Source organism: Taudactylus pleione, unplaced genomic scaffold (genome assembly GCF_031769625.1).
Source record: "Taudactylus pleione unplaced genomic scaffold, aTauple2 ptg000189l, whole genome shotgun sequence".
NCBI classification, from domain to species: domain Eukaryota; kingdom Metazoa; phylum Chordata; class Amphibia; order Anura; family Myobatrachidae; genus Taudactylus; species Taudactylus pleione.
The window spans coordinates 4,266,869-4,411,047 of NW_028284591.1; the positions used below are offsets into that span (position 1 = coordinate 4,266,869).

General features: G+C 46.3%; 1 protein-coding gene across 2 annotated transcripts; it reads left to right on the top strand.

The window, feature by feature from the left end:
* Window positions 1-3,827: 3,827 nt before the first annotated feature.
* On the top strand, window positions 3,828-100,344 carry MALT1 (MALT1 paracaspase). 2 transcript variants are annotated; one of them, XM_088476528.1, is made up of 17 exons: window positions 3,828-4,018; window positions 14,792-14,958; window positions 24,278-24,399; window positions 24,846-24,996; window positions 35,490-35,665; window positions 48,553-48,649; window positions 50,409-50,453; window positions 59,077-59,103; window positions 62,642-62,665; window positions 67,056-67,259; window positions 80,953-81,130; window positions 85,286-85,360; window positions 89,472-89,599; window positions 91,170-91,319; window positions 94,803-94,960; window positions 97,761-97,886; window positions 99,788-100,344. In XM_088476528.1, the coding sequence occupies exons 1-17, from the start codon at window positions 3,867-3,869 to the stop codon at window positions 100,223-100,225; spliced, it is 2,418 nt and encodes an 805-aa protein (XP_088332654.1). In that variant the 5' UTR covers window positions 3,828-3,866; the 3' UTR covers window positions 100,226-100,344. The 2 variants fall into 2 exon arrangements, with proteins under 2 accessions (XP_088332654.1, XP_088332655.1); XM_088476529.1 differs by lacking the exon at window positions 50,409-50,453.
* Window positions 100,345-144,179: the final 43,835 nt, after the last annotated feature.

The window sequence follows — 144,179 nt, forward strand, 5'->3', positions numbered from 1 at the left end:
ACATTCACACAAAAAAAATTGTTTATTTTTTGGGGCAGCAGCCCCTTGACTGACAACAGCACAGCACCCCTGCGCACCTACGCCGATGACAGGTGTGGCTAACATGCACACAAAAAACTTTGTTTATATATTTTTTTTTTATTTAAACATTGGGGTTGAACATCTGAAAGAGACAGAAGCCCCTTGACAGACAGCAGCACAGCACCCCTGTGCACCTACGCCAATGACAGGTATGGCTAACATGCACACAAAAAAAAATTGTTTATTTTATTATTTGAACACTGGGGGTGAACCCCTGAAAGAGACAGCAGCCCCTTGACAGACAGCAGCACAGCAGCCCTGTGCTGATGACAAGTGTGGCTAACACGCACACAAAAAAAATTGTTTATTTTTTTGGCCTGCAGCCCCTTGACAGACAGCAGCACAGCACCCCTGCGCACCTATGCCAATGACAGGTGTGGCTAACACACACACACAAAAAATGGTTTATTTTTATTTTTTTTAACACTGGGGGTGAACCCCTGAAAGAGACAGACAGCAACACAGCACCCCTGTGCTAATGACAAGTGCGGCTAACACACACACAATTTTTTTTTTCACATTGGGGGAGTGAAGAGCACCCCCTGGACAAAACAGCACTACAGCCAGCCAGCCCCTATGCACAGGACAACAGCCAGCCCCTATGGAGAGGACAACAACCAGCCCCTATGAACAGGAAAACAGCCAGCCAGCCCATCTATAGACAACAGCCAGCCCTTATGGACAGGACAACAACCAGCCCCTATATGGACAACAGTAGCCAGCCCCTATGCCAGGCTTGCCGACTTTCTGGCTGCCCCTTCCGGGAGGGAGCAGCCAGATCGTCATTACAGGGGGCGTGGCCATCGTGAGGAAGTGGGGCCGGCCAGGTGATGCAGTTTGTGGGCGGAGCAAGGGGCGGGGCCACACAATTGCGTCATTTTGGCCCCACCCCCGCTACACAATGCCGATATTAAAGGCATTGAGAAGCAGGGGGCGGGGCCAAAATGACGCGATTCAGCTGCAGGAGTTTCTAAGGTAAGTGCGGGTGGGTTAAGAGGGGTGGGCAGCAGCCGGGAGGATTGCTTGCCTTCCCTGGAGGTCGGGAGCGGCACCCGATTTTCGGGAGGCTCCCGACCAAATCGGGAGGGTAGGCAAGTATGCCCTATGCACAGCATCAGCGTGCAACAGCACAGATCCCAGCTCCCTCCCTTCTCCCTCTTCACTCTCCACAGCCGGAATGAAAAAATGGCGGCGATCACAGGACCTTTATAGAATCCAAGACCCGCGAGAATCCGGGATGATGACGTTTTGCCTCATTTTCAGATCCGAGTCAGGTGGGAAAATCCGAGCCGACTCGGATCTGTGTCGAATCCCCGTAGATCGGGCAGTTTCGGATCTCTGAGATCTGATCCCACTCATCCCTACTAATAATTATCTCTTTTGTTCAAACTATACACTATTTTTTTCAATTTCTGGGTTCCTCTGTGCTGGAATTCCTTCTGTACCTGGTATGATCATAGCCTGGGCAGCCAAGGTGGCTTTCGATCTCTGCAGCAGTAACACTGGTAACTGTGTTCTCCAGATATGTGCAATAAAGGTGTGTACAATGGGCCTGATTTAGCAAGGATTGCAATTGCAAAGCTGCACGCAGGTATATACTGTAGTGTGTAGTGCGCGCAGGCAGCTTTGCAATTGCGATCCTTGCAATAATGCAAATGAAATCAGGAGGTGGATGACACCCCCTGCTGCATTTGCAATTCCAGTACTGCGACGGAGGTCACAGGCTGGGATCACCATCGCGACCATTGGTGGTCGATGGTCGTGATGGTGGAAGGCGCAGGGCCTCAGCTCACTCATGCTGGCATTGATCAACGCAGATCCTGGGCTGGCCACTCTCGGAAAATGGGGCTTACACGTCCCCACACCGCTCCTTAAATCCCTGTGCCCGTCAGAATCTGCAATCAGCAATGCACTTGCGTTCACTGCTGTATCAGGCCCTGTGTTAGGGGACCTCATTCCTGAGTGCAACAGCCTAGATGGCTGAGTCTAAGTGAAACACAGACAGTGAGAAAATTCCTCACTATAATCATCAACTGGTTGCGACATGTCAGGAGTAACAGTCAGGTTTATGCAGATACAAGAGACAGGGGATAAAGAAAAACAGTGAGTAAAGTGAATGAAGATTTATAGCAGAGAGCAGTGAATGGCAGCAGGGTCATTTACACAGGTACCATAGTAATATATGCTGCCAAGGCTTTGTTACTGTACTGTATTTATTGTGGTCTATTCTCTAAGACAATTACACCTCATTTGATGCTATATCTATAACAGGAAGAATAATTGAAGCGTGTGTGTGAGTGCGTGTGCGTGCTTGTCTCCATACATGTAAATCACTGCGTTAATGATTAATTTCTCAGCAGCTGGAATATCATCTGTCCCAGGAGCAAGGATGAGAAGGAGAAAACATTATTTCATACACACATTATCAAAGCTCACAGAGGTAAGAGAAGAGAACTTAGGTGTGAAACCAGCCTTACCAACCTACAGCCACCAACTCCTATACCAATGGTTCCCAAACTAGGTCCTCCTGGCACTCTAATAGTCCAGGTTTTCAGGATATCCATATTTAAGGACAGGTGTCTTAATTAGTACCTCAGTCAGTTTAATTATACCATCTATGCACAAGCATGGATATCCTTAAAACCCGGACTGTTAGGGTGCTTTGAGGAACCCGTTCTATATGAATACCTTTGCTGATCTACAACTGCCAGCTATGTCTATATGAATACCTTTGGTGAACTACAACTATCAGCAACTGCTATGAGAATGCCTTTGCTAAACTACCACTGCCAGCTATTTCTATGTGAATACCTTCGATGAACTACAACTACCAGCTACTTCTATATGAATATCTGCTAAATTGCTATATTTTTGCAGCCTATTTACAGATCCCTATTACATACTTAGCAACATTCTGGCAGGTCGGTGCAGCAAGGAGGGTGGGGGCAATTTAAGTATGCAGAGCGGGGCGTGCAGACGCAATCGCGTCATCGCGGTCCCACACCCCCAAGCTTTATAATACCGATATTACCAGCATTATAAAGCAGGAGGTGGGGCTATGATGATGTGATTCAGCGCATATCACGTTATTGCACTCCTGGACCGCCCACTTTCACTGTTGACGCGGGGAGGAGGGTCGCAGGGGGCCAGCCGCCATCCCTTGGGACTTGCCGACTCTTGCGGGGTGCTGGTAGCGGCACCCGATTTTCAGGAGGCTCCCGGAGAGTAGGCAAGTGTACCTTATTACACAGACAATTACTGTTGCAATTTACAGCTCATCATGTAATGGGACCGTACATGCCGACTCCGCCAGGAACTGCGGGAGGCTCCTGATTTTTGTGGGTAGGCTCCCGCACTCCCAGAAGAGTAGGCACTTCTCCCGCATCCCTCCCACTTCCTAGTGAAGCGGGCATAATGGGGAAAACTTTTCCTGGGAATACTGAGCAAGAGAAGTGATGCTCTGCAGTCATGCAGAATGATCACACTATTACCGTACATTTCGCAGATGACCTGGGTAGTGCAAAAACGGACCGATGACGAAACACCTATTGCATTATTCTGGACCTTATAGAGGGTTTTTCCATAAACATGTATACAACTTTTAAATGACATAGATAGAAGCTGGTTTAGTTTCACTTTCACTTGCCAGCAGTACACCCGGCCACCAGTAGATGGCGGCACAGCAGACAGCTCCGTGGCACTGGCAGATTTTATAGCAGGAGTGAGCAGGAAGGACAGAAGGAAATAGTAATAGTTACACCAGCACCTGAGACTTTGCTGCAGAGATGTCGGACTCTCAGCAGTTTTTTTCACTTAATATCAATTTGCTGCAAGAGCCAGTCCTTCAGAGAGTGTGTGAGCTGCTGGACCAGACCAGTGACAGGGGATGGAGGAGGCTGGCTGGGGTCATTGCCAAGAACAGTCGCTTCAAATTAAGGTACAGAGCAGACTTTGCTTGTCAGGCACATTACAGTGCCCTTATCCCGTGCTTGTGATCATGGGCACAATTGTCAGGGTGCATGGATTGTGTGTACAGTACCTAATCCTCTCTGTAGTATTCCTGCTTTGCAGTACTGCAGTATAATTAGAACTGTGAGTTGCAAACACCGGATCCAGTTGTTGCTGAATGTTGAACATCTGACATTGTCATTGCAAGAGTTTAAAGTACTGTAACAAAACTTGAAGGGTGGAATGTATTGCGTGTCCCACTGGGGCTGATTATACTTTGTGCAGATCTCATGGATTTCAGCCTCTCCTGTCATGCTCCTCAGATTTGATAATAATACTGATTAGAATAATACAAAGAATATATTTATAACTTATAAACATCTGCTTTGTTTATTGTAATCATTTTTATAGTTAACACTCACCAGCTTTGTGGAGCTCCCTGGGACTGCAGGGAGACGAGAGATGAGGCAGCAACAGCTCAGCCTCACTTCTGTATAGTCAGACACTTCATGCAGAGCTGGGGGCGGAGCCACACCACTGGCAGTAAGTTGCATAGAAAGAGAGCTAATAGAGTCATGCCTCTGAGTATGGGGGTGTGTGCATTGAGCACTGATGGATACCTTGGATGTGTAATGTGAACATGAAGTTCACTGCAGTGTTTAGAGATCGGAGCTGAGCCAGCAGCAGCAAGAGAAGACACATTACTGGAGGTAGGAGAATCAATGGACACTGGAGCTTAGTGTAGTGAGGGGAGAGTTACAGTGAGTAGGGGGTGAGACAGGCTCCCTGAACTCATCGCCATGTGTGCCTCCCCAGCCATTGACCTCACCAAATGTCACTGGTAGGAGGTCCGAGTACTTTATTGGCTTACATTACCTAAACGGTTAAAGATATATCACTGGACTTTATTTTATACTATGTAGAAATTGAAATGTATTATCCGGTTTCTCAGGAAAAATTTATGTAAGTCCTTACTGATACAAAATTTCAGTTTTGTTACCGTTCCTCTTTCATTTATGTGAAAAACGATTCTTTAATTTCAAACAAGTGCAGTTTCTGGTAAGGGTCTGCTTTGGCATGGCAATAAATAAAGCACATACTCCAAAAAGAAAGGATGGGTCTTACGGTGGCGCACATGCATAGAGAGTAAATTTACATCTTTAGAAATATAACTTTTTTAACAATAAAATAAATATAACTTTGATTAATTACATTAAAAGCATTTCTCCTATTGAGTGATACACTTGTATTTAATAGTTGCTTAAATTGTATCCAACCTAAATGTCACTGAGGTGTATAACAACACACATCTGTCAGTTAGCTACAATGATTGGGCATGCCGATCCACATAAGTGGCATCTAACGTTATTTGGAGTTCAGGTCTCTTTTTTTTTTCACGTTAAACTCTCCATTTTAAACACAAACACTCATTGCATTTTTTATTCAAACACACATGTACAGTGTGAAAAGCCGACACACGTTTCACAGATACATTTTCTCAAGGATAAAAGGTTTTTTTCAAAAACATAAGCGATATTAGTTATGTTAATAAAAAAAACCGTAAGGAATTAATTGGAGACAAATACTCTTGTATACAAAACTTTATTCAAATGAATTGTATACTCTGACGACACACACATCAAATTCCTGGGGGGTTATAACACCAATAATAAAATAATTTGAAAAAGAACATTGCGTACACACTATGGTACAGTGTTTTTAGCACTTTTTTATGATTTTCACCTTATTTGTTTTTAATATTCCACAGTAATAGGCCTTTTCATGTAATTAATACAAGTTATATTTTATTGGAGTAAATTTACTCTCTATGCCTGTGCGCCACTGTAAAGGCGGGTATCCACTTCGCGATTAAAATGAACGATTGAATGATATCGTTATCGTTCATTCACTCATTAATCGTGCACACATTGGGCATGAAAATGTCGGAAACGACCATCGATGCGCGCTCCAGCTGGTCGTTTCCGACATCAATCATCACTTGAACATGCCGGTCAATCTGCCGATAGCAACAGATTGGCCATGTTCAGGGATGAGGGAGGGTGCACTGAATGACATATCGTTCAGTGTAGGCACTGCAGGGGAAGAGGAACGACTGTACGATTATAATATTGTAATCATACTGTCGTTCCACTATCTGCTAGTGGATACGCACCTTAAGACCCATCCCTTCTTTTTGGAGTATGTTCTAGTTTATATTGGCAATGATACAATTTGTAGTAGCACCCCCATATGTGATTGAATTCTATGTGATTATAATATGGGGTTATAAAAACAATCTTTCAGATTAGTGCAGTAGCTTTTTCCAATTTTCCCTTTTCCTTTGTATTATCAGTCAATAGATAAAGCACAAGAACAAACACGTAACGTGGTTGGAGTTGACCTAAGTTTTTCTCTGATTCAGACCCAGACGCTATGCTGCGCTCACTCGCATTAAGAGATTTTTCGCAATCTGCGCACATGCGTCTGAGTAGCAATGCGCGTGCGCGAACCAGTCATTGCAATTGGAAAGTGCTCGCCCGTAGCCCGCAGTCGGGCCGCTATTTTGAGTGACAGATAGTGCCGTTTGTGGGTGGTAACAGGGGAAGGTGCTTGAAAACGGGGATGTGGATGTGCGAACATAGGCGTGCCCGACCGTCAGAACGGCGTTTAATGGGCATGCTTAATTAGCAAAGTAGCGTCATTACGCATGTGACTAGGTTGTATTTTAGCCAGAACTGCTCGCAATGTTGTGGTGGGAAAAGGATACCACAAGCGCTGCGAGCAGCTCCGATGGCTCTCGATGTTCCCGATTTATCCTACAACTGCCGGAGATGACGTGTGTTGCGAGTGGCAAAGGGGCGTCTTTATACAGGTGCGAGCGCATCGTGCGGTCGCTCGCTATTACTTAGTAGGCGGCTTTACGCGACGCAATGCGAGCACATGATTTAAATAGCCGGCCCCTTTTAGCCAGCGAGCGGACGCAAATAGTGTCCGGGTCTGAATCAGGCCCTATATCTTTCCATGTTGACGTCAGGTAAAAAAAACTGCTAATGTTGTCTACAAGGCAATCTTATAAGACCTTGGTTAAAAAATACTGTCGGCGTAAATTCAAAATTGCTCCAGTGTGAATCCTGGGCAGATTGCTAGTACATAGTATAAAATAAAGGGTCTCAGACAATGACAGCGCTGGTCGTAGCTGGTCTCTTTCCAAAGGGGGCGCGCTGTCGATGTTGATTGACAGCTCGCCCCGTTTGGAAGGCGGGCCAGGGGGTGGCAGCCCAAACGGAGGCGTTCCCATGGGAACACCTGCCGTTTGGGGGAGGCCCCACTGACATCACTAGTGATATCAGTGGAGAGCTTCCGGCTCTGACAGAGCCAGAAGCTCTCCGGGGCTAACGACAAGTGAGACCCTACCCTAGGGTCTCGTCGTAAGCCCCGATGGGCTGTGGGTGTAAACCCGCAGCCTAACGACCGAAACAGAGGCGGGCGGTCAGGATGCAAGCGGCCGCCCAGTTTCTGAGCGACCGCTTGCATCCTCCCACCGCCTCTGAATGAAGCCCAAAGTCTGTCTGTCTGTTTGTTCGGACTAATCTTGAGAACCACTGGATGGATTTTGATGCAGTTGTCACTATTCTATAGAGCATTTGTGGAGGAAGGTTTAGGTGTATAAAGCATTTATCTATGACAAAAGGGAGCCGAGCAGTGACGATTTTAGTGCAGCAAGTCCATGAAAAAACGGACGTCTGACCGCTTTCTTAGGTTATGCTGCCTAAACCGTTAAAGAGATATCACAACGACGGACTTTATTTTATACTGTGTAGAGATTGATACATATTATCCGGTTTCTCCAGAAAGCCCTGTATACTGATACAGAATTACACTTTTTACTTTTTTTTACCGTTCCTATTTCATTTATGTGAAAAACGATTCTTTAATATCTATCGAGTCCAATTCCCGGTAAGAGTTTGCTTTGGCATGACAATAAATAAAGCACAGGGACAGACACTTAGTGTGGCTGGAGTTGACCTAAGTGGAGGCTGTTTTAATCATGAACATCTTTACGTAGCCCTTTTGTGTGTCAGATTCAGATCCGCTCACTCGTTCGCTCTGTGCGTTCGCAAGCGGGCCGATGTTCTGCGTACGTGCATGCGCACGCTTCGTTCTGTGCGTGTGCGAACTACGCACTGAGGCCCTGATTCAGAGCCGGACGCTCTGACAGAGTGCTCGCTCTGAGTCAGGGCCGCCCTTCTCTTGTTTTAGCACGGCCTCCTGGCCGCTCGCATAGCTGTGGGTGACCACCCACAGCTATAGCGAGCAGCCAAAAAGATGGTCGCGATGGTGAAAGACCATCGAGATCATCGGGCTTGCGACGAGACCCTTGTGGTAGGGTCTCGTGGCCGCAAGCCCTGGAGTGCTTTTGGCTCTATCAGAGCCGAGAGCACTCCCACTGACATCACTTGTGATGTCAGTGGGGCCGGCCCCAGACGGTAGGCATTCCCATGGGAACGCCTCCATCTGGGCAGCCACGCCCCCGGCACGCCCACCAAAGGGGGCATGCTGACACTCACCATCGACAGCACGCCCCCTCTGTAGCGAGACCCGGAGCGACGGCTTGCCCGGGTCTCGCGCATGCGCACTGCCAAAACATCGTCCCGCTGGCGAGCGCTCAGGGCTCGCGAGCTAGTCTGAATTAGGCCCTGAGATCGCAACCCTCTCACTCACCCAGCAAAGGCAGCCCAGGGTAATGAGTGACAGGAGAGGCCGTTTGTGGGTGGTAACAGGAGTTGGAGATAATAAAGAGGAGTTGGAGATGCGAACGCAGGCGTGCCTGGGTGTTTTAACGCCATTTTAGAGGCGTAAATAATAAACGGGCAGCGTCATAGTACGCGTCACTTGCCTTTTTTTACACTGATGTCCTCGCAATGCTTGCGGTAGGGTAAAGCTACGTCAAGCACTGCATTCGCATCTCATGGTGCTCGATGTACCAATGTTTAAATACACTTCCTGGAGATGACGTGTTGCTGGTGGGCGGCTCTGCCTGTGCGATTGGGTGTACGCATACACAAAGTGGCCGCTCGCTAAGACATGGTGGGTGTTCTTATGCCTTGGCGAGCAATCGCTTCCTGTGGCGTCACTTTGAAAAATTTGCATACGCATCTAGCGAGCGTACGCAGATAGCGAACGGGTCTGAATCAGGCCCTAAATCGTTTCGTGTTGACATCAGGAGGGAAAGCTACTAATGTCATCTACAAGGCAATCTTATATGACCTCGGTTAAATGAGACTATTGCCGTAAATTCAAAATTGCTCCTGTGGGAAGCCTGGGCGGGTCGCTATTTATTTATATGCAAAGAAAACCTTAAAAACAAAATATGTTACGAATGCCATTAATAAGAGAAATGCTGGTAATTGGAGCCTGAATCACAAAGAAATTCATTTAAAATGTTTTTATTGAAAGTAAAAGTAAATTCTGGTCAAGTTTCCCATGTAGAGATCAGATTATTCATGGGCGTGGGCTCGGAGATACTGTAAAGCAGCGACTTTCTAAATGATCAGTAAGATCTTTTCCATGTTATAATCGTTAACTTTTCTAATGCAATAACAGACAGTTTCTTAAGTAGCTGTGAGCTGGAGTCATCAGCCGATGGGTGTCAAGTGCACAGATAAAATAATCTGAGTTCCCTACGCCCACCGCTAATCACTGCTATAGAATTTGTCAGCATTTTCTTTTGCAAAGTTGTCTTAGCTCCCTGCAAAACAATTAACCTTTAATGCATGACCATGCTGGCATCATTTTTGAGACACTTTAAATATTTAAATGTGGCTTAACAGAAGTGCCTAAACAGTAGTCTCCTCTCCATTTGGGACTGTGGCCCTGATTCAGAGCTGTTCGCTGTGCGCTTGCAACAGGCCCGATGTTTATGTACTGCGCATGCAGCGTGTCCGGCGTGCGTGAGCCCCGCTGAGCGACTGAAGTTCAGTCGCTACGGGCTCGCAACAAGACGGGGCAGCTGTCAATCATGAGTGACAGCTCGCCCTGCTTTGTGGGTGGGTAGGGGGGAGTGGCTGGACAAACGCAGGTGTTCCCTTAGGATCGCCTGGCGTTTTTTTTTGGGAGGTCTTACTGACATCACTACTGTCAGTAGTGGACTTCCTGCTCTGTTAGACCATAGGGTCTTGTCGCAAGGCTGATGGTCGCGATTATCACGATGGTCTCCTGGCCGTTCGCACAAGCTGTGGGTGGTCTCCCACAGCTTTGCGAGCGGCCAGAGAACAAAAAATTTTAAATTAAAAAATGCCCACAATCCCAGTGAGCGGCCAGCGGCTGCGAGTGGGTCTGAATCAGGGCCCAAGTGTGTGTGTGTGTTTGGGAGGGCAGGAGGGGGTTGCCACAATTTGTGGGAGTATACCTAGCACTTCATAAGAACCTAAAAAAATATGAAATTAATTTATTGTAATTGCCAAGAAAGAAGAAAAAATTTAATAAAAAATAATATATAGATTTTATTTAATTTTTTCTTTATATTTATATATATATATATACTGTATATATAATATTACTGTCAGTTACGCAAGCATTTGAGAGGGTATATTTGGCAAATATAACCCTATCCTATATTTTACAGTTGGTTGGATATACTCTCTAGTCTAGAGTGTCTCTTTAGTGTGTATCAGGCCATTGGGAGCGGTGGTGAGGCAGTACAAAGCCAGGTGGATCAGTAAGTGGTACTACATGAACAGGGAGAACTGAGTGCAAAAGGTACTCATTAAATGCACCCTACTATGGAGTGTATATAAGCATTGGTTAGACATAGGATTTTTTAGGTTTTTAATAGACCCTTTATATATATTTCACACATTAATCACAGAGGTGTCCTTGTCCTGAAACCCGTCATGGTTGAAACTGAGAAGTGATTGAGGCTGAAAGGGAAAAGCCACAGAAATTGCCCTTTGTAATTACAATGTAAACATATTTACACCAATCAGCCACAATAATAAAACCACTGATAGCCGGGCGTGTGTGCGTAGTTTACCTGGGGAAGAGATGGCACCAGGATGAACTATGGGCAGGAGGCAAGCCGGCGGAGGCAGTCTGATGCTCTGGGCAATGTTCTGCCTGGAACACACTTGGGTGCTGACATTCAAGCGAATGTTACTTTAACACGTATAACCTACCTAAACATTGTTGCAGACCAAGTACGTGCCTTCGTGGCACCCATATGATGACGGTGGCCTCTTTCAGCAGGATAATGCTCCCTGCCATGCTGCAGACATTGCTCAGGAATGGTCTGAGGAACATGACAGAGAGTTGAAGGTGTTGATTGAATACAGTACACCGGCGGCCGGCTTATAAAAAAATCACAAATTTACCAACTGCCCGTGGCTGCAGGGGGGCGGGTTGGTGGGCCCCTACAATTTTCGGACCCTTGGGCAACTGCCCAACAAGCCCAATGGAAGAGATGGCCTTGTTACTACCATAATCTAACAGACAGTTCCTCTGAGAGTGTCAGAAAAGACTATAGAGAGCCAGATGATTGCAAAGAGCTAATAGCTGCGCCTTTTATGAGTGGCCAAGACTGGGCAGTGTAATGAAAGAACCCAGTCAAAACAGAGAGGATATAGGGTCTCATTCAGACCCGGTCGCAAGCACCGATGCGCTCGCAACTGGGTCAATGGTCCCCACAGAGCATGCGCACGACGGAGCCGGCTCCGTCGTGCGCATGCGCGAGACCCGGCTAGCGAAGGGCGCTCCGTCGCTAGGGGTCTCGTAGCAGACAGGGCGAGCTGTCGATGTCGAGTGACAGCTCGCCCCGTTTGCTGGGTGGGCCGGGGGCGTGCCCGGCCAAACGGAGGTGTTCCAGTCGGAACGCTTGCTGTTTGGGGGCGGCCCCACTGACATCATTGATGATGTCAGTGGGATACTTCCTCCTCAAACAGAGCAGGAAGCTCCCTGGGGCTTACGAGTGCCCAGACCCAACCTTAGGGTCTGGTCATAAGCCCCGATGGTCGCGATGGTGATGACCATCGCGATCATCACCCTGATCGCAAGCTAAGCTGTGGGTGGTAGCTTGCGACCTGGAGGCAGCACTTCAAAACAAGAAGTGCCCGCCCTCATTCAGAGTGAGCGATCGCTTCTTGCGATCGACTCTGAATGAGGGCCATAGTGTTCAGCCCTGACCAAGGAACAGCGCCAGAATCTTATTAACATCTTTTGAGCCAGAAAAGTCTCCAGTAATAATAATCTCAGAGACTTTCTGGAGCACAGTACTAATGAAACTTTGTTGCTAATGCTTGGATGTTTATAAAGTAACAATTGAGATCACATCAGTTTGTTGTGACTATCTCTATGCAAAACTAAAGGTGCGTATCCACTACACGAGAGTGGAACGACTGTACGATTACAACATGGTAATCATTCAATCGTTTATCATCCTGTGCAGTGGATAATGTGCCCACACTGAACTATGGGCCTGATTCAGAGCCGGACGCTATTTGCGCTCGCTCGTTCAGAAAAAGGGGCCGGCTATTTAAATTGAGCGCTCGCTCTTTGCGGTCTGTTGACGCCTCTATGTCTAAGCGAGCGAACGAAACATGCGCTCGCTATTTTGTAAAGACGCCCCCTGGCCGCCCGCATCCTACGTCATCTCCGCTATTTATTTGATTTATTTGATTAATCGAGTACATTGAAAGGCGTATGAACTGCTCACAGAGCTTGTGGTTGGATTTTCCTACCGCAATCATGCGAACAGTTCAGGCTAAGAGATAACCAAGTGACGTGGTCGATGACGCTGCTTTGTTAATTATGCACACCCTTAAAACGCCCGTTTTGACCGTTTGGCACACCTGCGTTCGGATCACCACTCCCCGTTTTCAAGCACCTTCCCCTGTTACCACCCACAAACGCCTCATCCTGTCACTCAAATTAGCAGGCACTCGCTATTTTGCGAGCGCTCGATTTCCGACCGCAATGACTGGTTGGCGCATGCGCATTACGACCCATACGCATGCGCAGATGTGCGAACATCGCTCGGAGCGAACGAGCGGCCGCTTACGAGCGGCTCTGAATCAGGCCCTATATGTTGTTCAGTGCAGACACCCTCCCTCATCCCTGGACATGCACAGCCTGACGATCTCGCCAGATTGGCCTGCATGTGCAGGCAATGACAAATTCCGTCAACGACCAGCGGGAGCGCGCATCATTGGTCGTGGCCAGTATAATTACTGCATGATTAATGAGCGATTGAATGATAACGATGTCATAATCGTTCAATCGCTCATTTTTTTGTGTAGTGGATACACGCCATAAGACACTTTAGTCCTTAAGTCCGCACAGTTTAGCAAAAACAGTACGTGCTGGGTAACATATATAAATCGCAGGCTCCGTATCTCTGATAAAGAGTCTAGAAGGAGAAAATACATTCTGGCGAGTGCACCACCGAGCTCCATCGTACTGAAATGATTAATCTTACTTTATGGGGCCCCAAAGTTAAAGTTAATATATTAACTGCCTTGTTCTATGTGAAATATTGTTGACACTGTGATCTGTTATTGTGTAATGCTTTAAATTGGTTGAAAGTATAAGAAATTTGTTTTGCTATAGAAGTGTTTTCTTATAGGGATAATACATCTGCATAAGTGTAATATTACAAAGCATTCATTGTAAGGTACAATTGTTTATACTCATTAACCAGAAGTTGTTTCAGCAAAAGAAGTCTATCTAGTCAAGTTTCCAGTTAAATAAATTGTATAAAACATTATTGTGGTGAAAGTTATTAGATATTGTAATATTTTCGGTGTGCAACGATCCAGCTTTACTTCTCTGGTGAGTAACAGTGGATCCTGCGCTGAAGCGGCAGAACAGAATAATACGTTTTGGTAAAGAAGGCACTTCACGACACAATACTGCTTACTTGAGTATCACAAGTGTATTACATCATTAAGCTGGTAACACTGGATACCTTTATGCAAAATTCTGGGCCTCATTCAGAGGCGGTCATTAGATGTAAGCGGTCGCTCTGAATCAGGGCGGCTGCTTGCATCCTGAACGGCTGCCTCCTTTTCGATCGTTAAGCTGTGGGTTAACACCCACAGCTCTAACAACCGACATGGGCGATGGTCGCGATGGTCAAGACCATCGCGACCATCGGGTCTTACGACCGGACCCTAGGGTAGGGTCTGGGCACTCGTAAGCCCCAGGGAGCTTCCCGCTCTGTTTGAGCAGGAAGTTCCCCACTGACATCATCAATGATGTCAGTGGGGCCACCCCCAAACGGCAAGCGTTCCGACTGGAACGCCTCCGTTTGGCCGGGCACGTCCCCGGCCCGCCCAGCAAACGGGGTGAGCTGTCACTCAACATCAACAGCTCGTCCGTCTGCTACGAGACCCCTAACGACGGAGTGCCCGTCGTTAGCCGGGTCTCGCGCATGCGCACAACGGAGCCGGCTCCGTCGTGCGCATGCGCTATGGGGCAACATCGAGTCGGTTGTGAGCGCTCAGCGCTCACGACCGACTCTGAATGAGCTCCTCTGTCTCAGCGCTGGAAATAATTATTTCTGTGCTTCCGATACGATATAACAGTGGGATTTGAAATCAATCATCCGGTTAGGTCGGCTGCTAGATCCATTACAGCAACATTTGTGTATTGTCTTCAATCCCATTGTTATTGCTGCCACACATGGAACACATAGAACATGTCAGGGCAGCAGAGCGGTGGGTTACACCTGTCACTCATAGTGATATTACATACATACTTTTATCTCTAGTTACATGGAGCTTCATCAATGTTCGCTGAAGGTGATGGAGCCAGAAGGAAGCCCGGCCCGAAGCTTACTGAGGTTAATGGGCGACCAAGGATGTACAACAAAGGAACTGGCAGACCTTCTACAAAACATTGGGCAGTCTAATGCTATCCAGATCCTGCGACCTCCAGGTGAGAGATGAACACTGTACGCTGATGTATTCTAAGGCATGCCGGGCATGAATACAGCTGTTATAAGGAGTTATGTGCAGAAAATCAACCCATCCCTGTGTGGGTATAGATATAGCTGGCAGCCCCCATTTTTTTTCTGTTTCTGTCAGGTCACACCCTGTAAAACAGCCTAGCAGGAACACTTAGAGCCGTATTCAATTTGAGCAGAGCCGCGATACTTTTTCACATCGTGGACTTTTCGCCTGTTTTGTAGGCGGAAAAGTATCACGCGCATGCTTGCTTTACCCCGTATTCAATTTGAAAGTACGTGAAAACGGGACCCGGCGAAACTTGAACAGGCGGAAAGTACTGTTACATTTGGGGAAATAAGCCTGACACCCCCCAAAAGATGCTCTGACATGGGGGTTAGCTATGGTACCCCCCAATTTGGCTTGCTAAAGGTATTTGGTCTTTTTAAACAGCTTTAATAGCTGCCTAATAGCGTTTTTCTATACGTGATGCTGAATAGTATTCAGGAGTATTTTTTGCAGAAAATAAGTTATCCCAGCAAATTTGGGGTACTTGAAAATGGGGGCCAGCATATTTAAAAGTTGCTAAAGTGAAGTTGAAAAAATCGTAAAAAAATCCACTTTCCGCAAGCACCTGCAATCAAAAAAACACTTTGGGCATACTTGGGGACCCCCACCCCCCAGAGTCAAGTTCACTAGTTTTTAACTTTGTACCCCCAATTTTTTTTGCCCCCTTTTTCAAAGTAATTTTTTGTGATGCCTTAAGTGTTTTTTTAATTTTTTGACACAGTTTACCTCTGGGGGACTGTCTGAAGGCTGCAGGGGGGTTCCCGCAATGTTGCACCCCAAAACCCCAATTCTGCACTTTTTTCCGCCTGCTATTCATAGGCGAAACTTTATCGCCTAGTACATTGCATTGACTTTCCGCCTAGGTGGAAAGTCTTTCAAATTGAATATGGAGTAAAATCAAAACGGGTTCAAATGACCTCATCGGCGAAAAAGAATCACGGATCCAGACTATTTTCGCCTCAAATTGAATATGAGCCTATGAATCTTCTCTTAAGGACAGGACAGTGCTACTAAGCCACTCCCCAGTGTACATCTATGCATCAGAATGTGCGAGGACTGCGACGCCTCCTGTGACTGTTCTTAGGTGTTCAAGTTACTGCTTGGTGCATCTTTAGACAGACCACTGGTTGCACCAACAAAATTTGCACCAGCCCTATGGCAGGTGCAGATTACCCATCTCAATACGGCCTCCTATGTGAACGATTCTGCGTCTCTGAACGTGAACCACTATCCGCGACGCTCCCAGAAGATGCACCTAATTAGGCACTCCCCTCATTACCTACCAGGAATGCTCCATACATTTCCAATACACTTCTGCTACCGTGCGCCCAAATCTGTACTGCGACTTTGTATGTACAAAATCGAGATGCACTCGTGGTGCGACTCAGACACATGCAGATGGAAATAATTTATCCCCTGCGTCTGACTTAGAATCAAGGACCTGATTCAGATCCGCTTGCTAGGATGTGTTCGCTCGTAGCTGGTCAATTGTCACTAACTTCTCACGCGTACGCATCGCAGTGCGCATGTGCGAATCAGTGCGAAAGATCGGGAAGCGTTCGCTCGCTGCGCATAGACTGCCCAGCAGAGTGAGTGACAGAAGAGACCGTTTTGTGGGTGGTGACAGGGGCTGGCCACTAGAAATGAGGGAGTGGAGATGTGAACGCAGGCGTGCCTGAGCGCCTTAACGCCGTTTCAGAGGCATGCATAATTAACAGGCAACGTCATTGTACATGTCACCTGGTTGTATTTCACACTGAAGTGATCGCAGTGCTTGCGGCAGAGTATAGTCAACCTCAAGCGCTGCGATCGCATTCGATGGTAACTGATGCACCGATGGTTGCATACACTTCCTGCAGATGACGTGCGCAAGTGGGCGTCTTAGGACTGGCTGGTGGGCGCCTGCGTACTCAAAGTGATTGCACGCCAAGACATAGTGGGCGTGCTAATGCCTTGCCATGCGATCGCCTGCCTTCCGAAATTTGCATATGCTGGGTGCAAGCGTACGCATCTAGCGAGCGGGAATGAGCTTCCAAGTTCTAAGTGAGAACATCGACACCTTCATATCTCAACGCCCTTCCTTACTTCAGCATTGTACTTCATTCACAAACTGATTTATCAGGGCAACTATTTTAATAGAGAATAATCAGAATATTATTAATATAGTATCTATTTCATTATATTTCATCCTGGCTGGGCCCTCTACAGTGTCCGTTGTCTGCTGCAGTTCTATTGTACTCTTTAATCTATTGTCTGTCATACTTGCTGGCTTTGACTTGGGGTGGATGTATGTGTGTGTGGGGGGGGGGCAGGGGGGGGTTGAAACATGATTTTTGTCAATTTTGTAGTTTGTACAAACCATTCTTTTTTGTTATAAACAGATTTAGTCTATCAGCACAAAATTGATATGACACAAGATCAGTTTTGAACACACAACATTGATTTTCTGGTTAAAACAAAAAGAAAACAAAAAAAATGTCATCACCAAATTGACCTTGTGGCACAAACTATGTGCATCTGTCGTAGGTTCTGTGTTGTGTTGTAGAATATATTGAAATAAATAGCACAGACATTTATTTTGTGGCGCAGAGACCAATCAGGTGCAGGTTTATGCTTAATCACATACTACTGATTGAATTATGGACGCCCCCAAAGGGTCTGGGATTTTAATGAGCATTCTAATCTGGGGGTAAATTTACTAAGAATTGCGTTTGGTCAAGATTGCAATCTCAGGTGTGTTTGGCCATGTTTTACAACTCGCAAATTTACTTAAGGCAATCTCGGTTGAGAAATCATGAAACTCTGCAAAACTCGGCTGAAAACACAAATAGAAATAAATACACCATTGGACAAACTCGCAGGTATTTTTCATAGCCAGGAATACAACTCGGGAATTTATCAAGAATCATGATTATAATCACAGGTGCAGTTTGAGTAAACTCGGTCCTAAATAGAAGTTTTAAATAGATCCCCCCCCCCTGAGCTGTGAGTTTGGTAGAGACATACACAGATCAGTGTGATCTGTGTATGTTGCTCCCTCTAATTACTCTCTAAAGTGTTATTTTAAAATAAAAAGGCATAGGGTTCCCCCCCAAAAGCGTAACCAGCCCCGGGCTCCTGAGCCGGTCCTGGTTCTAAAAATACGGGCGGGGGAGAAACGTGTAGGGTTTCCTCGTATTTATGAACCAGCACTGGGCTCCCAGAGCCAGTCCTGGTTTTAAAAATAGGGGGACAAATTGCGTGGGGTTCCCCTTATTTTTAAGACCAGCGCTTGACTCAAACCTAGACAGGGTGTAATGCCACAGCCAGGGGACCCTTTCACCGGGTCTCCCCGTCCAAAGCATTAATACCCCAAGCTAGTCAGCCCAAGCCGTGGATCTCAGGGGAGATGGGGACCCCCAATAAAGGGGTCCCCCCTTTTCTGAGCACCACAGGCTACACTGAAGCCCAGGGCTCTTCCCTGCACCCCTAGCTGGTAGGTGCAGGCGTAACAGTGTAAAAAAAATAGATTTATACTATTGTTTTTTACAGTGGAAATACAGGTGCCAGCATGCCTGCCTTTTGGCACTTGTGGAACTACAAGTCTCCGCAGGTGGATGGAACCCATACTCCCACTGTAAAAAAAAAAGTAAAATAACGACATGACCTACACACCATAGAAAGTATCATTTTTATTACATACATAACACACTCACATATACTTACCTTCTGCCAGATGTTCCGTCCACTTCTCCAGTAGAAATCCCACGATTTACCTGTGAAATAAAAATCCAATACTTAACTCCTGGCGCTGCATCTGTCCCCTTCTCCAGTAGGCTCCAAGGGACTTGACAAATAAGTCATGAGTTACGTGTACCAATTCGGACATGTAAAGATATACGTGTTACCACATATATCTCTACCACCCTGAATGACAGAGACCGGGATGTTTCTGTCATTCGCCGGGCCCGTCAGCCAATTGGAGACCGCTCTACAGTTAACGGCTGCTGATTGGCTGTGACCCACGCGGCTGTCAGTCAACAGCATGTGGCTTCAGCGTAGAATTAGAGGGCTCAGGAGAGGAGGGACCCCTTTATTGGGGGGGTCCCCACTTCCCCTGTGATCACAGGCTTTGGCTGACTAGCTTGGGGTGTTAATGCTTTGGCTGGGGAGACCTAGTGAAATGGTCCCCTGGCTGTGTCATTACACCCCGCCTCGGTTTGAGTCTGGGGCTGGTTTTAAAAATAGGGGGAACCCCACACAATTTTTTCCCCCTATTTATTAAACCAGGACTGGCTCAGGGAGCCTAGTGCTGGTTCATAATATACGGGGGAACCCTACACGTTTCCCCCCCCCATATTTTTACAACCAGGACTGGCTCAGGAGGCCGGGGCTGGTTATGCTTTTGCGGGGGATGGGGGAAGGGACTCAAGTCATTTTTTTTAAAAACATTAACCCTTTAAATATTTTTTATACCCACACAAACAGCCTGCATGTATCTCACTGATATGTGGAGGCTGCATGTTCAGGTGAGTTTGGCTGCGGTCAGACTCGGGGATAAACTCAATCACATACACCATAGAAAAACTCGATTCAGCTAATCACGATTCTTGGTAAATTTGTGAGTTTCAGTGATGGTGTGAGAGTTTAAACTCGGACCAGTCACGATTCTTAGTAAATTTACCCTGTAATGTCATGTGGCTGTGGTAATGCCTTGCTTGTCTGCAGCTTGTTTCAAATTTGCAGGAAACAGGATTTCCCTGCACTTATCTGTGTCATCCACCCAAAAAAAGCCTCATGTAAAACCTCAAGAATAGTTGTAGTTGCATAAGTCTTAATTGCATAACTATGCAAATATATGTATCAGCCATCCACCGGTGATTTCTAACTCAGGTTACATATTCAATGTTACTTCTTTCCTGTTGTGTTATAGAGGATTTTAGAAACCTAAATAGATTGAAATGCTCTGTTTTGCTACAGGTTGGTCTAGCCCAATGATGGGAAATAGGCGGCACACGGGCCACAAGTGGCCCTCAGAGCCCTCCTCTGCTGTTGTCAAATTTGTTTTTATAGCTTGTACCACTTGCTTATAACGCCTGATGTCGTTCTATTACAGATGTGTTATGTTACCAGGATTAGGAACAATGGGCCTGATTCAGAGCCAGACGCAATTAGCGCTCGCTCATCCAGAAAATAGGGTTGGCTATTCAAATGAACCGTTCGCTGTTTGCGGTCTGTTCACACCTCTAGGTCTGAACGAGAGAACAAAACTTGCGGTCGTTTTTTGGGAAACTACGCCCCCTGGCCGCTCGCATCCTACGTCATGTCCGCTATTTATTAGATTAATTGAGTACATCGACCAGGGTATGAGCTGCTCGCTATTCCTGTGGTTGGTTTTTGCTACCACAATTTTGCGAGCAGTTCTGACTATAAAATAACCCAGTGACGTGGTCAATGACGCTGCTGTTTTAATTATGCACACCCATAAAACGCCCGTTTTGACCTTTAAGCACGCCTGCGATCGGATCTCCACTCCCCGTTTTCAAGCACCTTTCCCTGTTACCATCCACATATGCCTCATTCTGTCACTCAAATTATCAGGCATTCGCTATTTTGCGAGCACATGAATTGCGACCGCACTGACTGGTTCGCGCATGCGTATAACAATCCGTACGCATGCGCAGTTGGGCAAACATCGCTCTGAGCGAACGAGCGGCTGCTTACGAGCGGCTCTGAATCAGGCCCAATGGCCCTGATTCAGAGCCGGACGCTCTGAAAGAGCGCTCGCTCTGAATCAGGGCGTTTTTTTTTTATGTGGCCTCCTGGCCACTCGCATAGCTGTGGGTGACCACCCACAGCTATTGTGAGCGGCCAGGATGATGGTCGCGATGGTCAAGACCATCGCGACCATCAGGCTTGCAACGAGATACTTGTGGTAGGGTCTCATGGCCGCAAGCCCCAGAGAGCTTCTGGCTCTAATAGAGCCGGAAGCTCTCCCATTGACATCACTGGTGATGTCAGTGGGGCCGCCCACAAACCGCAGGCGTTCGCATGGGAACATCTCCATTTGTGAAGCCACACCCCCACCACGCCCAGAAAACGTGGCGAGCTGTCGATCAACATCGACAGCCGCCCCTTTTGTAGTGAGCCACAGAGCGAGAGAATTTCTCTCTCACTCTGGGGCTTGCGCATGCGCAGTGCGGCCGCTGCGCGTGCGCAGAGCACGCCATCGACCTGCCTGAGAATGCTCAAGCTCTTGCGAGTGGGTCTAAATTAGGGATGTGCATGCTCGGTTCTACTCGGTTCCGTTCGTTTTTTTTTACCGAATCTTATTGGCTATCCAAAACTCATGACAGCTGATACCCAATAAGATTCGGTAAAAAAATCAGAACGGAACCGAGTAGAACCGAGCCTGCACATCCGTAGTCTAAATTAGGCCCAATGTGCTGCCCTTTAAGGGTCACAGCATAGCACATAAGGCTCTGACGTCTATCAGGTTGCTTGTCACTGGTCTAGACCTGTGAGTCCCCTAATATATTGTTTGGCTACAGGTTGTTTCAAATTCAAATCCTTCCCACCACTATGAGGTGCAAACTAAAAATGAATTTACTTCCTAGGCCTTTATGTAAAAAAAAAAAAAATAATAAAAAAATTAGACTTTGATTTATTTGATTGTAAACTCTGATTCCTCCATCCCAAACATGCACGGCTTTTTATTTTATCATCCTGGCGAAACGCGTGGAGAAAGAGCATTCAAAAAAAGATTCCCTGTCCCGAGAGGGCCTGACTTGTACTTGGGTGCGCATTTGGGTAGCAGTTACTGCATGTTTGCTTACTCTTCCAGAAAGTGTGGTAGACAATCCTTCCGCAATGCCATCCACTTGTGTAGTGAATTAGACAGGGTGGGTCATGATGATGTCATTCGCTGTGAAACGCGTCATTGTAGCCACATCTCCCACTGCAAAATGCTACAAATCATATTGCACCGAGGGCCATAATGTTACAAACCGTGGATCCACACTTCATTCATTTGGCTCTGGGAACCCCCCGTCCAGGATCTCCTGTAGGGGAGTCCCACAAAGTTGGTAAAGGGTGAAGTGGATTGACACTACATGACCACATCAACACCTACCTGCCTTAGATGGCATACATTTTGGGCAGGATTTTTTTAGATGATCATTATAGTTTTCCTCTGTGTCTGATCTGTAGAGTGCTGAATGTATCCAAATGTGTCACACTGAGACCACATCCTAATGTCTGTTATTGTCTGTTCTACGTGACTAAGTCGCACCCCTGTGAGAGAAGGCTTCCTGTAAGTGATGCATTGCACCAAACTTCTAGCATGTTGTGAGCAAAAGTCACTATATAGCAACTTAACAGACAGAATAGTATTAATAATGTTGCCTTTGAAATTTAACCATTTCCTAAATCTAAATAAACAGAATAATGATAGAATCTATTTCTTCACTTTCACTTCCTCCTGACCTCAGGCCAACATTCCTGTTCCATACAGCTCACCAAGAACCTCTGCAATCTGGCCGGACCAATATGCAATATGTAGCCCCTATCCTTGTGTATCAATGCCTGATTCTCTATAGAGTGTAAGCGTGGCAGCACGGCCCTCTTACCTCTATGGGCCTGATTCGGTACAGATTGCAATAGCGATTACGCACGCAGTCTCACTGAGAAGACATGCTAATCCTCTGCCATCGCTATGCCATCGCAGCACTACATAAGGACGGCCATTACCTTACACACATCCGTAATAAAGACTGAAACCATCGGCAACATCGAGTACCATCGCAGCCTCACGCACACTTGCACCAGCTCTGACCATACTCAGGAATTGCTAACCTCATCGCACGCAGTGAGTACACAGGCTGCGTAGGGCATCGCAGTGGATAATTTATGCACGTCCATGCAACGGCGTTCAAACGCACTGGCACGCCTCGTCACCACACTCGAACGGTACTTCCTGTCAATCACGCTGCGATGGGTCTACGCAGTGACTGCGATCGCAGTGAAGTTTTCGCGCACTGCGATGCATGCGTAGAATGCAACAATCGGCCAGTTGCGTACGTGATCGCAGTTGCGGTCCTTGCTGCGTCAGGCCCTATGTCTGTTATTATCCAGTTTGATTCTATCAGTTTTGTTTCCAATTGTAAATATAAACAGTATATGCACCTTTTCTATGGCTTCTGATGTTTGTCTTTGTGGTTTATTTGTGCTGCATTAATGGGGGCGGCACTGTGATTGTTTATGCTTTTGTTATAAGCAATTTGGGGGGAGTTCAATGGTTTTTTGGGTGCCCTGCGTCAGACAAAGGCATTCAAATGTTTCTGCGAACGGGTGCGAATACCGGGGGCGCCCATTATTTCTCCCTGAGTTGGCGAGCAGAAATGTGCAAAGAGTCCAGTTTTTCACACATTGGGGGTCATTCAGACCTAGTCGTTAGCGCCGATGCGCTCGGACCGGGTCGATGGCCCCCCACAGAGCATGCGCATGACGGCACCGGCGCCGTCGTGCGCATGCGTGAGACCCGCTACGACCGACAGCGCCGGTCGTAGCGGGTCTCGATCCAAAGGGGGCGAGCTGTCGATGTTGATTGACAGCTCGCCCCGTTTGGAAGGCGGGCCGGGGGGGTGGCAGCCCAAACGGAGGCGTTCCCATGGGAACGCCTACCGTTTGGGGGAGGCCCCACTGACATCACTAGTGATGTCAGTGGAGAGCTTCCACTCTGACAGAGCCAGAAGCTCTCCGGGGCTTACGACAAGTGAGACCCTACCCTAGTGTCTCGTCGTAAGCCCCGATGGTCTCGATGGTCTCTGACCATCGCGACCATCACCGGAGCGGTCGTTAGAGCTGTGGGTGTTAACCCACAGCCTAACGACCGCAACAGAGGCGGGCGGTCAGGATGCAAGCGGCCGCCCAGTTTCTGAGCGACCGCTTGCATCCTCCGACTGCCTCTGAATGAGGCCCATTGTCCTTGTTGCTCCCAATAGTTTAGACCATTTTACGCCGCTAATCTGCGATCTGTTTGGGTGCAACATGCGCGAAAAGCAATGGGCACCGAGCGCCGGAACAAACAATTGAGTATCGCTCCGTCTAGCACGAGAGGGCGGGCTAAAACATTTGAATCGCCCTCTTTGAGTCCTATTTGAAGCAATCTGCTATATAAACAACATTATTATTTTTATTATTATTATTACTACATTGTATTGTTAAGCTTTTGTACAATTGAACTGAAGTCTTCTCTCTTCTAGGGATTAAAGTGGTTCTGCAGCCAGAGTCTGTGGCGGTTCAGTCTAGACAGATGGTCAAGCTGTGCTGTATTGCGGCTGGGCATCCCATTGTTAATTACCAGTGGTTCAAAATGGACAAAGAGGTACTTTCCCCTCGCTGCCCACAGTGTTCTGTTTTTATATACACCCACAGATACAGGTCCCGGGCCATGGCATAGATTGTCGGCATTTGCTTTATATTATTATCATAAACTGGATCTCCTTCCCATCTACGTCCTCTATGGTAACCCAGCTAATCTTTAGGAGACAGTGCCAGCCTTTGCAAACACAGGGCACTGTTACCCCACTAGTGCGGGTGTATGGCTAGTTCCATGACTCAATAACCCTTCATCAAACCTCCGCCACTAACCCCCATCGCTTTTCATTAACTCTCATCCAGAACATTTTAATCCAGTGCTCTTTAAAGGAAGTGAAAGCTGTAATATCAGTCTCCTGCTAATAAAATGTTCAATGTACGTAAACGACTTATTAAACGAGTACAGATTCAGACTTGCAAAACGTTTGTTTCATCTTATAACCTAACCCGCAGGTCCCTTACGGGAATTCTTCAGAGCTGGCATTTAACCCGGTGGATGTGAACGACGCCGGATTCTACATCTGCCGCGTAAACAACGTTCAGTCATTTGATTTCAGCAATTGGGTACAACTGGATGTCATCGAGAGCAATGCGGCCTGTACTGGTGAGTAATGCGGTGTGTGTGATGGTCATTCATTCTGAATGGCCTTTGTCTGGTAAGTAGATTACAGAACAGCTTAAAGAAGACGTCATAAATCATTAGAATTGGAGAAATAATAGTTTAAATTCCCCCCTCCCCCATACTATGGGAGTTTTAACTGATACAGAAAAAGTGTTGCAGCACAAACCCGCCCAAAATCATTGCACTGCTTCATCTGCGTCGGAGGCCGAGCAAAGATTTGAGAGGCAAGTGTCACAAAACCGGGACTTAGTCACTCTTACTCGCTCCGGCAGTGCTTAAAAAGGTGGGACCAGTGCAGTGTCATTCCATTTCCCGAGGTTCATGGGCGCAGCCATATTGAGTCTGATCAGGTGAGCACCAGTATCCAGTCTCTACCTGTCTCCTGCGCTCACATGACCAACTCAGCCTATCCATAGCAAGAGTGCTCTATTGAGTCCGCAACAATGTGGTTCTTTTGCTCCCAGTGATCTCACTCAGGGCGGGATGTACTAACCTTGCGGTGTACATTTGGCCAGTCTCTGCAAAATTACTAATCGCATATGTACTAACCAGAGCCGTAATTAGACATCTTGGTGCCCTGTGCACTGGCGACCCCCTCATTTTTCAAAGGGACATAATGCACCCAATAAAGGTTCCATGGGGAAGGACCAGGGAAGAGATAGGAGAGGCCAGGTGGTGCTGGGGATGAAATAAGAGGAAGCTACAAGCAAGAATGATAATAAACAAAAATTTGACAGGCCCAAACAGCGCCCCCTGACCTGTGGTGCCCTGTGCGATGGCACCAGCCGCACTACCCTAGCTACGGCCCTGGTACTTACATTAGTTCTCAAACACTGGTTCCAGCTCCTTATCACAGGGTAAGCACTTGAGTTCCACTCAGTTGGTTCCAGGGACAGACTTGGAGCCTTGCAGGCATCACTTACCTCTCTGAAGGCCCCAGGCATTTACCACATTGGATTTAGCCGTGAGTAGACCTCTGATTATCGGATCCGGTCAGTATCCCGGCAAAGTGGATGCCAGAGCTTAAAGTACCGGCCCTGGAATCTCGACACCTGTCAGAATCCTGACGCTGTGATCCTGACCTCCGGCATCCTGAAGGTAAGTAGCAGGGTTAGGAGGGGGGGTTAGGATTTATGGTTAGGCACTAGGGTTGGAGGGATAGATTTAGGGTGCGGGGAGGTGAAGGTTAGATTTATGAACTAAGGGGGAAAGTTAGGTTTAGGCACCAGGGACGGGGGGTTAGGGGGGGGGTTAGGATAATTACTGACAGGTGATGATCCCGTGAACTGGACGGACTGGCTGTAGCATAATAGTATTGGTATAATCAGGGGTAGGGTATGGGATGTCAGCAGTCAGAATCCTGACGCCAGCTTCCCGTCCCCAACCCCTGATTACACCACCACTATTCTGCTACAGCCCCGTCCGCCCAGTCCACGGGTCCTACCTCAGGGCCTGATTCACAGTGTATATCAACTGTGAATGCAATAGCGAATACGCACGTAGAGCAACTAATCCATTGTGACCACAATGCCTCCGCTGCACTGCACAAGGACGCCCGCCTTACCTTACACACATCCGTAATGTTTAGCAAGACTGAGAAACCATCGGTACAATCGGTATGCAGTCGGGAAGCCAGCGGACCTAATCCCGACAGCCGGCTTCCCGACTGCTTAATCCCGGCAAGGGTTAAATGACAGGCGTCTAAATCTAGACACCTGTCATTTTACCGATGCCAGGAGATCGGCGCCCGGCATCCCGATCGAAGGGACGCTGGGCACCGAGCGCTGATAGCTGTGGGGGGGGGGGGATTAGGTTTAGGGCTCCCGGGGGGGACTTAGGGTTAGGCACCCCCTGGGAGGTTAGGTTTAGGCTAGTGGAAAAAGGGGGTTGGGGTTAGGCACCCCCGGGGGGAGGTTGGGGTTAGGCACTCCCCCCGGGGGATTTAGGTTTATGCGGCGGGGAAGGGGGGGTTAGGTTTAGGCACTTAGAGGGGGGGGTTTGGTTTAGGCACTGGGTGGGAAGGTGAAGGTTAGGGTTAGGCACTGGGGGGGAAAGGTTATGGTTAGGCACCCCTAAGGGAGGGTTAGTGTTAGTGGGTAGAATTAGGTTAGACAATACTTACCTTGGACGATCGGGATTTCCTCCTCTGCCAGGATGCCGCTGTCGGGATTCCACCGCCGGGCATGGGTCCGGCGGTAAATCATACCGATTCCGTACAATCAAGTACCATCGCAGCCTCACACTCACTAGCACAAGCTCTGACCTAACTTCAGCGCACGCTATGAGGCCTCAGGCTGCGTAGGGCATCGCAGTGGATATTTTATGCACGTCCCTGCAACAGCATTGAAATGCACTGGCACACCTACTGTTACCCGACCACTACCCGTCACCACGCACAAACGACACTTCCTGTCAGTCACTCTGCGATGTGTCTGCATAGCCGCTGCAATCGCAGTCCCGATCGCAGTGGCCGGTTCGAGCATTGCGATGCATACACATGCGCAGTATGCAACAATCGTCCGATTGCGTGCGTATTGGCAGTTGCGTTCCTTGCTGGATCAGGCCCTCAGACCTGAAAACCCAAAACGTGAACAGCAAGAGTGCAGCTTTTGTGGAATTGCAGAAGATTTATCCTGATAACGGGCAGAGGCCCTGATTCAGAGCCGGACGCTCTGACAGAGCGCTCGCTCTGAATCAGGGCGTCTTTTTATTTTTGTATGGAGCGGCCTCCCGGCCGCTCGCATTGCTGTGGGTTGCCACCCACAGCTAATGCGAGTGGCCATGATGATGGTCGCGACGAGACCCTTGTGGCCGCAAGCCCCAGAGAGCTTTCAGCTCAAACAGAGCCGGAAGCTCTCTCACTGACATCACTCGTGATGTCAGTGGGGCCGCCCCCAGACGGTAGGCGTTCTCATGGGAGCGCCTCCGTCTGGCCAGCCACCCCCCCCGGCTCGCCCACCAAAGGGGGCGTGCTGTCACTCAACACCGACAGCACGCCCCCTTTTGTGCGAGACCCGGAGTGACGGATTGGCCGTCGCTATCCGGGTCTCGCGGATGCGCACGACCGGGTCTGAATCAGGCACAGAGTTGGGAGCTCCCTATGGATTTTAACTTATGCGTTTGTGTGCCGAAGAGGAAGTATATGTTGGGAGGATTTTCATGCCCATCTGGCCTCTAATTGCGCCTGAACGATGGTCATGGAGCATTCTGGCGCGTGTTCACTGTACTGTCGGCTGTTACAGTCTGTAAGATTCTAATATTTCCTGGGTATTTGATGCTTACGAATATTTTTGGGACATTTTTTTTACTAAAGACAGTCTCCATGTTTGTCTAGGAAATTAATCGAGGTCACGACTCACGAGGGCAAAGTTGAATGTGAGTCCATGTGTAGAGCTTATCCTGTGTCATTTTGCACTGTGCATACTCCACAACTATGGCGAATTCACCAATTTTGGCTGAAGAGGTGTAACTGGGCTGGAATGGGGTGATGCATATTCCCCAACCATCACTCCAATGCGATTGAATTTGTGTAAGACCCTGGCTCTCCCGTACTTGCATTCGCTTGTTTCTGGAGCATGCGCGGAGTGAAAACAGCTAATATGCGCTCTGTAAGCAGACGTATGCTGGGCACCACACCAGGCCCTTCATGTGCAATGAGCACCGCCCCACTTCTGCACAATAAAACGGGTCTGGTTCAGAGGTGGACCAATACCGATGTTTGCAGAGGTGAATGATGTTATTTTTTTGCACTGTGCCTGTGTCACAGCCTTACTGCACTTGCGGCAAATTTGGTGACCGACGGCAATTGCAGTGAAGACATTGGATGAGAGTGATTGACAGTCGGGGACATGTCTTAGCTTGCGTCTGTGACTGCGCAGTTGCAGAGGCTCCAGCGTCTGACTGCCAATGCAAATTCTGAGCACAGGGTTGCTCAGAGGATCGATGGTGTGACCGAGACCGAACATGGGTCAGCTAAATGCTGCATGGTCAAGACATGAAGAGACAAGCTGAGAACTGTACATTCCTATTGACGATCGGTGGAGGGAAGCTTTAAAACATAACTGGATTTTGTATTTAAGTTATCCGCCTCTTTATAATGCTGATATACTGCTATTTCTTCTTCTGGGTCCATGGGGTCCACAGCCATTACATTGGGGTATGAATCCCAGTCACCAAACAGTTAATACAAACGAGTTCTCTGCTCCCAGGATGCACCGGGTTTCCTCCTCATATACCCCACCTCCTGCCTCAGGTAGCCAGTTCTTCCTGTTTGGTGTGTTCACCACATAGACAGTGGGACTGCTGGAGCAGTCCTGCAGACGAGTAAAAAAAAAAAAAAAAAGAGAGTTTTAATCTCTATCTCAGCGGGTGGTCTGAGCTGTCCTGGAAGCAGCCTCGTGCCTGATTGGAGGCGCACCGGCCACGCGCTGCAACTACCTCCTCCGGCGCCGCCCCGGTAGCCTTAGCAGGTCCATGGCTGTGGATTCGGCAGGGGCTCTCATGCCCTGGACCGCAACCGGATCAAGGGGATGGCCGGTAAGCAGGTGGTTGCGGCGGCCACTGATGCCAGGACCACGTGGCGGTCCGGCCTCCGGCAGTGAGACTGGCCGGAGGCGCGCTGCAGTCAGGAGGCATACGGCTTGTTCTCCTAGCCTAGACCGCCGGGATTTGATGTTCCTGACCAGCCGGGGCTTGTGGCAGCGGCCAGGTCAGTTTACCGGGCAGGTCCAAGCAGCATAGGGGAGGTACGCTTCCCCGGCGGCCCCTTCCCCAATCCATACGCTAGTTCAGTCCTCTAGCACAGTTGATTGTGGATTGCTCCTCCCAGCCTCCATATAGGGCAGCCAGCGTGTATGTCAGTTGCTCTCTGAACGCTGCTCCTACAAGAGAGGACGCTGGGCAGTCTCCCTGTATACCTTGCCTACTGCTGGTCTAGGTTTTTACAGGGCTCTGTCCTACCTAAGCTTGGGCTGATTGTGGTAGTGAGAGCTTATATGCATATGGCTCGCAGAGTATTTATGCATGACATGCGATTGTTGTTTATGGATACTGGCCCTGATTCAGAGCCGGACGCTCTGACCAGAGCGCTCGCTCTGAATCAGGGCCCTCCTCCATTAAAATGGAGCGTCCTCTTGGACGCTCGTATAGCTGTGGGTCACCACCCACAGCATATACAAGCGTCCAAGAAGATGGTCGCGATGGTCTTGACCATCGCGACCATCGGACTTGCGAGGGAAACCCTACGGTCGGGTTTCCCAGCCGCAAGGCCAGGAGTGATTTTGGCTCTATCAGAGCCAAAATCACTCCCACTGACATCACTAGTGATGTCAGTGGGGCCGGCTTCAGACGGTAGGCATTCCCATGGGAACGCCTCCGTCTGACAGGCACGCCCACCAAAGGGGGCGTGCTGTCAATCAACATCGACAGCACGCCCCCTTTGGTGCGAGACCCCGAGCGATGGAGCTCCCTCCGTCGTGCGCATGTGCAGTGAGGACCATCGACCCACTTGCGAGCGTACTGCCGCTCGCGAGTGGGTCTGAATGACCCCCACTGTTTCTTCTGTAAAAGAACTGTAATTCCTGTATACTGTCACTGTCTCTCCCCTTCCCTTGCTACAGGTGTGTGTGGGTTGAGAGTAGAAAACAGCACATAGACTCTCAGAACCAGTGGCATAATTGATATGTCTAAGGAGTCTGAGGGTCAGGTGACGGGAGCCCCGTTGCTGATATCCTGTGTAGCCTGCAAGGCAGGTTTGTCCCCACAGGACTTTCTACAAAATGGGCTTTGTGGGAACTGGTTCAGACAGCCACCACACCAATTAAGTTTGCCTGTTTCAGGCCCTGAGCCTCCTTGGGCGTCATTTTCTCAGGTTATGGCTCATGTGGCGGAACGGCTGGCTGCCCCGGTACCGCCGGTTTGGGGTTTGCCTCAGCAGATGCATCCTATGCACATGATGTGGCCGCCTTGGATGGACCCTGGTGCTGGTAAGGTTATGGCATCATCCTCGGGGGTTTTTCAGCCTCAGGCTGTCAAGCCAAAGCAGCCTAAATCTAGGCGCCATGTACCGCCTTACATGGGTGAGTACTCCAGTGCCTCCGAGGAGGAGGAACAAGCACAGGACTCTTCGCAGGAGCCGATGTCCCTTTTCTGATAAGGGCTGTAAAATCGGTGTTAAATATCGAGGAAGGGGATCTTCCGCTTAGGAAAGCCCCCCCTGTTCAAGCGCCAGAAAGTCGTTAAGGCAGAATTCTCAAAGTCTGAACATTTATCAGAACTTATGGAGGAAGCCTGGGTCCGTCCGGATAAGATAAGCCATTCGTCTAAAAGAATGGCGCTTCTTTATCCTTTTCCAGCAGAGGACTGTGCCAAGTGGGAGAATCCACCATCAGTTGATGCACATGTGGCACAGCTGATTAAACGTACCACTTTGCTAATCCCAGCTGTTTCGCTGAAGGAAACCACGGATAGGAGACTGGAGACTTGTCTCAAATCAATTTTTTCGCTGGCAGGAACGGCCACCTGCCTAGCTATGGCCACTGCCTGGATAGCAAGAGCTATTGAGGAGTGGGCCAAGACTCTAACGGAGTCTTTACCAGATGCCTCTAAGGAGCAACTGGATATGATCTCCTTTATTAGAGAAGGGGTCTCTTATTTGGGTGATGCCGCCTTGAATGCAGGGATCCTTTCCTCTAAAGTTTCAGCTGAGTCCGTGGTGGCACGTAGGATCCTCTGGTTGAAGGATTGGAGGGCAGATGCCGGTTCCAAAAAGGCCCTAGAATTCCTTCCATTCACAGGAGGTGTTCTCTTTGACCCACTACTGGACAAAATTGTATCCTCCATGGCAGCCTCAAAGATGGCAGGTTTGCCATCAGCAACCTTGTCCAACTTGAGGAGGGCGTCCTTTCGGGGGTTTCGGCCGCAGGGCAAGGCCAAAGGTCAGCCCTCAGCGAGATTTCCACCAAGAAAGGCAGGACCCAGGAAGCCCTGGCAGAACAAACCAGTGGCCTGATGGGTCTAGGGTCCAGGATAAACCAGTGGCCTGATGGGACGGGCGTCCCCCTGGGGGATCCCAGGGTGGGGGACCGACTGCTTCGGTTCTCAGAGCCCTGGTACCTCACGACGGAGGATGCCTGGGTTCGGGGAGTTGTTTCCCGAGGGTATGCCCTGACGTTTTGGAGGACTCCTCCTCAAAGGTTCTTTTGTGTAAACCCACGGGTGGGTTCAGAAAGAGCTTTGGCCCTTCAGAAGGCTATTCTTGCCTTACTAGCATCAGAAGTAGTGATTCCGGTGCCAGAGAACCAGTTCCGTGAGGGGTTTTACTCCAATCTGTTCCTGGTTCAGAAACCGAATGGGTCATACCGGCCTATTCTGAATCTGAGAGAGCTCAACAAATTCGTTCGAGCCCCCGGGTTCAGGATGGAAACATTGCGATCGATTGTGTTGGCAGTGGAGCAGGGGGACTATATGGTGTCCTTAGATATACAGGATGCCTACCTTCACATCCCAATCACACAGGATCATCAAAAATGTATTCGTTTTGCGGTAGGGGAGGAACATTTTCAGTTCCAGGCCCTGCCGTTTGGCCTGTCCACAGCCCCTCGGGTATTCACCAAGGTGATGGCAGTGATGATGGCATGCCTCAGACACCAAGGCGTCAGGATTTTGCCTTACTTGGACGACCTCCTGTTGTTGGGGCAGTCCGCACAGCAGTTACAGGATCATTTGAGGCCAACAGTGTCATATCTGTACAGTCACGGCTGGATCATAAACTGGCAAAAGTCGTCACCCTGTCCGGTACAACAGATGTGCCATTTGGGAGCGAGATTGGACTTCGTGGTGCAGAAAATATATCTGCCGGAGGAGAAGATCCTTGCCTTACAATCACGAATACGCAGGTTGCTTCACAACAGGCAGATATCTGTTCTAGTAGCCATGCAGGTCCTGGGGTCGATGGTGGCCACCTTCAGGATGGTGGAATATGCTCAATTCCACTCCAGACCACTGCAGCAATTCGTTCTGTCTCACTGGAACAAGGATCATCGCATGATCAGGTCTCAGCTGCTGCGTCTCTCTCCAGAGGTACGGTTGTCCCTGACCTGGTGGTTGCAGACAAAGCACCTCAGGCAGGGTTGCCCCTTTTGGGTGTCGGATTGGACATTGGTCAAAACCGATGCCAGTCTTCAAGGTTGGGGGGCGATGACGGGGTCACACACTTACCAAGGAAAGTGGTCAGTGACGGAAATCTGGCTACCGATAAACATCCTGGAATTAAGAGCTATATTCAAAGCTTTAGTGCAGGCTCAGGAAATCTTAAAGGGCAGGTCGGTGCAGATACAGTCGGACAATCGCACTGCGGTCGCCTACTTAAATCATCAAGGGGGCACGAGGAGTCGGGCCGCCTTGGCAGAGGTATCAAGAATCCTGCTATGGGCAGAGACTCATCTGCCCACAATATCTGCCGTGTTCATTCCAGGAATCCTGAATTGGGAAGCCGATTTTCTCAGTCGGCAAGAGATAAATGCAGGGGAATGGGCCCTACATCCACAGGTTTTTCGGAACCTTGTGGACAGGTGGGGTCTACCAGAAATAGATCTGGTGGCATCAAGAAGGAACAACAAGGTTCCCAGGTACGGATCTTGGACAAGAGATCCGAGAGCCGAGTTTGTAGACGCACTGACAGTAAAGTGGCGTTACAAGCTGGTATATCTGTTTCCCCCATTTGCTCTTCTGCCGAGAGTTGTCATAAAGATCAAACAAGAGGGCAGCACCGTCATATTAATAGCTCCGGGATGGCCGAGACGGCACTGGTTCACAGATCTACGGTCTCTCTCCATAGACACTCCATGGCCTCTCCCATTGAGACCGGATCTGTTGCTACAGGGTCCCTGCTGGTACCCGGATCTTCATCGGCTATCTTTGACGGCATGGCTCTTGAAGCCTCCGTCTTGAGAAAAAAGGAGTTTTCCGAGTCTGTTATACAGACGATGCTGAAGGCACGGAAACCATCCTCAGCCCGTATATATTATAGGGTTTGGCATACTTTCTTTCAGTGGTGTGGACTGAAAGGGTATGATCCACATAAATTCCTGATTTCCAGCGTGCTTGATTTTCTTCAAAGCGGTCTGGAAAAAGGGCTCCGCCTGGCCTCTTTTAAGGGTACAGGTGTCAGCTCTTTCAGTCTGGTTCCAACATAAAATTGCTCTGAGACCGGATATAAAGACCTTTTTTCAGGGGGTGTTGAAGATTCAGCCTCCCTTCGTTTCCCTGGTTGTTCCGTGGGACTTGACTCTAGTTCTAAAGGTTTTACAGGCTCCTCCGTTCGAGCCTTTAAATTCAATAGACATCAAGTGGCTAACAGCAAAGACGGTATTCCTCCTTGCTATGGCATCTGCATGTAGATTGTCGGATTTGGCTGCGCTTTCCTTCCGGGAGCCGTTCTTGATATTTCATCAAGATAGAGCAGTACTACGTACTAGGGAGGGTTATCTTCCGAAAGTGGTGTCTAAATTTCATATTAATGAAGAAATAGTAGTTCCAGCATTTCAGAGCACAAGTCTCTCACAAGGTGAGGCTTCCCTGGATGGAGTCCGTGCGTTGAGAATTTATGTTAAACGCACGAGCAAATGGAGGAAGTCCTATTCACTTTTTGTGCTTTATGGTTGTCATAAGCGTGGCTGGCCAGCCAATAAACAAACACTGGCCAGGTGGATTCGCATGGCAATTTCATTGGCTTATACACAGGCTGGTATGTGTGTGCCGGATTCAGTGACGGCACATTCTACTAGGGCGGTAGGTCCATCATGGGCGGCCCGCCGGGGGGCTTCTGCTGAGCAATTATGTAAAGCAGCCACATGGTCTTCCATCCATACCTTTGTCAAATTTTATGCCTTTGACACTTTTGCCTCTCAGAATGCCTCCTTCGGGCGTAAGATTCTCCTCTCTTCCGAGAGTCAGGAGCGTCCCCGCCCGTAGGGTTAGTGCTTTGAGATATTCCCAACGTAATGGCTGTAGACCCCATGGACCCCGAAGAAGAAAATAAGAGTTATGGTATAACATACCTTTGTTAACTCTTTTTCTTCGAGGTCCATGGGGTCCACAGGACACCCACCCAGACGCACCTGTAGTTCTGGGGGAGGTTTTCCGTAGTTTCTTCTCTTGAGAGTCTGGACTCGTAAGTATGGGTCTTTTCTTTCTTACCCTTTGTTTGTCTCTGCCTGCTTGAGCATGGTAATGAACTGGCTACCTGAGGCAGGAGGTGGGGTATATGAGGAGGAAACCCGGTGCATCCTGGGAGCAGAGAGCTCGTTTGTGTTAACTGTTTGGTGACCGGGATTCATACCCCAACGTAATGGCTGTGGACCCCATGGACCTCGAAGAAAAAGAGTTAACAAAGGTATGTCATACCATAACTCTTATTTTCTCTGTACGTAAGAATGACTTCATCAACCTAATAGACTTAAACCTTTGTTTTTTAGGATTATCTATGTTACCTGACCACAGGCTTCAGATCCGTAACCAACCTCAGTGCCAAAACCTAGTGGCGGGCGGCATGCTGATTTTGGAGTGTGCCGCAGTAGGGAAGCCCCTGCCCCGCTACCAGTGGTACAGAAATGGTGTAGCCATAGTGGATGCAACAAGCAAAGTTTACACGGTATGCATACTTGTTATATCGTTTATACATTTTTACTACATACTATGGCTTATCCGTTAACTGTTATTAATACAGCGCACACACACATTACGCAGCGCTATGCAGATCATATTTATTCACATCAGTCCCTTTCCCAGTGGAGCTTGTACATATTCTATATTCCAACAAAGGGCCTATTGATTCCTATCAGTCGCTATTTTGCGCTGCTGGTCGCTTAAGAAAGAATTGCTTTCTAGTCCAATCGTGTGATTCCAAAGCACAAAAAGTTATTTATGTAAAAGGGATAACACGATGTAAGATTTAACAATATGAGTAAAAAGCAATGAAAATAGTTCAGCCGATACATACGTGTGCGCACTGGTCCCGGTATACAGTCATCAATCCAGAAGTCTGCGGTCGCAAGTGTGTACACTGAGGTCAGCACACACCTTATATACCTTACAGGTTTCAGAGTTAACAAGGGACAAATTGACAGGTTCTCATTGGTTCTTGCTTCTGGTCAATCTGGTCATTGGTCAGTTAATACAGTGTCATCAGGGGTATGGCTTAATTCTCCAATGGTCTCTTTGTGTAGTTTCCCGCCGAACAACTGGTTAAAACTGGCTACAACACTACATACTAGGAAATGGGTGTAACCCAGTCGCACAAGAATTACAGAGTATGATATATATTCCTGAAGTTCCCCACAATATCCATAATCATAAACTGAGAGAGGGGGGTGCTACCACGGACATATTAATAGAAATATTAGAAAAACAAAAAGAAAAACTGAAATGTCCAAAAGGTGGTGCACAATTAATACTTATATTAAAACATAACTTTTATTATTATTCAGATAATATGAAAAAATAGCAAAAATAGGTTAAAAATGTATAGAATGTGACAAAGTGTGAAATATGTGTTTTAAAACTGAAGTAGCGTCCTTGCTGTACTCACAAATGTCATATTACCATCAATTGTTAGGCGTTTTTGAATTTCTATATTTAATGTCTATATTACACAATTCAATGAATTAGACCTCCTATAATTAGTCAAGAGTCAAGACGTTTCAATTGAAAAATTGTGTAAATTACAAGAAATATCGCCTTTTAGTAAATAAGCCAGTGTTCAATAAGTTATCCTCAAAATTGATAGCTGGATATAAATAGTTCAATTTGTGTTGGTGAACTCAGTTTAATCTGTATAGTCCCTTACAGTGAACAACAGGGATCTGTTAACTCAATATATAGGAACCCACCATTTTATTATGTCAGGAATATGTCTATTATGTAGTACATGGTTTTATCAATAGACTATTAATAGATGGTTCTCCCAAAAGGGTAATTGCCTTGTTGGTGGTTCATTTACATGCACACATCTTTCTCTAATCAAAAATGTTGTAGGAGCACACATATGGGACTGAGGGTCTCATTCAGACCCGCTCGCGAGCGCAGGACGCTCGCAAGCGGGTCGATGGTACCCAAATGCGCATGCGCACGACGGAGGCTGCTCCGTCGTGCACATGCGCGAGACCCGGCGAGCGACTGGGAAGCCGTCGCTCGGGGTCTCACACCAAAGGGGGCGTGCTGTAAATGGTGAGTGACAGCACGCCCCCTTTGGTGGGCGTGCCGGGGCGTGGCTGCCCAGACGGAGGCGTTCCCATGGGAACGCCTACCGTCTGGGTCCGGCCCCACTGACATCACTAGTGATGTCAGTGGGAATGATTTTGGCTCTGATAGAGCCAAAATCACACCAGGGCTTACGGCAGTGAGACCCTACCGCAGGGTCTCGTCGCAAGCCCGATGGTCGCGATGGTCTTGACCATCGCGACCATCATCATGGACGCTCGCATAAGCTGTGGGTGGTAACCCACAGCTATGCGAGCGTCCAGGAGTACGCACGAAAAAAAAAAAAAACGCCCTGATTCAGAGCGTCCGGCTCTGAATCAGGCCCTGAGTTCACTAATATATTATTAAATCCTATCTGCATATGTCTAAATTGAGTTTCTCATATATTTGATCAGACAGATAGGTCAATATCTAGTGAGTCAAAAAACCACTACTTTTAAACTATATCTGGAGCATATCTCTTTTATTCACTCAGTATTGTCAATATAGTAGTCAGACTAAGACCTCTGGTACTAATTTGCATACTCATTTCCCAGTATGCACCTCTATTAAAATCATATAGCACACATCTCCCAAATAGGAGACAATGCAACTCTGTATGAATGGTACACATTAATGTATATTCCCAATCAATGAGGACAGATATGTGGCAAAACTAACCACTATTGATATACAAAGATTGTTGGTTCACTATTAGAGTACTAATGTTTTGGGAGAACTACCCATCAATAATATACTGACAATACTGAGTGAATGAAAGAGGTATGCTCCAGATATAGTTTAAAAGTCGTGGGTTTTTGACTCACTAGATATTGGCCTATCTGTCTGATCAAATATATGAGAAACTCAATATAGACATATGCAGATAGGATTTAATAATATTTCTACTTCAGGGTCCATAGGGTATCCACAGGATACCTTGGGGTATAGGTGTGACGTCAGTCGCAGGGCACCAAAGAGTTAAGCTTTCAGCCTCCCAGGATGCACTAGGTCCCCCTCCTATACCCCGCCCCCGGGCCAAGGCACCTCAGTTTAGTTTGGTGCCCGGCCGGAGTCGGGTGCACCTGTTGGAGTGGGGGCTAGAAGAGCCCCTGAAGCTTATTCTTCATGCAGCTGTGGCTGCACAACTGGATGAACAGCATGGACAGTCAGTCCTGACGTCCATGCTGTCTTCCCTACACCCCGCCGGTACCAGAACGCCGGTACTGATCCGGGGATGCTGGTGGGCGTCTGGGGTCACAGCTAGCGGTGACCCCAGATGCTCCGGACCATGGCCGGATTCAAGGGGGACAGAGGTAAGCAGCGGGGTCCCGCGGTGGGTCCCCGCTGATCACATGGTCCTAAGTCCCCAGGCAGGGGGCTCCCTGGGGACTGGCTGCAGCGTGGAGCCAGGCGACCAACCTGCGCTTCCACTACCCCCTGGGACAGCGGACCGCAGCAGAGCGGTAGCGCTGCGGCGTCCCAGGGGTTAAATGCATGCCAGGGGAGCGCGCCTTCCCTGTCTCACAGCCGGCGCCTCCCCCGCTGCACACAGCCCTCTCTGCATGCTGCCGACTGGTCCTGTGGCAGCGCTCCTCCCCCAGGCCAGCCTCCTCTCTGCTCCTCGGCGGCCATCTTCTCCAGAACGCATGGTGAACGCTGCTGGAAGCGCTGGACGGAAGCATCGTGGTCTGGGTCCCCCCGCATACCTCTCCTCCGCTGTGGTCAGGTCTGTGTATGCAGCGCTGTGTCCTACCAGGCCCTGTGTCTGTGTAGTTGAGTGATCAGCGCTGTTAGTGCAGGAATTGTTATTTTTCTGCATTGTATGTGACTGTGCTAGCGCTGCTGCCTGTAATCTTTTCTTCTCTAAACTGTCAGCTTTATTACTGTCCCTGTTCTTTCTGCTAAAGCCCTTGCGGTGCGGTGCTGCAGGGTGGTCTCTCGCCTATTTAATACTTAATTGGTGAGAGAGGTCACATACGTGGTGCCATCATGTCTGAAAGTGATTTTCCCCTCCGGCTACAGTGTACCACGTGCAAAGTACCGTTAGCGGAGGGGGAGGGTAGCGCGGAGGGCCTTTGCCGGCAGTGTTTGTCCATGGCGCGGCCTATTACGGTTACAGCACCGGTACAGGAGCCGCCCTGGGCTTGTTTCGCTCAGGCGTTAACAGCTTTAGTGGGCCAGTTAGCTCTGCAGCCCGCGTTTACTCCGATGGGTTTGTCCCAGCAGTCTGTGGTGTCGTCACCCATGCAGGGGTTCCCACGACAATTGGTGGTACCCCACAGTCTCCCTATTTCCCCGCTCCCGGGTTCTCAGGAGCCAGCGTGGGTTTACTCCCTGACGAGTTCTGTACAGCACTTGTCGGATGTGTTGCAAGGGGAGTCTGTGATGCGGTCTCATAAAAGGCCGGTGGCGTCTCTGTCCGCTCCTTATGAGGATGACGAAGGGACGTCTGATGATGGGGAGATTCTAGATCCTTACGATCAGGAACCTCTCCATACTAAGGACGCTGATGCTAAGTCCAAAGTATATATTCCTGGACTTATTCGGGCGGTCCGCACAGCCTTGGTGATTGAGGACGAAGTTCCCCCAGCGGCTAAATCTAAGTATGCCTTTTTCAAAGATGTGAAGGGCGATGCCACAGTCTTTCCTCTTTCGGGTCAGTTGGTGGACCATTTAGAGGAGGCGTGGAAACAACCTGGCAAAAGATACCAGCCGCAGAGACGCCTGGCGGTGGCTTATCCGTTCGCGGATAATTATTTTGCGAAGTGGGAATCCCCTCCACAGGTGGATTCTCACGTGACCCGTCTTGTCCGTAGTGCCACATTGCCGATGCCATCCATGTCCTCCCTTAAGGATGCTACGGACCGCAAGGTAGAAATCTGCCTGAAGTCCGCTTATTCCCTTGCAGGGGGGGCAGCACGGCCGGCTATGGCCATTTGCTGGGTTGCCAGAGCGATGGAGCGCTGGGCGGATTCATTAGAGGCTTCTTTTGAATCCGACTGTCCGGCCGATCAGGCGGAGTTGATTGGCAATCTCCGTGATTCGGCCACCTACATCAACGAGGCGGCTCTAGACATTAGTACTCTGGTGTCTAGAATTTCTTCAGCAGCGGTAGCTGCTCGTCGCACCTTGTGGCTGCGATCCTGGAAGGCGGACGCAGATTCCAAGAAAGGTCTGGAAGCGTTGCCGTTTACCGGAGAAGTTCTCTTCGGTCCGGATCTGGATAAGATTGTGGCCACGCTGGCGGCAGCCAAATCTGCCTGTCTCCCGTCGGCCGCTGCTCCTTCTGGTTCGGGACCATCGTCCTTTCGGTCATCTAGGGCCCAGGGCAGGCCCAAACCACAGTCGTTTCCTCGACAGGCTGGCCCTAAGAAATCGGTCAAGCCCCGGAAGCAGGCATGGAGTAACAGACGTCCGGCCCCCAAGCCAGATGACAAGCCTGCGGCCTGACGGTCCGGGCCTCCCTTTGGGGGATCCCAGGGTGGGAGGCCGCCTGCTACAGTTCGCCCAGTGTTGGTCGACCACTACGACAGACACTTGGGTTCTGGAGGTGGTTTCCCACGGATACACCCTCTCCTTCCGGCACAGACCCCCGGCTCGCTTCTTCACCACGGGTCTCCCATCAGACCGGAACAAGGCTACGGAGCTGCGGAAGGTATTGCACACTATGCTCCAGGCTGGAGTTATAGTGGCGGTTCCATTCTCCCAGAGGGGCCAGGGTTTCTATTCAAATCTATTTTTGGTACAGAAACCCAATGGGTCATATCGTCCGATTCTCAACCTCAAAGCACTCAACAAGTCTTTGCGGGTCCCGAAGTTTCGGATGGAGACCCTACGGTTCATCATTCTGGCGCTGGAACCTGGGGACTACTTGGTGTCATTGGACATACAGGACGCTTACCTGCATGTCCCTATTCTTTGGCGCCATCAACAGTTCCTCAGGTTTGCAATCAGCAGCGACCACTTCCAGTTTCGGGCGTTACCTTTTGGCCTGGCAACAGCACCACGTGTTTTCACCAAGGTGATGGCGGTCATGGCGGCTTCTCTGCGGCTGCAGGGAGTCCGCATGTTGCCGTATTTGGACGACCTGTTATTGGTGGCAGGATCTCCAGAGCTCCTGTTACGCCACTTGGACCTGACCATTGCACTGCTGCAACGGCACGGCTGGCTAATCAACTGGCAGAAGTCCACTCTAATCCCGTCTCGGAGGATTCTGCATCTTGGAGCCTTATTGGACTCGGGACAGCAAAGGATCTTCGTGACGGAGGACAAGTTCTCTGCTTTACAGTCAAGGGTGCGCAGTTGTCTGCACAGCCGCCGGGTGTCCTTACACTCGGCGATGAGGTTACTGGGCTCCATGGTGTCGGTGTTCGACATGGTGGAATACGCCCAGTTTCACTCCAGACCTCTGCAGCACCTGATCCTGTCCAAGTGGAACGGGCTGACTCAGTCTCTGAAGTCCCAGACGATTGTGCTCACCCAGGAGGTTCGCCTGTCCCTTACGTGGTGGTTACAGACGACCCACCTCAACAAGGGACGTCCGTTCTGGGTTCCAAATTGGGTCCTGTTGACAACGGACGCCAGTCTTCGGGGCTGGGGAGCAGTTTCGGGTCCACACTTGTTCCAGGGCAGGTGGACGCCGACAGAAGCGGAGCTTCCAATAAATATCTTGGAACTCCGTGCGGTCTTCAATGCTCTCCAGCAGGCACAGCGGTTTCTCCAGGGTCGCCCGGTGCAGGTCCAGTCGGACAACGCTACCACCGTGGCCTACATAAACAGGCAAGGAGGAACTCGCAGTCGGGCGGCTCTCGTAGAGGTCTCTCGGATCCTGGTTTGGGCGGAGCGCAATCTTCCGGCCATATCAGCGGTCTTCATCCCGGGAGTGCTCAATTGGGAGGCGGACTTTCTAAGTCGCCAGGACGTTCATCCGGGGGAATGGTCCCTGCACCCGGACGTTTTTCAACTACTGGTGGACAGGTGGGGTCTTCCAGAAATCGACCTCATGGCGTCCCGGCACAACAACAAGTTGCCGGTGTACGGGTCTCGCACAAGAGACGAAGGGGCGTCTCTGGTGGATGCTCTGTCCGTCCGGTGGACGTTCCGGTTCGCATACCTGTTCCCTCCGGTCTCCCTTCTTCCACGGGTAATCCGGAAATTCAAACAGGAAGGAGGGACGCTCCTGTTGATAGCTCCCGCGTGGCCCAGACGGCACTGGTTCTCAGACCTTCAGGGTCTGTCCGTGGACATTCCTCTGCGGTTGCCGCTACGACCGGACCTTCTGTCTCAGGGTCCTTGCCTTCACCCGGACCTGACTCGGCTGTCTTTGACGGCGTGGCTGTTGAGACGGCCATGCTGAGGTCCCGGGGGTTTTCCAGCTCTGTGGTGCGTACCATGTTGCGAGCTCGGAAACCGTCTTCCGCGAGGATATACCATCGCGTGTGGCATACGTTCTTCCAGTGGTGTCGACCGAGAGGTTATGCACCGCGGGAGTTTCGTCTGTCTCGGATTCTCGCCTTCCTGCAAGCGGGACTAGATCATGGGCTTCGCCTTGCTTCTTTGAAGGTACAGGTTTCGGCCCTATCTGTCTGGTTTCACCCTTGGATTGCTACAATCCCGGATGTGCGCACCTTTATGCAGGGTGTTCTCCGCATTCAGCCGCCCTTTGTTCCACCTGTGGCGCCTTGGGATTTGGCTGTGGTCCTGAGGGCTCTCCAAGGACCGCCGTTTGAACCACTGGGCTCAGTGGATCTTAAATGGCTAACAGCTAAGACTGTTTTCCTTCTGGCCATTGCTTCGGCCAGACGTGTTTCTGAGTTAGGGGCTCTTTCTTGTAGACCCCCTTTCTTGGTTTTTTATGGGAACAGGGCAGTGCTCCGCACTCGGCCCGAGTTTCTTCCCAAAGTTGTTTCCCAGTTTCATATTAACGAGGAAATAGTTGTTCCGGCCTTTAACTCACCGGGTCTTTCCGTGGGTGAGGCCTCTTTGGATGTTGTGCGGGCCTTAAGGACTTATGTTGACCGCACTTCTTCGTTTAGGAAGTCGGACGCTTTGTTTGTCCTCTTTGGCTTCCGTAAAAAGGGTTGGCCTGCTTCAAAGCAAACTTTGGCAGCCTGGATCCGTATGGCTATTTCTGAAGCTTATCTTCATGAAGGCCTACCGGTCCCTCCTTCTCTGAAGGCTCATTCCACTAGGTCTGTGGGTCCTTCGTGGGCAGCTCGACGTGGTGCCTCGGCAGTTCAGATCTGCAAGGCTGCTACGTGGTCTTCTGTCCATACCTTCGTGAGGTATTACAGGTTTGACACCTTCGCCTCTCAGGATGCTTCCTTCGGGCGGCGGATTCTCCTTTCTGCACAGGAGCGTCCCCACCCTTAAAGGATACTGCTTTGGGACATCCTCAAGGTATCCTGTGGATACCCTATGGACCCTGAAGTAGAAAATATGAGATATGGTAAGAACTTACCCTTGTTATCTCTATTTCTACGAAGTCCATAGGGTTCCACAGGACTCCCGCCCTGTCGCACCTGTGCTGCAGATGGGCTTTGCTCTGGTCACCGGTTTTCCGTCTCCCTCTGGTGAGAATGTGATTCTTGTATGTGTCCAGATCTTTGTTCTCTCTCTTCCTTCTCCTCCTCCGGCCTATGGCTTGGTAACTAACTGAGGTGCCTTGGCCCGGGGGCGGGGTATAGGAGTGGGACCTAGTGCATCCTGGGAGGCTGAAAGCTTAACTCTTTGGTGCCCTGCGACTGACGTCACACCTATACCCCAAGGTATCCTGTGGAACCCTATGGACTTCGTAGAAATAGAGATAACAAGGGTAAGTTCTTACCATATCTCATATTATTAGTGAACTCAGGCCCTCATTCAGAGCCACTCGCTATTTGCGGTCGTTCGTTCTAAATCAAGGGGTGGCTATTCAAATGAACCGTTCGCTGTTTGCGGTCTGTTCACTCCTCTATGTCTGAACGAGCGAACAAAACTTGCGTTCGTTTTTTGAAAAAATACGCCCCCTGGGCGCTCGCATCCTACGTCATGTCCGCTATTTATTAGATTAATCGAGTACATCGACCAGGGTATGAACTGCTCGCTATTCTTGGGGCTGGTGTTTGCTACCACAATTTTGCGAGCAGTTCTGGCTCTAAAATAACCCAGTGACGTGGTCAATGACGCTGCTGTTTTAAATATGCACACCCATAAAACGCCACGTTTTGACCTTTAAGCACGCCTGCGATCGGATCTCCACTCCCCGTTTTCAAGCACCTTCCCCTGTTACCACCCACATACGCCTCTTTCTGTCACTCAAATTATCAGGCATTCGCTATTTTGCGAGCACATGAATTTCGGCCGCACTGAGTTGTTCGCGCATGCGTATAACGATCCGTACGCATGCGCAGTTGGCCAAACATCGCTCGGAGCGAACGAGCAGTGACTTGCGTCCGGCTCTGAATCAGGGCCTCAGTCCATATGTGTGCTCCTACAACATTTTTGATTAGAGAAAGATGTGTGCATGTAAATGAACCACCAACAAGGCAATTACCCTTTTGGGAGAACCATCTATTAATAGTCTATTGATAAAACCATGTACTACATAATAGACATATTCCTGACATAATAAAATGGTGGGTTGCTATATATTGAATTAACAGATCCCTGTTGTTCACTGTAAGGGACTATACAGATTAAACTGAGTTCACCAACACAAATTGAACTATTCATATCCAGCTATCAATTTTGAGGATAACTTATTGAACACTGGCTTATTTACTAAATGGCGATATTTCTTGTAATTTACACAATTTTTCAATTGAAACGTCTTGACTCTTGACTAATTATAGGAGGTCTAACTCATTGAATTGTGTAATATAGACATTAGATATAGAAATTCAAAAACGCCTAACAATTGATGGTAATATGACATTTGTGAGTACAGCAAGGACGCTACTTCAGTTTTAAAACACATATTTCATACTTTGTCACATTCTATACATTTTTAACCTATTTTCGCTATTTTTTCATATTATCTGAATAATAATAAAAGTTATGTTTTAATATAAGTATTCATTGTGCACCACCTTTTGGACATTTCAGTTTTTCTTTTTGTTTTTCTAACACTGCATACTAGTAATAACATTCTATTCAATAACTCCCTATCATCCATAACTAGCGGACACGTGATGCAACTTCTTTGCCGATAGAAACGGATGTCTGCAAATAAACAGGGATTTAGTATGATACCAAACATGACATGTCCACTGTATTCTGAACCTTAGATCTCATTTAAGTACATCTTACACCATAATTATTAGCTAACAATACCTTTAATAACTCTGATTTATATCTATAATGTGTGGGAACCATTTTATATGTATGCGTTCGCATATGTGCGTCTGTGTATTGAAATAGCAAATGTGCGTCTATGTGTATGTACGTGAATATATACAGATGAGCTTCCATGTGTAAGTATGTGAATACGCATATGAGCGTTTGTGTGTGTATATATATATATGTGTATATATATATATGTATATATATGTGTGCGTTATGTGCGTCAGTGTATGTGTGTTATGAATACACATTTTAGCGCATTGGATTGCACCAACGCAAAGTATCGTCCTGGTAACACGTCATCAGACTATAGACGACTATATCGTCAGATAATAATTGTAAAGCGATTGTATCCAATTATTTGACTTTGGCAGGCCTGAGTTAGATGTAGACGCACACGCCATCGCAGCTGCAATCCCTCACAGGTCGCAATTGCGAAAATATGCTAATGACTGAAAGCATCTTACATTCGCCGCTCGTACACAAAACCGGAAACGTCGCATCTCAGGCAGCCATCTAAGCAAGTCTAAACTGTCGCAGATGCAGCGGGTCTCCAGACACGCAGACGGTAATTTATAGACCCCCCAAATCCTCTGTGTGAGCGTAATAGCAATTTAATTACTGCACATGCGTGATACGGCTTACACGCATGCGCAATGGCTAACAATCGCTCAGTCTACGTACATATCGGCCTTGCGTACATCTCTGTATCAGGCCCAAAATATACACGTGCTATGTCACTACACAGTATACATTATTTGCAAAATACCTGTTTGGAGAACTGACACAAAGTATGCTGCACCCCTGGTCTGTCCAAATCATGCCCCTCCAAACCACCCGTATGGTGCCCGTTTCTCATGAGGCTGCGCCATCTTACATCTCGCCACTCCCTTATACATTTCTGTATATGAAATAAAATAGCTTGTTTAACGCATAAAAATCGTGGAAAAATGACTATATTGGTCTCTGATAGCATATGATCACTAAGCAAATATATGTTATACAATATATAAATATTGATAGATTATTGTGCTGTTGTGTTTTATTATAATTTGTTATTATTATTGACAATTACTTACACAGCGCCAGCATATTCTTTTGCGCTTTACAATTGGGAACACAGCAGTAATTGATCAGAAATACTATAAGACTGGGTAATAACAGACAGACAAGGAGGTAAGAGGCCTCTGGGGGTCATTCAGACCCGCTCGTGAGCAGCAGGACGCTCGCAAGCCGGTCGATGATCCCCACTGCGCATGCGCGAGACCCGGGGAGCGACGGGCTTTCCATGGACGCTGCCCCTGGCCTTGCCACTCCTGGAAAACAGTGGTGAAATGCCCCCGTTTCCAGGAACGCCGGCCATCCACGGCTCCGCGCCACCCCGTAAACACCTCCGCCTGTCAATCAGGCAGAAGCATAGCAGGGGCTGCGTGCAATCATGCAAGACCTGTTCTGCGCATGCGATGAGAGGGTCTTGCGCACTTGCAGATTTCCGATAATCGGGAATCTGTGTTCAGCAATGCTAAATCAGGCCCTCGATACAAAGTGTTGAGTTATCAAGTAGAAATTTAATTTATGTCCCGTAAGTGTCATTGAATGGTCAAGTTTGGTTCTATAATGGGATATTCATTTTACTTACTGTGTATGCAGTTAGTTCTTTATAGGCAAGATAAGATAGTCCTTAATGGCTGCCATTTGCTATTATATGACCCAGTGGTCGAAGTTGGGCGGTATACGGCGGTATGACATACCGCCACTTCCCGACCCCACTTCATTTTAGCGGCAGAAGAGAATATACCAGTGCTGGGATCCAGTATGGGATCCCAGCCCTGGAACAGCGGCGGCAGTGTGTAGAGATGTGTCCCGCAGAGGACACATCTCGATCGGCCGAGGGGCTGGCATGTAGCCGGGACAGAGCATAAGGTCCGGCTGCACTAAAAAGTGAACAACACGCACTGGCCGCCAGCCAATCACAGGGCTCGCTGGCAGCCAGCCATTAAGAAGCTGCCAAGTGGCAGCTTCTCACTGGCTCACAGCGGCACCAGATTAAACTGCAGTACACTACTGCAGCAACCAAGAAGACCCGATGCTCCCAGCGGCTCCATTCCAGCAGCAGGGCAGGTTAGAGGCAATTACAGAGAGGGGAGGGGGTGAGAGAGGGAATAGAGGGAGGGGCAGACAGATGGAAGCAGGCAGTTAGTATTGTAGGGGGTGAAAGAGAGAGGGAATCAGTGAGAAGGGCTGGATGTGAGAGAGGGGAGCAGGCAGGGAGAAGTGTGGGTGTGAGAAGTACAATTGGGTGATACGGAAGCAGGGGCCGAAGGAGGGGGGATTCAATCTCCATACTCCCATACTCCATCTCTCCATACCCCCACCTCTAAATTCCCACTTCGAGCACTGATATGACCCCTAGACACTGAATTGTAGATACCTAATTCCTTATGCACACAGGTGCCTTTCAGGTGTCCGTGGTACTTAAGATGTGCTGAAGCATATATGCAAATACAATAAGGTTAGGGACTGATGAACACGATCTTGATACATACGGGCATTTATAGTGCAGAGCTTGTGCAGGATGTCTAACAGAGGACGTGTTCACTGTTCCCTAATGTTTGTTGCATTGGAATGAGTGCTTCAACATCCCTTTACATACTGTACTGTAGTAATGCTCCAAAGACACCTAAAACTTTGACTTTGATTTTTTTTTATTTTTTTTATTTAAATCACCCATCCCCTATAAACCACTTCCTTTGGTCTCACATCTGAGTTTAAATCAGAATAAATAGGAAATGGTTTTTTTTTTCAATCGCTAAAAATATGAAATATTCTCACTGGACAAAGTCTGAAGTTCTTCATTTATCAGGTTTCCCACTTCCTTGTCCTGCAAAACATGCACTGTGTATGTGATCTGTATCTTATGTATTCCACGTTGAAACTCAATTCTAAAAAAAATATATATATATTTTTTTTTTCTAGGTTTCCAATGTTTCAGATAAAGACCAGGGCATTTACTATTGTCAAGTGTCTAATGGGAATGAAAGTGAGAATAGTAAGAACGTGGAGGTTGTTATAGGTAAGTCTTCAAGGATGTTATGGGTTGATATGGCTGAGTACATCTGGTTTACCAGAGTGTGTATCTATATCTTTGATTACCAGAGTGTACATCTGTGCCATGGCTCAGTAGTGCTAGCTGGCACGTTATCCTCAACTACATTCACAAACCAATCACAAGATTTTAAAGTTGTAAATGGAACGGAAACCGTTTATTACTGATAGGGTGCAGTACCGTCTCACATGCAGCATGGGGGATCTGTATACTACATCTGCTTTTGAGCACAGTAAAGAGACCAGCCTGTGGCTCACCAGCTTGTATAATATTGCAAACCCTACCATGCCCAACCTGCCAGAGCAGCAATTCTACAGTAACCACAAATACATAGGTTGTCTATCTCAGATTTAGACAGTGACCAATTTATCCCTGAGTTTGTAGTACTTTCTCACAGCCTGCAGATGGAACCGTGTACTGACACATGCAGTACCTTGTACTAGCCTGTTGATGGCGCTCTAAACTAAACTACAATATATGCAGTACCACTGTGTAATTCAGTTGCCTAAACAAGAAGCAGTCAATCTATAGCTGTCCATCTATGGACCTTACATAAAAGTCTGCGAGATGCAATCATTTAAAGGGCAAAACCAGCCTGGAACTGTACTTGGCGAAATGCGTTGATGTCCCGGGAAATCAGAAAAGTTTACTATGAAGATTCCAAGACAGTGACGCTCCTTAAGAGTGCTGGGGTTTGTCTGTTGTTTTCGATCACATGAGAATGTCAAGTTTAGAATTTGATAAGACCAGAGAGTGATCATCCCTATTCCAGCTGACATTACCAAGAAAACATGAATGTGTCAGCAAAAAGAAGAAAAGAGCCTCCAATCATGATCGGTAAAGGATGGAGGAGGAGGATTCAGACTGGACATGTGTTACCAGAACATGTGTTTAGAACATAATTTTGCAGGCAGAGAGGATGGTAATGGTCTGTAAAGTGCAATTAAAAAGATGAGAAGGGAACCTTGGGGAATGGGGGGGGGGGGTTTGAAACGTATTTATAGATATTGTCTAATGTTGACCAAACCCCTCTTCTCCTGACCACTGGTACCTCCAGCTTCAGCACTGCTCACAGCCTGCAGAGGAGATTGTCAGATCAGATTGTATTGGGCAGCCAATCGGTCAGGTGACATGGGGAACCCAATCAGCTGCTGCATATAATACACGCCTCTTTTTAAGTATCTTGAATTGCTAATTCTGACAACATCCATCTCAGTGTGTGCAGAGAGGGAGCTTAATGCATATAAATGGCAGGGTCCTACGTTGGGGAAACCAGCCCAAGTAATACAATTGGGGGACCTGACTTAACAGCTGGGATTTTCAAAAGCGGTACAAACCAAGGGAGCCATGTTGATGGAAGGGCAGCATGTTTATTTAATATCTGTTTGATATCCTACACCCACGCTAACCCATCCCTCGGTTGGTCACATACGGGTGCACAAACGGAGACATCTGTCCGATTACACAAACAGCCTTCTGATTCTATTCGACCACTAACACGCCAGAGTATGATGTCATCAATTTCCGGCATCACAAAAGCTGCGGTTAGTGCCCCTGAGATTACTCAGCGTGTAGAATGTCACATGTAGCTGCTTTATATGTGTTTGTTATGTTAGAGACATATGTGGACGGTACGGGTAGAAATTGCATAATATCCAGAATTGTTCAACATTTCATTTATATAAATAGGTCAACATTAAATGTTGTTTTTCTTTTAAAACAAAAGGATGTGGAGAGCTTTGGACAAATACCGCAGTGGAGTGCACAGAAGGTAGTGTAACTGCATGATCGCATGATTCCTGCATGTTTTCATTTGGGGATGATCCTGCCATTGATTTGGCGGAATAGATGTTTTCTGGTAAAAATATAAATGAGATTTGATTAAGTATTTATACTGCGGTACAGTAATCACCATCGCCAGTGCAGTGGCTATATATATATAAAATCAAACAGATGCTCTCTATACGCAATGAGCTACGAACACACTAAATGGGAGCTATATCAAATATTGGAAAAAGATAAACTGGAGAAGTTGCTCATAGCAACCAATCAGCTACTAACTGTTGTCATTTATCTATCACAGACTGAGAAATAATAGCAGCTGATTTGTCTGTACTTTATCTTTCTCCATGATTTAAACCCTCTTTATTACACTTGGATGTTCGAATTTCTGTCAAAGTGGTTCCTCGGACCAGTTTAAAATTTGTTGTAAATTGTTGAATGTTAGAATATTTTTAGGTTCAGCCAATAGTGTAAATGGCTACATTGTAGGTTCAGCCAATAGGGTAAATGGCTACATTATATGTTCAGCCAATAGTGTAAATGGCTACATTGTAGGTTCAGCCAATAGGGTAAATGGCTACATTGTAGGTTCAGCCAGTGAGGTAAATGGCTACATTGTGGGTTCAGCCAATAGGGTAAATGGCTACATTGTAGGTTCAGCCAATAGGGTAAATGGCTACATTGTAGGTTCAGCCAATAGGGTAAATGGCTACATTGTAGATTCAACCAGTGGGGTAAATGGCTACATTGTAGGTTCAACCAGTGGGGTAAATGGCTACATTTTAGGTTCAGCCAATAGGGTAAATGGCTACTTTGTGGGTTCAGCCAATAGGGTAAATGGCTACATTGTAGATTCAACCATTGGGGTAAATGGCTACATTGTAGGTTCAGCCAGTGGGGTAAATGGCTACATTGTAGGCTCAGCCAATAGGGTAAATGGCTACATTTTAGGTTCAGCCAATAGGGTAAATGGGTACATTGTAGGTTCAGCCAATAGGGTAAATGGCTACATTGTAGGTTCAGCCAATATTATTATTATTATTATTATTATTATTATTATCCTTTATTTATATGGCGCCACAAGGGTTCTGCAGCACCTTACATAGTACATAAGCATAGTGCACAAACATTGTACATAAACATAGTACATAAACATAGTGCACAAACATAGTACATAAACATAGTACATAAACATAGTACATAAACATAGTGCACAAACATAGTACATAAACATAGTACATAAACATAGTACATAAACATAGTGCACAAACATAGTACATAAACATAGTACATAAACATAGTGCACAAACATAGTACATAAACATAGTGCACAAACATAGTACATAAACAGTTGAGCAGAACAAGAAAACAGTGTCATACAGTTTAAGACACTACAAGCCAATAGGGTAAATGGCTACATTATAGGTTCAGCCAATAGGGTAAATGGCTACATTTTAGGTTCAGCCAATAGGGTAAATGGCTACATTGTAGATTAAGCCAATAGGGTAAATGGCTACATTGTAGGCTCAGCCAATAGGGTAAATGGCTACATTGTAGGTTCAGCCAATAGGGTAAATGGCTACATTGTAGGTTCAGCCAATAGGGTAAATGGCTACATTGTAGGCTCAGCCAATAGGGTAAATGGCTACATTGTAGGTTCAGCCAATAGGGTAAATGGCTACATTGTAGGTTCAGCCAATAGGGTAAATGGCTACATTGTAGATTCAGCCAATAGGGTAAATGGCTACATTGTAGGCTCAGCCAATAGGGTAAATGGCTACATTGTAGGTTCAGCCAATAGGCTAAATGGCTACATTGTAGGTTCAGCCAATAGGGTAAAAGGCTACATTGTAGGTTGAGCCAATAGGGTAAATGGCTACATTGTAGGCTCAGCCAATAGGGTAAATAGCTACATTGTAGGCTCAGCCAATAGGGTAAATGGCTACATTGTAGGCTCAGCCAATAGGGTAATTGGCCACATTGTAGTTTTGCATGCAACCTTTGAACTAGAAAAAAATATGTCCACTGTTTTCTACTGTTCATGTGTCTAAGACGCACAGCTGCGAATGCGTCCAGGGCCCGCTCGCACGTAGTTGCAGCTGTGCTTGAGATGCACGTTCTCAGAAATATATTGAAAAATATCCGGTGTTCCTGGGCAATTCGAGCCTTAAACATGAGAATAATCTACCCACTGATATCAAGACGAAAAGTGCAAAAACTATACACAGTATTGGCCCTATAAAGGCAATGCTGACGCTAACTTGTAAACATCATATTATAATGTTATCATAGCTTGGGGCTTATGTAATAGGTTGCGATCTGCCACCGCTGCGGGAACTCCTGCGAGTCTTCCAGTCATTTTTAAAGCGACAATAATTTTAATGGCATAACCAGCTTAGCTACAGATCGCAACCTATTTACTTAATAATAAGTAATAAGCCCTACGGTCTGAAGTATGGTTAGAACCACAGTTCAATGAGTAAAGTGCATTGTGCAGGTGATTATGTTACGCAACTAGAGATCTGCATTATTCATCCATAGTTCCTTCAGCAAATATTATAACTTTATTGCACTTTATAGTCTGATATGATTAGATAGTTTGCTCAGGTTTTGTGCTGCTCGTCCTTTATACATGGAATAAAGTTTTATCTCATGCTTTTGTAGCAGTATATACAGTATTTATGTTTGTTTGTTTTGTTTTTTTGCATAAATTGCTATACATAAAATAGCGGGCTCCTCTCCTCCCATTCATTTGGCTGTTGTCTGAGGGCAAGTCTCATTCATAGGTGGCAGGAGAGGCAGAATGGCTCCCCCTGGTGGCTGGGTGCATGTGGGCTAATGGTGTTTTTCAGCATAACTGCCCTGTGAATGATCTATTGGTAAGATCCGCAATTTTATATAAACGTTCCTGGGATGTATCAGAATGGAAGACTGTGATACAGGGCTGTGTTGAGGATTTTATATCCAGCAGAACACCAAAGGGAGCTCTCATAGGGGCTGATGGAGCGTTGAGCGCAAGTTTGTCGTAATTGCTTCCACGATACGTGTACCGAACTAAGGGCCTGATTCACTACGGATCGCTATTGCGATAGCGTACGCAGACGGCCGATTGTTGCATGCTGCGTATGCATCAGGACTGCGATCACACTGGGATCACGCAGCTCACGCAAAGCCATCGCAGAGCGATGGGGGTGGTGACGGGGGAGTGGTCGGGAAACGCAGGCGTGCCTGTCCGTTTGAACGCTGTTGCATGGGCCTGCGTAAATTAGCCACCGCGACGGCATGCGCAGCTTGAGTGCTCACTGTGTGCGATGAGGTTAGTCATTTCTGAATAAGGTCTGACCTCTTGTAATTGTGCTTGAGGGGCCGATATTACTCGATGTTCCCCATGTATACGAAGGAATGCAAAGTATTATGGATGGGAGATGGCGGTAGTGGGCGTCTCTATGCTGGCTGTGCATTTATTAGCATATTTTTGCAGCAAATCTGCATGTGTAATTGCAGCCCGTGATTGCAATAGCGATCTGTAGTGACTCGGCCCCTAAATGCGTATATTCTCCATCTCTATATTGCACTATATTGTATATTGCCCACCCCTACCCGTACACTTGGTTTGATACCATCTTTATCATTGCGCAATAGGTGTATATATGCCTCCAACTGGATCTACTTAGATCGTCAGTGTATATCATCTATGTGAGAACCGTTACAGCCCAGTTACTATCCTGCAATCAGAAGTGGAGAGTGCGAGTGAAATGCGCACGGCTCTGCAGGAACCATACTTGTGTGCGCTTGGTTCTGGAGCATGAGCAAATCGAGCCTACACGGGATGCGCTTCACATACAGGCGTACGTTCAACTCAGCATCAGCTCCATATTTAATTGTGAATTATTAGAGAGACAACAATAAGCTGTGTCCCGCTAGCTAGCTGGAGTATATAAACTTGTAATGTACGTCTTCCGCTACGGTATGGGAACTTTTTATAACTTTGTGGATGTTACTAAATTTAGTTTCAGATTGGGAGAACTTTTAATGTTTTTTATTAAATGGGTTTTTTTGTTTTTTTTCCCCCCTTGGTGATGGTTTAATTCAACAAATGAGGATAATATTGTACTAAATTGTTTAAAATATTAGCAATGCCTTAATAGCTATGTAAGGTCACATACTATTGCACCTGATTAATGGTTATGACTGGGTTATTGCGTGGAACATAAACACACATGTATTTGTACATACGTACATATGCTTTTAAGATACAGAGCCAAATATAATAGTGCGAGATGTGTGTCTGTGTCAGCGTTAGTCCGGCGAGATAGGCATTAGATTTAAAGAGGCAATAAGAACAAAAAGAAATAAAGATTCTCTTTACACTTCCATCGTTCTCAGACTCCAGCTGTTACGGCAAACGTCCCCATGTGCTGCCTCGTTAAGGGGAGTTTACCGAGATCTACCTAGCGTGGTGTAAATTTACACTACATTGTTGATAGTCAGTATGGAGAAATTCTCCTACCTTTCTGTTATGCTACCAACGTCATTATGGCCTAAGCCTGTGTCTGGCACTTTTGTTGGACTACCGGACTGACATCCATGGAATGATGCTACATGTCTCCCCACTGCTAGCCTGGGACGGGATGTAGTTGAGATACCGGCTGTCAGGATGCAGGAGTTCAGAATGCCGGTGCCGGAATCCCACCGCTGGCATTTCAACGGTAAGTATTGGGGTTAGGGACAGGGTTAGGCACTTGGAAGGTTAGGGTTAGGCTGCAGAGGGAGTGTTAGGTTTAGAGGTAAGGGTAGGGTTAGGACACGCAACCCCCCTAGGACAAACATTACAAGAAGATAACCTAGTTCCATATGGGTTATATAATAAATGGCTATAAAACTTAGTTGAAACCATTGATGTATTTGTGTGACGGAGGTAATGAGGATAATGCTCAGCGCCTTATCTGGCAGAATGGATGTAAGATTTCATAATAAGTGGATCAAGTTCCATAATTCTTAGAGGAAGGTTGATGATCTATTAACTTCATTTGACTCTGGAGCTCTGGGGGTATGTTGTAAAATGGTAAAAAAAAAATTATACCGGTTACAAGGAAGAAGGGGGTGCAAAGAACAGGGAAGTATTACACCGAGGGGTGTGGGGGGTATCTATTACCATTAAGGGGGTGTGGGATAATGTTAATAGAGATATATTTCCAATGGGAGGGGCTCTATTGCTAATGGGGGATGTGAGATAATTTTAAAATGGGGTCCTCTGGGGGGGGGGAGACACCACTAGACACATATATTTTTTTCTTCAATAAAAATTTTAATCAATTTAAAAAATGCTTTTAATTTAATTAAATTAAAAAAAAGAGTAACGTTTGTTAAAAAGAAAAAAATATGTTTGCAGATCTAATTGAAAGAACTAAAATAAGCTGGGCCGTGTGTCCTAAGTCTTACCACATTCCTACAAGCGGGAGTTGACTGGCAGATAACAACATGTAATATAATAAAAACTAACTGGCTTTCTGTCAGGAAGAATATACACATTTCTTTCCTTGTGTGCAATACAGGAGTAATTATGGCCAACTTGGGTTCAGCTCTGTACCATCTGGAATATGTTCTACCTGTAATCTCCCTTTGTCACCTGTTCTTCACCCACGTACTGTACTTTCCCCCTTGTCTTAGTACTCCCATCTAATTACACTGTACAACAAAGTAATACTTTTAATTTGTTTCCTTTCTAAAAATACTCATACATTACTAATTTGAGGTCAAGAAAAACTAAAATGATTTCAGAATGTTTTTACTAGCTCTATTTTTTTTTAGCTACACTACTTGCACTATACTGTATGTACATTAGTAATATAGTCATAGTGAAAAGCTATTTTAAAATAATCTGAGAAACATACAGCATACGAAACAAGCATACAGCATACGAAACAAACATACAGAATACGAAACAAACATACAGCATACGAAACAAACATACAGCATAGGAAACAAACATACAGCATAGGAAAGTACTATGTAATATAGTGGCCTATTCATGGGGGTGCTTTCTCTTTGCTTGTCGCTTGTCCTCCTCTTCTGGGACATCTCTTGTCACTGTCCAACAGTAGTGATCACCTTCCCTGATATCTTTGTTCCATTGCTGAAATGTCTTGGTGGAACCGCTCCCTATGCTGTCACTCAGTGCACCACAGTTATCTTGTGTGGGTAATCCCGTGAATTGCATATATTTGAATAGGGGAGGGGACAAATAACTGATTAATTTAATTTGGTCATTAGGCCCCGCCCCCTCTGCTCGGAACGCAGATTGCTGGTAAGATTCTCTCCATTCTGCCCACTACACTAGGAATACCCCTACGTCGTCATAAAGGGGCTATATCTCGGAACTCAGAGCTAACTGAGAGTTTTAAATGTCATATTCATTCTTTTCATGCTGAAATCAATTAGAAGTAACTATTTTCACATCGGAAACATTTTCATTGTTGTGCAGTGTTATCAACAGTACTTCGGACCTCATTCAGAGTCGGTCGTTGCGGCCGCACGGTTGTACGTCACCGTTCGCTAAACTGCTCATGCGTAAAGTTCGCAATGCGTGTGCGCAAACTAGCTGTTACGATCAGAAATTTCTCTCTCCTTGAACACAGCCAGGTCGTTAATTTGAGTGACAGAATGAACCGTTTGTGGGTGGTAACAGGGGAAGGTGCTTGAAAACGGGGGAGTGGAGATCCGAACGCAGGCGTGCCTAATTATGCGAACGGCGTTTAATGGGAGTGCATAATTAACAAAGTAGTGTCATGGCAAATGTGACATGGGAGGTTTTTAGACTGACTTGATCGTAGTGCTTAAGAGAGGGTATGGTCAACCTTAAGCTCTACGACCAGCTCCGATGGTTCCCGATGCTCGGGATTAATCCTTATATCCCAGGAGATGACGTGTGTTGTGATCGAGAAGGGGGCGTGACTTAGTCTTACGGCCACTTCTTATTCTTACCCTCGGTCGTTCAGCTAACGATCTCATCTTAGGACCGCAACTTGTGATCGCTTCATTTGCATATCCGGCCCCTTTCCCCTACGACCGAGCGGCCGCAACGACCGACTCTGAATGAGGTCCTTTATGTGGAACAGTAGCAGATTTTTTAGAAAAATCTCAATGGATGACAGATATGCAGAAGATGACAGTATCCAAGAGAGACCATAACTAATGCAGTATAGGTTCAGGAAGAGGACGCTAATAATTACAGTGCTATGGGCACATTTTATGTAGGCTAGCAAAGTACATCTATTTGCATACTCTGCACTATGCAAATCACCCTTGGGCCCTGTTCGTACAAAGGTGAATGCCAGATACGAGAGAGGTAATAAACCATGAGGGCTAATTACTACCATTGCTAAGAGGTACAAATCTGCATGAAATTGCAGCAACCAATCCGCAGTTAGCTTTGAACTATCTGGGTTACGTCTGATTGGTTGCTATAGTTTTAGTTTTGATAAATAACCTCCCCTTCCCTCTGTTAGTAAATAGATGCAGATCAGAGTATCTCAGCACCACCTGCTGTAATCTTGGAGATGTAAACATGCCCTCATACCTGGGAACATTCCCTGTGGCAGAATTTGCATATTTTAGTACATGCCCTAAGTCAACCAACCGCGCCCTGATCTGTCAGACTGTGTTATATTATTATATAATCGTTCACATGCCGTATTGCAGCTTATAGTCTATATTCCCTGCCACACAGACGTCTGAAGCCACGCAAACATGGAGAGAACATGCAAACTCCACACAGATAGGGTTCAGGTCGCAATCAAATCCATGACCCCAGTGGTGGAAGTCAGCGATGTTACCACTGCCCCACCGCCCTGCCTAGTGTTTGTTTCTCCATTTACAGTAGGTCATGCCCATTGATCTGCGAAACATTATCCCTTTGTTATAGTGCGCAGTGGGAGCAGCCTAATAACCAAGGTATGCCTGACACCCCAATAAACATTCAGGGCCTGATTCAGAGACTATGTCTTTTTCCACAACACCATCTGCGTCTTTGTGCTAATGCTGCGACCGGTTCTCAAACTGTGGCGCTATTCTGTCGCCATGTTTAATATGATGCACCGTCCATCGCAACGTCGATGATTGCACAAGCCCTATGTCAGGTGCAGTTGCTGTCATCGACACGCCCACTGAAAAACAATCTCTGCGTGCAATTGCGATCTGCATCTAATAGCGGAAAGCATCGGTACGCATGCGCAGTAGGACTTGGCCGCATGTGTAGACTGGAAACATCGGTCACTTGTGTGTGACATCGGTACTGCGTGCGCCTCTTGAATCAGGCCCTCAGTGAGTACTTTTCAGCTACTTTTCGTATATTGTCATTACCATGACGCACGTTATTTTTTACCATTTGCGATTTCTATGTGACATAACACTTATATCAATACACCCTGGTGTAATGCTTGAACCCGACCACTGCATGACCTGAAATCGGGACATGTTTTTATTGAACTGTTAATTTAAGACCAAATTTTCGACACATTAATCAACGCAATGGATTATTTTGTTTTTATGGTAAAAAAAAAAGTAGCATGATTAAATATAATTTCATTACTGTTTGTTTTCTTTTGTTTTAGATGAATTAAGTGACTTAATCATTAATGGTAAGTTTTAAATATTGAGCCCATTTAATTCTGATGGCCATCGGCCTGGCATTTATCTATTATTTTATAATATATTTTATAAAATATATTTTAGTTATTCAATGAGTAAATAAAATATTTTGCCTTTTGTTTGTCTAGACTGGTCTGTCTTCAGGCCATGACAGGTTTCTAGTGACACATTTCAAGTACAGAGAGCATTCTAGTGACCTACTCTATATACGATACAGATAGCATTCAAGTGACTGATTTACTATACAGAGAGCATACTAGTGACTGATATACTATACAGAGATCATTCTAGTGACTGATATACAATGTAGAGTGTATTATATTGACCTTTGCACACAGCAGAGAACATTTGTGGTAATTGTATACAATACAGAGTGCATTCAGTGACTTATACAATACAGAGAGCATTCTAATGACTAATATAGAATACAGAGAGCACTTTAGTGACTGATGTACAATACAGATCATATTCTATTGAATTCTATACATTTACTGTTATCTTTAAACAATACAGAAAGCATTCTAGATTCCTCTATACCAGTGCTTCCCAACTCTGTACTGAAGACACACTTACAGCCCAGGTTTTGAGAATATCAATGCTTGAGCACAGGTGACTTAATTATCATTTTGTTTCAACCATCTTTGCTCGTGCATGGATATCCTTCAAACCTGGACTGTTAGTGTGTTTTAAAGACCAAGTTTGAGCAGCACTGCTCTATACACTGCAGAGAACTTCCTAGTTACCAGTTTAAAAAGTAAAGTGTTTAAATTACTGCTATATAATCAGCAGCGGCTCATGCCCTCTGACCTGCGGGGGTGCTGCCGCTGCTGCTGGCTTGGGTCCCGGTGCCTGCTCAATTAATCTGGCAGGCGTCGGGACCAGCGCAGTGACGCCGCACATGCGCATGCTTAACACCAGCTTTTCGGGGCTGCATCGGTTGCAGCCCCGAGAAGCCCTATAGGGCTGCCCGAAAGGCAGAGCAGCGGCTTCCACTGGAAGTTGCTTTCTGCTGATCGCAGCCCGGACTGGCAGTCCCAGAACCTCCCGCTGGCTGCCTGTCTTCAGCGTGACTGGCAGGTGGCGCTTCCAATGGGAAGCCACCTCCCATTCACGGACTGCACTGGCTCACTGAAGTGGCGGATTTTACTGGGGGGGGGGCTGCAGCCTCGCAGCCCCTAGGTAAGATCCTGATCAATACACACAGCAGCCTCACCAGGAATAAAGGGGCTCCATAGCAACATTTTGACGGTATTGACTGTTATGGCTGTGCTATGCCTCTAGATACAATAAATATAGAACACTGTAGTGGACAATATACTATATAGAGTAAATTCTAGTGACCATTTCTCTGAAACATAGTAACCACATAGTGCCTACTATACAATACAGACAACATCCTTGAGGCCACTTGCCAATACAGACCCCCAAACCTCTGGTGGCTTTACAAGGCACATCCCCTCCAAATCGGTGGTGGTTTTACCATATAAATCCCCCAAATCTGCGGTGTTGACACAATGTGGGCTCTTGAGTTCCCAATCTGCTGAAGGAACGAAACTAATTAGCACCTGCACACACTTTCCCAGTAGATCAGGGGTCTTCAATCTTGGCCCTCCAGCTGCTGTGGAACTACACATCCCAGCATGCACTGCCACCTTTTTGATATAAGAGCATGCTAAAACTATGGCAGTGCATGCTGGGATGTGTAGTTCCACAGCAGCTGGAGGGCCAAGGTTGAAGACCCCTGCAGTAGATAGTTCTGTGCACTTTAGTTAGTTGATAGTGTTGGCCATTGACCAATCAGTCTGTCAGGTTTCCTTGACACTCCGTGGGACCATATCAAGTAGACAGCTCAGTCAGACTGGCCTTCACTGACAAGTAGACCCCAGTCTGGGGGTAAATTCCAGCCCTCCACCAAAAAAGTAGTGAATATTCTATTATAATTTAGTAGCGTTTGTTCAGGATATAACAATTCCACGCGTTTCATTATCCCATTCCTGTACAGCCGAGAGAGAGAATGAGAGATGTGTTATAGAAAGATACTTACAGACCAAAGAGACAATTCAGTTAGCCACCAGGTTCCGTTAGGACCTGGCGTACTAATATTATGCGGGTAATCCAGGCAGGATAACCTTGCTCACTTTTACTTACACCCCATAGAGGTGCGCTTAACTAAAAAGCAAGCAAAATTTTATCTCGTAATTGCCCGCTATGTGCCCAGTTGCGTATCGTCAGAACTGAATCTCCCCCAAGATTTCTAATTCTAATCTGTGTCATTATCTTTCTTAAAAGAGATGATCAGCAACACTCTGCATCTATCTTTCCATCCCTAGAGGTCCAATGTGCAGGCAGTTCCAGAGACACCTCCTGGTAGCCATATAATGGATTATTATCCTGACGTTGACATGTGACATCCTATTGTTCTAAGACATTGGGCCATATTCAATTAGGCTGTGATACTTTATCGCCGATGACGTCATTTTCGCATTTTTCACTTATCCCCGGATTCAATGTAATAGGCAAAAAGTTTTGCCTATGATTACCCGGTGGAAACAAGTGCAGAATTGCGGTTTTGGGGTGCAGAGGTGCGGAAACCACTCTGCACTCTTTGTACACCCCCCTTAAGGCTATCTGCGTCCAAAAACTATTAAAAAAAAAAACCACAAAGGGCACCCCAAAAAAGCACTTTGAAAATGTGGGCGACAAAAGTTCAAAGTGGGGGTACAAATTCAAAAACTAGCGAAATAGCCTTTGGGGGGTCTGGAAGTATGGGGGAGGTGTTTTGTTGATTGCAGGTGCTTGCTGAAGGTGCGTTTTTTTTGCGCTTTTTAATGCTTGACTTTAGCGATTTTTAAATATGCTTGCACCCATTTTCATGTGCCCCAAATTTGATGGGACTACTTATTTCTCCAAAAAAAAAAATGGTAAATACTAGTCACCACCACTTGCTCAAAGATGCTAATTAGCACCTATTGAGACCATTTAAAATACCTTTAGCAGGGCTATTCGGGGGTACCCATAGTGAACCCCCGTGTCAGAGCATCTTTTGGGGGGTGTCAGGCTGATTTGCCCCAAAAATGACAGGATTTTTTGCAACTGACTTTTCGCTTCAAATTGAATATGGACCATTGTGGCATAAAATGCTCACAACACATGTCACACAAGGGCCAATCACAGTGTGTCCAGCAAATTCATCCTAGCAGCATAATTAGCCGTTCGCCGGTAGGGTGCATCTCTCTCCTACATGGCAGAGGTTCCGGGACATCAATCCCGGCGGTTCTGATGTCTGTGCGGGGCGGGAGGGGCAGGCTTACAGTTGTTGACTGACCCTGTAATTTCTCAATCGGAAATAGCTATGAAAACCGCTAATGAAAATTCACTTTTTTCTTTTCAAAACTTTCTATATGATGAAATCAGTTTCAGTGCAAAGGTGCATTTTTCAAATTTGTGTATTTATTTATTTTTTATTGCTGCTAGGTATAAATGTTTTTGTTTTCTTAATAATTCATTTCTCTTTGTGTTCCTTTGCAGTGCCCACAAATGAGCCTCTGTTTGGTAAGCATGAGCAGTTTATCCCAGTTCAAAGGTTAATTGCACCGTTTTATTTAAACGATAATATTCCAGCGCCCTCTTTCCTGAGTTATGGGGGGTCTATCTCCTGGGGCACGCTTATACTTTGCCGTTAGGTTTCCTCATTCAACAATGCTTCAAATTTCCCAAACAATATCTTCTATAGAATAGATGCAATGCCGTGGCAGGAGGCCAGGACAAGTCACCGGTATGATGACCTTCTGCCCAGTACAACTCCAGTTTTTGGGGTCGATGCTGAGTTGAACATTAGTCACACATAAAGTCGATATCCTCCGCAAACAGGGTACAGCTACCACAGCATCTCTGCACTACCTACGCTGGATGCATTTCTCACTATTCATTCTCACTCCCTGGGAGAGATGTACTAAGGCTTGGAGAGTGATAAAGTGGTGAGAGATCAAGTACCAACCAATCTGCTCCTAACTGTCACTTTTACAGGCTGTGTGAATAATGGCAGCTAGGAGCTGATTGGTTGGTACTGTACCTCCATCCTCTTTATCTCTTTCCATGGTTTGTGTCGTCTCCCCCACTTGGTTTTATAACTTAATCTTTATGAAGTGGCAGCATTGAACATGCGAATCATACAAGTGGTGTGGTGATGAGATTGGCGTCTCCACAGCCCTGCCCCCTCATCGGGGAAAGGGGGCGGGATCTGGGATGTTTCTTTGAAATTCCGGAGTCTCTTGTACATTCCGTGAAACGGGTATGATGCAAATATATGATGTCATAGAAAGAACATGCTGAGGTGAGGAGGAAAGTTACCAAGGGGTAAATTTACTAACCGTCGGTTTTAATTCTAAACCAAAACCGACGGTAACCGACCAACATCGCCATCGTGACGCTTTGAATAAAAACAGCTTTATCCATCGGGTTTCATCTTGAATTGAAACCCGATGTCAGCTGGTTTTTGCAGCTCTAAAGAACATCGGCTTTGATCATTCAGTTCAGAACCGATGACAAATAGAAGTTAAAAAAACTACGGCAAACTCGTCCAAACAGAAGCACTGCACAGATCAGTATGATCTACGCATGCTTCATTAGGTTGAAAAGCTGCAATAGAGTTAAAAAATATTAGGGTCCCCCCTAAATCCATAGAAAGCCCCGGACATGTCTGCCTGGCTGGCATGGAAAATGCCATAGTACGTACAGTATGCCGCTGCCTTAACATTATCCAGATCCAAAGCTCGTCAGCCCAGGACTGGATTTCCTTGGAAATTCAGGACCCCCCAAAAAATGGGTCCCCTCCTCCCAAGGATCAACCGTCCCTCTGTTCCTCGCATCCCTTGGGGCGTTGGATGCGGGTTATGTGCAAAGAATAGATAACACTGTTGTTCTTTACAGGCAGACTACAAGTGTCAGCAATAAAATAAACACAAGATACACACACACACAAACACATCGCATGTTGTAGTATGTTACTTAAAAAAAAAAGAAATAAACATTCAAAATCCATTCATTTCATACCTATACTTACTTACTTACTATACTTATACTCCTACTCTCTCAGCCAACCTGCACTTCCCCATTCGTTCCTATGACAGTGTCCCCGAGTGACCTGTTAGTTCGCGTTTGGAGTGTACAGTCCGTGTCCGTGGGGTCCGTGTTTTCAGTTTGTTATGTTTAGAAGACCACTTAAATCTATCAATGTTTCTTTAAAATACTGTGAAGTTTTCCTTGAGGACTAATGTTGCATGTACAGTGGGTCTCATTCAGATCCGCTCGTAAGCGGCCGCTCGTTCGTTCCGAGCGATGTTCGCACATCTCCGCATGCGTACGGATTGTAATACGCATGCGCGAACCAGACAGTGCGGCCAAAAATCTTGTGCTCGCTAAATAGCGAATGCCTGCTATTTTGAGTGACAGGAGGAGGCGTATGTGGGTGGTAACAGGGGAAGGTGCTTGAAAACGGGGAGTGTAATTCAGAACGCAGGCGTGCCTAAAGGTCAAAACGGGCGTTTTAAGGGTGTGCATAATTAATACAGCAGCGTCATTGCCCACGTCACTTGGTTATTTTTTAGTCAGAACTGCTCGCAAGATTGCGGTAGGAAAAACCAACCACAAGAATAGCGAGCAGTTCAGACGCCGTTCGAATCGATGTACTCGATTAATCTAATAAATAGCGGACATGACGTATGATGCGAGCGGCCAGGGGGCGTTTTTCTAAAATTATGACCGCAAGTTTTGTTCGCTCGTTCAGACATAGAGGCGTGAACAGACCGCAAAGAGCGAATGGTTCATTTGAATAGCCACCCCCTTTTTCTGAACGAGCGAGCGCAAATAGCGTCCGGCTCTAAATCAGGCCCAGTGTTACTACAGTGACTGCAATACAGAAAGTACAAAACAGATCCTAATATATTTATATGTGCAAAATCAAGGAAAAAATAGCCCCTCCCCAATCTGCAACCCCCCCCTTATACACAGGCCACGCCCACATTTACTTGATGATGTACACACCTTCTGCAAAGCCCAGCTACATTTGATTGTGCAAATCAGGTGTAATGAGAGGTATTGCGTGACACCACACGCACTTACAGAATGCCCTGCTTTATTACATACTTTACAGCTGTATTCAGACATCACAATTATTTCTCTATTTTATTCAAAGAACGAAACAGTTGGCCCTAAAAAAAACCAAAAAAAAACCAGATTGCTCCTGTATAATAAAAACGCAAAGTTAATAATACTTGTAATCACTGCATATGTTTGTCAGAGTCACAGATTTAATTACAGGTTTATTCTTTTGTATTACGGCAGCATAACCAGAACAGAGACTTCCTATCATTTAAACTGACGCCATCATTCAGCCATAAAGCTGATCCCTATTGCGTGTGGTGCAGCTACAGTGAGTCGCTCCCGGCAGCCAGAGATTGGGATGCCTCATGTCTCAATGGCAGAAATCTCAGTTTGGCACTATATAACACCTGCACAGCGGTTGCCGAGATACAGTTGAGATCCCAGCTGTCGGGATGATGGCGCTCAGAATGACCGGCGCCGGATTCCGACACCAGACCGAATCCCGGCACCAGCATCCTGACTGCCAACATCTCAGATGTAATTATTGGGGTTGGGGAGAGGGTTAGGGTTAGGCCGCGGGAAGGGGGTGGGTTAGGCTGCAGTGAGGAAGGTTAGGGTTAGGCTGCGGGGAAGAAGGGTTTGGTGTAGGGGTAGGTTTAGAATACTTGCCGACAATTGTCGGTATCTTAACCCTGTCGGGTTGCTGGAACTGGAATTCTGGCCGCCGGGATCCTGACTGCTGGGATCCCAATAGCCGGCATCCTGTACCCAACCCTTATTGCCTCATAGATATCCTATGCCAGCTTGCTACAGTGTGAATGATGGGTATGATAATTACTCTACTAATAACACTGATTTGCCGCTTTATACGTTGGGCAGGTGTAGACTCATTTTTAAAGTTGTATAAACCCTAAGTTAATACTTTTTCAATAATATTGGCTGTCTGTGTCGTTGGCTTTTGGTTAGTAAATAAAACTCTCTGATATCCGGATCTAGGCAATTAATCGACGCAAATAGCGAGATTTTATCATACAGCGCATGCCCTCACTCCCGTTCTCATCTTTGGGGGCAATGACAAAATGAAAATAGCAAAATGTATTTTACAGATATGTTTAGTGCAGGGTGAAGGCATACGTGCTACTCTCCAAGAATGTCTGGGAGACTCCTAACTTTCCGGGAGTTCTCGCAAACTCCTGGGATAACATGCCGCCCGCACGGATCCCAGCTTTCTTTCATGGGAACAGGGCCATAACTCGTAGTGTGCGAGTGGCGCCAGGGCACAAGGAGTCCTGCTCTTGTCGCTGTCCCGGTTGACAACTTTATTTGGCTTGCCGAGTGCCTGGAACAGCAACCTGCAGCCTGGAGAGAGAAGCCCGAGAGAGACCCCTGGTCCCGGCCCCCTCTTTGTGACATCTTGAGGTCACGAGTGTGCATTAGCGCCCTGTGAAGTCGGCTGGACTAGCCTTGATGTCGAAATTTGCACCATCATGCTCTACCTATGCTGCACACAAGGACACTTCTTTTTGTGAAGTGGGCAGGATGGGCCATATAACGTAAATTGAGTCACCACACCCCTGCATTTGCCCCTTGGACCAAATAAGTAGACCAATATGGGTAAGTATCATTTAATGACAACGTTTATGAAATAATTCCGCCATAAAGTGTCAGCCTTTAGAAACAAGGGCGTCTTCGTGTGTTTGAATCCTAGATGGTTTTGCTTGTTTAAATATTTTATTACGCTTACACTTGTATATAACAGTTACGGTCATTTTTTTTTACCTTCACACTGTGCCACGAGACGTGGAACATTGTATCAGTTTATGTGTGTGTCTCTTTACAGCTACGGACAAAGTCGCACTAGTGATCGGGAACATGTCCTACAAAAACCATCCCCAGCTGAAAGCGCCAATGGTTGATGTATATGAACTTACAAACTTACTGCGGCAACTCGATTTTAAGGTTGTGTCGCAGCTTGACCTCACCGAGGTGGAAATGAGGAATACGGTGAACGAGTTCTTACTCTTACTGGACAAAGGCGTATATGGTGAGAAACCTTATATAAGCAATTTGTAACGTTATATAAACCATTTGGAAGATAGTGATAAAGAACATTGACGTTTCACATTGATGGTTAGCAGCGCCTTACATCTAGGGGGTCATAACACAAACATATTACATACAATGACATGAAACAGAAGGTACGTACGGCCCTGACCAAATGAGCTTACAATCTAATAGGTGTGGGGAACAACTGATACATAAAGTAGCAGAATAACAATTGTATATTTCAGTGGGGAAAGTGCGTGTGGCTACGGTGAGCAGCCATTGGTGACCAGCATCTTTCTGCAGCCGCAAGTGGTGTGGTAGGGTTGGAGCGAGGAGGGACTGCAGGGAACAGAGACACGAGCCATGAACCATTCATGGTCAAAACAGGAATACAGTCATCTGCTGGCCCCATAACCTCACCATTTATCATAACTGAGTGTCCTTCCTGTAAAGGTTCTGTAGGAAGTTCTGTATGGGCAGCACAGACAGTGTAATGGTAGCATTACTGCCTCACAGCACTGAGGTCGTGGGATCAATTCCCACCACGGCCCTAACTGTGTGGAGTTTGTATATTCTCCCTATGCTTGCCTGGGTTTCCTCCGGGTACCCCCGGTTTCCTCCCACACTCCAAAAATATACTGGTAGGTTAATTGGCTTCCAACAAACATTAACTCTAGTGTGTATGTGTGTGTGCATGACAGGGCAGGGACTGATGTGAATGGGCAACTATTCTCTGTAAAGCGCTGCGGAATATGTGTGCGCTATATAAATAACTGGTAATAATAATAATAATAATAAGTGTTTGCGATCGTGCGGCACAGGAACTTTTGGGGTTACTAGTCCCTTTGGAGTAAGTGTGTGCAGCCCGGTGTTGTTTGTGCTTCACCGAGGACCATTTACTTCTAACCGGCACCATGAATCATGGATTTAGAGTTTAGAATATCTGATTAGAGTAAGGGTGAGGCCATCCAATCAGACGTGACATTCCGCACACACCTCCTGTACTATAATTTCACATATCTAGATAGAGACATAGAATTTGACGGCAGATAAGATCCGCTTGGCCCATCTAGTCTGCCATTTTTTTTACCTTTTGGTAACCTCACCCTATGTGATCCTTAGTAAGAATATTCTTATGCCTATCCCAAGCATGTTTAAATTGCTCTTCTGTCTTAACCTCTACCACCTTGGAATCGGTATGAAATACCGACAGTCGGGATCCTGGCGGTCAGAATCCCGATGCCGGGACCCCGCCAGGGTTAACATACCGACACTTGTTTGTCAGTATACTAACCCTCCTCCTCTCCCTACCCTAACCCTACCTCTTTGTTGCCTAACCCTAACCTCCCCCCCTAGTGCCTATGAAGAATGTCTCCTTCCTTTACCTTGTTAAAACCATTGATATATTTGTAAGTTTCTATCATGTCCCCCCTTTCCCTTCTCTGCTCCAAACTATACATATTAAGGTCTTGTAGTCTTTCCTGGTAAGTTCTGTGCTGTAGACCATTCACCTATTTAGTTGCCCTTCTTTGTACAGTCTCTAATGTATGTATATTCTTCTGGAGATATGGCCTCCAGAACTGAACACAGTATGCTAGATGAGGACGTACCAATGACCTATACAGTGGTATTATCACTTCTTTCTTCCTGCTAATGATTCTGAAATAACTGAATGAACTGAATTAGTGACTCCTAGTTTCCTTTCCACCTCAGTAGTTTCCATCCTAGTGCCCTTGAAACTATATCAGGCCTGCCTACACTCCCGATTTGGCCGGGAGCCTCCCGAATATCGGGTGTCGCTCCCGGCCCCCTGGAAAGGCAGGCAAGCTTCCCGGTATCCACCAACCCTCCCGACCTCCTCCACCAGAATAAACTATAAATCCCTGCAGCGGGGAGGGGGAGGAGGAACGCGATTTGCGCTGAATTGCGTCATCGTGGCCCCGCCCCCTGCTTCACAAGGCCAAAATAACAGCATTGCAAAGAGAGGGGGCGGGGCCACAATGACACGATTGCACACCCTCGCTTCTTGTCGGCAAGTATGAACTGCATGTAGCCTTTGGATTTTTGAGACCCAAGTGCATGATTTGGCAATTTTTAGCTTTAAACTGTAGTTGCCACTTTCTTGCTCTTTCCTTTAGTCTACCTAGATTCTCCCTCATTTGTCTTAACCCTCCTGGTGTGTCTACCCAGTTGCCTATCTTTGTGTCATCTGCAAAAGGGGCATACTTCCCCTTCAATACCATTTGCAATGTCACCAACAAATATATTGAAAAAATCACTGGTCCAAGTACAGACCCCTGGGGTACTCCACAGGTAACCTTTCCCTCCCGAGACTGCACTCCATTTTCTTATCCATTCAGCCGTCTTAGAATACAATCTCAAGCTTTCGGGTTTATTTATCAGTCTGTGACATAGGACTGTGTCAAAAGCCTTACTAAAATCTAGATAAGCTACATCTACGACCCCTCCCCCCCTTGTTCTATTACTTTAGTTCCCCAGTCCAAAAAAAGTCAATGAGATTTGTTTGACTTGATCTCCCCCTAACAAAACAATGCTGATTGGGATCCTGTAAATTGCTGGGTTTCAGATCTTCGACAACTGTTTATTTTAATGGTGTTTCCATTATTTTCCCTTTTACTGATGTTAGACTCACTGGTCGGTAGTTACTTGCCTCTTCCTTGCTTCCGTCTCAGTCCTCCAACGCTCCCGGCTTATTTTCCTGTCAAACAGAGATGTCCAGCAGCCCATACCTGTACTTTCCAGGTCTCTGGGGGATTCATCAAAGGGACCCCCCACCAAACAGCGCCACTGATGGGGTATTTATCACCTAATGGACACTGAGCACATAAGTGGTTTGTGTATTAGTTTCCTGAACTGGCAGAGTCCGCGGGAGGTGCCAGGTGCGGAGGTAATTTAGACCCCAGACAGGAAGGAGTATGTGTATATATATTACTGTATATACACTATTGTGCATTGTGGTAATTTTAGTCTATCATGCCTGACACTTGTAATCCTACCCACCCTTATTTCCTGTGGTTTTGTTTTGCAAGATATTGTAGACTGGTAAAGCCTCTGCTTCCCTCTTTGCAGTGTTGTAAAAGACTGTTCTATTGTTGTTTTTTAGTTTTCTCTCACACAATGCGACCTGCTAGTTCCATGAAAGCGCTATTTACAAACCATGCAAATTCTCTGGCAGATACATCTACAGAAGGTCTACCCGGAGCTCTGGGCCTGATTCAGACCCGCTCGCGAGCGCACAGCGCTCGCAAGCGGGTCGATGGTCCCACACTGCGCATGTGCATGCCAGAGCCGGCTCCGGCGTGCGCATGTCTGAAACTCGGCCAGCGACAGGCGCTCCATCGCTACGAGTCTCGCACCAAGAAGGGGCGGCTGTTGATTTTGATTGACATCTCGCCCCGTTTTGGAGGCGGGCAGGGGGGGTGGCTGGCCAAACGGAGGTGTTCCCGAAGGAACGCCTGCCGTTTGGGGGCAGCCTCAGTAGTGAGCTTCCGGCTCTATTAGAGCGAGAAGCTCACTGGGGCTTGCGATGGATGAGACCCTACCACAAGGGTCCCGTCACAAGCCCGGTGGTCGCGACCATCACCTGGCCGCTCGCAAAAGCTGTGGGTGGTCACCCACAGCTTAGCGAGCGGCCAGGAGGCTGGTTCAAAAAAAAAAAAATGCCGCCCTGATTCAGAGCGAGCGCTCCGAAAGAGCGTCCGGCTCTGAATCAGGCCCTCCGTTCATTCACTGGATTATGTGGAAGGGTATTATTAGTCACTAGTGAATTGCCAGGCATGGGTTCAACCCATAAAACTGCTATTTGTTAGTGGTCATGCTGTGTATTCTCAGACGCATGAGATTAACGACAACACATCACAACAATAGTGGGCCTGATTCCGAGATTTACGCTGATGCAATCTCAACCGCATTCTCTCACGGATCGTAGTTCCTAAAATATGCTAATGCCTTCCAAAGTTTAGCCGAGCATAGGGACGCCCTCTGCTGCCTTCTCATACCCGTCTGACGATATACAACAGCATAAACATCGGTAACATTGACGCAGATCGGGCAGTCACGCAGTATGCATTGTAAGTCAAGTCTGAGAGCTCTCATGCTGCGAAGGCGATCCCAATGTCTAATTTAGGCACGCCCATGAAACGGCGTTTAACGGTCCAACACTCCTGCGTTTCTTTAAGCAGCCCCCCACGTTACCAATTACTGAATCAGGCCCACTGTCCGTAGAATCTTTATAAGATTAACTGCTTTCTCATTGAAACACCTTACTTTGGGCCTGATTCAGAGCCGGACGCTATTTGCAGACGGTCGTTCAGGAAAAGGGGGTGGGTATTCAAATGAACCGTTCGCTCTTTGCGGTCTGTTGACGCCTCCATGTCTGAACGAGCGAACAAAACTTGCGGTAGTTTTTTGGATAACTACGCACCCTGGCCGCTCGCATCCTACGTCATGTCCGCTATTTATTAGATTAATCCAGTACATCGACCAGCGTATGAACTGCTCGCTATTCTTGTGGTTGGTTTTTCCTACCACAATCTTGCGAGCAGTTCTGACTAGGGGTGTGCACCGGACACTTTTCGTGTTTTGTGTTTTGGTTTTGGATCTGGATCTTTCTTCGTGTTTTGGATCTGGATTGGTTTTGCCAAAACCACCCTTCCGTGTTTTGGGTTCTGGGTTTTGTGTTTTGGATCTGGATTTTTTCTTAAAAAATAAAAAAAACCCGCTAAAATCACATAAATGGGCCTTTTTTTGTTCCTACGCTATTAATAACCCCAATAACATTAATTTCCACTCATTTCCACTCTATTCTGAACACCTCACACCTCACAATATTGTTTTTAGGCCAAAAGGTTGTACCGAGGAAGCTGGATGACTATGCTAAGCGACACAAGGGGGCGGCACAAACACGTGGCCCATCTAGGAGTGGCACTGCAGTGGCAGACAGGAAGCCAATCAGCGTTATGGTGCCCATTTGCATGTAGCACGAACCCGGGAGATCCGTGCTACATGCATCTGTGTGATTGGCACAGAGCAATGACAGGTCCGTGAGACCCGTCTGTGCTGCTGTGGTAAAAAAAAAAAAAAAAACCTGTGTAAAAAAAGAAAAAAATGGCGTGCACCCCCCCAAAAAAGAGCAACCAGCCCCGGGCATTAGTAACCCAGTGCTGGGTGTGCTTAAATACAGGGGACAAACGACGTAGGGGTCCCCTGTACTTAAGCACAACCAGCACCGGGCTAGTCAGAACCAGCGCTGGTTGCCAAAATACGGGGGACAAACGACGTAGGGGTCCCCTGTATTCTGCGCAACCAGCTCTGGGCTCTGATCCGGCCCTGGTTCTGGAAATATAGGGGACAAAAAATGAGTAGGGTTCCCCTGTATGTTCCAGAACCAGCACTGGACTTTTTCTAGCGGGGGGCTGATGCCACAGCCAGGGGAGCCCTTTCACCGGGCCCCCCAGCCGCAGCATCAACCCTGACCGCTAGTCAGCCCAGGCCGGGGATCCCTGGAGAGCTGGGGACCCCCCCAATAAAGGGGTCACCCTCTCCAGGGCACCCCAGGCCCAGGCTGATAGCCCGGGGCTATCCCCGCCACCCCTGGTGGCGGTGGGTGGCGGGTTGATTGTGTGGTGTGGTGTAAATAAAGAATATCAAACATTGTCTTTACAAGTAGAACTGCAAGTCCCAGCTAGCCTGCCCCGCATGCTGGTACTTGGAGAACCACAAGTACCAGCATGCAGGGCATTAAGGGCCCACTAGTACCTGTAGTTCACCTGTAAAAAAAATGTTTAAAAAAACACAGGACACACACACCGTGACAGTATAAGTTTATTAAACATACATACACACACACACATGTACACATACTCACCTATGTAACCCTGTAGCATCGGTCCACTTGTCCGGTAAAGTATCCCTAGGGGACCTGTGAAAAAAAACATACTCACCATCTGCTATGCGAGGTTCTGTCCTCTTCGTTCCAAAGTAGGCATCCCCGGACTTGGCAAAAAAAAAAAACGAAAACGCGATCCACGAACTTAGTACCGTTCTATAGAACGGTACTTCCCGAATGAGAGCTTAGCGGCGGGGTATCACCATGGAAACCCCGCTGCTAAGCGTTCATTGGCTGAGAGAGGTCATCTCCCGTCTCTCAGCCAATGAACGGCTCCCTCCATTGTAGTCAATGGTGGGAACCGCAGGGTAAACTTTAATAACCTTGCGGCTCCCAGCATTGACTACAATGGAGGGAGCCGTTCATTGGCTGAGAGAGACGGGAGATGGCCTCTCTCAGCCAATGAACGCTTAGCAGCGGGGTTTCCATGGTGATACCCCGCCGCTAAGCTCTCATTCGGGAAGTACCGTTCTATAGAACGGTACTAAGTTCGTGGATCGCGTTTTCGTTTTTTTTTTTGCCAAGTCCGGGGATGCCTACTTTGGAACGAAGAGGACAGAACCTTGCATAGGAGATGGTGAGTATGTTTTTTTTCACAGGTCCCCTATGGATACTTTACCGGACAAGTGGACCGATGCTACAGGTTACATAGGTGAGTATGTGTACATGTGTGTGTGTGTGTGTATGTATGTTTAATAAACTTATACTGTCACGGTGTGTGTGTCCTGTGTTTTTTTTAAACATTTTTTTACAGGTGAACTACAGGTACTAGTGGGCCCTTAATGCCCTGCATGCTGGTACTTGTGGTTCTCCAAGTACCAGCATGCGGGGCAGGCTTGCTGGGACTTGCAGTTCTACTTGTAAAGACAATGTTTGATATTCTTTATTTACACCACACCACACAATCAACCCGCCACCCACCGCCACCAGGGGTGGCGGGGATAGCCCCGGGCTATCAGCCTGGGCCTGGGGTGCCCTGGAGAGGGTGACCCCTTTATTGGGGGGGTCCCCAGCTCTCCAGGGATCCCCGGCCTGGGCTGACTAGCGGTCAGGGCTGATGCTGCGGCTGGGGGGCCCGGTGAAAGGGCTCCCCTGGCTGTGGCATCAGCCCCCCGCTAGAAAAAGTCCAGTGCTGGTTCTGGAACATACAGGGGAACCCTACTCATTTTTTTCCCCTGTATTTCCAGAACCAGGACCGGATCAGAGCCCAGAGCTGGTTGCGCAGAATACGGGGGACCCCTACGTCGTTTGTCCCCCGTATTTTGGCAACCAGCTCTGGTTCTGACTAGCCCGGTGCTGGTTGTGTTTAAGTACAGGGGACCCCTATGTCGTTTGTCCCCTGTATTTAAGCACACCCAGCACTGGGTCACTAATGCCCGGGGCTGGTTGCTCTTTTTTTGGGGGGGAGGACGCCATTTTTTTCTCTTTTTACACAGGTTTTTTTTTTTTTTATTTACCACAGCAGCACAGACGGGTCTCACGGACCCGTTAGTGCTCTGTGTCAATGACACAGATGCAAGTAGCACGGATCTCCTGGTCCGTGCGTGCATCTGTGTCATTGAAATACACAGCAGCACAGACGGGTCTCACTGACCCATCTGTGCTCTGTGTCACTGTCAATCACACAGATGCATGTAGCACGGATCTCACGAGTCCGTGCTACATGCAAATGAGCACCATAATGCTGATTGGCTGAGAGCCGTGACAGACGGCTCTGTCAGTCAATCAGCACTTTGCCCATTAAAGGCAAAGGCATTTTTTTTTAAATGGCCGCTCGAGGCAAAACCTCGAGATCCGACAGCAGATCTCGAGGTTTTGCCTCGGGAGAGGGATCCGGGGCAGACAGGGAGATCCGAGCTTGGGCTCGGATCGCCCCGGATCCCCGAAGTTCGGGTGGGTTCGGTTCTCAGGGAACCGAACCCGCTCATCCCTAGTTCTGACTATAAAATAACCCAGTGACGTGGTCAATGACGCTGCTGTATTAATTATGCACACCCATAAAACGCCCGTTTTGACCTTTAAGCACGCCTGCGTTCGGATCTCCACTCCCCGTTTTCAAGCACCTTCCTCTGTTACCACCCACATACGCCTCCTCCTGTTACTCAAAATAGCAGGCATTTGCTATTTAGCGAACAAACGATTTTTGGCCGCACTGACTGGTTCGCACATGCGTATTAAAATCTGTATGCATGTGCAGTTGGGCAAACATCGCTTGGAGCGAACGAGTGGCCGCTTACGAGCGGCTCTGAATCAGGCCCTTTGTTTCTTATCCATATATGTCGTATATGTACAGTAAAAACAGGCTGACATTAATTCTGTAGAATAAGTCATTTATTAAGTTTTATTCTGTCCATCTGTGCACTTAGGGCCTGATTCACTAAGGAACGCAACTGCGAATATCGATTATGCACGCAGTTCAACTGCGCTAGTGTGCTAATCCATTGTGATCGCAAACTCTGACCTTACTCTGACCTTACTCTGACCTTAATCAGAAATTGCTAACTTCCAGTTATTTATACAGCGCACACATATTCTCTCTGCAAAGCGCTGCAAAATATTTGCCCATTCACAATCTTACAATCTATATTTCCTACCAAACGCTCACCCACATACACAGTAGGGTTGTTATTTTTTTTTTTATGTTGGGAGCCAATTAACCTACAGTTATATTTTTGAACTGTGGGAGGAAAGGCACAGGCAGAATATGACGCATGCTTAGTTAAAATGATTTTATTATATTACAAATTATTAAAATTTTATAGTGTCTTTTATTTTAAAACATTTTTACACATGAAATGAAATACATATCTATGCCTCACATCAGGGCCGAAACTAAGGTTTTTGTCACCCGGGGCAAGACGGTAATTTGGCGAAAGTTAATTCCCCCATAGTAATGCCCCCTGCAGCAGTGCACCTATAGTAATGCCCCTGTACTATGCCAGTAATGCCATATGCTAATGTCCCCATAGTAATGCCCCTGTAGTGCCCATATGGTAATGCCCCTGTAGTGACCAAATAGTAATGGCCCTAGTAATGCCCCTGTAGAGCCCCCTGGTAAAGCCACCTATAGTGCCCCCTGGTAATGCCCCTGTAGAGCCCCCTGGTAATGCCCCCATAGTGCCACACACACACACACACACACAAAAAATACTTACCTTAAACCCCGCTCCTGTGACTGCCGCCGTCGGGTCCGCCCGGCTGCTCCTTGGAACTATGGGAGAGACGTCATTACGTATCTCCCATAGTGCCTGTGGGAAAGCCGGAAGCTGGAGTTCAGGAGAGAACTCCAGCCACCGGCTAACGCGGCGCTGCAGAGAAGGAGCCGGGCGCCCGCTGGTAATAACATCTCAGCGGGCGTCCAGCTTGGAGTCTCCCTGCGGCACCGGGCTGGAGGTCACTGACGCCGGTTGCAGCGGTGCACCCGGTGCACGTGCAACCACCTGCCCTCTCCCTAGTTGCGTTCCTGCTCACATACATACACTGGGATTGGGGCATGCTTGCCGACATTTCGCTCCCTCCTTCCGGGAGGGAGCTGTCGGGCTTACAGCGCTGGGGGCGTGACGCGGCCAAAGGGGGCGGGGCCCGGCACATGATGCGGCATTGGGGACGGAGCATGGGGGCGTGACAGCACGATCGCGTTATCGTGGCTCCGCCCCCTCTTCACAATGCCGTGATTAATGGCATTGTGCAGCCGGGGGCGGAGCCACGATGACGCGATTCAACCCGAATCGCGTCACCGGCCCCCCTGCTGCCGGGGTTTGTACTTAAAAGTGCGGGCACATCGCCGGGGGCCGGGAGGATTGCCTGCCTTCCCGGGAGGTCGGGAGCGACACCCGATTTTCGGGAGGCTCCCGACCATATCGGGAGGGTAGGCAAGTATGGATTGGGGGCAGACATATTTAGGGCTGAATATTAGTTTAACAACTTGTTGTATTGCCGTGGCATGATGAACAAACTGTAGAATTGATAGGCCACATTATTGTGAATATTGCTCAAGACTAATAGATGGCCTCCTCTGTGTGGTTCAGTCTACAAGATGACTTCCGTAAACGGTGCAGGTCAGTCATACAGATGGCTTCCTCCACAGTGTGGTTCAGTCTGCCATATGACTTCCCCCACAACGTGGTTCAGTTTACAAGATGGCTGCCTCCACTGTGCAGTTCAGTCATACCTATGGCTTCCTCCACAGTGTGGTTCAGTCTACAAGATGGCTGCCTCCACAGCGTGGTTCAGTTTACAAGATGGCTGCTTCCACTGTGCATTTCAGTCATACAGATGGCTTCCTCCACATTGGGGTTCAGTCTACAAGATGGCTACCTCCACAGCGTGGTTTAGTTTACAAGATGGCTGCCTCCACTGTGCAGTTCAGTCATACAGATGGCTTCCTCCACATTGGGGTTCAGTCTACAAGATGGCTACCTCCACAGCGTGGTTTAGTTTACAAGATGGCTGCCTCCACTGTGCAGTTCAGTCATACAGATGGCTTCCTCCACAGTGTTGTTCAATCTGCCATATGGCTTCCTCCACAGTGTAGTTCAGTCTACAAGATGGCTGCCTCCACTGTGTGCAGGTCACAGGTAGGTGTGTGTCTTACATAAGGGAATCTATGGCAGGTTTCTTTGGCAGGAAAATGAAAGTAATTAATTTAAAAAATGGCAATTGTTTAGGAGAAAAGGCTCAGTTAGTGTTTGCCATATTGGTAGTTCTGATAAAGCTTAAGAATGAGTATATTTCTGTTTTAAAGAAGACATAATTCATATACAAGTGCAGTTTGTATAAGGGATGTGTTTATTTGGTGCCATAGACAATAAGGCTACATCCTGTACACTGCTTTAAGCAGAGATAAAGTGAGCCCTGTAAAATGGCAATTGCAGATAATAAAGGAAGATTGTTTAGCTCCACACCAAACGCGACTGAGGCAGGTTTTTAATAAAGCACATTTCAGTCACATGTTCGGCAATGACCCCGGGAGGGTTCCGTCCCCTGGAGCCAAATAAAAAGACGCAGAAAGCCAACGTGCCACCCTTATGTGAGGAACGGGATTGCTCTATTACTCATCTACTGGAATTAGACGCTCCGAATTACAGTGGATGAGTAATTGCAGTATTATGCAGCGGTATTATACATAAACTCTGTGGAATCTCGATGCCGGGTGAGAATCTGCCCATTGAACAGATGAACAGGTCCGGCTCAGTCATCCCTGACTTAGCTGCGCCTGTGATTGATGTTCCTGGGAGTAGATACTGAAGTAAATTGGTCTCTTTGCAAAGAAACGTATCTGTGAATGGCTGCATTTTCCATGTAATGGATCGTTATTAAGGTGACTTTAAGCATCCATGATAGTGTACGTGAATGTTTTCTCCTCCATACAATTTATATAGTGTATTATATCACCTTAATATTTTAACATTTTACTAAAGTAGCTTACACCGCAATTAAGGTTGGCGATCGCTGCTTTATATCGACCTGCGCGACTGGAGGGGACTGTCCCGCGGTCAGCAGTTTTGATTTGTGGGAAGTCTCTCTGCACACTATGGGGGGGCATAACAACACCCACTATGATGCAGCGGTTGGCACAGCACAGATGCTGCTACTGTGTGCATTTGGAGATAGATACCAGATGCTGGTAGCCAGACAGTTATCCAGAGCCAGAGTGTGCCAAGAGTTGGGTGGGCAATCAGGCATCTGTCGCTAATAGTCAAGAGACGATCCAGGAAAAGAAAATTGGGGAACACTGACCAAGATTGGAACTCAGAAGCGGAATCCGGAAAGTGACACAGCAGAGCCAGATTAATAATGACAGCTAGATTTGCATGCACAGCACAATAATCAAGTATTGGCGCTGTTGTTCTTACAATGTATACCCACAGGGTGCAGGGATTGGTTTTGGGCAGAGATCAGGCACATAGGTGATGTGTAAATCTGAGAAGACGCCTAAACAAACAGGGCCTGACGTGGCTCACTTTATAGAAACAATGTGCTTGGTTCTGCGTGAAGAGAAATAGAGATAAGAAACGTACACTGTTGACGGTCTTGGGTAGGATATATGATCGCCAGGGTGGCACAATGATTCCGTTGCACTAGATAGAGCTACAGGAAACTTTTCCAGATCCCAGCCCCAGACAGAAGAGTTTTGCTCAGGTGAACTTATATAAATGAACTTCAGGTAAACAAGGAACATAATAATAGGCTATAGACAGGATTTATTAAACAGTATAACAATTGCTGGTCTGCTAGGTTGGTATCGGTAATCATAGCTGTGAAAACCTCCTTGCCTATTAAGAGCCACTTTTAGGAGTTAGAAAAGAACACGGTAACCTTTTACCATCAATTAGGAGGTCAAAAATTAGCTGCATTACTCCCCTGTGCGCGTTTCGCCATGTGGCGTCATCAAAGGGCTGTGCTGCTACTGGGAGTGACGTTTTATATAGTGATACCTTAATAGTAATTGGGAATCAATAAACTGTATCTGGCATTTTTTTTGTTTTAAACTTATGTGTACAGTAGTAAGTTAAACATGAAGGCATTCCAGTTCAAAATGCCATTGAAAAGAAATAATAAGGTCTAACACAAAATTGTGAACAATAACATTGGTGCTCTAGCAGTAGTTATAGAATATGTGCAGTATAGTGTATATGCCGTAGATTGTGGAGCTGGCTATCCAATAATTAGTATAAGAGTGATGTGTGTCCTATAGCACCGGGGCCAATAGTAGCGGCAGGCGCTCTCGTTAGGTGAAACGCGGAAGGTTTTTTGAGAAGTCTTTCTACCTGGAACAGAGCCAGAGGTATTATTTTAGAGGAGGTGGGCCCATGTGCAATGTCTATGCCCCCCATCTCACACACCCTACTACCCCTCACACCTGTGCAGTGAAGACTCTGGCACTGAGTCATGAGACATTCAATAGGGGAAGGACTCTCCTCCAAAGATAAGACTGTCCCATCTAATTTTGGAATGCTAGGAGGTATGACATACAGTATTACATTTCATTTCCTCTATCAATTGCAAAAACTTGCCTGTAGTCAGGGGCAGTGGCAAACGCAGGATTCCTGGAGGGGGGTTTCCAAATGCTTGATTTTAGAGCGAGTGTTCAGCTTTAATATGTGTCATACAAAGTGTATTGTGTGTCATAATTCCAGCATATACAGGATCACAGGAAGTCATTTGATGCGGCAGTAGGCCATCCTGCCTGAGCTGAATGTTTTTATTTTAGATGTGGGCACCATTCCAGAGTATTGGAACAAGTCCGGGAGCCTGAAGGAGCAGCAGAAGAACCTAGCACTTCCCTGGACATATATGTACATATTGGGCTCTTTAGCAGTGCAACCCTAACAGTGCATGTTTTCCAGATCTCCTAGTTGGTGCACAGGTTATTTATTATTGGCTGATAATGTTAAAAGATCCACAGGTGGTGCTAATTATTTCATTTGTGATACTGAGAAGAACATGTAGCACTAGTAAAATTCTATTATATTACTATTTCTACTGTGGTCATAGTATGTTCTGGGGAGGAGGGTTTCCAGGCAGACAGAAACTGCGTTTGCCTATGAGGGGCATAACTAGGCATTTAAGCACAAAGGTGTCCTGATTCACAAACATACTGTAGAATGTTGGGAGGTTATGTGTCCTCCTTAATAGTATGAGATCAAGGATCTATGGCGCCATCCAGGAAGTGCACTTATATCATTTAGATTTGTTATCCTGTACTTTTTTAATTATTCTGTTCTCAATGAAATAATTATGCTAAACACTTATATAAAGGTGACTTGTTCCTGACTTGTAGGACTGCTGTACTATGCCGGGCACGGTTACGAAAACTTTGGCAATAGTTTTATGGTTCCGATTGATGCTCCGAAGCCGTACCAATCCTCCAACTGCTTGTGCGTCCAGAGCATCCTAAAACTGATGCAGGAGAAAGAAACGGGACTTAATGTGTTTCTGCTGGACATGTGCCGGAAAAGGTGAGCAGTGAGCATCGCACAGCGTCTCCGTCAGCGCATAGTGCGCCCAGCGATTGCCTCCTCAATAAATGAGACCACAAGTCACATAGTGGAAATGTAATCTTTATACAGGACAGTTAAGGGATTGTTTTGTAGTGACAATAATAATTGTAATGACTGTAGGAGAGGAGTTTGGCGACCACAGGCAATTTAGCTGTTGTGCAGGCACAAAACACAGCCTGACAACCTCAGACAAAGTATCCTGGGACTTACAGTTCCACAATGGATGGGATGCTATAGGAGCAATTACTAAGCCCCACTAGAATAAATGTACTTTCAGTTGTATTTGCAAAGATCACAACTGCTAAGGAGGGGATGTGGATAGACGTGATCTGGAATTATTCTTTTGAACAATGTGTTACGTACTACTAGTGTTATTTTTGTAAGATTTGATTATTTTATACTGAAAAGGGGCTCACACCAAATACATCTTCATAAAATATAATCGCCTTGAGGCAAATGATTTGTATAATTACTGTATAAACCAAGTCTGGACAACATGGGTCTCTCAGCTGTTGTGGGACTACGTCCCAGAATGTCTTGTCATCAAAAGCTGGGGAGCTACATACAGCCCTATCTCTGGTCTAAACAGTATGGCCGCAGTTATACAGCCATAACTTACAAGTGGAGGTAGGGCCAGTGCTGGGTTCTCATGTGCCCGCCTGTCCTGTCTCGGGGCCTGATTCACTACGGAGCACAGTATTGCGTACGCACGCAGTTCAGCTGCGATAGCAAGCTTATCCATTGCGATCACAGGGCCTGATTCAGCCAGGAACGCACGCTAGCAGACGCACGCACCCACCGCTGCGAGAATATGCTAATTAATGCATACGCAGGGAAACCGCAGTACAAGATGCAGACACCCAGGCCCTATATTACACCGCCCATCTCCCTTGACTTAAAGCCTGATCAGTACGCCAGATAGCGTAAACATCGGTAACATCAAGAACCATTGACCACATTTGCATAATAGTGGTTGACCAGAACTCGTGCAGGATTTTGGCAACTTCCTGTGTACAAGGGGTCTCATCACTGGCTTAATTATGGGCGCCCCTAAAACAGCGTCCCGACGCACAGGCATGCCTGCGTTCGTCCGACAACCCCCTGTCACCACCCACAAATGGCACTTCCTGTCAATCAATGTCGGAAGGGGTCTGCGTACAAGCTGCGTATAGTCTGGCTATGCTTACCCAATCGTATTGGCTAGTTCGCACACGCGCAGTGCGACGCATACGCATGCGCAATTCGGAAACAACGGCCAAGTGCGTGCGTTCTCTCATGTGCGTTCCTTGCTGAATCAGGCCCGCAATGCAAATTCAGCACACCTTAAGGACGCCCACTTTACCCTACACACTTCCGTAATGTTAAGCCGCATAAACCATCGGTAACATGGAGTACCATCGCAGCCTCACGCACACTTGCACAAGCTCTGACCTTACTCAGAAATTGCTAACCATGCATGCTAGCATCGCTATGAGATCTCACACGGCGTATGGCATCACAGTGGCTAATTTATGCACGCCCCTGCATCGGCGTGCAAACGCACTGGCACGCCTGCGTTTCCCCGACCACCCCCCAGTCACCACCCACAAACGGTGCTTCCTGTCAATCAATCTGCCAGGGGTCTGCGTAACCTCTGTGATCGCAGTCCTGATGCGCTGAATGCAACAATCGGCCGATATTTGCAACTGCAATTATTGCTGAATCAGGACCTCAGGGCCTAATTCAGACCCGCTCGCGAGCGCTGAGCGCTCGCAAGCGGGTCGATGTTGGCCAAGTGCGCATGCACACGACGGAGGCGGCTCCGTCGTCCGCATGCGTGAGTCCCGAATAACGACGGCCAAGCCGTCGTTATGGGTCTCGCACCAAAGGTGGCGTGCTGTCGATGGTGAGTGACAGCACGCCCCCTTTGGTGGACGTGCCTGGGGCGTGGCTGCCCAGACGGAGGCGTTCCCGCAAGGGTCTCGTCGCAAGCCCGATGGGTCCAGATGGTCTTGACCATCGCAACCATCATTTTGGCCGCTCGCTATAGCTGTGGGTGGTAACCCACAGCTATGCGAGCGGCCAGGAGGCCGCTCTTAAATTCAGAGGGACGTCAAACATCTCCTGTTGCATTTGCATATTTGCAAGGGCGGACTTGCAAAGCTGATTGTGTGTGTCTTTGCAATTCTGTACTCTGCTGACTCAGGGCCTGATTCAGACCCGCTCGCGAGCGCTGAGTGCTCGCAAGCGGGTCGATGTTGGCCAAGTGCGCATGCGCACGACGGAGCCGGCTCCATCATGCGCATGCGCGAGACCCGAATAACGACAGCCAAGCTATGGGTCTCGCACCAAAGGGGGCGTGCTGTCGATGGTGATTGACAGCACGCCCCCTTTGGTGGGCGTGCCGGGGGCGTGGCTGCCCAGACGGAGGCGTTCCCATGGGAACGCCTACCGTCTGGGGCCGGCCCCACTGACATCACTAGTGATGTCAGTGGGAGTGCTTTTGGCTCTGATAGAGCTGAAAGCCCTCCAGGGCTTGCGGCAACGAGACCCTACCACAAGGGTCTCATCGCAAGCCCGATGGTAGCGATGATCTTGACCGTCGCGACCATCATTTTGGCCGCTCGCTATAGCTGTGGGTGGTCAGAGGGACGGCCCTGATTCAGAGCGAGCGTTCTGTCAGAGTGTCCGGCCCTGAATCAGGCTCTCAGTCCGATTAAGCCCCTTTATTGCCTTATTGAGCATGCGCAAATCAGACTGATTGTTGCTATGGTTCAGCACAGTCGTGGTGCCCCAGTAGCATGCCGCACTCCTGATGCACGTATTTTGCTTACTGTGGTCCTCCGGGACTGACTGCAGGCCTCCAATTCTCTAGTGTTAACTAAATGTGTTTTACAAGTGTTTTTAACTAATACAATGTAAGCAGGTCTAAAAATAGAAGCCATTGGTTTTGTAGTGTTTACCTAGTGTTTGAGGCCTTTGTGGTTTTCCGAAAGCATCCTTATCTGGGTCATGGCATGCAGGGCTGAACTAATATTTGTGGGGGTACCGGGGCAACTAACTTGTCGGGGCCCCCTACCAGTTAAATTGTCATTAAAAAGTGTAATGTGTAAATTCTCCAAGCACCACAAGAAGTGTTAAATACACTGCCCTGAGTTCACGTTATGCCATGCAGGAACCCAAGTTCATATATGCCCCACGCTGGGGTTGTAGCTATGTAGGGGGACCCCTGTGTATGGGCTATGTGTGGGGACCCCTGTGTGTGGGCAATTTCCCCAGATGCTCTGTTGTTAATCCGGCACATATGGCATGGGTAGACTGGGGGTATCTCCTATTTAGTCCAATGTTGTTTTGTTTTCGTTTTTTATTACTATCTGAAGGTAAAGAGAAACTAATTGATTTTCTTCATTAAAAAAAACAAAAAACGTACTGGCATTTAGCGACAATAGGGTACTCATACCACATCTTCCCATCTCTCTTAGGCTGGGTACACACTAAACGATGTGTACCCAGCTCAACTTCTGCAGCGATAGGACCCAGTGGGGGAACCTGCATCGGCAACTGCATACACACTTGCCGATGCAGGCAGCGACGGCCATGCTGCATTCGGCAATATGGTCCTCACTAACGACATCCCTGCATGTAAGGCCGACGGAAGATGTCGCTGATGACCTGCAGGAGCGCGCCCCATCAGCGACACAGCGGGTACACACTAGACGATGTGTCCGATACAGTGGTCCGATCCGATGGATCAGACAACATATCGTGTAGTGCAGGCCTGGCCAACCTGTGGCTCTCCAGCTGTTGTGAAACTACAAGTCCCAGCATGCCCTGCAACTGTTTTAGCTTTCCCTAAAAACAAAACTGGCAGGGCATGCTGAGACTTGTAGTTTCACAACAGCTGGAGAGCCACAGGTTGGCCAGGCCTGGTCTAGTGTGTACCCAGCATTACGCTTTGCCAACACCTGTTGGCTGAGGGTTTACGTTACATTAATCATTGGTCAGTATCTGCATTTGACCACTGTCCAGAATCGTTACCGCAGATCCGCTGGTAAAAACTCTCTATATTCCTCTTTCATCTATAGTTCTCAGAACGTCTCTCTGTGTCATCACATATAATGTGTCTCATTACAGGAACCAGTATGATAATACTATCCTAATTCCAGAAAACCTGGAGGTGACAGCAAACATTGTCTTTGGATACGCCACGTAAGTTATGGTTCAGATTTTGGTGTTTGAGTTTATATCGTTTTGTGGGTTTTTCTGAATTAATTTAAAATTTTACTGTACCTATATTTCTATGTACATTTTATAACAACATAATATAACTTACTTTAGATATAAAAGAAAAACGAAACAGCATATATTGTATCAGTAATAGGGAGCAACAGAATAATAGATTAAATATAAATATTGGAATTTATGTATTTAGAAAATCATGCACTAATGTGATTATATTAAGATTATTTCGCTGTTCCATATTTTTCTGTCCCTGCTGATTTTTTTAGTCACCGACTAAGAGCCGTATTCAATTTGAGCCGAGCCCCGTTAAGTTAACGCGGCCCGGACTTAACGCCGACTTTGCCTGTTTTGTAGGCGTTAAAGTATCGCGCGCGTGCACGCTTTACCCCATATTCAATTTCAAAGTAGGTGTAAACGGCACCCGGCGATACTGTAACAAGCGGAAAGTACTGTCATTTTTTGGGAAATCAGCCTGTCACCCCCCAAATGATGCTCTGACATGGGGGTTCACTATGGTACCCCCCGATTTGGCTTGCTGAATGTATTTGGTGTTTTTAAATGGGCTCAATAGCTGCTAAATAGCGTTTTTCTATACCTGATGTAGAATAGTATTTAGGAGTTTTTTTTCTAGAAAATAACTTATCCCAGCAAGTATGGGGTACTTGAAAATGGGGGTCAGCATATTTAAAGTTGAAAAAGTGAAGTTGAAAAAATCGTGAAAAATCCACCTGCCGCAAACACCTGCACGCTAAAAAACACTTGGGGCATACTTGGGGACCCCCCCCCCCCAGAGTCAAGTTCGCTAGTTTTTAAGTTTGTACCCCACCTTTTTTTTTTTCGCCCCCTTTTTCAAAGCACATTTTTGGGGTGTCCTTAAGTTTTTTTTTAATTCTGACACAGATTACTTTTGGGGGACTGTCTGAAGGCTGCACGGGGGTTCCTGAAACATTGCACCCCAAAACCACAATTTTTTCCGCCTGCCATTCATAGGCGATACTTTACCGCCTAGTGCACTGCACTGACTTTCCGCCTAGTCTTTCAAATTGAATTCCCCGGTAAAACCAAAACAGGCGATAATGACGTTGTCAGCGGTAACGTAACGCGGATCCGGACTTAACACTTCAGATTGAATGCGGGCCTAAACCTCTTCAGCGATAGCAGTGAAAACAGTGACACCTAGAGGTTACAAACATGAAAATGAGCAAATACCGATGGAGGGGAACATTGTGATGAAAATTAGTTTTTTCTGTTAAGTACTGTGGGTTGGATATTTTTGTGAGACCACTTTCCCAGAAGGCCACAGTGCTGTTGGTTGCAAACATCTGGACTGTCCTGGGAAAAATTGGGACTGTTCATATAGCAAACACAATAAAAGAGACAACTATGGTGTTGCTGGACATTCTTCAATGATATTTTCAAATATGAAACTTTTTTATTACCTAGAAATTATTATGTTCTTTAAGTGAAAAAAAAAAAAAAAGCAAAACATTACTAAAAATAAAGAGTTTATGAAAAATTGTAGAGAAAAACTAAGGGCCTGCAGCTACATATTTCAGCTTTGCATCATTGCGGTACAGATGCAGGTAACGGATACTTTGTAACTACACCAGGGATTCATCTGGCAACTCCAGTATCTAATATTCAGCTGCTTTTAGCAGCTGGAGTTACCAACATTGCAACAAAGATGAAAAGATTCGATACTGGTCTATCAACCCGTCTAAAGGGTATGCAGTCGGGAAGGCGTCGGACCTAATCCCGACAGCCGGCTTCCCGACTGCTTAATCCCGGCGAGGGTTAAATGACAGGCATCTAAATCTAGACGCCTGTCATTTCACCGACGCCGGGAGACCCGTGCCCGGCATCCCGATCGAAGTGATGCCGGGCGCTGCTGCGGACAGCCGTGGGGGGGGAAGGATTAGGTTTAGTGCTCCCCGGGGGGGACTTAGGGTTAGGCACATCCCTGGGATGTTAGGGTTAGGCTAGGGGGAGGGAGGGTTAGGGTTAGGCACCCCCGGGGGGGGGATTTAGGGTTAGGCACCCACCAGGGGAAGGGTTAGGGTTAGGCACCATCCTGGGAGGGTTAGGTTTAGGGTGTGGGAAGGGGGGTTAGGGTTAGGCACCACCAAGGAGAAGTTAGGGTTAGGCACCACCCTGGGAGGGTTAGGTGTAGAGTACGGGAAGGGAGGGTTATGGATAGGCACCCCCAGGGGGAGAGTAGTATTATGCACCACCGGGGGGAGTTTAGGGTTAGGCACTACTGGGGAAGGGTTGGGGGGGGCAGGGGGAAGGTAGGTATACATACTAGCCCCTGGCGGGATTTTGCAGATCGGGATGCCACTGTCGGTCTTCTGACCGACGGCATCCCGTCCGCCGACCATTCATACCCATTCCGTTGGCAGTTATCCAATAGCCTAGCAAAGACATTAAAACACATTCTACTTCTTAGTTACCTAACAAGATATCTAGAATACAGCAAGCTATAGTGTATAAGAGTAATTGCTGTGTGTATCTGTACTTTCCGGTTCCTGATTTATTACATGATGTATCACTTTTCACACTAAGTGCCTCCACCCAAGTCTTAGATACTGTACGAGACAGCAAAGTACCAGGGGCTGGCTTGGGAAAACCTCAATTCTAGTAGAAAGTGTGTGATAACGCTTAACCTCGATTACCTCTACAATTACACAATTACAGACAACACACAATTAAAGTGTATCAGACACAAAAGAGTTTAAGCTTCATTTTACTGGAACTCTTCAAAATGTAACTCCTATGAAAAAAAACAGGTTATGTAGAGGAGTCACAATCGTTTAAGGCATAAATCATAACACAATTTTAAGTAATAAACATTTGGCACAATTTTACAGACTAAGGGCCTGATTCAGACCCACTCGCGAGCGGCTGTCCGCTCGCAAGTGGGTCGATGTTTTGGACTGAGCATGCGCACGACGGAGGGAGCTCCGTCGTGCGCATGCGCCAGACGCGACGAGCGAAGGAAAGTCCTTCGCTCGTTGTGTCTGATCAAAGGGGGCGTGCTGTCGATGTTGATTGACAGCACGCCCCCTTTGGTAGGCGTGCCGGGGGCGTGCCTCCCTGACGGGGGCGTTCCCACGGGAACGCCTCCCGTCAAAAGCCGGCCCACTGACATCACTAGTGATGTCAGTGGGAGTGATTTTGGCTCTGATAGAGCCAAAATCACTCCGGAGCTTGCGGTTGAAAACCTCAACCGCAGGCTCCGGCTCGCAGTTTCGATGGTCGCGATGGTCAAGACCATCGCGGCCATCAAACTGCACGCTCGTATAGCCTGTGGGTGGTGACCCACAGCTATACGAGCGTCCAGGAGGACGCTCCATTTTCATGGAGGCCGGCCCTCATTCAGAGCGTGCGCTCTGCTCAGAGCGTACGGCTCTGAATGAGGGCCTAAGACCGATTTAAGTCACTCCCACCCACAGTAGCCACTTTTTATTGTCATTTCTAAATGAATTACCACTCAAAATGTTATTGCCATAGCGACATAGTGACAACAACCTAGTCGCTATGGCAATAACATAAATATAAATATATACAAATCTAAATATTCCTGTTTATGGAAATCACTTCCTTTATGAGTCTACCTTTAAACTCACTAGCGGCAATATTATACCACTGCCAGTAGTTTCCAATACAGATTTATAAAACTTCATGCTAAATAACAGTCAACACAATACACAGTTTGGTTTCTTTAAGCTGATGACAGAAATGAGGTAATATATATATATATCGCAGCTTTTGTATTAATCCTTAAGTTTAGCAAGTCACCACAATAAGGACTAAGTGGCCTCCCAAAAAGTTAGTTTGTATGTTCCACCCATCAAAGTAGCTATTTAGCATCATTATTGCAGCGTATGGAAAGCAGAGGTATATATACTAAATATTCAGTGTAAAACATCTCTTTCTTCCTTAGCCACCAGGGATATGATGAGAGAATTCTTAGCCAGTATTTACTTATTCTGGTGGACCCTGCACAAGGTCATTTGCTTTTTAATCCAGTTCATCTCATTTTTCCTCATAGCTTTGTCTGTATATTATTCCCCCCTAGGTGCCAAGGCGCAGAAGCGTTTGAAATTCAGCATTCAGATCTAGCAAACGGTATTTTTATGAAGTTTCTGAAAAAGCGCCTATTAGAGGACAAGAAGATCACGGTGTTGCTGGATCAGGTTGGAGAAGGTGAGGATATGTCACTGCGGGGTAGAGAAGAGGAAGAAGAGTACCGTATATATGTAATGCTGACCTCTGAATTGTGAGGAGCTTCGGAATGACGCGTGTTACCCTCCAGAATGAATGATAATTCCTACTACTTGTAGGAATTGACGATTGCGGCAAGATCTCCCGTCAGATCTGACTATGGGCCTGATTCAGAGCCACTCGTAAGCGGCAGCTCGTTCGCTCCGAGCGATGTTTGCCCAACTGCGCATGCGTACGGATCGTTATACGCATGCGCGAACCAGTCAGTGCGGCCGAAATTCATGTGCTCGCAAAATAGCGAATGTCTGCTAATTTGAGTGACAGGATGAGGCGTATGTGGGTGGTAACAGGGGAAGGTGCTTGAAAACGGGGAGTGGAGATCAGAACGCAGGCGTGCTTAAAGGTCAAAACGGGCGTTTTATGGGTGTGCATAATTAAAACAGCAGCGTCATTGACCACGTCACTGGGTTATTTTATAGCCAGAACTGCTCGCAAAATTGTGGTAGCAAAAACCAACCACAAGAATAGCGAGCAGTTTATACCCTGGTCGATGTACTCAATTAATCTAATAAATAGACGTAGGATGCGAGCGGCCAGGGGGCGTAGTTTCCCAAAAAACGACCACAAGTTTTGTTCGCTCGTTCAGACCTAGAGGCGTGAACAGACCGGAAACAGCGAACGGTTCATTTGAATAGCCACCCCTTTTTTCTGGACGAGCGAGCGCAAATAGCGACCGGCTCTGAATCAGGCCCTATATACATACAGTCCATAGACGGGGGTGGGCAAAGCTGAAATATCCAGGCAGTGACTGCATACCCACTAGACCTGTAACTGTGTGTGGAGTTTCTATAATCTATCTGTGCTTGGGTGGGTTTCCTCCGGGTGTTCCGGTTTCCCTTTCCACACTCCAAAAATATACTGGTAAGTTAATTGGCTCCCAACAAAAAATTAACCCTAGTGTGTGTGTGAGCATGCGGTAGGGAATATACAGTGTAAGCTCCACTAGGACAGGGACTGATGTGAATGGCCAAACATTCTCTGTAAAGCGCTGCGGAATATGTGTGCGCTATATAAATACCTGGTAATAAATAATAAATAAATACACATCTAGGTTTACTGTCCGTCCCCATCAATATCTAATAGATCCTATAAAGATGATGATTGTTTGGGACCTTACTGCACAAGATGCAACTTGCAGGCATTTGGCCATTGATCATAATGGGCACCTAAAGTTTGTGACCTCCCACTTGCCGCCATTCCCCTCCCTAACCGTGCCCTCACTAATATAACCACTCACGTAGGCAGGCACCGCCACCTACATCGTCAGAACACAGATTTCCTGAAATACACTGTGCTGCTGTGAAAACTCCCATGATCTCATTGGCCTCATGTTTTTCTTCCCCCTGCTCTCTCTGATATTTTCTGCAACAAACTAAAAATACTTTTTTTTATTTTATTTATTTGGTATAATGTGTGTCACAATAGTTAACATATTATATAGTAACACGGTTAATTGAAGACACCTATAATAATCTTCTGCCATTGTCCTCAGACATGGGACGATGCTTGCTCACCAAAGGAATGCAAGCTCTTGAGATTCGCAGCAGCTTATCCGCTAGAAGGGCACTGACTGACCCCATACAGCAGACAGCGTGCTCTCCGGACTCTTTGGCACGGAACCTACAATGGGCAAAGGCAAATGGTAAGTAATGTACTCGCATCTACTGGGTACGACCTCCGCCCGGGGATAGGTCCTCCAGCGAGGCGGTGGGTTGCTTGGAGGTGCATAGATCCATCTGGTCTAACCTGCTGCTGCCCTCTATAAACGCAGCGCTCTGTCCTTTGCTGCATGAGCAGTGGGCTGGTACACATACACCGCCTATATATTATGCATTTGGAATGCCAGCCGCTTCCAGCAGTCAGAAGTCCCATGAGAACATCAACCTCTTTTATATGACTGCACCAGCCGACCATGGGAGCACTCACCATCACTAGTAATGACACTCACGCCTACCACTTTCTATGGTCTAGAACAGTGTTGGCTAACCTTGACACTCCAGCTGTTATGGAACTACATAACCCAGCATGCACTGCTACAGCTTTGCTATTAGGGCATGCTAAAACTGTGGCAGGGCATGCTGGGATATATAGTTCCACAACAGCTGGAGTGTCAAGGTTAGCCAACACTGGTCTAGAACATGGGTCTTCAACCTTGGCCCTCCAGCTGCTGTGGAACTACACATCCCAGCATGCCTTGCTACCGTTTTGATATAACAGCATGCTAAAACTGTGGCAGGGCATCCTGGGATCTGTAGTTCCATAGCAGCTGGAGGGCCAAGGTTGAAGACCCCTGGTCTAGAAGATCCCAATTAAAACTGTGTGAAAGCTGCATATGCTCAGTTTAAAATAGATCGCAACTCTGACTGTACGCCCACAACACGCCCACGGGATGCTTCTCTTACATGCCAGCGCCCAGAAACCGCACAGTTACGCCATTCAGTCGCAAGGCCATTAACTCTAATGTGCCCCCCAGTGGACAGAATGTACCTGCAAGAATGAAGGCACTGGTCAGACATTCAGTAATGCAACAAAAGCAGCGCTATGGTACACTGAGGCATGTGCCACACCAGCAATTTCCACTGTGTGGGGTGATTGTGCGTCACATGTTGCTGCTGCAACCACTTCAGCCATAGTTGCACCTCCCACTTTGTGCTAATGCTAACATCAACCTTTCCGCTGGCGGGGCCACCGAAACAGGCACCAGTCCTACGCTAGGCGCAGATTCTCAGTCAGACTATGGTCCTGATTCAGCACGGATTGACCACCCCCAAACGGAATTTTCTGTCACTCATTTCCTTGTGTCTCTGTGTATCCGCTGTGTTCGTATTTGCGTTCGCATTGGCTGGTTCACGCACACGCACTTCGGTGCATGCGCACAGCGCAAACATCGACCGGTTGCGTGCAAATGCAGACCTGCGACCCAAGCTGAGTCAGGCCCTATGTCCTATGTAAGCGATTGAGTGTCTGTGGGCCTGATTCAGACCAAATGCAAACACTACATACTTTCATAAATCGCAGTTGCTAAAATATGCGAACGCCTTCCAAAGCGCAGCCCAGCACAGGGACGCCCACTGATGCCTTCTCACATCCAGCCAACAACGTGCGACAGCGCAAACATCTGTAACATCGACGCACATCAGGCAGCCATGGCGCATATGTGACAGGTCTGACCAGCTCTCATGACACGTACAGCTCTCTCGTGCTGCGCAGGAGATCGCAATGGCTACGCTATGCACGCCCATGAAACGGCTACATGGGTTGCTTTATACTCACACTGCTTTGCGGACTCCTCTATATTAATATTGATCACAAGCCTAAAGAAATAATACAAACTTTGGAGTACTACGCATGAAGAGACTGGATGTTTATTGCCACTGTGAGATGTGAGCTGTTCCATACTAACACTGCTTTGCGGACTGCATATTAACATTACCATGGGAACGCCTCCGTCTGGCAGGCACGCCCACCAAAGGGGGCGTGCTGTCAATCAACATCGACAGCACGCCCCCTTTGGTGCGAGACCCGGAGTGATGGTGAGCCCGTCGCTCGCCGGGTCTCGCGCATGCGCACGACGGAGCTCCCTCCGTCGTGCGCATGCGCAGTGGGGAATATCGACCCGCTTGCGAGCGTCCTGCCGCTCGCGAGCGGGTCTGAATGACCCCCACTGTCAGCACCCCTGCACTCAGGACACCGGTGGCACCCCCACTCTGCCAACACCGCCGGCACCCTGTACTGAGGACACTGTTATGACTCCGATGACAACTTTTACGACAATAGATACTTTTCTCTGCCTGCTCTAGCAAACCTCAGCTGTAATCAGTGCTGTGCATGCGCCGTAACGTTAGCAAAAGCGACGCATGCGCAGCACTGATTATAGCTGTGGTAATTCTGTGCCCGCCTAATTTCTACATCCCCATACTAATATACTAATGTACTAATGTATGGGGAATGTGGAAATTAACGCAGGCGGACTTAACCAGGAGATATCCGTGATATAAGTGTGTTAATGAATACTAAAAAAACGTTAATTAAGCAAAATGTCTTTAAAACAGTCATTTTAGTGTTGATGAATAGGCCCCAATGTCACCTAGGAGACCAGCGCCCTATTCTTTTCTTTGATTTTACTTGTTTTCTTATGGGCTGGTGCAATGTTGAATGGTGTGAACGATGTGTGACCGAAGGTGCGTCTTAATGCGCACAGTGGCGGATTAGTCCTGCAGTCGGTAGGCGACTCTGTACGAATCTTACTGACTGCAGCATTAGTATAAAGTCGCAGTGCATTAGCATGCACCTAAGAATAAGGCCTAAGGGCCTCATTTATTAATTTGTTTTATCATACGCAACAAGTTTTACAACTCATTGCATATCATAATGGTGCTTAAGCGAATCAGCAACCAACTGTCATCTGTTTGAAAAAATGACAGTTGGGAGCTGATTGGCTGGAGATCCATTTATCATACACAACGAGTATCTTGTTGCAGATGATAAAACTCGTTGATAAATGAGGCCCCCAAGTGTGGAGATCACACTGAGCAATTAGCATTTCTTAATTGGCTGGATAATCACACATTCTGTAAGCAGCATTTTTAAGCTTCTTTGTTTTCCCTCAGAAAAAAAGAAATCACTACATAACTTCAGCGACATTGTCACAGAAATAGCCATTCCAGCCTCCTGAAGTACAGTATGTAGCTAATTATCTCCTCCCATGGCGCAGAGCTAGACTGACCCTGCTCGGATAACTGTCAGCTCACCTCTCAGAGCTGTAGTGAACCACGTCTGCCCAGGACCTCACTGACAGTCTGCCTTAATTACTGACCTAAGTGCTGGAGGCGAGCTGTCATTGCAGGGTAGGATGAGCTCGCCTCTAAGTGCCCGGGAGGCTGGCAGCCAGCACAGCACTGTCTGTTGGCATCCAGCAGTGAGGGATAGTGTCAGGGCATAGGAAGCCGTACGGTCTAAGAGCACTAATTTTGCACAATTGTTTTGGGGCCAAGCGCAGCATTATACCTAGGCAGTTGTGTTTTTTTACATGCAGGATATGAAAATGAATATTAATATATCAGGTTATAAATTAATTATTAGAGAAATGAATATAACCAGAATGACTTTGTAATTGTGATTGCAGAGCTCCCGGAGAGCATGTGCATCGAGTTTGACTGTGGCGTAAAAATCAAGCTGGGATTTGCTGCAGAATTCTCCAATGTGATGATAATTTACACTCAGATTATAAGCGCACCCTCCAATATCATTGAGTGCAGAGCGAGTGTCACCGACTTCCCACTAGTAAGTACCCGTCCATCGCCCGCACCCCATAGTCATGCTGTGATCCATGTGCACTGTGTCTGCCAGTTTAGTCGTTTGTGCTTCTCTCATCTGCTGTATAATTCATTACTTATTATATTTAGATGTACATTGGTCTCTGATCATGTCTGGGGCTAGGAAAGAGGAAATATGTGCTAATAGTGCAGTCACCGGGATCGCTGATCTCTATAGCTACAGGATTCCCACCAGTGCATGCGTGATTTGCACTGACCTGAGAGTTATACTACTGCTCATGTGAACAGGACACACGAATCACAAGGAGGAGTGAGCCATGGCAGGATTTTTTTAATTGAAGTCAAGACACTGAGCCTAACTCCGCCCCGATGCAACAGTGGAGCCCCACCCCTTGGTTCTGATTGGCTGGCAGTATGTCATAGGGCAGGGATGACCATCGTTGGTTTAAATCATTGATGGTTTCCTTTTGAATGGTTTTATACCGTCGATGATAACCATTGATTCTGACCATCAGTGGTTATTCACCAATTGCCATCACTACTCCGAATGCTGCCTCACCTCTACTTTGGTCACTTCCTCCCATACCTACTTCCAAGATTTCTCCCACACTGTCCTCCTCTGGAACATGCTCCCTCGTCAAGTCCAACTTTATTCCACTCTCCTTAGCTTTTAGTCTACCAGCGCTCCTTCTAACGCCTCCCACTCCCTCCTCCTATCCACCAGGTCTCCTTGTATCTATCAAGCAGGGCCTTCCCTTGCACTATTCTCAACGGGATGTAGTCAATTCACCGACGGCCAGAATGCTGGCCGTCGGAATCCCGGTGTTGAAAGCCCAACTCGGGATTAAAGATAGGTGTCGAAATCCCGACACCTATCTTTAGCCCGATGCCAAAATCCTGAATGAAGGTAAGCGTGGTCAGGTTAGGTGATAGCTGCTGGGGGGCGGCGGTTAGGTTTAGGCTCCTCCAGGAGGACTTAGAGTTAGGCTCCCCCCGGGGAGGGTTAGGCTACAGGGAGGAGGGGTTAGGGTTAGGCACCACTGGGGAGGGGTTAGGGTAAGGCATTCCCCCCAGGAGGGTTAGGTTTAGGGTGCAGGAAGGGGGGGTTAGGGTTAGGCACTAGGGAGGTAGGTTAGGGTTAGGCATTCCCCCCAGGAGGGTTAGGTTTAGGGTGCGGGAGGGGGAGTTACAGTTAGGCACTAGGGGGGTAGGTTAGGGTTAGGCACCACTAAGGGAGGGTTAAGGGGGGGCGTAGGGTTAATATACTTATGACCCCCGTCGGGATTTTCAGCTTTAGGCATGCCGCTGTCGGGACATGAACCTGTGGCTACTCAGTCGCCGGTATTTCATACCCAACCCATTCTTACCACCAGAGATCCTTGTCTTATGTCTCCTTATCCTGCTCTGACGCTGACTGCTCACCTCTACGATGGGTACAGGATCACTGAGAGCTGTTCTGCCTTCCCCCTGCGTCTCCCCACTGCCTGATGACTTCAGCTACAGCGAGTTGCCCGGCCCATCCCGTGTGCCTGTCACTCCTTATCTGTGTGTTTATATGCTTTGTACTCCTGCGATGGGTCACTTGTGCATTGTATTTAAGCTGTTTACTGTATTTGTTTCTATATTTGCTTCATGCATGGTTCTGCGTACTCCCTTGTGCCGCCTACCAAATAAAATATTAATATATAATAATATATTTATTTTATGATTCCAGCAATTTAACTTGTAGATTTAAAGTGGCAATACCCAACCTTGTTTTGCCTTTTAAATTCTTGCCGCTTTAAATCTATGGGCAAAACCGCCCGGAACCGCCACTGTGCATACATGGGCATTTACAGCGCTTACCGGCCAATATAGTTCCATGCTTCAAAAGTAAGACATTTAATAATGACTGCTCCAAGGCCGCTCTCTCTCTCATGATTATTTTAAGCCATAAATAAAGCTGAAATGGTAAGTAAAGTAGAAGAAGACTGTACAGTTAATATTAGATAGGGCGGTAGTCTCACAACTGGAAGTAGGACGTGACGTGTTATAGTTCACAAGTAGGTACATACCCACATTATTATTATTATTATTGTCAGTTCTTTATAAGGTGCCACAAAATCCTGTAGTGCCACACATTGGGGAAATAGAGGCGAGAACAAACGGGCATAGGCTTAACGGGCGCAGTGCAGAACTAGCAAAGGCAAAAGGCAGGATGTCACTGAGGAATAAATGGAAGCGTAGCATTGTGTCCACAATTTTTTTGCGGCTCAACCGTGAATCTTCCTCTTGCACTTACTGCCTAGTTGCATGGGCTCCAGGTGTGAGAAAGCCTTGGGAGGACGGCACATCGTCAAATTTTGCTGTGGGACCAGCGATGCGGTGTGCCGCCCCTGTTTTATATGTGTGTGCCTGCCATTGTCCAGGCCATTTCTTGTGGGTTTTTCTGCCATATAAGCTGGTCGTGAGCGCGCCTCCGGTGACGCTGTTGGCACCCCCTCCCCCATCTGTCCACAGTTTCATTGCTTTGGGACGGAGGCAGATGGGTATGGTAACTGCTGGAAGATCTCTCCAGGGGGATGAGAAGACCAACCATTCATCTCCCAGTATTTTACAGTACATAATTAGGACCAAATTAAGCCCCGCCCATGATCATTCTAAACCACGTCCTAATAGGTCCAAACTATGCTTCTCACGAAGCCACACCTCTTTCTGAGCTTTGAATTGGGCAGTACAGCCAACATCGTAGCTATTGGGAGATATACATACACAAAGACATCTTACAATAGCAGCAACTATAATCATGTGTCCTTGTGCCTACACAGAATTTATATGTGGACCCTAAAGAAACGAATAAAGGCACCCCAGAGGAAACGGGAAGCTTCCTGGTGTCCAAGGACCTTCCCAAGCATTGTCTATACACTCGTCTAAGCTCCCTGCAAACACTAAAGGTCTGTATACAAATCACATTCATTCTTACCTGCGAGTTGTGTCCCTTGTCCCGCCCACTTCACCTGTGATGGCGGTCAGTGGGTTGTGTCAGTGCTCTCCACTTTCCTGGGAGCCTCTCCCCCCAAATTCCAGAGTCTGTTCGGAGAGTGGGCGAGTACTGTATGACCTGTGACATGTCTGGAAACTACATCTGATTGAGACGCTAAATATCCAACTGTATTTATTTACTATATTAATTAATAATTCCTAATTGATAAGAAGATGATTTGCAAACAATGTCGTTCATTTTTTCGTCCTCCTTTATCTTCTCTGCCACACTATGGAGTTGATTCAAATAGCTATAAGAGGGGGGCGAGTTGTCGTTACAATGGCGCAGGCAACGACACCTCATCACGTCCCCCTCGCGGCGCGATCTCGTCCTAGACTTGTGGGTTTTTGTACACACCTGCTTTAAGACCCTTTTTCCACTGATCCAATAACCCGGTTTAGTGACGGGTCGCGGCTCAGTGACTTGGGAGCCCGACCCTGATCACTACCAGAGTAGTACCTGGGAAGGACCTGGATGACGATGCTGTGTAAATGGTGCGACCTGGGTCACTCCTCAAACCAGTGGGCGGGTTGGCTTCAGTAGTGCTTGGTTGTATCATTTCTAAGCATCCACTGTAACGCTGGAAGACCTAGGCTTGGTGTGAACGGCTGGACCCAGGAGATATAACCCTGGTCCAGCCGCTGGTGTGAAAGGGGTAAAACCTGGCTCCAACCCGTGCTCAGTGTCCTGGGTTGGGAAACCCAGGGTTGTGATGTCAGAGTCAGCGGTTCCTGCAGCCAGTGTACGGGCGGTTGGCGAGTCACCTGTACACACACATGCCGCTGCATCAATATATCTTTCAGCTATATAGGTATCGGCTGTTCTGCAGGGCCGACCTGATATGTGCTGCAGGGCCGAAATGATATGTGCTGCAGGGCCGACCTGATATGTGCTGCAGGGCCGACCTGATATGTGCTGCAGGGCCGACCTGATATGTGCTGCAGGGTCGACCTGATATGTGCTGCAGGGCCGACCTGATATGTGCTGCAGGGCCGACCTGATATGTACAGACATATTAGGTGTACACACCGGCCGATGCACTTGTGATATATCGTTCGTTATTCAAATGAACAATATATCAGCAAGTGTGTACCCAGTTTAAGACATGTCATCTAGTGTATGTTACTTATACTGTACTGCAGTGTTTTATCATTGCAAATAGAAATAACATATTGGTTAAAAAAAAAAAGTTACTATATGCTGAAAAGTAGAAATAAGTTTTACAATTATTTTAATATAAGATGAGTAAAGTTATTGTAATGTGTAGAGGTCTCTTCCTCCAGCCCCAACCACATCCCACCCCCATGAGCCCCCCCATATAAATGTATTCTTCTAATCCCCTCCAAATGAACTGTCCGGGACTACACCATGGTACAGTCTCTAGCATGGAGCTAAGGCATTAGCCTGACCCTATTATGTAAGAGCATAATATTATAATTGTGTAATATAATAATATATTGTATAATATAATATTGTACTATAATATCATATAATTGTATAATATAATAATATATTGTATGATATAATATAATTGTACTATAATATCATATAATATATAATTGTATAATATAATAATATATTGTATAATATAATTTAATTGTAATATAATATCATATAATTGTATAATATAATATATAATATAATTGAAATATAATATATAATTGTATAATATAATAATATATTGTATAATATAATTTAATTGTAATATAATATCATATAATTGTATAATATAATATATAATATAATTGTAATATAATATCATATAATTGTATAATATCCCTTTTAACCTTTTTTTTCTCGATTTGACATTAGGAAAACTTAACCTTCTCAGTATGTCTGACCTACATGTATGATGGAGTTGATGACATGGTGGATGAAAGAAAGAAAATAGACGTGGGAAAGCCTCTCATTGCCAAACTAGACGTCCATTCCGGCCTCCGATCCTTCAGCACACAGTCCAGTCATCTACCTCACAGCCCCTGCCACAGTCCTGAGATGGCCTCCTCGGTGCTCCATACCCCTCCTGTGTTCACAAGCCCCCGTTACCCGCAGTCACCGCTCAGTGTTCACCACCAGAACTTAGCCAGCAGCAGGCAGCCAGAACACTATTGGCAGGACAGTTACTCAGGATATCCTCAGAGTGGTGGACGGAGGTACTTCTCGGAATTGAAGTCACCGTATAGCAATGTGACACCCACAAGGCATAGGAACGTGCCGGAGGAGAGTACAGAGGAGAACTTTGGTTTATAAACACGAAGTGTAAAGAATCGAGTATTTGAATTCACAGGTCTTTGTGCGCAAACTGACTGCTCTTATTACTGTCGCCATTATTATCAGTATTCACAATGGATTTCAATGTCTAAAGCTCATATCCGTATTATTATTATTGTACATGAGATTATTCACAAATAAGGGATTTAGAGTTATATGTAAATATGAGACTGTTGCCCATAGATGGCAGACTCGGAATACAGGTGGATTTCCAAGTGCTGGAATCGGGCAGAGTAGCAAATGCTTTATCTGCGACATCAGTAGATATATCCAATCTTATATACAGATCTGTATAAGGAGATACTAATGTCACACAGGGGCTAATGGTGAGCCAAATATACACTAATGCCAATTTCATATCTACTCCTTAATTAACCACTCACAAAGGTACTGGAGCAGTTTCCAATATATGCAGGAAATACTTTTCCTTTTCTGCTGTTAATGAACGCTGTGTTAGACGTATGTACCATATGCAGCTTATTGCGCTGTATGGAGCGATCCACAGATAGCGATTCCCAGGCTGCGCATTTCTTCCTCAGTTTTGCATCTTAGTTTGTTTATAGGGCCGGATTCAGAGACGGACGCAGTGGCGATATTTCCACAGACGAGCGATTGTTGGCTATTGCTCATGGGTGAACGCTGTACTGGGCACGCGCAGCGATTGCATTGACATTACCCTTGTATATCGGAATCACTCCCACAGTGAGTGACAGGTAGTCATCATTTGGGGGTGGTAACGGGGAAGAGGGGTGGTTAAAAAAACGAAGATGCGTCTGACCGTTTAGACGCAGTTTCATGGGCGTGCTTAAATTAGCCATTGCCATCTCTTACGCAGCACGAAAGCTCTCAGCGTAACAGGGGAGATACTATGTTTGCGGCTTTTCAGACTCGCCTTACATACTGCTGCTCGAAGTGCGCTAATGTTTACGCGGATGCACAACGTCGGACGATTGTGAGAAGGCAGCAGTGGGCGTCCCTATGCTGGGCTGTACTTACGCTGTACGGATATGAGGAGGCAGCAGTAGGCGTCTCCATGCTGGGCTGTGCTTACACTGTACGGATATGAGAAGGCAGCAGTGGGCGTCCCTATGCTGGGCTGTGCTTACACTGTACGGATATGAGAAGGCAGCAGTGGGTGTCCCTATGCTGGGCTGTGCTTACGCTGTACGGATAGGAGAAGGCAGCAGTGGGCGTCCTTGTACTGGGCTGTGCTTACACTGTACGGATAGGAGTAGGCAGCAGTGGGCGTCCCTATGCTGGGCTGTACTTACGCTGTACGGATATGAGGAGGCAGCAGTAGCCGTCCCTATGCTGGGCTGTACTTACACTGTACGGATAGGAGAAGGCAGCAGTGGGCGTCCTTGTACTGGGCTGTGCTTACACTGTACGGATAGGAGTAGGCAGCAGTGGGCGTCCCTATGCTGGGCTGTACTTACGCTGTACGGATATGAGGAGGCAGCAGTGTGTGTCCCTATGCTGGGCTGTGCTTACACTGTACGGATAGAAGAAGGCATATTTTTATAACTTTGATCCATAAGAGTGCCCATTTGCAAATACATTAACATCCGTCTCACAATCAAGCCCATAGTGTTCTAGGTACTTTGCAGTGTTCATAGTGTTCTGGGCAACACAGATGGTGTAATGGTTAGCATTACTGCCTCACAGCACTGAGGTCATGGGTTAAATTCCCACGACGGCTCTGTGTGGAGTTTGTATATTCTCCCTGTGCTTGCGTGGGTTTCCTCCGGGTGCTTCGGTTTCCTCCCACAATCCAAAATTATACTGGTAGGTTAATTGACTTCCAACAAAAATTAACCCTAGTGTGTGCATGTGTGAGCATGTTGTAGGGAACATAGAGTGTAAGCTCCACTGGGGCAGGGACTGATGTGAATGGCCAAATATTCTCTCTATAAAGTGCTGTGGAATATGTGTGCGCTATATAAATAACTGGAAATAATAATAATAAAAACGGTACTTGGATTTAGTGTTTTGGCACGGCTAAGTCGCAAAGTCTGTGGCGCACTAAACAGGGCTATTTGGCGCTGTTTGAGGATAGCTGCATGTGGACACGTGAGTATATGATCCATACACATACCATAGCAAGCATCCTACACAATCACATATACAGTATATGTCCATATTAGCTTCCTACCAGCCACCTACACACAGACTCTGTTATACATGCATATAGTATGACTTGATGACCATACATTAGATACCCGTACCACATCGTAGGGACAATGATACTTATATGAGGAATGATTGCACGCATATGTCTACATTTCAGCTGTATATATATTATTGTTAACTCAATAATACACACAAAATATAAAACAGTGTAGTACAGACGGTATAATACATCATCAAGTCTAGCTTGAACTATTTACCTATTTTATATATCTTTATTTTCTAAGTACCTTAGTTAGATGTGTTTGTACTGTATGTATGTATGTATGTATGTGTATATGCGTGTGTATACATATGACAGGTTCCATTACAATTACCAATCCAAAGCTCATTGTTACAAGTACTACAGGTCTCATCATTACTGACTACAAGTCACAATATAAACCATATACTCTCACATACACCAATGATTATATATTGTGAGTACAAACGCACCGTGCCACTTTAATTTCTCCATATGCTCACGAATGCCATAGACGGTATACTCCAGATGAGAACACACAGTACTTCTGTCATTAACGCACACTACCAGTTCTATATGCTATCTCACAGATGGTGCAGACTATATGCTCCAAGTACAAAGGCACAGTACCTCTGTTACACCACATATGCCATCATATACTCCTATATTACTCCAACTATAGTACTTTCCCAATGTAGTTCTATTCACCCATAGGCAATTACTAATCATGTGCTCCATATGCAAACTATAGAACATCATTATTCTCCATATACGATCTCTATATAACATCATTATTCTCCATATACGATCTCTATATAACATCATTATTCTCCATATACGATCTCTATATAACATCATAATTCTCCATATACGATCTCTATATAACATCATTATTCTCCATATACAATCTCTATATAACACAATTCTCCATATACACTATGTAGACCAAAGTGATTGGACACCCCTGCACAAGAGAAATGCATACCATAGCACACGAGTTCCAAATTGCCACTGATGTGGCGGCTTCATCAAGAACACTTGGTAGGGAGGCCCATGCACTTGCAGTTCTATGGTATCAGCGAATGTTTTGTATCAGGATGACAATGCCACCTGTCATGTTACCAGGGCGACGCTGGACTGGTATACAGAAAATTCGGCAACCCGGATGGACTGGCCAGCTCAGAGACCAGATGTTAACCCCACTGAGAACCTCTGGGAGGAATTGGAGTGACGTGTGCGTTCTATGCTGACTCGACCTTCTTCAGTGTCACCGTAGGTCTCTGTAGTTAAGGCGGAATGGCAGAACATACCCCCCTGTTGTCCAGGAACTTGTGGACAGTTTGCCAAGAAGGGCGTCTGTAGTAATCACTGCACGTGGTGGACCTACAAAGTACTGACCTCAATAAAATCTCATTGATCTATTTGCTGTCAGTGTCCAATCACTTTTGCCTAATAGTGTATCATAAATCCTAATGTATATCACATTGCAGTGAGATTAATACGTTACTGCAGCACTGTCCTTGGGTGGGCAAATACCATTGTGGATTAAGGACGAATCACTCCTTCACAATGTCTATTGCAAAGATGCGTCCATCAGCATCATCAACAACACGGAAAATAACACAGGCCTAAGGCACATGCTAGGATAACACATCCTAAAAGATCTGTTTTAAAGTTATGTGTTAATCAAAATCATATGCAGTTCCAAAGCCGGGTACACATTACCCGACCCACCAATCTGATGCCTGATGGTACGACAGCACGACACATCGGGCGGTCCATACACACTGCACGATCTGGTGTCTGACCACCCGATATAGTGTTCACCTGCACCATTCACCCTCCTGGCATCGGCGGCTGGGTTGCTGCATGTGAAAGACGGAACAACCCTGATGTTGCGTGCGATCCGGACGATATGTAGGTCCAATTCGCCATATCGTCCGAGAAATTGTCTAATGTGTACCCAGCATAAGACTTGCACCTTTATGGTGGACGGCTCTGACCTTTTTGCGCCTTGATTCTGCAAACTGCTGACTCCCGCCATTTGCCCATGTTAGGTGTCCATTGTGGGAGGAGCCAGAGGAAATGATTTATGTACAGTCCTCCCACATCCCAGTGAATGTTTTTAAAACCGTTCTATTATTATCTTCTATTATTTCCTTTTTTTGCTATAGGGAATTTAAATCCTGGAAATGGTTTAAACTTCGCAGCTGACCTTTTATTCATATCATTTTGTCATCCTTGTTCACATCATGAGGCACAGAAACAAGACTGCACGGTAGCAGGGGGCGGATCATTATGTGGAAGCACCTGATCAATTTACACAGGTGATGACCTAGTTTGAATATGAACCAATTTCACATATGCTTGTGTGAACAGACCATGGGCCTGATTCGTAAGCGGCCGCTCGTTCGTTCCAAGCGTTGTTTGCACAACTGCGCATGCGTACGGATCGTAATACGCATGCGCGAACCAGTCAGTGCGGCCGAAAATCGTTTGTTTGCTAAATAGTGAATGCCTGCTATTTTGAGTGACAGGAGGAGGCGTATGTGGGTGGTAACAGGGGAAGGTGCTTGAAAACGGGGAGTGGAGATCCGAACGCAGGCGCGCTTAAAGGTCAAAACGGGCGTTTTAAGGGTGTGCATAATTAATACAGCAGCGTCATTGACCACATCACTGGGTTATTTTATAGTCAGAACTGCTCGCAAGATTGCGGTAGGAAAAACCAACCACAAGAATAGCGAGCAGTTCATATGCTGGTCGATGTACTCGATTAATAAATAGCGGACATGACGTAGGATGCGAGCGGCCAGGGGGCGTAGTTTTCCAAAAAACGGTCGCATATTTTGTTCGCTCGTTCAGACCTAGAGGCGGGAACAGACCGCAAAGAGCGAACGGTTCATTTGAATAGCCACCCCTTTTTTCTGAACGAGCGAGCGCAAATAGCGTCCGGCTCTGAATGAGGTCCCATGTGTTTGCAGTTGTACATAGGGATTTATGAAACCTATGTTATACCCCTTTTACACCAGAGCAAAAACCTGGGTTTTTGCTGGGTCTACCCAGGCTGTAGCTCAGTGTAAAAGGTTCCCGGAAAAATAACCCGGGTCAAGTGACCCAGCAATCCAACCCAGGTAGCTACCAGGGTTGCACCCAGGATGGATCCGGGTAATGGTGCAGTGTAAACGGTGCAGCCTGGGTTATTCAACCTGGGTCATGCCTAAAATGAGCTGATTGGTGGTTGTGGAGCATTCACTTCCACTTTTTCTGACCTCACAGATTTAGTAGGGCAGACCTGAGTTCAGTGTCAACAGGGCTGACCTGGTAATAACCCAAATCGAAGGTGCAGTGTAAATGGGGTCTGACCTGGGTTGGAACCATGTCCAAAAACCCAGGTCGGAACCAGGTTTTTGGTGGAAAAGAGGTATCACACTGATATCCAAACCAGCATGAGCAGTGTTGTATTAGACCGTGTGTAATGGGGATGAACATCCTCTTTGTAAGGGATGAGCCTTATTGGCCTGCTCTCAGTCACTGATTGGCTGGGAGCATTCCGCACAGTGATGATGTCGACTAAGACGCATTTTTGGGCGAAAAAGCCTCAGCGCAACCAGATTCGCACGGGACCTGGCGGCTCACTCACACCGAATGGCCAAATATTCTCTCTGTAAAGCGCTGCGGAATATGTGTGCGTTATATAAATCACTGGTAATAAATAAATAACTGTCATGTTACAGGCTGTGTTTTAATAATGACAGGAGCTGATTGTTTGGTACTTTATCTCTCTCCACAGCTTAGTGAATAGAGCCCATAGGGGGAGATGTATCAAGCCTTCCAAAGAGGGGTTGAAGTGGACCAGTGGAGAAGTTGCCCATAACAACCCATCAGCTTCTAACTAGCATTCATCAAGTACAGTCTATTAAATGATAGGTCCAATGCTGCGTTGCCCACTTTGTTTATGTGTCCTCATTCAAACTTCATGAGAGCGCCCCATTACAGCCCAGTCTCCAGTATAAATGCAGCTATGCGCCGCCTGTACTTACCTACGCACCACCGCGCAGCACAATGACGTGTAAGTGATTGACAATAGGGATCAGTATGACCTGTCGACAGTCATAATGTCAAAACTGAGAATGTGGACAGCATAATGTCGACCAGAGAATGCCGACACTGTAATAATGCGACATAAAGCATTTTAACTGTCTGTAACATCGCCAAATACTGAGGTTCAGTACCGAAGGCAGTGGCAAACGCAGGATTTCTAGGGGGGGTTTCCAAATGCCTGATTTTATAGCGAGTGTGGCCAGTCCATGAAGAGGGTAGAATTAGCACTTTTCCAGCTTCAATATGCATCATACAAAGTGTATTGCGTGTCATAATTCCAGCGTATAGAGGACCAGCGATCACAGTAAGCTATTATATGCGGCAGTAGGGCCATCCTGTCTGAGGTGAATGTTTTTATTTTAGATGTGGGCACCATTCCAGGGTATTAGAGCAAGTCCGGGAGTCTGGGGGAGCAGCAGAAGAACCTAGCACTGCCCTGGACACACAGTCAGGTGCATAAATATTGGGACATTGACAGAATTTTCATATTTTGGCCTCTATTCACCACCACAATGGCTTTGAAATGAAACAAACAAGATGTCCTTTAACTGCAGACTTTCAGATTTAATTTGAGGGTAATTACATCCAAATCAGGTGAACGGTGTAGGAATTACAACGGTTTCTATATGTGCCTCCCACTTTTTAAAGGGCCAAAAGTAATGGGACAAACTAAACTATCCTAAATCTAACTTTCACTTTTTAATACTTTGTGGCAAATCCTTTGCAGGCAATTACAGCCTGAAGTCTGGAACACATAGACATCACCAGACGCTGGGTTTCATCCCTGGTGATGCTCTGCCAGGCCTCTACTGCAAATGTCTTCAGTTCCTGCTTGTTCTTGGGGCATTTTCCCTTCAGTTTTGTCTTCACCAAGTGAAATGCATGCTCAATCGGATTCAGGTCAGGGGATTGACTTGGCCATTGCATAACATTCCACTTTTTAGCCTTAAGAAACTCTTTGGTTGATTTTGCAGTATGCTTCGGGTCATTGTCCATCTGCACTGTGAAGCGCCGTCCAATGAGTTCTGAAGCATTTGACTGAATATGAGCATATAATATTGCCCGAAACACTTCAGAATTCATTCTGCTGCTTTTGTCAGCAGTCACATCATCAATAAATACAAGGGAACCAGTTCCATTGGCAGCCATACATGCCCACGCCATGACACTACCACCACCATGCTTCACTGATGAGGTGGTATGTTTTGGATCATGAGCAATTCCTTTCCTTCTCTTCTCTTCCCATCACTCTGGTACAAGTTGATCTTTGTCTCATCTGTCCATAGGATGTTGTTCCAGAACTGTAATGGCTTTTTTAGATGTTGTTTGGCAAACTCTAATCTGGTCTTCCTGTTTTTGTGGCTCACCAATGGTTTGCATCTTGTGGTAAACCCTCTATATTCACCCTTGTGAAGTCTTCTCTTGATTGTTGACTTTGATACATATACACCTACCTCCTGGAGAGTGTTCTTGATTTGGCCAACTGTTGTGAAGGGGTTTTTCTTCACCAGGGAAATAATTCTTCTGTCATCCACCACAGTTGTTTTCCGTGGTCTTTCGGGTCTTTTGGTGCTGCTGAGCTCTCCGGTGCATTCTTTCTTTTTAAGAATGTTCCAAACAGTTGATTTGGCTACACCTAATGTTTTTGCTATCTCTCTGATGGGTTTGTTTTGATTTTTCAGCCTAATGATGGCTTGCTTCACTGATAGTGACAGCTCTTTGGATCTCATATTGAGAGTTGACGGCAACTGATTCCAAATGCAAATGTCACACCTAGAATCAACTCCAGACCCTTTACCTGCTTAATTGATAATGAAATAACGAGGGAATAGCCCACACCTGTCCATGAAATAGCTTTTGAGTTGATAGTCCCATTACTTTTGGCCCCTTAAAAAGTGGGAGGCACATATTGAAACTGTTGTAATTCCTACACCGTTCACCCAATTTGGATGTAATTACCCTTAAATTAAATCTGAAAGTCTGCAGTTAAAGCACATCTTGTTTGTTTCATTTCAAAACCATTGTGGTGGTGAATAGAGGCCAAAATCAGAAAATTCTGTCAATGTCCCAATATTTATGGACCTGACTGTATATGTACATACTGGGCTCTATAGCAGCACATCCCTAACAGTGCATGTTTTCCAGATCTCCTAGTTGGTGCACAGGTTATTTATTACTGGCCGATACATGTTAAAAGTTCCACAGGTGGTGCTAATTATTTCATTTGTGAACATGCAGCACTAGTAAAATTCTATTATATTACTATTTCTATTGTGGGCTGGGGAGGGGGGTTTCCAGGTAGACGGAAACCCCCCCTGTGTCTGCCTATGGAAGCAGAACAATTTTGCGTCAGCCATGCCCCCGAACACTTAACACTATGATGTCATGTTTAGGGTGTGGAGCTGGCGGCACCAGGAAGTACAGCACAGAGCGAATGCAGAGCGTCCAAAGCAGCGCTTCAGACAAATGAGAGGGTCATGGAGCAATAAGTTGTCTATAGCCTGATAACCTCTAATAATCTTTAACTTACTTCACTAATATCTATATAACTAGAAATGACGAGACAGACACAGAAATTGTTATTTAAATAAGGTCACAACTTTTATTAATTTTTTAATCTAATCAAATTTTTATTAGAAAAGAAGGTGGCTAAAGAAAGCATTGCTAATCTCAGCTCTAGCCCAAACATCCCTCACTATCAAATGGGGGGCGGCTGTACACCCCCCGACACAAACTGAGCTGCGGAGGCCTAAACTCCCCCCTCTATTGGCTTAGCACTGCTGGTGCCCAACCTTAATGAAGAAGCCCAGGTCCCCCCATTGGGCAGAGACAGCTCGCCCTGCGAAAGGGAAGGTGCCCCCAACAGCTACCACTTGCATCCACTATTGGCCACTGAGAAGCAATGCTTTCCCGCCAAAGCAGCGATCACTATAATCGCAGCCCGCCACCATGTGACCCTATAACTATATTTGCAATATCGAAAAAATTTCATTAAGAAACACTCTCATCCCATCTACACTAAGATGAACCCCATCGTCGCGGAAGGCTAATGGGTCATCGTACCGGATACCCGGATGCCTTGCCACAAGGCCTCCTATGTTAATGATGTGTTTGCCAACAGCAGCATTAACTTTCCTATGTATGCGGTCAATCACAGGTCCTTTGTGAGGGCACCTCCAGACCCGACGCTGCACTATGTCTGACCAAACAATTTGCATTGAGCTATAAACTGAATTCCATTCATCTACATCCGCCCTGATGCTAATTATCAGTTTTATCCCTGTCCAATTATCCAAGTCATTACCCCCTGCATGTATCACTAGACATCCTGGGGGTCCCCATTTTTTTATGGATTCTTCAACTAAACGACCCATACCTACCCACTTTAGACCTCTGATACCTATCCACCTAACCCGCCGACCACTGAGCAACGTAGTAGCCTTTTTCCATACATCTTTGAAATATATGAAATCCCTGCTAATAACGTAGCAGTAGACGCTCTAGATCGATCTTGTTTGTAACACCCCCATACAAATGCACTTAAGCTCTGCTCGCAGGTCTTACCTTTGCATAAGCTAGAAACCCGAAACTGCTCCCAATCTTTCTATGCTTTGGAATAGGCCCATCTCGTGGATGACGCCAACGCCATGGCAGCTAATCCTTCTAACCCGTCTCGATAATCTGCCAGATGAAGGGCATTTTAAACCTTGGGGATTCGCCTTGGGAGCTAGCGCTCTGAATTTCAACCACTGAAAACGTGAAAGCGCATCGGCGATGCAATTGTCTACTCCCGGGACATGCTTTGCCCAAAAAAAGACATTTGCCTCCAAACACTTAAGCACTAAATGCCGTAAAAGACGCAACGCCAAAGGTGATTGAGCTCTCTGATTATTGATAGCTTGCACCACTCCTAAGTTATCGCACCAGAACACAATGTTCCGGTTGCGAAGTTGCTGCGCCCATAGTTCAACCGCAACTACTATTAGAAAAAGCTCCAATAGCAGTAGGTTTGCGGTCAAACCTGAAGAATGCCAAACTTGAGACCACTGCTCCGCGCACCATTCCCCGTCTAGGTAAGCGCCGAAACCCACCGAACCTGAAGCATCTGTACACAGCTGCAAGCAGGGGCTGTCTGTGGGCCCACTCAACCAAATCCTAACCCCATTGAAGTCCCTTAAGAATGACAACCACATGGTCAGATCATCCTTTATTTCCCTAGATAATCTAAGTTTATGATGTGGAGCAGTGAGCCTGGCTGTAGCCCTTTCAAGCTTTCTACAGAAAACCTTTCCAACCGGTATAACCCTGCATGCAAAATGCATTAAACCTAAAAGAGATTGAACTTCCCTAAGTTCAATCTTGTTACCTGATAAAGAACCGCTTATCTGTTACGTTAATCGCTGTACCTTATCCAATGGTAAACGGCAGCAGCCCACCACTGTATCAATTTCGATACCCAAGTAAGACAAACAGGGTGTGGGACCCTCCGTCTTATCCTGAGCAATAGGTACTCCCAAAACCTTAAACAGCGCCTGCATTGAAAACAATGTTTTCTTACATGCCTCACTATCCCGAGATCCGACCACTAGAAAGTCGTCCAAATAATGTGCGACCCCAGCGTGACCTGTACCCGCTTGCACACACCATTGTAAAAAGGTACTAAACCTCTCAAAGAAATATTGCGCAACCCATGGGTAAACAACGATCAATGTAATATTGGCCTTTAAACCTGAAACCCATAAACCTGAAGGATTCCGGATGCAAAGGCAACAGGCGAAAAGCCGATTCAATGTCGATTTTAGCTAACACAGCCCCCGGACCAAAACTTCTGATTAATGCCAAAGCTTCCTCAAAGGACTGAGGACTTCATTCGGTCGAAGCGGCCACACGGTCGTATGCAGCCAATGTTCGCTGATCTGCGCATGCGTACAGTTCGCAATGCGCGTGCGCAAACTAGCGGCTACGATCAGAAATTTCTCTCTCCTTGAACACCGCCAGGTCGGTAGTTTGAGTGACAGATTGCGGCATTTGTGGGTGGTAACATGGGAAGGTGCTTGAAAACGGGGGTGTGGAGATCCGAACGCTGGCGTGCCTCATTATGCGAATGGCGTTTTATGGGAGTGCATAATTAACAAAGTAGTGTCATGGCACACGTGACAGGGGAGGTTTTACACTGACATGATCATAGAGCTTAAGAGAGGTTCAGGTCAACCTTTCGCTCTACGACCAGTTCCGATGGCATACGATGCTCGCGATTAATCCTTATGTAGCCAGAGATGACGCACTATGCCTACGAGATTTGGGCGTATTTTTAGCGATCCGACCACATCCACCCCTGCGGTCGGCCAGCTAACGATCCGACCTTAGGGACGCAACATGCGTGTGCATCATTTGCATATCCAGCCCCTTTTTCTTCTTCTTCTTCGACCGACTCTGAATGAGGTCCTGATACCTTACACTGGCAATCTGAGGGTCAATGGCCTCATTTACTGAAGTACCTGCTGGGTAAGAAAGATGTTGTATCAAACGAAACTTGCCTTGAGTCTTTTTTGGTACAACACCCAAGGGTGAGATGCACAAATTTTGTATAGGTAGGCTGCTAAACGGCCCAACCATCCTACCTAAGTTTAGTTCAACATCTAACTTAGCCTGCACCTCAGGAAAATCCCTGGCGGAACGAAGGTTGCGCAAAGCAGTGGCAACCACAGGTCTGCAAACAGGAATTCTAAAACCCACAGTAAAGCCCTCCTTAAGAAATTTGGCATCAAGCTTATTTGGATACCACCCCAACCATTTCGACAACTGTGATAACTGCACTGGAGTAGGAGCTCTACTTAACTCATATACGAGACTCTGCCGCTGAAGGAGTTGTTGGTGCCGTTCCTCTCTGGCATTCCTTGGCAGAATGCCCCCCCCCCCACAATTGGAACAAAGGTGTTGAAAGCGGCAGCTCGCCCCCCGATCGCATTGGCCCCCATTGAAAGCAAAACATTTCCCTTTTTGAAAAGTGTTTTGCTTCACCCTAGCTGCCCCAAACTATTTTCTACTATCCGTTACCTCCGGTCCCCCTTTCTTCTGGTGAGTGACTTCTAACCATACCTCTACGTCTTTAAATCCAAAAGACATAATGGTATGCCCGTCCTGCTTCTTACGAATCTCTTCGTCGTAATATCACCATATATTGCCCCTAGATTTTACATACATACCATGTATCAAATGTATGTATTTTAAAATGTTCAAATACTCTGTGGGCCTAGATTCCGCATAGCATGCCCCAAATACCAGCATACCATTAAGCCAGTTATTTTAGCATCTATAGGCCTCCTCCCCTATGCCACCTGATGACTTTGCTGCTGACAAACCTTTTCTTCCTTCCTCCGTAATTTTGAACATATCCACAAAACGTCCTTTAACTATCCTTTCTTTTACGCTTCTGCGCAAACCCCTTGTGATTGCTGTATTCGCGCAATGTACTAAATCTCCGCCACTACTAGGATGGCTAACTGTCTGCGCAGTATGCTTGCTGGACTCGCTCTTATGCGTGCCCTTAAAATGTTTTTCTAAAATTTTCATAATTTTCTTTGGCCTCTTAGGCGAGCCCAAAGAAGAACTACTATCGCTAGTGTAAGAGCTAGTGTGATCTGATGTCTGTGTAATAGCCAGAGCCGTAACTAGAGTTTTTGGTGCCCTGTGCCAGAAAGCACATTTGCGCCCCCCTCATTTGTCAAAGGGACATAATGCACCCAAAAAAAAGGCCATGGCTTCATGGGGAAGGGCCAGGGAAGAGATAGGAGAGGCCAGGAGATTCTGGGGATGAAATAAGAGGAAACTACAAGCAAGAATGATAATAAACAGAAATTTGACAGGCCCAAACAGCGCCCCCTGACCTGTGGTGCCCTGTGCGATGGCACCTTCCGCACTACCCTAGCTACGGCCCTGGTAATAGCACCATACTCACCGGCACTAGATGTACCAGCCACTGGCTCCACTGCTTGTGAGATACTCTTCTCCCTCGCCTTCTCCACGCCTGCATCGGATGTCACCATTGACACGGATGATCCAGCATCCGCCGCTGCCATTGAGGATGTAACTGGAGGAGCAGCTGCTGGCAATATAACAGGAGAAGGGGTTGGTGTGGCTTGCGCCTGTAATGCTGAAGCTTGATCCCAAACAACGTTCGGGGTAGGAGCTGCATTAGCGTCGGATATTGAAGCACTCAATTGCGATTGCGCGGGCCAGTTAAATGGAGAAAAACCCCAGGTTTGCGGGGACCAATATGGGAAAAAACCCATGCCAGCTGGATTAAATCCGCTTGCTGATGACTACATATTTTGAGGGGGAAATGGCCAGAAGGGAGATGTGGGGTTGGTATTATTAGATGCTTGGGCATTAAAACCGTGCGCACATGGAAAAGCGGAATAAAAAGGGGGGGGGGCACCTGACCCACTTAAGCCAAGGTGCGTCTGGGGGGCTGAAGCAGAAGATGACGCCGGTGACACGGAAAAAAGCAGCGGCGATGTAGGGGGAGGAGCAGAATTTCCAGGTTCAGCTACAATGGACAAGCAATCATCATCCTCACTAGGTGTACTGGAACCACTGGCACAATCCATGTGCAACGCAGGCAGGAGAGGCTGCACAAGGTCCTGGGACAAATTTGGAACCTGCTGCAGAACTGTTTGTGTGCTGGAACAGGACATATCCATATTACTGAAATGTATGTCCTGCTGAACCTGCACTGCATGGGGGGTTATGGCAGTGAGGCTGCCTGCAGGGGGGACATACGCCGCCCTTTGCGGCCCCGGCCGGAGCCCACCCGGGCCGGGGAGACATCATGTGAGCTGGGAGGGGGAGAGCATATAGCCGCGCTACTCGCGGCGTGTCCCAGCGGCGCATGCGCGGCGGGAGTGACAAAGCCTCCCACCGGAAGAGCCACATGCACCACAGGGAAGGGCAATGGCGCTGGCAGCGTGTCCGCGCTGGCTGGTGCCGTCAGTGCACCCGCGGCGGCAGCGAGAGAGTACACAGCCGCAGGAGCAGTGACGGGGGGGGGCATGGCTCTTTGAAGAATGCCGGGCTGCAGGGGGCTGCTGGACTCCCGAGGAGGGCTGGGGGAGCTGCCCAGCAGGGGAGACATGTCTGCGGACCGCTGGCTGACAGGGGGTGGGAAGATTCTGCCAAGCGGCTGAGGGGGGGAGCGGAGCGCTGCTGTCTAGACATGACAGACAGGAAGGGTGGAGGAAAGAATAAATCAAAAAGAATAAATTAGAGAAATATAAGAATAAATTATGATGCAGACAGAAACTATTTTTATTTACAGAAAGGAATAGGTGAATAAAAGAAAAAAAAAATTATTTCTAGATAATAGGCCAAAACAAAGTGACAGGACCAAGTTGTGGCACAGAACACTTAGGCCCTGATTCAGAGCCGCTCGCTATTTGCGGTCGTTCGTTCAAAAACAAGGGGTGGCTATTCAAATGAACCGTTCACTCTTTGCGGTCTGTTCACGCCACTAAGTCTGAACGAGCGAGCAAAATTTGTGGTTGTAATTTTGAAAACTACGCCCCCTTGCCGCTCGCACCATACGTCATGTCCGCTATTTATTAGATTAATCGAGTACATCGAATAGCGTATGAACTGCTCGCTATTCTTGTGGTTGGTTTTTTCAACCGCTATCTTGCGAGCAGTTCTGAGTAAAAAAAAAACCAGTGACGTGGTCAATGACGCTGGTGGATTAATTATGCACTCCCTTAAAACGCCCGTTTTGACCTTTAAGCACGCCTGCGTTCTGAATTCCACTCCCCGTTTTCAAGCACCTTCCCCTGTTACCACCCACATACGCCTCCTCCTGTCACTCAAAATAGCAGGCATTCGCTATATAGCGAACAAACGATTTTCGGCCGCACTGACTGGTTCGCGCATGCGTATTAAAAACCGTACGCATGCGCAGTTGTGCGAACATCGGTCAGAACGAACGAGCAGCCGCTTATGAGCGGCTCTGAATGAGGGCCTTAGCCTTCTGGAATCCTGGGAATCCTGGAGCAATGAGGAAGTCTTTAGCTTCCACTTGACCATATATGAATTCTAAAGACCCGCCCTACTTGCACTCTGTCGTCTTAACAGCAGTGTGGGCCCTGGGCAAAGCAATGCACTGGGGCCCCTACCCACCCATTCACAGGAAAAAAAATTAAATAGTCAATAAAATTAAACCCTCCTGCATACCCATCAGACCTCCCACGCATGCAGAGAGACTCTGTCTGACTGGTCTGAAGCCGGCGGATGAAATGAAACTGGGACTGAGGTGAGTACTCGTCATGGGGGGGATGAGGTGGGGGAGGTTAGATCAGAATACAGTTCTCCGGCGGACGGCTTATAAAAATATCACAAATTTACCAACTGGCCACGGCTGCAAGAGGGCATGTTGGTGGGCCCCTACAAGCTTCAGGCCCTTGGGCAACTGCCCAACAAGCCCAATGGAAGAGATGGCCCTGAGTAATGGTCCTGGTGAGGTTGTCTGCTACAATCTCCACTCTACAGCATGACCAACCAGATGTTAGTTTGTGTACTTGCAGGTTGCTGGGGATCAGATAACTAGATTAGCTTGTGTGTGATTCTGCAACTCTTAGTAAATACACTGCAATGCTTTTCTAGCTTCCTTTTGTGTTTTTCAGCAATGCCTATATATAATCAAGGTGAGATGTTTATTCTGTCGCTGTGGGATATGACACAAAGCTGCGCTGTGTATACAATTGTATTCGATGCCGAAAGCGAAACAGAGCTGTATCGTATCCTACAGCACAGGTTCTCAAACTCGGTCCTCCGGACCCCAAACAGTGCATGTTTTCCAGGTCTCCTCACAGAATCACAAGTGAAATAATTAGATCAACCTGTGGATCTAACGAAATGTGTTAGTGAGTAATGAATACACCTGTGCACCTACTGGATGATCTAGAAAATGTGAACTGCGTGGGTCCTGAGGACCAAGTTTGAGAACCACTGTCTTAGAGCAATTGAAATACACATCTCTGCCTGATCATCTAAATCACCGATTCTCAAACTCTGGCCCTGATTCACACCCGGTCGCTCTGACAGAGTGCTCGCTCTGAATCAGGGGCGGGCTTTTTTTTTTTTAGAACGGCCTCCTGCCCGCTCGCATAGCTGTGGGTGACCACCCACAGCTACAGCGAGCGGCCATGATGATGGTCGCGATGGTCAAGATCATCGGGCTTGCGATGAGACCCTTGTGGTAGGGTCTCGTGGCCGCAAGCCCCAGAGAGCTTTCGGCTCTAACAGAGCCGGAAGCTCTCCACTAACATCACTTGTGATGTCAGTGGGGCCGCCCCCAAACAACAGGTGTTCTCATGAGAATGCCTCAGTTTGGGCAGCCACCCCCCCAGCCCGCCCACCAAAGGGGGCGAGCTGTCACTCAACATCGACAGCTCGCCCCCTTTGTTGTGAGACCCGGAGCGACTGAGTACCCGTCGCTATCCGGGTCTCGCGCATGCGCACGACGGAGCCGGCTCCGTTGTGCGCATGCGCTCTGGGTCACCATCGACCCGGTTGCGAGCGCTCAGTGCTTGCGACCGAGTCTGAATCAGGCCCACTGTCCTCAGGTCCCCCAACAGTGCATGTTTTCCAGGTCTCTTCACAGAATCGCAAGTAAAATAATTAGCTCCACCTGTGGATCTTTTAAAATGTGTCAGTGAGTAATGACTACACCTGTGTACCTGATGGGTGACCTGGAAAATGTGAACTGTGTGGGGTCCTGAGGATCCAGTTTGAGAACCACTGAAGATGAAAAGCCAGAATTGAAGAGCAAAGCGTTTAATAAGGCCAGTTAATAAATTGTCCCCAAAGATGTACTGTATAATAAGGGCTACACAATTGTCAAACTAAGAATCAAACCAAAACGGCCCATAAATATAATTCCATGGTGTTTTCTCGGCATTGCAACTTTTTGATTTCACAGAATAAACATTATCCTTTAGATTTATTTTTTAGATACTTTGCAGGAATCATGCAGAGCCTTTCTCAGGAGTAATGTTCCTATTCTATAATTCTAAAGATATCTCCAGAAAAATGTAGTATTCAGCACTGACTGGTCACAAGGAAGCCTTGGGTCATACAAATGTCACACTGACACGTAGTAATAAATGACATTAGTGAGCTGCCTGTCATACACAAGATAGTTCTGGGACTGCATATATTACATTTTGTGTCAATGTGTGTGATTGGTTGAGCACTGTGCTTATAATGAGACTCAGCATCCTGTGACCTGACGCTTGTAATTGTATCAAACTGTAAAGGGCCCCATACACAGTGCGATATGCACATTGCGATGCGGCGGCCGATCCGACGGCCGACATTTTGGGCGGTCCCCACATACAGAGCGATCCGGTGGCCGACCGCCCAATATGACGGCACCCCCCCTCCTCCACCCGCATAGTGCTGCATGGAATCGTTCGTCGATCCCCCAGATCAATTGAACACACAGAAAGATCTGGAGGAGCGACGGATAAACCCAAGGGGACCGCGCAGCAGGCGATATCATGCCCACACACGGAACGATATAGTGGCGATATCGCTCAAAACCGTCGGATCGGCCGCAAAATCGCTCCGTATGTGGGGGCCTTAAATATCTTATCTCTGATTCAGAATACGATGAGCACAGTTATCTGTTGGATGTCCATAAGTTGTAACACTTAATTATTTTGTTACTAGTTTGTGCTGTTATGACTGTCGCTGACAGTCTGGTGAGGACGCTATGTTATTGACTAAAACATTTCTGCCATAGCCTAATCACTATGGATTGGTACTTCCAAAAAACACAGTCACTGACTTCTAGTCAATTGTTAAATTGTCTTCTCATAAAGATTGGTTCAGCCTCTGTGTGCCGACCGTGGGTAAACTCTAATGAGGAAATCAGGTTTCCTAGTGTAGTCATTAATCAAGTGTAGTATATTATGCTGACATTCAGAATGACAGCATAATGTCGACATGGTCTGAACGTCAACATTCAGAATGCTGACATGTAACATGCAAACATCCAAAATGTCACCAGTAAAATAATGTTGACATTGTCAGAATGTCGGCAGTGAGATTTTGCATGCAAACCCAATTCTAATCTAGCAACCTGTGTGTGTGTATATATATATATATATATAGACAGTATATATATATATATATATATGTATATATATAGACACATACAATAAGCCTACCTCATACACAAGTGTCCTGTCCCTGGATAAACTATTGTTTTTTTGCAACATGAGACATCAGTGAAATGCTCTATGGGGCAATGACATTTTCATTGCCCTATAGAGCATTTCACTGATGTCTCATGTTGCAAAAAAAATTAATATTCAGAATCAGAGTGGTCCATCCCAGTTACTGAATACCACGGCTGCTTTGTATAAGGCAGGGGTTGGGAACCTTTTTTCTGCCGAGGGCCATTTTGATATATATAACATTATTTGTGGGCCCTGTGCAGGCCACGCCTCCTCCATGTGATGTCAGATGGTGGTGGGGCCACATTTGACGGTGTTTACAGCAATAACCGGAGCATCCTCAGGATGCTCCGGTTCTGACATTCTAAGCACCTTGCTAGCCAGATAAGGCGAACAGGCAAAAGCTCAGAGGGCCAGATCAAATAATTCAGGGGGCCTTATACGGCCCTCGGGCCTGAGGTTCCCCATCCCTGGTATAAGGTATGTCACTGAGTTGACTGGTAATTAATACAATTCTGTATCCCACATTTGTTTATTCCTGGACTTGAACTCTCTACAGCTATGTCTATCAAATCACCATATAATTTACCCTTCTCTCTGCCCTATTTCAGTAAGTTTTTCTTGTAGACATAAAAGTTTATTAGCAAGTAACTGGATTTATTGTAAATGTTTTACAATTATCTAAACTTTCTATCCAAAAAAAACCCTCAGTGCTAATTTTTTCCCTTAGCTTAGTATCTCATATGGTGCGTACACACGTAACGATTTAAATGATCGATTTGAACTATAACGATATCGTTATCATTACCGTTATTGTTCAAATCGGTCATTTAAATGGTCCCTACCTACTTACCATCGACCAGCAATGCGGGGCCACGTATGGACGATAGCGATATCGTCCATCGGCCACGCATGCCGGTCAACTTGCTCAATATCGAGCAAGTTACTATAGGGACCCGCGATCATTGACCATGGACGCTATAGTCATTGGCAAATATGTGGTGTGCTGGGTGATCCATATCACACCAGGGAGGGTGCATGACGATCAGCCAGCGATATCATATCGCTGGCTGTTCGCTACTTGTGTACGCACCAATACACCTCCTGCTGGATTTGCATAACAGCAAGGACATAATTGCAACTCTGCCTGCGTGCAACTTTGCAATTGCGATGAACTAAGCCTTGGAGAGAGAGAATGTGGCAGAGCTAAAGTACCAACCAATCAGCTCCTGTCACTTTACAGTTTGTGTTTGAAAAATGACAGTTAGGAATTGATTGGTTGGTACTTTATCTCCGTCCACTTCTCGCTAAGGCTTAGTACATAGACCGCTGTGTTTCTATAATGTTTTCCCAGAGATAATGCAAATGCATGGTACAAAATGGGTTCCATTGAAAGTCTATGGCTGAGGCTGGAGTTGTTGTATCTCTGACTGGGCGGGCAAATGATGGGCATCTTCTAGGACACTAACAGCACGGCCGCTGCCACTGTTACCACCAACAGTTTATTTTAATAAGTCCCAAAAATACACATATTTCCACTTGCCCTCAAAATGCCCAACTATTGCCATCAGTGTGCACAAACTGTTTTCCCCCTCCAGATGCCGCCACAGTGGCCTACACTTCCCTGCACGTACCAGGTGTATGTGGGCAAGATTTGGCATGTGACATCACAAAGGAGCATGTTCACTTCTCTGTTAGTAAATTATTAACAGTATTTATTTCTTTATTAAGTTTCTTATATAGCGCAGCATATTCCGTTGCGCTTTACAATTGTAAGCAATAATAGAACAAAACTGGGTAATAACAGACAGATATAGAGGTAGGAAGGCCCTGCTCGCAAGCTTACAATCTATAGAGAAATAGGCATTGATACACAAGGATAGGTGCTATATATTGCATTTTGGTCCAGCCAGAATGCAGAGTTTCTTGGTTGGCTGCATGATCCAGTCACACAGGAATGTCGGCCAAATGTCATGAGGATGAGAGAGAAAGACGATGTGTGAGATTGTGTGTGGTCTGTAAAAGGGGATGTAATTAGATATGGAAGCTATGAAGGTTATGTGGGAGGTTCTGGAATCTAATAAGCTTGCCTGAAGACTTGAGTTTTCAGGGAACGCTTGAAGGATTGGAGACTAGAGGAAAGTCTTATTGTGCGAGGTAGGTTATTCTATACAGTGGGTGCAGCGCGAAGAAGGTCCTGTAACCGTGAATGGGAACAAGTAATGCGCGGGGATGAGAGACACAGATCTTGTGCTGAGCGGAGAGGTCGGGTTGGGAGATATTTTGAGATGAGTGAAGAGATGTATGTTGGTGTAATTTGGTTAATAGCCTTATGTGTAAGTGAAAGTATTTTGTATTGAATACGGTAGAAAACCGGCAACCAATGGAGGGACTGACTGCGGGGCAGCAGAAGAAGAACGTTTCGCAAGGAAGATAAGCCTCGCAGCTGCATTCATAATGGATTGTAATGGTGATAGCCTGTTTTTGGGAAGACCAGTAAGGAGGCTATTGCAATAGTAAATGCGGGAAATAATAAGTGCATGGATTAGAGTTTTTGCATTATTAGCATTATTGACGGCAATGGAGGCTGCGGGAAGGTCTGCCAGGGAGAAGGACGGTAATGTGTAATAGATTTGGTAATGAGAACTGGGAGAGTGAAGTATTGAAAACAGAACATGTCAGACATAGGGATTCGTGATGAAAGCGCAGGAGGATCAATACTCGCTGAATTAAAGCTGCTACGATTTATCTGATGTGACACTGGCCCATTTGCTCAGACCTGGCTCCCAATGGGACGTTTAGACTTGTTTCTGCGTAATCATAGAAAATATAAGTTTCAGGATGAGCTCAGTTCACAAATCGTACTATTAAAAATACCATATGCATGAGCTGCAGAATGTCCTGTGTCTGGTTCCTGGCAATAAATCCTTGCAATATGTGGGCAGTTGAGTAATTACAGAACGAGATGCATTTATTAAGTCTTTTATATAACGCTTACAAGTTATGCAGCACTTTAAGCCATGACTGCCCCAGAGGAGCTTACCATCTATTTCCCAAGGTTCAGTTTGTTGCCAGAAGCCTATTTACCCTCCAATATGTCTGTAAAGTGTGGTAGGGAGCATGCAAACATGGGGAGAACATACAAACTCCACACAGGCATGGCCATGGTCAGAATCAAACCCGTAACCCCCAAGCTGTGATGCATCATGAAGCAATGCTAACCGCTGTGCAATTGTGCCATCTTAGTTACATTTATTTTTGCCACCAGCATTGACACAGAATATCAGTACCTGCAACTAAAGAGTTAAGTGCAGTCTGGATCAGCAATTATTACATTCCATCATACAGCCAATATGCCGTTACCAGCATAACTGAGAGAACAGCGGGGATCTATTCAGCTCAGGAATAATGCATTCTAGAGCTTGAATAAGAAGACTGATACAATGTAACCTGTACAATATCTTCCAGACAAGTACCAGAAACATTGCATACACTGAATGAGGTGTTATTTATTAACAAAGAGACAGACCACTGTAAATATGAACTTTATACTATACCAGCTGAAGTACCTGGTGTTGCCAGGGTTTAAATCTTCAACTTATTAAGTTTTATTATGTGATGTCATCAAAATCCATCCAGTGGAAGGCCCAGAACAGCCTCCTTGGGTCAAAGTTCTGACCGGCGCACTCCGCTATGATGTCCGACTGGGACCCCAACCATACCATTAGGCATCCCAGACCAATTGCCACCTATCTATGGAGTTTTCATCCAAATCCATCCACTGGAAGGCCCAGAACAGGCTACCCCGGGTCGGTCAAAGCTCTGCCTTCTGCGAGGTCCAACCGGGACCCCAACCACTCTAGTAGGCATCATAGACCAATTGCCACCCCACTGTGAAGTTTTTGTCCAAATCCAGCCAGTGGAAGGCCCAGAACAGGATCCCCGGCGTACACCCAGCGTACACGAACAGGAGGTCCGACCAAGACCCTAACCCCCCCTAAAACCTGGCCAGGATCCAACTCGACCACCTCGCATTGGTTTCATCCCAATAGGTGCAGGGGTGTCCGAATGCATAACCGGACAGACAAACAAACAGACTAATGAAGTTTATATATAAGATGAGAATAGAAGAAAGCAGGGATCCCACATAGACAAGGGTGGCCCACGCTTCCCAACCTGCACCCATGGACTATACTTACCTTTCTGGTGTCGCTGTGAGAACGGCGCTGGTGCCATTTTCCGGGAGATATGTACATGCACAGTGCCAGAGTATTCCCCGTGAGGGGGGACACACATGGAGATTATACACTGGTTCCCCTCCTCTGATCAAGTGCCCATGATGTTAGGTACAACAACTTATTGGAATACCTCCCTATTCTTGTACTAGCACATTTGCCTGCAATTGCCTGTTGAAAACTTAGAAACTGACTGTTGCTGCTATTTGACAGAAAAATTTACCTTTCTTAGCAATACGTGTAAACATATAAACGAAACGTGGTCTGCACTGACTGCTCCTATGGTGTCAGAAGTTTCTAAGGGAAGTGAATTCTTAACACCTTAAACAGTATGTCAAACAGCAGCAACAGTTTGTATGAGTCTTCAGCATGCAATTTCAAGCAAAAGTCCTATTTCCAGTAGCAATAGGTATTCCAGTAACTTGTAGCAATTTAGAATAGCCAATATCATTCTGGGAACAGATCCTAGCTGCTATAAGAAACCTTTTATGCTTGTTCTAATGAAATATTTTGTAATTAACACACATGTATTTCAGGTTAGTAATGTAAGAAAACACCTTCATTTTAATGTCATGTCCTGACTTCCCCTAACCTTAACGCCAAGATGATCATTCAGCTCTCAGTTATCACTGTGGACGAGGTATGTAGAAAAATAGGCACCACCATCCTGCAATTTGAAATGGTCTAGCACATAATTATGGCATCGTGCAGTGAGAAACCTCTGTATTGCATGCCACAGGAAAAAAAAAAGATTTCTAAAAACATTTAAAAACAAAAAAGTAAAATGCTATACTGTAGTTCCCCCTCCCTCCTATATAATAATAAAATATTTAATTGTGGAGTAGTTTAACTTAAGGAAGTCTCGTTGTATACCTCAGAAAGCATCGACATTTTTGTCCGAATAACAAACAACTGCTTGACATACTGTAGTACAGTTCTTATACTGTTCTTGTAACCCTTCAATGAAATTGCTGCTAACTAACTCGTCAAACGAGCATATTTAGTGAGAAATGGGTGGAACAAAAGTAATTATGTCAGAAGGGAATGTGAGAGGACAGCATATTATGTAGTTTCTGCTGACACAATGGTCACGATACAATTTTTTCGCATGCACCACCTGCAAAGCTGTGATCTGAACCTACAAGGGGCAGCCATCTTGTTTTATAGTGCACCTCACCTGAGATGCCTCACCTGAGATGTTTGATGAATGTCATTTATTTTTATAAACAGGATATAGTGAACATTTCATATTTGTTTTTTTCTGAAATAAATACATTATATATTGTAATATATACTGTATATTGATGTTTATTATATAAATACATAATTCAGGGTTCGGAGTGGACCAGTAAAACATGTCTGCCAGAGATGGCTAATTTGTTTTGTTAAAATGTTTTATTATAGTAATATGTGTTTAACATGCCATTGGTTAGCACCTACATACATCACACAAGTGACACTACCCGTTGTTCACTGTCAAGCTTTATATTGAGGAAGTGACTCATAATTTAATTTTAAATATTTGCATATAAAGGAAACACGCAAGCAGAAATGTTTTCCGCATACAGAAACCTTGTTTATTTGATTACATCTGTGAAACGTGCCCAGTACATAACAAATGAAACAAAACAATAATTTTGCCTGGTGCTCACTAGCTGTCACACTTGCAGAATTCTAAGGGGTAAATTTACTAAGATGGGAGTTCTATTTAAGAAGTGATGTTGCCCATAGCAACCAATCAGAGTCTACTTCTCATTTATCTAGCACCTTCTAGAAAATAATACCTGGAATCTGATTGGTTGCTATGGGCAACATCACTTCTTAATAGAACTCCCATCTTAGTAAATGTACCCCTAAATGTACAGTATGTCTGGGTCTTGTAATTGTTGGAATTGTCCGTCATTGTTGGTATCTGCACCTTTCTAGTAACAGGGAGAGGGCTTTTCTCTCCAAGATCTTCCTACCTCAAAACTGTGTTGAAATGAGAACTCTACCCCCCTCCCTCCTGCTTTCCAACTTTAAATGTAAAACAGGTGAGCTTTGTACAAAGGATACAATAACGATTTGTGTTGTGTGTGACTGCCCTCTTGAGGATATACTGGAAAATAGCATCTGAGTGATTATATACAGTATTGCTGTATTCATAGAGCTACATTAGCTGAGCACCCAAGGCGCGTATCCACTTGCCGACAATGAAGGACTGAACGATAATGATATTGTTATCATTATCGTTCAGTCGTTCATTATACTGTGCAGTGCCCACACTGAATGATATGTTGTTCAGTCCAGGCACCTTCCCTCATCCCCGAACACTCTCAACCTGAGGATATCGTGAGGTTGACCGCCATTGTTCGGGCGATGAGCGATGCCAACAATGACCGAAGGGAATAAGCATCGTGGGTCGTTGCCGACATTTTTATGCACGATGAGCAATTTAACGATGTCGTAATCGTTCAATCGCTCATTTTTCTCGGCAAGTGGATACGCACCTTTAAGGTTGTTAGGTAAATACAGTAAATTGCTGCACTAACTGGTGCAAAAATAACAACAACAAAATCTTGTATACGTGTATTTTCTAATGTTGGCTTTTACACATTTCCCTATATAATGGACTTAAAAATATATTTATTTAATCAATCACTCTGTGATGTAGTTAAAAGAATATCAGGCGACTCAGAACATTAAACAGCCACAAAGTTTTACAAGTTTTAAAAATATACAAGAAGAGCTTTAATACTGCAGCAAATGTTCGATTCCATGCAAAACTCTAAAATATCTCATAGCATAAAAAAATAAATATATATATCTACTGGTCTAAGTAACGACGGAGGTGCAGAACAGGTTAGAAATGAAGAACGATTTTAAAGTGGAGACATTTGTCTGTAGAATGGTATTTTGTTGGGAAGATATTCAGCAGATAGATTTTAAGCCACATCCCCAAAACCATAGACAGGTTATGTACTGGTCTTATATTATGGGGTGCATGCTTACTGGCAAAGGGCTAGCTTGCAGGTTTATACATTGTGCTGTTCCAGATTCAGTGTCCACATAACTCATAGGAACTAATGGCATCAGGCACAAAACGGGCCAACTAATATCCATTGGAATGCATCCAAGCAATTTGCTTTGAAGAGGATGGATCGTGCCTCATGTCTCATTTAGCTGACAGATTGAATATTTGCTCATCCAACAAAATGGCTGCCCCCGCTGTGTCCAGACAACTGTCAGCCACTTCTTGGTCTTAAGTTGGAGACCTTCTCATTGTTGGACTGATCTCATGTCTTGCCAGCAGCTTTATATTACTAAAGATTGATGATTAGTCTAAAAAAACCAATGACATTTTCCTTTTACTCTCAATAGATATTGTGTTGCCTGTTGCCTGTTGCCTCTCATTTACTGCTGTGGTCATCAATGGGTGGATTGTTGATACACTGATTAGCCGTGGTTTCTCGCAGTGCTCAGTTCACCTGTTGGCAACACGGTGGCACAGTGGTTGGCATTACTGCTCCATATCACTGGAGTCCTATCTCTGTAGAGTTTGTATTCTCTCACCATGATTACATGTGTTTATTCTAGGGGTTCTATCTTCCACCAAACATACCGCAGTTTAACGTTAGCGCGTGATAGATGGAGAATTAAAAACTGTAACCTCCACTTGACAGAGGCATGATTTAAAGTAGGGATGTGCAGGCTCGGATAGGTTCGAGTTTGCACGTGGAGTTCGGATTTTTCCCTCCAAAAAAACGGAACTCAGAACGAGGCTAAACGTCATCTTACATGGACGAACATCATCATTCCTGGTCTTTTGTCCAGGAATGATGATGTTCGTCCATGTAAGATGACGTTTTGCCTCGTTCTGAGTTCCGTTTTTTTGGAGGGAAAAATCCGAACTCCACATGCAAACTCGAACCTATCCGAGCCTGCACATCCCTAATTTAAAGAGACAAAAGTTTAGTGTAAAATGCTGTATAATATGTTGGTGCTGTTATATAACTAAGCATGAATTAAAGTAATACACAATTTCTGTACAACTATTTTGATTGATTAAATCAAGGGTACAGCCATTCCATGTAACACGTGATTCCCACAGTCATCATTCCCAATAAATGATTTACAGTACAGCTTGAAGACGCACTTATGCCTGTGCCCGTGAGGTTTATACAGACATCTGCACGCAATTGAGGAAAGTCATATTAAGAAACGAAACAATAAATACAGTTATAATAACATACAAATGACAAAGTTTACTAATATACAATAAAATGTAAAAAATAAATAAATAACTTTTATGGATAATACCAACCCTTCCAAATCTTCTAACCTATAGGGTGATTTTATTTCTTAAATCGAAATTGCTTGTCTAGTATATGGCACTGAATCTTGTCGGGCAATGATAGCCTGTTGATTTAACAAAGGGCTTGAAAATGATGTAATTTAGTAGTAGCGGTGTAAAACCTTCACATTGGTGAAAGAGAACTCCAGTTATTTAACATTGCCAGTAGGTGGCTTCTGCCCTCCAGGGCTGATGGATCCATTGTAATTTAACCTGATGTTAAGGCAGCACCCGTAGAGGTAAAGTACTCCCTGGAACTGCTTTTTGAGGTCTTCATCTATAGTAAGCCTCTTTTTTGATAATGCTCAATATGCTAACTTATATGGGGATGCCCCATGGTCTTCAAGTACCAACAAGCAAAACCTTTGGGTTTTGCTTGTTGTGTTTAGAAGGATGTAACACTGAATGAGGTCCACATTGTGTAAGAGAGGATACAGGATACTGGCAGGCTGAGGTAGCACAAGATCCAATTAATAGGACTAGGTCAGGGCTGGTAGCATACAATAGCTCAGTACTGAACCATCTGAGGTCAGGGCTTACAAACACAGGTGTAACAGATAAGAAATGATTTAAACCTTAAGGGACCAATGGAGTGAGGTCTGGAGAACAAGTGCGCTCTCAATGAGCAAGCAGCTGAGAGAAAGTGAGAGCCCATGGTGGAGGAGATGCTGCTTGAGGTTTCCACGTGTGCAAAAAAAATGCTAATACTCATCCATATGCAAAGTTGTATAGATCCTGCAGTGCGTCTGGCCACTATTCGTGGACTTGGATTGATATCCGTCATTGTCATCAGGGCACACTTGCACCAGCACTATACATAATATATAAAGATGTGCCTGAAAACAGGTGTATTCATTCTTCTGCCCAAATCTGCTTTACCGGCAACATGCTCTCACTGGGTTGGGTACAGGATGTTGTATACCTCAGAAAGCATCGACATTTTTGTCCGAATAACAAACAACTGCTTGACATACTGTAGTACAGTTCTTATACTGTTCTTGTAACCCTTCAATGAAATTGCTGCTAACTAACTCGTCAAACGAGCATATTTAGTGAGAAATGGGTGGAACAAAAGTAATTATGTCAGAAGGGAATGTGAGAGGACAGCATATTATGTAGTTTCTGCTGACACAATGGTCACGATACAATTTTTTCGCATGCACCACCTGCAAAGCTGTGATCTGAACCTACAAGGGGCAGCCATCTTGTTTTATAGTGCACCTCACCTGAGATGCCTCACCTGAGATGCCTCACCTGAGATGTTTGATGAATGTCATTTATTTTTATAAACAGGATATAGTGAACATTTCATATTTGTTTTTTTCTGAAATAAATACATTATATATTGTAATATATACTGTATATTGATGTTTATTATATAAATACATAATTCAGGGTTCGGAGTGGACCAGTAAAACATGTCTGCCAGAGATGGCTAATTTGTTTTGTTAAAATGTTTTATTATAGTAATATGTGTTTAACATGCCATTGGTTAGCACCTACATACATCACACAAGTGACACTACCCGTTGTTCACTGTCAAGCTTTATATTGAGGAAGTGACTCATAATTTAATTTTAAATATTTGCATATAAAGGAAACACGCAAGCAGAAATGTTTTCCGCATACAGAAACCTTGTTTATTTGATTACATCTGTGAAACGTGCCCAGTACATAACAAATGAAACAAAACAATAATTTTGCCTGGTGCTCACTAGCTGTCACACTTGCAGAATTCTAAGGGGTAAATTTACTAAGATGGGAGTTCTATTTAAGAAGTGATGTTGCCCATAGCAACCAATCAGAGTCTACTTCTCATTTATCTAGCACCTTCTAGAAAATAATACCTGGAATCTGATTGGTTGCTATGGGCAACATCACTTCTTAATAGAACTCCCATCTTAGTAAATGTACCCCTAAATGTACAGTATGTCTGGGTCTTGTAATTGTTGGAATTGTCCGTCATTGTTGGTATCTGCACCTTTCTAGTAACAGGGAGAGGGCTTTTCTCTCCAAGATCTTCCTACCTCAAAACTGTGTTGAAATGAGAACTCTACCCCCCTCCCTCCTGCTTTCCAACTTTAAATGTAAAACAGGTGAGCTTTGTACAAAGGATACAATAACGATTTGTGTTGTGTGTGACTGCCCTCTTGAGGATATACTGGAAAATAGCATCTGAGTGATTATATACAGTATTGCTGTATTCATAGAGCTACATTAGCTGAGCACCCAAGGCGCGTATCCACTTGCCGACAATGAAGGACTGAACGATAATGATATTGTTATCATTATCGTTCAGTCGTTCATTATACTGTGCAGTGCCCACACTGAATGATATGTTGTTCAGTCCAGGCACCTTCCCTCATCCCCGAACACTCTCAACCTGAGGATATCGTGAGGTTGACCGCCATTGTTCGGGCGATGAGCGATGCCAACAATGACCGAAGGGAATAAGCATCGTGGGTCGTTGCCGACATTTTTATGCACGATGAGCAATTTAACGATGTCGTAATCGTTCAATCGCTCATTTTTCTCGGCAAGTGGATACGCACCTTTAAGGTTGTTAGGTAAATACAGTAAATTGCTGCACTAACTGGTGCAAAAATAACAACAACAAAATCTTGTATACGTGTATTTTCTAATGTTGGCTTTTACACATTTCCCTATATAATGGACTTAAAAATATATTTATTTAATCAATCACTCTGTGATGTAGTTAAAAGAATATCAGGCGACTCAGAACATTAAACAGCCACAAAGTTTTACAAGTTTTAAAAATATACAAGAAGAGCTTTAATACTGCAGCAAATGTTCGATTCCATGCAAAACTCTAAAATATCTCATAGCATAAAAAAATAAATATATATATCTACTGGTCTAAGTAACGACGGAGGTGCAGAACAGGTTAGAAATGAAGAACGATTTTAAAGTGGAGACATTTGTCTGTAGAATGGTATTTTGTTGGGAAGATATTCAGCAGATAGATTTTAAGCCACATCCCCAAAACCATAGACAGGTTATGTACTGGTCTTATATTATGGGGTGCATGCTTACTGGCAAAGGGCTAGCTTGCAGGTTTATACATTGTGCTGTTCCAGATTCAGTGTCCACATAACTCATAGGAACTAATGGCATCAGGCACAAAACGGGCCAACTAATATCCATTGGAATGCATCCAAGCAATTTGCTTTGAAGAGGATGGATCGTGCCTCATGTCTCATTTAGCTGACAGATTGAATATTTGCTCATCCAACAAAATGGCTGCCCCCGCTGTGTCCAGACAACTGTCAGCCACTTCTTGGTCTTAAGTTGGAGACCTTCTCATTGTTGGACTGATCTCATGTCTTGCCAGCAGCTTTATATTACTAAAGATTGATGATTAGTCTAAAAAAACCAATGACATTTTCCTTTTACTCTCAATAGATATTGTGTTGCCTGTTGCCTGTTGCCTCTCATTTACTGCTGTGGTCATCAATGGGTGGATTGTTGATACACTGATTAGCCGTGGTTTCTCGCAGTGCTCAGTTCACCTGTTGGCAACACGGTGGCACAGTGGTTGGCATTACTGCTCCATATCACTGGAGTCCTATCTCTGTAGAGTTTGTATTCTCTCACCATGATTACATGTGTTTATTCTAGGGGTTCTATCTTCCACCAAACATACCGCAGTTTAACGTTAGCGCGTGATAGATGGAGAATTAAAAACTGTAACCTCCACTTGACAGAGGCATGATTTAAAGTAGGGATGTGCAGGCTCGGATAGGTTCGAGTTTGCACGTGGAGTTCGGATTTTTCCCTCCAAAAAAACGGAACTCAGAACGAGGCTAAACGTCATCTTACATGGACGAACATCATCATTCCTGGTCTTTTGTCCAGGAATGATGATGTTCGTCCATGTAAGATGACGTTTTGCCTCGTTCTGAGTTCCGTTTTTTTGGAGGGAAAAATCCGAACTCCACATGCAAACTCGAACCTATCCGAGCCTGCACATCCCTAATTTAAAGAGACAAAAGTTTAGTGTAAAATGCTGTATAATATGTTGGTGCTGTTATATAACTAAGCATGAATTAAAGTAATACACAATTTCTGTACAACTATTTTGATTGATTAAATCAAGGGTACAGCCATTCCATGTAACACGTGATTCCCACAGTCATCATTCCCAATAAATGATTTACAGTACAGCTTGAAGACGCACTTATGCCTGTGCCCGTGAGGTTTATACAGACATCTGCACGCAATTGAGGAAAGTCATATTAAGAAACGAAACAATAAATACAGTTATAATAACATACAAATGACAAAGTTTACTAATATACAATAAAATGTAAAAAATAAATAAATAACTTTTATGGATAATACCAACCCTTCCAAATCTTCTAACCTATAGGGTGATTTTATTTCTTAAATCGAAATTGCTTGTCTAGTATATGGCACTGAATCTTGTCGGGCAATGATAGCCTGTTGATTTAACAAAGGGCTTGAAAATGATGTAATTTAGTAGTAGCGGTGTAAAACCTTCACATTGGTGAAAGAGAACTCCAGTTATTTAACATTGCCAGTAGGTGGCTTCTGCCCTCCAGGGCTGATGGATCCATTGTAATTTAACATGATGTTAAGGCAGCACCCGTAGAGGTAAAGTACTCCCTGGAACTGCTTTTTGAGGTCTTCATCTATAGTAAGCCTCTTTTTTGATAATGCTCAATATGCTAACTTATATGGGGATGCCCCATGGTCTTCAAGTACCAACAAGCAAAACCTTTGGGTTTTGCTTGTTGTGTTTAGAAGGATGGAACACTGAATGAGGTCCACATTGTGTAAGAGAGGATACAGGATACTGGCAGGCTGAGGTAGCACAAGATCCAATTAATAGGACTAGGTCAGGGCTGGTAGCATACAATAGCTCAGTACTGAACCATCTGAGGTCAGGGCTTACAAACACAGGTGTAACAGATAAGAAATGATTTAAACCTTAAGGAACCAATGGAGTGAGGTCTGGAGAACAAGTGCGCTCTCAATGAGCAAGCAGCTGAGAGAAAGTGAGAGCCCATGGTGGAGGAGATGCTGCTTGAGGTTTCCACGTGTGCAAAAAAAATGCTAATACTCATCCATATGCAAAGTTGTATAGATCCTGCAGTGCGTCTGGCCACTATTCGTGGACTTGGATTGATATCAGTCATTGTCATCAGGGCACACTTGCACCAGCACTATACATAATATATAAAGATGTGCCTGAAAACAGGTGTATTCATTCTTCTGCCCAAATCTGCTTTACCGGCAACATGCTCTCACTGGGTTGGGTACAGGATGCCGCGCTCGGGATACCGACTGTCAAAATCCCGACGCCAGCATCCCGACAGGGTTAGGATACCGACACCTTTTGGTAGATATCCTAACCCTTCCTCTACCCCTACCCGTAACCCTAACCCTCCCCGGTGCCCAAACCTAACCCCCATGGTGCCTAACCCTAACCTCCCCCTCCTCGCACCCTAAACCTGACCCTCCTCCTAGTGCCTAACTATAACCCCTAACCCTCCCCTTAACCTCGCTTCTTCCCTTCGTGAAGCCGACGGTCGGGATGCCGGTGTCGGGATTCCAGCGCCGTTATTCTAAGCACTGGCATCCACTTTGCCGGGATATTGACCGTTCCCCCTCTCACTAAACTAAACACCCCGCTACAGCCCAGTTTTAGCCCAGTTACGCCCTTCCAGTTGCAAGTGGAGATGCAACTGAAATGAGTAGAACGCTACAATGCCCATACTTGCATACACCTAGATTAGGAGCATGTGTAGTGCAAAAGGATGCAAGATGCGCTCTGCAATTGGGCGTACGTTCAACTCCACATAAGTAGTTAAAAGTAACTTCAATTATGTAACTGTAAGATCTTGGCGCTGGAGAACGCTGGATCTAATAGTCGCGTAAATTAACTTTTTTCCTGTTCAGAAACATCTCACCTACCCAAATCGCTGGCAGGTGCAAAGCATCGGCACCAAAAGTAAACTGATCATTAGAATATTGCTCACATATTGATGAGATGGAATATTACATAAGGAAATGGAATTACAGGGAACCTCTGCAATGACCTGCCTAGGCTCATGCATCCCAAATTAGCTGGGAAATTCCCTTGGTGCTCTACATGCAAATGAATTACTATTATAATAATAGCAACTATAAAATAACTTACATGTTTATAATAATAACAAAAATGTGACATTTTGCAAAGCAAAATAATACAAAAAGAACTGGCTGCAATTTCCCTATCTTTCTTTGGTAAAACATTTTGTCCCAGCGCAGAGTCAGCGATTTAGATTAGATATCTGGTGGAAGAAGTTATATATAGAATAGAAATATCAAGCCCATCCAAATGAACTTGTATATATCTCTGGAATAGGCACTTTAATTAATTTAGGGCCTGATTCAGAGCTGAACGCTCTGACCAGAGCGCTCGCTCTGAATCAGGGCCCTCCTACCTTTTTTTGGAGCATCCTCATGGACGCTCGCATAGCTGTGGGTTACCACCCACATCTATAGCGAGCGTCCATGATAATGGTCGCGATGGTCTTGACCATCGCGACCATCAGGCTTGCGATGGAGACCCTGCGGTAGGGTCTCGCTGCCGCAAGCCCTGGAGTGATTTTGGCTCTATCAGAGCCAAAATCACTCCCACTGGCATCACTAGTGATGTCAGTGGGGCCAGCTTGAGACGGTAGGCGTTCCCATGGGAAAGCCTCCGCCTGGCAGGCACGCCCCCGGCACGCCCACCAAAGGGGGCGTGCTGTCAATCAACATCGACAGCACACCCCCTTTCGTGCGAGACCCGGAGCGATGGAGAGCCCGTCGCTCGCCGGGTCTTGCGCATGTGCACGACGGAGCTCCCTCCGTCGCGCGCATGCGCAGTGGGGGAACATCGACCCGCTTGCGAGCGTACTTAGGGTAGGTCCCTAACATACTAGGGTTCAAATCCACAGCGCAGGACACCCCTAAATTGGCGCAGCCGAACCACCCCAGGGCATCGCTATAATGAGAAAAGTGAAATGTGAACTAAGAAAGGTAAGAGCAGCTATGGCTGCATAGAAAGGTGAAAATACAAATATAATAAAAACAAACAGTAAAGTGTTAAAATAGCACAAAAAAGAATGTGTTATAATGCGATGCCCTGAAGCAGACCAACCAAAGCAATCCAGGGAACCCACACCCCAAAAAATCAACCCGAAGTTGCACTACAGTATATAACTTGTAGGACTTACCTAAAATTGTGCCTATTACTAGTGTGCATATGTGATACACCCAATTCTGGGAGTATCACTAATAAGATGCCTGATTTATGTGGGATAGATGTGTCCAATATTTATGTGGGTGTGCATGATGCCCCAGGGCTGTGATGTGTATTATTTTTGTACTGGACACTAGCATTCGTATGCCTTATATTATGCCTGTTGGACTGTCTTTATTCCATTTTACCCCCCCCTCCCCCTGGGATTGTGAACTGTCCCCAGCTGTGGACTGTTAATGGTGCGGTGGGGTAGTGTCTGGACTGCCCCATTGGACTTGAGGGGGAGCCCAGCTCGCCCTCCTACAGTGATATATGGCCATTGTAACTGTAATGTAGCATGCGCACCCGGCGGGAACAGAGCAGGCACGTGTCAAGGACCCGGACATAGCCTTAAGAGGAGCTGACTGGCAGTTAATCCTGAGGCAGCGTGATACAGCTCAGAGTCCGCGCACTCACCGGACAGCTGTGAGATTGTCAGCGGGTGCTGCTTACAGGGTGAGAGGCTGGACTGACCGGAGCGGTGTCACCCGGAGCTTGTCAGGAAGCTGTTGCTGCTTGGTAGAGGAAGCAGCATAGGTGGGACTGCCCCGAAGCCTTCCCCCTCTGAGGTGACTGACAGCGGGGGCTGGATTGGAGGAAAGGACGCTGTCCCAGGAGCTGCAAGCGCTGATCAGCTGGACTACAAAGAGCAGGTCTGTTAGATGCACAGTGTTTTGCACCACACGGAACTGACAGAAACTGCAGGCAGGTAGAGACAAGTAAAGGGCTAATTACCTGTGAGCTCATAGTAGTGTCTGCAACACTAAAGCTGCATACACACACAACAATTTTGTTACCAACAATTCTATGAACGATTTTATGAACGATTTTCTGTCAGATTATGTCAGATTTTTTAAAGTGTAATGAACGATTTTTTTGAACTACAAACGATTTTTGCATATTCCCTTAATGAAAATCGTTCAGTTGACAAGTCTGACTGAACTACAAACTACAAACGTGAACGCGCATGAACGATAATCGTTCATCGTTTGACTCAGAAAGTGAATGATTTTTTTCAAACGATTATCGTTAAACAATATCGTTTACCGATAATCGTTCAAAAAATGGTTGTGTGTGTATGCAGTTTAAGAGATTAACTACAATACAGCCATTCAATGAGGATAGAACCTGATGGAGTTAATTTATTTCTCATCTATTTTATAGCAGCAAGATAATCCATTCTCCTATACCCAGATACTCATCTTGAATTAACAGTTATTAAGGAACTGTGTTGTTTCATCCAGACCAACTAAACTTAACTTATGTTGTATTATACGGGGTTAAACTTTCTCTGCTAACACCCGTGAATAGAGCCACCAGAGTATACTCATTTTAGGCAAAGGCAGCCTTCTTCAGGTACAGCTACAGGCTATCTTTAAGAGTTTCCAAGCCCGGGCTTGCAGCATTCAAGGGCCAGTGACAGTATTATCATCAGTGGCAGTGTTGCATTCACAGATAACTTCAGATATCCTAGCAACATAGCCTTAAGGCCTTGGTTATTGAAAAGTGCACCAACGCAAGGGGTTCTGGCCAGAAATTCAGGGGCTAAATGTTCACTAGGTTGCAAATATTGTTTTATACAAACGGTTAGTGGTATTATTGTATGTGGTGTGGGTAAAATAGTGTATACTATTGCTAACCCCTCTACATTGCAGCACAAGAATGAAGTGTTCCTGTTAAATAAAATTACACAGGGATCCGAGTGTCTTTCCTGTAGTCATATACATATATACATTTTTTCAATGTGAATTGTTGTTTCAACTTTGTCTTGCACCACTTTGCTCTTTTGTGAAATGGTTATGTGCGAATAAATTCAATTTATTGTTGATATTTGTTTTGAATAATTTGGAAGACCAACAGACGAACCAGGAACTGTATTTGGTAAGAAATCGACACATTACTACACAAATCAATCCTAGTGGTTAGGGTATCACACATATAAAATACCAGACTCCATGCTTTTAAACCAATAAGGGCGGGGTGCTAGTCCAGACTGAAATCGTCTCCTTTCCTTCAGGTGTGCAATAAAGCACATTCAATGGAGTGTACAGGAAAGATTCCTGGACTGCACACCCTAAATATATATAATGGGAGGTGCTACCTGTTGAGACTTATTGCAGGCACAGAAACAGACAATCACAGGTGCACAACAAATTACTGAGTGTATATATATACATTGTGCAATAAAAAAATTTGCAATCAATAGAGGTTTTTAACATAGAAAGGTGAAAATACAAATATTATAAAAACAAACAGTAAAGTATGTTTTTATTATATTTGTATTTTCACCTTTCTAAGCAGCCATAGCTGCTCTTACCTTTCTTACTTCACATTTCACTTTTCTCATTATAGCGAACACAGAAAAAAAGGAGATTTGCCCTCCACCTTTTTCCCTTTTTCGTGTGATGCCCTGGGGATGGCCCTTGGCTGGAATTTTTTTGGGGTGCCTTGCTTCTCGGATGTGAACCCCTTAATGTTAGGGATGCCAGTATAGAGGAGCCTTGACGATTGGCCTGGCGCTTATTCATATATTTGCAAATGTATGTAACTAATACCTCTAAATCGCTATTATCATGTAGGATTTAAGTATTGTTTTTGCTGCAGTGTGCTGGGGGGCAAATCTCCTTTTTTTCTGTGTTCAGTGTAAACCCCACCCTTTACAAGCACCTGTGTTATGCAATTAGCTGATTTGAGCAACTACCATATTTTTTTACAGTTTGGAGAGGCATGAAGGGAGTCAGCATTAGGAGGATGTGGTGATCCTTATAGTTCCATGTGGAGGTTTTTGGGGTACCTCCAAGGTAAGTTAGCTCTCAGCTTATATATGTGCTGTTATTATGCAGTACAGCAATTGTAATTATATGACCCAGAGTGGGTGCTACCATTATGTAGCAATAATTATTTTGGGGTGAGCATTTGGGAGTGGGGCCCCCGGGGGTGTTCTGACTGGATCTTTCTCATGGCATCACCACTTAATTCACATAGAATACTTTTATCACTTTTCTATTTGTTTGTATATTATTTATGTCATTTTAATTCTTTCCCATTTCATTAACACTTATTGATTTATCCTTACACATCTTTTCTTTACACTTCACTATCACCTTTTTCCCTTTTTCGTGATGCCCTGGGGATGGCCCGTGGCTGGAATTTTTTTGAGGTGCCTTGCTTCTCGTACGTGAACCCCTTAATGTTAGGGACGCCAGTATAGAGGAGCCTTGATGATTGGCCTGGCGCTTATTCATATATTTGCAAATGTATGTAACTAATACCTCTAAATCGCTATTATCATGTAGGATTTAAGTATTGTTTTTGCTGCAGTGTGCTGGGGGGCAAATCTCCTTTTTTTCTGTGTTCAGTGTAAACCCCACCCTTTACAAGCACCTGTGTTATGCAATTAGCTGATTTGAGCAACTACCATATTTTTTTACATGTTAGGTACCTACCCTATAGAGGTTACCTGGATATGGTGGGTAGGCCCACAACCTTGGCCATGATTATGCTAAAAACCTCTGTTGATTGCAACATTTTTATTGCACAATTTATTTATATATATACTCAGTAATTTGGAGTTGTGCGCCTGTGATTTGTCTGTTTCTGTGCCTGCAATAAGTATCAACAGGTAGCACCTCCCATTATATATATTTAGGGTGTGCAGTCCAGGAACCTTTCCTATACAATAACTAATTCACTATCTGCCATTGCAGTGCAGAAATTAAACAAGGATGGCCATCAGCCATCGATGATTACCAACCATCTGTATCTCTGTGGCGACATACAGAGCAGCGATACAGTTTAGACAGTTACAAATTAACAGGGTAAACACCTTTTATATACATAATTACATATGCATATATAATTATAGTTAACATATTATGCCACCAAAAAAAAGGTTAGTGATGAAACAAGAGGTGGGAAGGGAGAGGTAGTGGTGGTACTGGGGACATATGGAGGGGTGGTGGTAGTAGGGACCGGGGCTAGTGGGGCTCAGTACTAATGAAATAGGCAGGCCTTCCCGCCCCATATCCCTCCTTTCCCTCCCTTTTTCCCCTGATCCCATATTTGGGAGAATGCAGTGGGCAAACACTGTCCAGGGGGAGGGGCTTATGAGCAGAGTCACTGCCCCATCTTATTCTTCACTGCTCTTTTCTTCCACTCCTGGCCTGTTACCAGGGACAGACAACCAATATGGCAGTTCTAGCAAATGTCAGAAGGGCCGATGGCTAGATGGCCCGCCCAGTGCCATCAAGGGGGGGCCCGGGAAGGCAGCAGTGTGTATTTGGTGCCAGGCCACCAGCTCATTACAGCTGGCTCACCGACATGCAGCAGTGGCAGCCATCATTTTTAATCAGGCACCAGGCGTGAGCCAATCGGAGCTCACAGACCGGAAGCCAATCAGCAGCAGCTGCCAGTCCGCAAGCTCTGATTGGCTTGTGACCAGTTCCAGATTCAAAATGCTGGTGGTGCTGTCTCTCCTGCATGCCGGCGCGCTGATGGCCCCGCACCAAATACACTTTCTGTAGGCAGCTGATGGCAAACTAGGGGAGCGTGAAGTCAGAGGATGCTGGAGGGAAGGTTGCATAATGTGTAAGGGATGTTACTGTGTGTGGCCTAATGTTATAAATTACTGTGTGGCATAATGTGTTTTAAGGGGCATTACTGTGTAGCATAATGTGTTTTAAGGGGCATTACTGTGTGGCATCATGTGTTTTAAGGGGCATTACTGCGTGACATAATGTGTTTTAATGGGCATTACTGTGTGGCATAATGTGTTTTAAGGGGCATTACTGTGTGGCATAAAGTGTTTTAAAGGGGGGTTACTGTGTGGCATAATGTGTTTTAAGAGGCATTACTGTGTGGCATAATGTGTTTTAAGGGGCATTACTGCATGGCACAATGTATAAGGGGCATTACTGCATGGCATAATGTGTTTTAGAGGGCATTACTGTGTGGCACAATGTATAAGGGGCTTTACTGCGTGGCATAATGTATGAGGGGCATTACTGCATGGCACAATGTATAAGGGGCATTACTGCATGGCATATTGTATAAGGGGCATTACTGCATGGCACAATGTATAAGTGGCATTACTGCAAGGCACAATGTATAAAGGGCATTACTGCAAGGCACAATGTATAAAGGGCATTACTGCGTGGTATAATGTATAAGGGGCATTACTGCATGGCACAATGTATAAGGGGCATTACTGTGTGGCATAATGAAAAACCGGGTCAGCACTGCAGAGCAGCAAAATTCACTGGGAAAGTCATTTACACGGTGACTCGCACAAGCACAGTACTGCTGTCCCTGGGAAAATGGAGAGCCACGCATGCGCAGTAGATTCTGGCACTAAGCCAGAATCTACTGCACCATGGCACCGCCAGACAGAGGAGGGGGCCCACACTGAGTCTGCACATAGGTCCCTTCCTCTCTTAAAATGCCCCTGCTCTGACCACTCCCCAAAGACCTACAATTTGCGGTATTTTGCAGTGACAGGGAGGAGACTAATAGCAGGACAGTCCACCCTACCACCTAAAGTGGTCAGCTGCGTCTCCTCTCCGGACTTTTCCCATAAAGGAGACCTTCAAACTAGTCAAGTCTGTGTTATATTGCAAGCACCTCGCCCATAGTTGGTTGCGCAGCTCAGATCATACTCATGTTTATACTTATGCTGAGTGGAGGTGAAAAACTGTCCAGAACCTAACAAGGAGCCTCCAGAACCTCTTCCAGAAACCAGAGGGCTGCAATGTTATTCAGAGTAAGGAAAGCTAGAATTTGCGATGGGATGTGACTGAGGTCGCAGTGCTGGGATCACAAATAAAGCCGGGGGTGTCATACATCTCCTGCTGCATTTGCATATTAGCAAAGACGGAATTGCAAAGCTGCTTGCGTGCAGCTTTGCAATTCTGTTGTAAGATGAATCACCCCCAGTATCTGTCACTCAAGGGCCAATGAGTTGCTTAGATTGACCCCATACTTACCTATTTTTGAAATGTCCTTTCCCAGAGAAGCCTGTAGAGGAGATAGGGTGGGACTGCACTAGTCACATCATAGGTTCCGCCCCTTATGATGAAATGCTGCAAGTCATGCTTATTTGAATAGGGGGCAGGGTCAAATGACATGATTCTCATAGAATCGCATCAATAAGCCCGGTCCCCTCCTGACGGACTGTGGACACCTGGTAAGTTTCTCCCCATTCTGCCCATTTCACTAAGAAGTGGGCGGGATGCGGGAGAAGTGCCTACTGTTCCGGGGATGCGGGGGGTACCTGAAAAATTGTGAGCTTCCCCAGGTTCCGGGAGAGCAGACAAGTATGATTGACCCACTCCTTCAATTGTTAAAATGCTGTGTAATAGAGGCTGTTGCCATTTTATCTAAACAATGTATTATGGGCCTGATTCAGAGCCACTCGTAAGCGGCAGCTTGTTCGCTCCGAGCGATGTTTGGCCAACTGGATCATTATACGCATGCGCGAACCAGTCAGTGCGGTCGAAATTCATGTGCTCGCAAAATAGCGAATGCCTGCTAATTTGAGTGACAGAATGAGGCGTATGTGGGTGGTAACAGGAGAAGGTGCTTGAAAACGGGGAGTGGAGATCAGAACGCAGGCGTGCTTAAAGGTCAAAACGGGCGTTTTATGGGTGTGCATAATTAAAACAGCAGCGTCATTGACCACGTCACTGGGTTATTTTATAGCCAGAACTGCTCGCAAAATTGTGGTAGCAAAAACCGACCACAAGAATAGCGAGCAGTTCATACCCTGTTCGATGTACTCGATTAATCTAATAAATAGCGGACATGACGTAGGATGCGAGCGGCCAGGGGGCGTAGTTTCCCAAAAAACGACCGCAAGTTTTGTTCGCTCGTTCAGACCTAGAGGCGTGAATAGACCGCAAACAGCGAACGGTTCATTTGAATAGCCACCCCTATTTTCAGGACGAGCGAGCGCTAATTGCGTCCGGCTCTGAATCAGGCCCTATGTGTTCATTGCGAGTTGTTGCTAAGTTATAGAGAAGGAAGGAAGATATGTAATACAAGAAAATGGCCGCCACTCTCCAGTACACTGAGGGGTTGTGTGCCCAAGGAAGTGTGATTAATTACAGTCATTGCACAAGATGTGTGCTTCCTCACAGGGCAGGTCAGGGGCGTATCTATAATGGGTGCAGGGTGTGCGAGGAACACTGGCCCCTGGGTCCAGGGGGGCCCCGCACCGCACTCCCTGCACCCATAATAATACTTACCTCTCCGGAGTCCCGCGTCAGCGCAGGTGTCCGGCGCTGTAAAACGACTGCAAAATGCCATTTTCCCGTCGTTTGCGCATGCGCAGTACAGGGAAAATGGCTGACGCGGCCATTTTTCTGGTGACCTGTGCATACATTATAGACTCTGGGCACACTCTAGTGCCCAGAGTCTATAACTCCGGCGCTGGCCGCGCACAGCTCAGTGCGCTGCCGGCCGCCGGGCGGAAAGGAGAGGGCCCATGTCAGAGACTGCACACGGGCCCCTCCTCTCTATAAACGCCCCTGTCAGGGAGACTCCCTGACATAGCAGCAATTTCCCTGTCTCCCTGACTGCCTGGAGAATCTATTGCATCTTACCCCCATTATGTAGCTGTTATATACAAGTACTTGGGGAAAAAAAATAAATGAGAGATATATAAATTCAAATGGTATAGTCAGTGCATTTCCCTGCATTGGTTATAAGGCACAATGGGCCTGATTCAGCAAGGAACGCACGTATGCAGACGGACGCACCCGGCCGCTGCGAGAATATGCTAATGAATGCATACACATGGCAATCGCAGCAGAATGAGCAGACGTCCAGCACTACACAGAGTTGCCTACCTTTGAAGATCTCTTCCCGGGAGAAGCCCGGGTAAGAGAAGCAGGAGGGAGGCAATGGGGGGCGGGGCCTGACGATTCACGTCATTAAGCCCCGCCCCCTCATGGTAAAATTGCCACGATTGGCTAGAATTTGCATAGGGGGCGGGGCCAAATGACGTGATTCATGTAGAATCACATTTAAAGCCCCGCCCCCTATCGGGAGACCCGCGATCGCCGCGGGTATTCTCCTCATTCTGCCCACTTCACTAGGAAGTGGGCAGAATGCGGGAGAAATGCCTAACCTTCCGGGGGTGCGGGGGGTTACCCGAAAAATCGGGAGCCTCCCGCGAAAACCGGGAGGGTAGGCATGTATGGCACTACATAATACCACCCACTTCCCTTTACTTCCGTCCTAACATCGAGAACCATCGGACCCATACGCACATTAGTGGTTCACCTGACCCTCCCGCAGACATAGCGAGACTTCCTGTGTGCAACTAGACCTAAGGCAGGGCTGCCGCCGCAAGGGCTAAATTATGCACGCCCCTGAAACGCCGTCCAAACGCACACCACTCTCCCGCCACTACCTACAAACGGCACTTCCTGTCAGTCACTTGTCCCTGGGGCTACGGACGCATATACGCATACTCCATCGCACTGGCACGGTTTGTGCACGCGCACTGCGATGCTTACGCATGCGCAGAGCAAAACCATCGGCCGATTGCATGCGTCTGCATCCATGCGTTCCTTGCAGAATCAGATCCATTGATCCCTATGGCTACATATATTTTCAGATACGGTTTCTCTTGGACACTTATATGGAACCCCTTGTAAAACACAATACATGAGCAAGCCCTGAAAACTATCAGTGTGCTTTCATCAACCAATAGATCTTACTAACTGCTTTGGGGCTCATTTACATTTGGATGTAAGTCAGGTTTATGACACGCCTCTCAGATGTAGCAGTACATGCCCATCACATGTATGACACGCCCCTCAGATGTAGCAGTACATGCCCATCACATGTATGACACGCCCCTCAGATGTAGCAGTACACGCCCATCACATGTATGACACGTCTCTCAGATGTAGCAGTACATGCCCATCACATGTATGACACGCCCCTCAGATGTAGCAGTACACGCCCATCACATGTATGACACGCCTCTCAGATGTAGCAGTACACGCTCATCACATGTATGACACGCCCCTCAGATGTAGCAGTACATGCCCATCACATGTATGACACGCCCCTCAGATGTAGCAGTACATGCCCATCACATGTATGACACGCCTCTCAGATGTAGCAGTACACGCCCATCACATGAAATGACACGCCCCTCAGATGTAGCAGTACACGCTCATCACATGTATGACACGCCCCTCAGATGTAGCAGTACACGCTCATCACATGTATGACACGCCCCTCAGATGTAGCAGTACATGCCCATCACATGTATGACACGCCCCTCAGATGTAGCAGTACATGCCCATCACATGTATGACACGCCTCTCAGATGTAGCAGTACACGCCCATCACATGAAATGACATGCCCCTCAGATGTAGCAGTACACGCTCATCACATGTATGACATGTCCCTCAGATGTAGCAGTACACGCTCATCACATGTATGACACGCCCCTCAGATGTAGCAGTACATGCCCATCACATGTATGACACGCCCCTCAGATGTAGCAGTACATGCCCATCACATGTATGACACGCCTCTCAGATGTAGCAGTACACGCCCAT

What these genes read in the sequence shown, in the direction of transcription:
- MALT1 (XM_088476528.1), top strand. Translation starts at nt 3,867, where the DNA reads ATGTCGGACTCTCAGCAGTTTTTTTCACTTAATATCAATTTGCTGCAA. An exon ending in ACTGGACAAAGGCGTATATG is followed by an intron (nt 67,260 to 80,952) that starts GTGAGAAACCTT and finishes CCTGACTTGTAG; the next exon opens with GACTGCTGTACTATGCCGGG. An exon ending in GTGTCACCGACTTCCCACTA is followed by an intron (nt 94,961 to 97,760) that starts GTAAGTACCCGT and finishes GTGCCTACACAG; the next exon opens with AATTTATATGTGGACCCTAA.